A 121,896-nucleotide genomic window follows, 5' to 3' on the forward strand; every position below is an offset into this window, starting at 1 on the left:
TTTTACTCTCATCTTGACACACCTTCAAATAATATAATTTACCCGTGTATTTGGCATAACAACATATGCTCTTCTTGATTTTAACAGAACCGAGTCCAAGTGTTACCTGAATAAAGCTGTTCAAAAGTAACTTTGGGGGCATTTCTGTGAACGCACCACATCCGCAGTAATATCTACCAGGCAGGTGTCAATTTTTCTTTAGTTTTAAAATCGTATCATTTAAAGAAGTTATTTCCTATAAATAAAAATCGCACGCACGCGCGCGCGCGCACACACACACACGCGTACACACACACACACACACCACGCACACACAAACATCTTTTTAAAGTAAAGCGAGAACGCAATCCACTCAAGACAAGCAGGAGGGGGGAAAATACGGTTGTGCGCATTCTGCCTGTTGCCGCAGAGTAATACGGTAAACAGCCGATCACCGTACTCGCTGGGGCTACTGCCTGTGTGACGTCAGCGAGAGCTAGCTGCAAAGTTCCTTGCCGTTCTTTGCTGATGTCGGGGAGCTGAAAATTAAAAGGGTGAACGTGGAGTTATGGGTTGGCCGGGTTTTTTTCTTTTCCTGTTTTCACTCTTTATTGTAAATTCTGCAGGTAAAGCGATAGTGAGCCGGGCGCTTAAAGACATCTGTAGAGGAGGGGTGAGTCAGCGGGTGCAGAAGGACTAAGAATTGGTTCCTTGGAGGGACGGTCGCCTCTTTCCCCAGAGAGGAGGCGGCGGGGCTGCTCCTGGGACCGAACCCCGCTCCAGGTGAGTCCGCTGCGGCATGGGGCGCGGGCGTCCACAGGGACGGGATGAGGGCAAATCGCCCTCGCTTCCCGCTGAGACGGAACCAGCACTTTGCCCGTGCGCCCCCCGCTTCTTTCACCCGCTCTGACACCTGCATCCCCACCCCACCCCATTTCCCTTGTATATTCTGGAAAGTTACCTCCTAGTTAACAAGTGTGTCTTTTGGTCCGTATTTGTCGCCCCGAGGTAGAGGAAAGAGGCTTTCTGCAGTTGCTGGCTTTTAGGACCACCTGTGAGCTCTTGAACTTGTGATTTTCACCATAGCCTTTGCCTGGGAGTCCGGCCTCAGGGCCCGACCCCAGAATCGTCAGAAGGCAAGATGGGTCCCCACTCCTCGCACTCCTGCCTCAGTCCCCGTGGAAACCTAAGTATCTCACAAACACCGTGGCCCCCAGCCCCGCAAAGCGAAGCGTCCCGCATCCTCCTGATTTTTAAGCCTACCACATCCGCAGTGGCCGCCACTTGCAAAGCCCCTTCTGCAGAGTGGCGCTCGCCCTCTCCACCACTTCTCCCCCGGCACCCCCGCAGCCCGTCCGGGTGTGGCCGGAGGCTCAAGTCCTCCGGCACCGCTGCTCCTGCGGCTGGAAAAGGGCTCCTGGACCGACCTCGGTCGCGTTCAGCCCTCGGGCCCCGCCAGCTTTTTCTCGGGACCTGGCCCTCGGGCCGGCTTCGCGGGTCGACCGACCCGCGCGCACCGCACACCCCAGTGTGAATTCCACCGGCGTGAGCGTGCGCGTGGCACTGGCTGGCCGCGGTCCCCGGGTCGCAGCGGTTCCCTCTCCCAGGCCGCCCCCTCCAGGTGACTGCGAAGCAACCTGTTTAAATGGCACCCGGGTGGATCCTCCAGTTTCCACCGGCCAGGCTCGGCGCGACACACGTACGCACCAGCCGCAGTCCCGCCTAAGCGAGCTTCGCGGGGTTTAATCTCGCTGTGCGGCCGCGCGTAATTGGCCGCCGCGGCTCGGGGTTTGTTTGCTTCGGCTCTTGGAGCCGGCCAGAGGCCGCGGGGCCGCGCGCCAAGGCAGGTTCCCAGCGGCTCGCGGTCCCCTTCCGCGCCGCCCGTGCTGCAGCAGGGCACGCCGCTCCGGGACCGCAGAGTCGCCGGGGCTCCCAGCCGCCGGGCCCGGTACGGCCTCGCTCCCCAGGGCGCCCGGTATACACCCCGCCTTTCTCTTTGCGCTCTTACAGGGGAACGCGGGGCAGAGGACGCCCCGCAGCCGCCTCGGTCTTGGCCAGCGTTTCGCGTCCACTTCCCCTGGCCTGCGCGCGCAGAAGCTGGATCTAGCACGAGTCCACCGCGCGCCGGTCAACTGTGGGTAACTGCGGGCCGGGAGAAGCGCCCAGATGCCGGCGGTCCCCGCCTTTGAGAGTCGACGGCACACCGGTACTTGATTGCGGGTAGCGGGGAGGCTGGCGCTAGATTGTTGAATTCCCAGTTACGCGCAGAATGCCCAATCTTCTAAGCAGGAAGGATCGGACAGTACGGAGAAGCGGGCTCCTGTAGTTCTGGGATTGCATTTTGCAACGTGTCTCCTCGAGCTTCGCGCCAAGCCTGGGGGAGGGAGGGAGTTGGGGCCGGAAGGCCAGCGCCGCGGGTGGATAGGGTCCGCGGGTAGCCCGCGTGTGCGTCCCTGGCCATGTCGCCTTTAATGCCCTGCCCTTTTGCGTGGCCTTCTGAGGGTTTCCAGGGCAGGCCGGGGTTGCTTCCCACCCACACGCCCTCTCTCACCCCCAGCTAACCCCAGCGGGCAAGGCTCCCCAGAGCCGAGACCTTTTGACTCTGCTCCCTCGCTCCCGCCTCCGCCCTCGCCCGGGGGTGGCTCCCGAGAGCCGGACCTCGCCGGCCCCGGCTGGGACCATGGTGTTTCTCTCTGGGAATGCCTCCGACAGTTCCAACTGCACCCATCCGCAGGCACCAGTGAACATATCCAAGGCCATTCTGCTCGGGGTGATCTTGGGGGGCCTCATCATTTTCGGCGTGCTGGGCAACATCCTAGTGATCCTCTCCGTGGCCTGCCACCGGCATCTGCACTCGGTCACTCACTACTACATCGTCAACCTGGCGGTGGCCGACCTCCTCCTCACCTCCACGGTGCTGCCCTTCTCTGCCATCTTTGAGATCCTGGGCTACTGGGCCTTTGGCAGGGTCTTCTGCAATATCTGGGCGGCGGTGGACGTCCTGTGCTGCACCGCGTCCATCATGGGACTCTGCATCATCTCCATCGACCGCTACATCGGTGTGAGCTACCCGCTGCGCTACCCCACCATCGTCACCCAGAAGAGGGGTCTCATGGCCCTGCTCTGTGTCTGGGCGCTCTCCCTCGTCATCTCCATCGGGCCTCTGTTTGGCTGGAGGCAGCCGGCCCCTGAAGACGAGACCATCTGCCAGATCACCGAGGAGCCGGGCTACGTGCTCTTCTCGGCCCTGGGCTCCTTCTACGTGCCACTGACCATCATCCTGGTCATGTACTGCCGGGTCTACGTGGTGGCCAAGAGGGAAAGCCGGGGCCTCAAGTCCGGCCTCAAGACTGACAAGTCGGACTCGGAGCAGGTGACGCTCCGCATCCATCGGAAAAATGCCCCGGTAGGAGGCAGCGGGGTGTCCAGCGCCAAGAACAAGACGCACTTCTCCGTGAGGCTCCTCAAATTTTCCCGGGAGAAGAAAGCGGCCAAAACACTGGGCATCGTGGTCGGCTGCTTCGTCCTCTGCTGGCTGCCTTTTTTCCTAGTGATGCCCATTGGTAAGTCTTCAAACACCCCATCTTTGTATTTAGGGTTCCTCATCCCCTTCCCCTTCTGCTAGAGTCAAGGTCAGGGGTGGCAGAAAAAGGATCTGCATTTCAAACAGCAAAGCCAGAGGTGGGGGTGGGAGGGGAGCAGGGAGGAAATGCTCCCCCGTAGAAAAGTAAATTTCAGTTTCCTTTCTTCTCCAGTCTCATTTACAGTATGTCCTTAGGCACCTTTGCAACTACTGTAAAGCTGCTTCCAACAGATGCAGATTAATTGGTCTCCTTAATAAGAACGTCAGCTTTTCTTAATGCCTGTAAGCATGTGTTTAATTTAAACAGATCCTCTCTTCTTTGGAGTCTCAGAGTCTCCACCACACTCTTAGGCAGGGCTGTGGGATTCCACTTTCACCTCTGCCGCTCTGAACTGCAAATTCTCTTGGCCTAAAAATAAGCACTGTACTTATGATGAACAAATGTGTAATTTTATTATTAGATTAGATTATTCCTAAGGGTTAGTCATAATGGTCTGCTTAGTTCTATATCTGTGTTAATTTTATTTTCTGGATTCGGTATGGAAGAAAGTGTGGTGAGCCCCTGACAAGGAAAAAAAGATGATTTTATGTCCAAAAGAATTTAAGCTTTAAAGAATTCAACATCATGTTTCCTATAAGTAAATACTTTCCCCTGTATTTTAATAGTAAGTAGCAAAACAAACAGTCCTCTTATCCAAGAGCGTTCTGGAAGCTACAGATGACACTGTTTGAAAATAATGCAGTAATGTTACAAATCCAATTTTTGCAAATGCTAAATTAGCTGTTGTCAAAACTAATTAGCTCATCGTAAGTATCAGCAAGCTGATCCACTTGGAATAGTCATCTATCCCCGAAAGGCCTTCATGAGATCCCAAAATGGTTGTTGGCTATTTTTAGTTTGGGAGCTCAAGTATAGACCCACACATTGGTTATCCACTAACTGTAACAAACAAAAACAATATGGTAAAAGTTAATAAAAGTTTGTTTCTGGCACCTTGGAGCCAAATTTAAGTAGCATGTATTTAAAGTACTTTACTTTGCAACTCCGTGTAATAATAGCTATTAGTTTTGGGGGCCAACTTGGTTTCATTTGTCCAGGCTTTTTTATTTCATGCATCCCCTCAACAACTCAGTGAGGTTTGCATTATTATTCTGAAATCACAAGTGTGGGGAAGGTTCTGGAGCTTCTCTAGTACCATAGCCACCGGTCACATGTGGCTATTTAATGCAAGTTAAAGAAAATTAATATTCAGTTCCTCAATCTCACTAGCCAAAGTTCAAGCGCTCAGTAGCCACATCTGGCCAGTGGCTACTGTTTGGGAACCGCAAAGATATAGAACATTTTCATCGCTGCAGAAATTTCTATCCGACAGGGCTGCTCGAGAGGCCCTTCTGAGTTCACTAGCTGACTTTCCATTGTGCCTACCCATCATTGTTGCTGACTCTGCTCCTAGAAGTACATCACAGCTTTGAATTTATTTCAATAGCACTCTACCTGAGCCCCTGCTTCCCTATCTTTCTGCATCCCATCTCTTACTTCCTCCTGAAGTTTGCCTATTTTTTCATGCATCCATGTACTTAGCAAGTGTGTACCGAGCAATTGTTCTAGACATAGTTTGAGCAAGGCAGCAGACTCCTTGCCAGTAAAATGTTTGCATTCTTCTGGGGGAGATAGACAAATAAATATATATTAAGAAGTCACGGGTTGCTAAACACTATAAAAAACTAAGCAGGATCAGAGGATAGAGATTTGTAGGACAACGGGGTGGGTGGTCAGACGAGTCCTCTCTGAAGAGGTGATATTTAAGCAGAGACCTAACTGCTTTTTTTTTTTTTAATGTTTATTTATTTTTGAGACAGAGAGAGACAGAGTATGAACAGGGGAGGGTCAGAGAGAGAGGGAGACACAGAATCTGAAACAGGCTCCAGGCTCTGAGCTGTCAGCACAGAGCCCGATGCGGGGGTCGAACTCACGGACCGTGAGCTCATGACCTGAGCTGAAGTCGGACGCTTAACGGACTGAGCCACCCAGGCGCCCCAAGCAGAGACCTAACTGAAGTGAGGAGCAAACTTTACAAAGTCTGGAAGGACCTTTTGGGCAGAGGAACGGCGAGTACAGAGATGGGAAAGAGCCTGACCCGTTCAAGGCAAAGCAAAGACCACCGCCTGGCTGAACTACAGAGAATGAGTGGGCAGACAAGTCCAGAAACAGGTTGTGGAAATAGACAAGGTCATGTGGGTCTTTTAGGCCCAAGTAGAATTTGCATATTATTCTAATTGTGATGGGAAGCCATCCGATTGGACAGGTTTTAGCAGGGATGTGGCTGGTTTTATATATTTTTTTTTTTTAATTTTTTTTTCAACGTTTATTTATTTTTGGGACAGAGAGAGACAGAGCATGAACGGGGGAGGGACAGAGAGAGAGGGAGACACAGAATCGGAAGCAGGCTCCAGGCTCTGAGCCATCAGCCCAGAGCCTGACGCGGGGCTCGAACTCACAGACCGTGAGATCGTGACCTGGCTGAAGTCGGACGCTTAACCGACTGCACCACCCAGGCGCCCCTGGTTTTATATTTTTAAAGGATCACTTGGGTTTCTGGTTGGAGAGTGGGCTGTTTGGGGGGACGATTGTGGAAGCAGGGACCCCGGTTGGGAGGCCGTTAGAGAAGCCAAGGGTGGAAAGACCGAGATGTCTTGCACTTGGGTGAAACAGGTGGAGGTGGTGGGAAGTGATCACATCCGGTACTTATTTCAAATGTGGAGCTGACAAGGTTGGACATAGGGTATGAGAAAAAAGAGAGGAATTAAAGATAACTTCCGGGTCTGGGGCCTAAGCACCAGGGTAAACAGCACATTTTACTCTAGGAAAACCAGAGAATGACTGGATTATAAGGGGCTGGCAGGGGCGTGAAGTATAAGCGTTTATTTTGTGTAGCCACGTAGCCATGCCATATAGCCACATATCTATTTGACATCTAAGTAGAAATGCCAAGTGGCAGTTAGATACATGAATTTGGAGCTGAGCTACCATATACACTGGGAACACATCCATATATTTAAAGCCATGGAAGTGAAAGGATCTACAAAGGAGAACATAATACAGAGAAAAGAGAGGTAAGGACTGAGTCTTGGGGCATTCCTGTACTTGAGGGCCAGAGAGAGGAGAACCAATTAGCAGAAGTTGGAAGAGAGTGGCAGGGAAGAGGGAGGAAAACCAAGAGACCGTGTTGATCCCAAAGCCAAATGGAAATGTTTCAAGAAGGCAAGAGTATTCATAATCTATATACTCTCTTGCCTCACAAGAATATTCAGCTGTGTCACGGGCGACTGCTCGGCCAAGGCAGAGGAGGGCTGGGACTCAGCATTGGACTTGGCCATGTGGAGGTCCTTGGTGATATGATGAGGTTCTCTGAGAATAATAGTCTCAGTGGAGTGATGGAGAGAAAAGCCTGCCGGTGTGCTTTCTAGAGAGAATGAGAGATGGAGAAGTGGGAGCAGTGAAAAGACACAACTCCTGGGAAAGGTTTTCCTAGACAGTGGAGCAGAGAAATAGAGTATAGTTGGAAGAATCTAGAGAGAATTTCCAAAGGTGGGAGATAGGATACCATTTTGATGGAATGATGGTATAGGCAAGGGAGGAGGTGGGGTTCAGTGCCCAAGTGAGGGTGAAGCCGAGGTGTCTAAGCACAGAGGCAAGCACATACGGAGGGGGAAAGGTAATCCCCTCTTTGGTGTATGTTTATGCCCTCGAGAAAATAAGAAGCAAGATCATCAGCTACGAGCGAGAAAGGAATAAGAAATGATTGTTGGTTTGAGGAGCAAAAGAAGATGTGCAATATTCACCTGTGAGGCAAGAGAGTAAATAGATTATGGAAATTTAGTAGAGTCACCAGGAAGTCCTGAGGACATATTTGAGATTTATAGCCAGTCACAAGTTGAAAGTAAGACCAGTCGAGAAGGTTGCGCGTTACTCTCCAACAGCTACGAGGCTGAGGGTTATGGGTAATGTTGCCGATGACTGTACGTAGGAACCACAGTAAAGACGTGTGTTTGTGCAGGGACATGAACTGGAACAGATTAGGAGTCCTATAGAGTCAGATGTTGGACTAAGCTTAGGTGATGATGGGGGACTGGGGGGTTGGGATTTCTGGTGGTGGCTGAGCCGTCCAGGGAGGTGGGCTGGTTCCTAAGCTCACTCAGGGGAAGAGGGGCTCTGGTCTAACCATGGCCTTCCTCTTGGATCCGTTCTCCTGGGGAGTTAGTAAACATTGAGCTGAAGTATTACAGTGGAGGAGAGTGATGGCAAGACAAGAGCACCCAGAATCACTGGGCTTCCTTTAAATCCAAATAATGGGGTGCCGCGGGAGGGAAATTGAAAACTCCTCTTTGGCAGCCTGACCTGCTGCTCTGTACGGCCGAAGATCCCTAAACCTACCAGATCTGTGGTCCACAGCTTCTTCATGGCACCAAACAAGCAAGAGACTATTTCTTCCAGGTTTATTGACTGTATAATAAGTACCAGGCACTGAGTTAGAAAAAGATGCATAAAGCACATTCCCTGCCTTCAGGGGCATCACAGTCTAGTTAAGAAAACAAATTAGGAACAATTATCACAAGTGTAGGAGGTGGTATTGGAAGTGCTAAGGGAACACCCGGGTGACTCAGTTGATTCAGCGTCTGACTCTGGATTTTGGCTGACGTTATGATCTCACAGTTCATGAGAGTGAGCCCCACGTCAGGCTCCATGATCGGTGTGGATGGAGCCTGCTTAACATTCTCTCCCTCTGCTCTCCCCCCTGCCCCCTACCTCCCTCTTTCTCTCTCTCAAAATAAAAATTAAAAAAAAAAAACAAAAAAACAAAATAAAAATAGGAGTGCTAAGGACTATAACAGTTAACGGTGCCTGGAGGTCACTGTGGAAGCTTCTAGAAGTATCATTGCTGACTTGAAGCCTGCACTACTTCCACTGGGCCATCAGCGAGGTATTATTTGTCTTTAGTAACTGTCTTGAGTCCATTTTTCCTGCGAAGTATGGACAGAAGAATACGCATGCCACTATATTCTCACACACAATGGACACAAGCTCTTAAGTATGACAAGTATGACAGAGAATAGCGGGACTCGAAACTAAGCCAGGCAGGCATGCACGTGGTATAGCAAGCTGAGAAGCCAAGTGCCCACATGTGTGGGAACCAGCCCAGGATAGCCAGGCGAGTGAGCGCTCTCTATCACTGAAGGTCACTCCTCTACATTGTGACAATGGCTCCTCACAGACTCGGAGCTTTGCTCTTCCCCTGCTCCTCCCCTCGAGGCTGGGTGGATTTGCTGGACTGAATAGTGTGACTGCAGGTATGAATCTGACCTGCCCACTTCCAAGTCTACGTCTTGCTGGTTTCGTTTTCTTTTTGCATCCTAAATGTCTGGTTGAAACTCGGAACCCCTTGTGGGGAGGGGTGTCACATGTGAGGATGATGTTATCAGCCATGGACACCTTGGAGTAAATGTTTTTAAAAGCCAGGTTTTGATCATGGAGATGACTAGGGAGAAGATGAAGGTGTCAGCCTTTTGTGATAGAAAGAAGAGTAAAAAATATGCCTCAGGGGGGCACTCCAGCGCCTAAAGCATGTACATCATTTTGCCTATTTCGTCTTTTTGCCTAGAACCCTCTAGTCCCAGAGTCAATGCTCTGGGCAGGGGGAAGCCATGGCCTGAGATTTAAAGCTAGGCTTGCTTCTTCATAAAATAGGAGATGTTATACAGGTCAACTGCCTAGCACAGTGCTGTGATGGCCACAAATGTGAATTTTATCAGAATGTATGTGACTTGCAGACCATTACTGACATACAAGGACGTTGCTATGAGGGCTAGAATCCCTTGGAGGGCCGAGAAAGAGAGAGCATTGGAAAGAAAGGGATAAGGGGGCAATATTTACTGATCACATAATTGTGTGTCTGAACCTTGGACAGGTTATCTGATTGAAATGCAAAACAGGCATTATTATTATTGGACGTAGGCATTGCTGTTATCTCTGAGCCAAAGGAGGCAGTGTGGGGCTGAGCTGTGGCTCACGTAAACATAGAATATTTGATAATTAATGTTAAAATTAAAAAGATAGCAGGGCACGCAGTAGTGAGGAGGGAGAATGTGGTTTCTTTTTTTGTTTTGTTTTTTTTTTCAGTTCATTTATTTATTTTGAGAGGAACAGAGACAGTGGGAGTAGGGGAGGGACAGAGAGAGAGGGAGGGAGAGAGAGAGAGAGAGAGAGAGAGAGAGAGAGAGAGAGAGAGAGAATCCCAAGCAGGCTCCAAGCTGCCAGCACAGAGCCCGACCTGGGGCTCGAACTCACAAAACCATGAGATCATGACCTGAACTGAAACCAAGAGTCAGACGCTTAACCGACTGAGCCACCTAGGCGCCCCAGCATGTGTTTTAAGATGGGATGTTGGAGGGAAGGCAAAGCTGGCAAGGGGCGAATCAGCGGGAAGCAGTGAGGCAAAGGATTCATTCGTTCAGCAAATTTCATTGAGCATCTCCTATGTCCCAGGCAGCTAGAGAATCACTGGAGCTAAAGACAAGAAAAAAAATCCCTCCCCTAATGGAGCCGAAAATCTGTGCAATTAAATACGTAGCAGACTTTCAGCTGGTGATATGTGACACACAGCAGGGAAAAAGGACAAGTGCGTGTAATGTATAAATGACATACAGTGGCTCTGACTCTTATGGATGCCCAAGATGACCAGACCCTGTGTGGCTTGGCTGCAGGCACAGAGGGATCAGGCCCCTGACTCTTACGGAGAAGGTTGACCTCTTAGAGATGTGATGTGAAGACAATCTCAGAACCGTTACGATTTTAAGACGCGAGGCCAGTTTCTATTACTTCTGCTGTACCACGCGCCATCCCGCAACGTCGTGGCCTAAGGCAGCAACTCTTTTACGGTTCGTGGATTCCGTGGGTCAGGGATGAGTCAAGGCCAGTACGTGTGACTGTTGGGGCTGGCTCTCAGAATTGGCAGCCTCTCTTCCTCCAGGGGTATAGACCAGCTTTCTTACAACGTGGCCGTTGTCTGCAAGTGGGCCGGGGCAGACGCGGCCAGGCCTTTGAAGAGCTAGGCCCAGACTTGGCCCGTGTCACTGCTGTCTCATTCTGCAGTGAAAGCAAGGCACAGGGCCAGCATGGGTGCAAGGGACAAGGACACGGATTTCTGTCCTGATGGGCAAGTGGCAGACGCCCGGAGGGCGGGAGGGCGATTCTGACCATCTTGTGGCTTGTCTGCCACACAATCATATCAAATTGCACTTCTCTTTCACCCGCTAGTTATTTATGGAGAGCTTCCTTCATGCTGGCCTTTAGGTAAGGCACCAGGTAAAACCAGTCTGGGTCCTTGCCTTCCTGCAGGCTTCTAATCTCTTTGGAGAGTTAGATATTAATCAGATAATGTCTGATTAAAAAATCCAGACTACGTACAAAGAAGAGGGTGTGGGTGGTGCCTTGAGAACATGCACTGTGGAGGTGAGTGACCTGGGGCAGGGAGTGCAGAAAAGCCTTGCTGCAAAGGAAGGCTTGACCTTTGAGCCAGGATGTGCAGAATGGGGAGACGTTCAGTGGCCAAAAGGGTGAGGGGGGCAACAGAATGGGCAAGGACTCTGACAAGGTTGGCCTGATGTCCATGAGGATTTTCCAGATGGCTAGCTAGTGTAGCCAGAACTGAGAGGCTGTGAGATAACTGGTAACAAATGAAACTGGAGAAAGAGGGCCAGACTAAGTGGGCTTTTAGAGCTATTTTATGAGTGGTTGAGCAGGAACAAGCCTGTATTTCAAACTATCAAAGGCTTAGTGGAAGGAAGACTGTGGACAGACCAGTGGGAGACCTTTACACAGGACACGTGAAAGATGCACCATTCTTCTCACAGTTGCAAATACTTCCGTGAGCTGCTGCGTAGTTCTGGAATGCCTCTTTGCCATTGCCTCCAGGGCAGATTTACGAGAAAACCTTTCTCTGATCACAAATAGTATAACCAGACTTGGCTTTAAATTAATTCTGGCTCTTTCCACAAGACGAAACTGTCAATGAAGATTTACCGTCATCTTCAAAAGAATGTGCTGCAGGCTCAGAAAACATCTAAAATGAGTTCCAACAATGCTTTGAACGATAACCGACTCTTTCCAACCAGGCTACAGACAGGCAAGTCATTACTTTGAAGCAGGCGACCCTTAGGGACTAAGGCATTGCTGTGTTTTGTGGCCTCCCGGTTTCAGGTTCGGATGTGAGGACCTGTTTCTAAGGCATTTTCCTTGTGTAGCAGGTTCGCTGCATTTTAACACTGCCAGTTGGTTTGCCAGCTGGACGTTTTTAGAGCAGCTTCTCATTTTTAAACCAAGTATTTCTTTACTACCTGAAAAAGTCCCCCCCGTTTTCTTATTAGTTATTTGTATTTCGACTCTTGTAACGTGAAATTGCTTGTCTGTGCTTTTGGGCCACTTTTTGTAATTCCATTTCTTTTTATTTCTTTTCTATTTGTAAGCTCTTTTTATACGTTGAGGACATTAATCACTTATCTGTAGTATATACCCGGTTGCTAGTTTTTTTCTCATGCCATGATCAGATAGTGCAGAGAAAATGTAGCTTCTTTATCTTCCAAAAACCGATGCGATCTTTTTCATGAACTTCCTCAGAAACACACACACACACACACACACACACACACACACACACACACACACAGTTTTAGTCAAATCTGATAAGCTCAGCCTGATCCGATCGTTTAAGCAATGTCTTTATATATTCAGTTTCTGTTGAATAACACAAGCCTTTCAGATTTGCCTTCAACTTGATCAGGTCCAGGGGCTCACACGATTTCGTGGGTATGTAGATAGGAAATTAGGGTGCTTGGCTGACCCTGAAGTGTGATTTTTAGTATCCTGCACTGGGGAGGTTGGTGTAGTCTAGTGACTTAACACTAGCCCCCAGACCATGCTCTTGTGCCCTGATGAATCTGAGGCTGGTCGTGGTGGCCCATTACTCCACCTGATGACCCAGCCCCACGGAGTCCTCCCTGGGACCTCAGACTCTCAAGGTTTGGCCTGTGACTCCATTCATTCCTGGCTGGGGAGATATCTGCTCTGTTGCCATTGGCCAGAGAGTCACTTTGTCCCGACTGCCCCCCTTGATCGCCTCTTGCTCCTAAATTCCTCAACACTGTTTCACCCCTGTCTCAAGGCATGGAGAATCCCGTGGGTGCCTCCCACACCACGCCACAGGCGTGTTGACTGGGCTTGCTCTCTGCTCAAACATGCTGGCTGTGACTTTCATAGGTACGGCCTGTCACGTGCCATCTCCCAGATGCCCAGAATGGACAGTGGGAAAAACCACCTTCACTCCCACCTTTTTCTTAAATGCTCCAAGGTCCTTGCTGAGAGGGGAGCTCAGAGCAGACATCCAGCTGCCTCTTCCCACTACGTCCTTCCCCGTTTCCCCGCACAGTCCACCCATAGAGGGTAGATGGGGAAGACCTTCCCTTTCTTTTTCTGGCTAAATGGGACGCTCCTCTGAATCATGTCCTCCTTTCCAGAGTGGTGTCCACCATCTGTGGAATAGCAATGGCAAATGGATTGCAGGCAGAAAGACAGAGAGGTTTACTAAAATGAGAATAAAGATGAGGAGTATTTAATGATATTATAATTCTTGTACATACATTAGCAACTATGTTGCCCATTGGGTTTTTCACATTTTATGGTTTTTGTGGGTTTTGCAAATATATGGACGTTTAAAATTTTTATGTAGTCACCTATTTTAATCTGTTCCTTCATGAATTGTGCCTTCTCGGGGATGCTTGGAGAGATGCTTCCCCGATGCCAGTCAGATAACCTCTGTTTTCTCCTAGTTCTTTTAGGGCATCATTTGTAACCCATCTGAAATTTATTTTTGCACTTTGGTAGGTGATGTCTAACTATCGATTTCGAAATGGTTAGCCAGGTATTCTTGAGAGATCTAGTGAATAATCTACCCTTTCCTGTCTTATTTGGAAAGCCACCTTTGTGATATTAGAAAGAATCTGGGGACTCCTTCTGTTCCATTTACCTGTCTCTCCGCTCTAGCATTGGTGCCCCGTGATTTTTTTTTTTCATTTAAAATCGTTTACTCCCTTTTCATTGTAGTGTTAATAATTGACATACACCATTATGTGAGCTTCAGGCATACATCATAGTGATTGGAAAGTTCTATACATTATTTTAACTCTTGTGGTTTCATAATACATTTTAATAGTTTTTGGTTTAAGGCCCCTGGAAGAATATTCTTTTTCAAAACTATCTCGTCCATCCTTGCACGTTTATTCTTCCAGAAGAACCCTGGACTCATTTTGCCAAGTGACACCCTGTCGCTCACTGGCCCCCACCACACACGAATCCTGTCACGGGTCGATCATGATTGATTAGGATGTATAGATTAATTTGAAAAGTGACATCTTTATCATGCCAAGACCTCCTGTTGAGAAATATGACATGTCACTCCATTTATTTCCCAAATGACTTTTGAACGATTGTTTACATTGTACTTTTCATCGCACTTGCTAACATGTCCTGGAAAAGTGATTATTGTAGGGGATCTGGGAAATGCTGCTTCACTGTTTCGATACTGGATATGGCACTCATTGTTGGTTTTAGATCAACGTATTTCCTCATACCAAGGCAGTACCTTTCTGTAGTTTATAGAAAAATCTTACCAAAACTGAATTTTTAATTTTATCAAATGCTCCTTTTTTGATACACATCAGTATCAGCTTTTGTCACTGACACCGATCTGATAAATTTTATTTCACAGTATTAACCTATCCATGTATTCTTGGATTAAATTCCATCTGATCAGTGGCATTATTCTTTTTTTTTTTTTTTTTTTTTAATTTTTTTTTTCAACGTTTTTTATTTATTTTTGGGACAGAGAGAGACAGAGCATGAACGGGGGAGGGGCAGAGAGAGAGGGAGACACAGAATCGGAAACAGGCTCCAGGCTCCGAGCCATCAGCCCAGAGCCTGACGCGGGGCTCGAACTCACGGACCGCGAGATCGTGACCTGGCTGAAGTCGGACGCTTAACCGACTGCGCCACCCAGGCGCCCCTGGCATTATTCTTTTTGATGCTACTGAATTATACTAAATATTTTGTTTCTGGATTGCATCTATATTTCTATGTGAAGTGACTGTATTGTTTTATTTTAGTATGCTGTTTTGGTCACATTTTGGTATCAAGTTTATGTTAACATCATAAAGCCAACTGTGACACTTTTCTTTTTTTTTTTCTACCGTCCATAACAGTTTAAATAGCATAAGAATTATGTGTTCTTTCAAGGTTTGAAAGAACTTGCCCATAAAACATTTGGGCACAACTCCTTTTATGGATGCAATTCTTGGAGACTGGTTTCTATTTCTTCCATGGATAGTGGTCTATTTTGATTGTCAGATTTGATAATCTTTGTTTTCTTATTTTCCATTTTCCTTCTCATTGAGGCTTAACATTTTTACAATAGAATTCTCCAGGAAATTCTTTAATTTTTCATTTATTTTCTATTTTTCCCATTTCCCAATCCTGTGGTTATGTTTTCTCTCTCTCTCTCTCTCTCTCTCTCTCTCTCTCTCTCTTCACCAAGATAGCCCTGGAAGATTGTCTATTTTACTAGATTTTTCTAGGAACCCATGACCTGGATTTATTAATCATTTTAATCTGTTTTCTGGTGCAATAATTTAATCTGTAGAAATTTCTTTCTTATACTTTTTCTCGTTATATTTTGCCCTTTTGTATAACTTTGTGCAGAATGTTTGCTTCATGTACTTTAATTCTTTCTTGCCTAAGATTCAAACAGTCAAAGCTGTACCTTTTCCTTTAAGCAAGCGTAAGCTCCTTGCCCTATGTTTTGCTAGGCTGGGCTCTCATTGGGTTGTTCTGTCTTTCCACTGTTAATGTCTCCTTTGTCCTGTGTAGAAAGAAGAGGATTCGTGGTGGTGTTCTTGTTGTTTGTTAATTTACAAATAACTGGTGTTTTGAATCCTCCACTGTTGCAAATCAGTTTCCGATTTACTGCATTGTGGTCAGAAAATGTGAACTAAATAATTTCGAGCTTATGGAATTTATGGAGGTTTTCTTTATGACTTAATATATGATCAATAATTAGCAGAGTTAATAGATTTCATACTTAATAGGCATAAGTTAACTAAACTTTAATAGTGGTGTTTTTAAGACCTTCTATTCTCTATCTTTACTCATCATCTACTTCATTTGTCAAATATTGAGGGAAGTATGGTTAAATTCTCACTGCTACTGGGAAGAAGTCTTCCAATTGTTCTTCTATTTTTAACAGGTTTGCTTTATGTATGTTGATGTAGTTGCTTGATACCTAAAAGACTGAGTCAACAATATCTCCATTAAATATAGACTTTTTGTCCTATTTATTTTTCCTTGATATGTACATATAAAAAATTAATGCTGTAATCTTTAATATGTTTCTGTTTGCATTTGCCAACATACCTTTGCCTGCCTTTTTATGTATCAGGTTGTGTATCTTGCATCACATAAATTTTTTTATGGTCTATGTGTCTGTCTAGTCTGTGTATTTGTCTCTTGGTAAGGATTTAACTAATTTCCAGCGATTGTAACAGATACATTTGCTTTGATGTTTGTCCTCTTGCTTTATACTTTCTTCCTTTTCTTTGTTTTCTGTCTCTTGCAAATTGAACCATTTTTTTTCCCTTTGCCTTTTAATTCTGCAATGTTTTGGAAACGTTTTGTCTCCTATTTTTAGTTCTATGAGAAGTTATCTTAGAGCTTTTCAGAAGCATTTTTTTAAACCTTCAGTTGTGTCTTACCACAATTTCTGTCAGTCACCTTTGCCCACATAAGGAAAGAAGTTTAGCACACTTGGATTTTCCTTTCTTCCTGAAATTCACATCTTTGGGTTAATATTTGTACTTTAGATTTAGGGTATTGCTATTAAATGATTGTATTACCTACGTTGCTTTTTGTTTCTTTCTATAATTTAGTTTAGTAATACTAATCGCCCTTTTATACTGTGATTTACTCACTCATGGGCTCTGGATTTTGCTTTGTCTATCATGTAGAACAGAGACCAGCCAACTATGGCCTGTTTTTGTAAATAAAGTTTTATTGTACCCAGATCAAGGGGAGAAGGAAACGAATGATCTTTGCGGTAGTTTAGGTTGGCTAAGGTACAGACCTGTGTATCCATAGGGAGCAGAGAAGGAGATAGAAGGAAAAGGTTTCAGTTTTACGGAGCAGGGTTTCTTTGTCCTGTTTGCTTGCCTGTTTTTGTAAATAAAGTTTTATTGGAACACGTCCATGCCCACTGGCTTCCACACCATCCCTGTCTGCTTCCATTAGTATGGAGCGGCAGACTCAAGCCGCAGACTTGAGTTGCTTCAGAGGCTGCATGGCTCACGAGGTTTAAAGTATTTACTTTGCTACTGTAGCAGAGTATAAGACAGAATAAAATTTTATCAGTGAAAACCTAGGCAAAACATATTTTCTAAGCTCTTACATGCCTGAACCTAAACACATGCAAGCAACTGTTTGGAGTATAGAACTTGAGTTATATATATTTTTTTCTTTTTTTTTTTTTAAAGTATTTGTTTATTTTGAGAGAGAGACAGAACACACAAGTGGCGGGGAGGGGTGGAGGGACAGAGAGAATCCCAAGCAGGCTCCGCACCATCAGCGCAGGGCCTGACTTGGGGCTCAAACCCACAAACCGTGAGGTCATGACCTGAACTGAAATCAAGAGTTGGCTGCTTAACCGACTGAGCCACCCAGGTGTCCGTATATATTTTTTTAATCTGAAAATACTGTTGTTACTCCTTTGTCTCTTGGTATTTTGTGCTTTGTAAATGACTTAACGTCAACCTATTGGGTTTGTTTTTTTTTTTTTTGGCAAGTATTCTCTTTGGACATGTATATATTTTCTAGCTTTCCATTTTACTGGCACACTGTTCTCTTGTCACTCTTAACTACACTCACTCTACAAACCCCTGACGTCCCCTTTCAATGCAGCTTAGAGATTTTCTTCCGTATTACCGTCGTTAAGGTGGACCGTCCCTCTGACTTCTCAGACCCATCTCATCTACAGAACAGCTGAAGCCTTTCACGTGAGCAGTAATCCTTCTCTTTTTGTGCAACCTTCATTAAGGATGAACTGGTCATGAAACAGGAAATGGGCTCTAGTTGGACCTGGGTGGGTCCCTGGGCAAATCTTTCAGACCCAGATCAAGGGGAGAAGGAAACGAATGATCTTTGCGGTAGTTTAGGTTGGCTAAGGTACAGACCTGTGTATCCATAGGGAGCAGAGAAGGAGATAGAAGGAAAAGGTTTCAGTTTTACGGAGCAGGATTTCTTTGTCCTGTTTGCTTGGCACAGGGGGTGTGGTGGCCTGTCCTCCGGGTGGCATGACTGGCCCCCTGGGATCCCCATCCAGGAGAGCCTCCCCTTACTTGTCTGCTGACCTTGCCTGGGAAAAGTGAGGGGCCTCCCACCCCATGTGAACCTCAGCATTCATACTCTTCTCAGACACTTGAATACAATTGAGATTTGTCTTTGAACAGCCCCCCCTGGTCTACCTGTGTCTCCAGCATCCGTTATTCAAAGCCCCTGGGGGTATCACTGAGCAGCCACTGGGAAACCTCTTACCTTTACCTTCTTTTCTGGAGATTAACTGAGGACTTATCTGTCCTTCATTGAGGCTGCTCATGACCAACCAACCTGTAATTGCCAGAAATTTCTCAGAGGTTCTGGCTCATGGATATTGCCCTTCCTTAGTGTCTTTCGGCGGTGATAAATCACTGTAAAATATCAACTGTGTGCATTCTTTTAGATTTACTAAGAACTTAGAAAGGGGATGAGGAAGTTCGGCTTAACCTTGACGTCACCACCTAGGCTCAGGTACCTCTTCCACTGATATCAGCGTGTGAAGCAGAAATTAGACCGACCCCGTGTGTGACCATTTCCTTTGGCACCGTGGAAGCTTGTGGTTCCAGACGGGGCAGTTAGAGGAAGATACCCATGGGGTCAGACAGTGGCAGAGTCCTTGGATAGTCCAGAAGGCCAAGCCTTCTCTCGTGACCCTGACCCATATGAAGTTTAAAAATAATCATGTGAAGAGTTAACACGTCTCTTCCTAGGAAAAAGAAATAAAGTAGTTCACATATCTGATGGGATAGATAGTTCTCTTAGTCACTTCTGGCTGCTGTAACAGACTGGGTGTCTTGAACAACAGACATTTATTTCTTACAATTTTAGAAGCTGGGAAGTTCAAGATCAGGGTGCAGCACGGTCAGGGGCTTGGTTCTCCTCCTGGTTCACAGACAGCTGGTGTCTTGGGGTGTCCTCATGTGGCAGAGAAAAGACGAGCTTTGTCTCCTCACAAGGGCATTAATCCCATCATGGGGTCCCTACCCTCATGGCCTCATCTAACTCGAATCACCTCCCAAAGGCCCCACCTCCAAATACTGTCCCGTTAGGGTGAGGGCTTCCACATGTGAATTTGGAGGGGGACGCAGATATTCAGTCCATAGCAGTGGTGCTCCTGTGCCACTTTACTGCCTCAATTTTAATTCCCAGAACAAGCCTGTAAGAAGTTGGGTGCTCATGCAGAGAAGCAGAAACAGAGGCACAACAGAGGTGAAGTGACATCTTGCTGGAGCTGCTTGGCCGGCTTCCCTGGAAGAGAGGAGAGTGGTCCAGCCAGGAGTTAAAAGCCTGGGTTTTGTTTCCTCATCTGTAGTAAAATGGGCTTGTGCGGGGCCAGTGGCTTTCAAACTTGTCAGCTTCAGAACTCCTTGTTCGCATGAATTCAAATGAAACTCCAGCTTCAAATGGAATACTCAGAAGTCCAAGATATGAAACAGATAGGGGACTGGTGTCCTGGACCCGTAGCCTCGCCTCCCTGGCAATGGCTGCTAAGGGGGGTCTGGGGCACAGGTTGCTGTCTGTGCCAAGGGTATCGGATTCCAGATTCAGTAAAGGGTATCAGAAGAGGTTCTGGAAGGAGTTAGGCTTGCATTTTCAAAAGGGAAGGAGGGATAGTTGACAAAAGGCACATCAGCTGTCATTATTCTGGAATGCTGGCAGAGCCGTAGTCTTTGCCCAAAAAGGGTTTGAAAAGGGAATGTTGAACACTAACTTTTTCTTTCTTCTTTGTGTGTGTGTGTGTGTGTGTGTGTGTGTGTGTGCGCGCGCGCACACGCATGCTATCCACATTTAGCTTATTGCCAGGGCGTGTAGTTGCCCGCGAGAAACCTGCTGCTTGTGAGTTGATCACATAGTTGATCCCTTATAATGAGAAATGGGGTTTTTTTTGAAACTTACTTGCAGTCAACAACTGTGTTGTTTTTCAACATGATTTCACTCTCCTTAGGAAATAACTAAAGGACAGCCGCAGAAGTGGATTCTTTCAGAGGAGACTCTGGGAGAAGGTGAAATCCCAGAAAAAGAAACTGTCCTGCGGAAGTCATAACTGGTAGTTCTCAACAAGGGGTAATTTTGCTCCCCGGGGACATCTGGCCACATGTGAAGGCATTTTTGGTTGTCACAGTGTCCCAGTTGGGGTGGGAGGTGCTATTGGCATCTAGTGGGTAGAGGCCAGGCATGCTGCTAAACCCGCCACAGTGCCCAGTTCAGCCCCACCACAAAGCGGTGACCAGCCCCGAATGACGATAGTGCCAGGACCGATAAACCCTGGTTTATAGGACAGGAATTCCTAAGATCTATCAAAATCTTTAGAAACACGTTTAATTATAGTCAATAATTTTGATTCTTTTTACTGTGTTCCAACATCTTGGCCAGTCATTCCAAAAAAACTAAGGTTTCCAGATGCCTTAGGGTCCCTAAAAAGCTAATAGTTGTCTACCCACTGTTGTGTTTTGGTAAAATTTACATAACATAAAACTCATCGTGTTAATCATTTTAAAGGGTATAATCCAGTAACATTCAGTACAATGACAATGATCTGCAGCTGTCACCACTATCTAACTTCTAAAACATGTCCACCCCCAAATGAAATCCTGTTCCTTGTTAGCAGTCACTCCTCATTTCCCCTCTCCCAAGCCTCTGACAACTGTCAATCTGATTTCCTCTGTCTGGGTTTGCCTAATCTCAAAAGTGCAAATAATTCTAGAAACATATAACATGTTACCTTTTTGTCTGACTTCTTTCACCGAGTGTAATGGTTTCAAGCTCCACCCATATTGTGACACATATCAGTCCTTCATTCCTTTGCGTGATTGGATAATATTTCATTGTTTGGATACCATATTTTATTCATCGCTTCATCAGCTGATAGACATATGAGTTGTATCTACCTTTTGGCTCTGGTGAATAGTGCTGCCATGAATATTCATGCAAAAGTTTTTGCTCGAATACCTGTTTTCAATTCGTTTCGGTCCATACCTAAGAGTGGAATTGCTGGGTCATATGGTACTTCTATGTTTAACTTATCGGAGAACCAAAAAACTGTTTTCCCCAGTGTCTGCCCCATTTTATATATCTCCCAGCACTGTTTGAGGGTTCCAGTTTCCTCACATCTTCACCAGCACTTATTTTCCTTTCCTTCCTTTCAATTACAGCCACCCCAGTGGATGTCAAGTAGTATCTCCTTGTGGTCTTACTTTGCATTTGCCTCGTGACTAATGATGATGTTGAACATCTTGTCAGGTACCTGATGGCCATTTGCATATATTCTTTGGAGCAATTTCTGTTCAAGTCCTTTGTCCATTTCTAAATTAAGTTTTTTGTCTTTTTGTTGTTGAATTGTAGGTGTTCTTTATATATTTGTGATACTGGACCCTTATCAGATATAGGATGTGCAAACATTTTCTCACATTCTGTCTATGGATTGTCCTTAACTCTTCTGAGAGTGTCCTTTAATGGACACACGTCTTCATTTTTATGGAGTCCAATCTTTCTACTTTTTCTTTTTTGTTGCTTATGTTTTTGGTGTCATTTCTAAGAAAACGTTGCCTAATCCAAGGTCACAGACTTATCACTCTGCTTTCTTCTTTTTTTTTTAATTTTTTTTTAATGTTTATTTATTTTTGAGACAGAGAGAGACAGAGCATGAATGGGGGAGGGTCAGAGAGAGAGGGAGACACAGAATCTGAAGCAGGCTCCAGGCTCTGAGCTGTCAGCACAGAGCCCGATGTGGGGCTCGAACTCACAGACCATGAGATCATGACCTGAGCTGAAGTCAGACGCTTAACCGACTGAGCCACCCAGGCGCCCCTCACTCTGCTTTCTTCTAAGAGCTTTATCATTTTAGCTCTTACAGTTAGGCCTTGGATCCATTTTGAGTTAATTTTTATATTTTGTGTGAGGTAAGGTTCCAAGTTCATTCTTGTGCATGTAGAAATGTAGCTGCCCAGGCACCACTTATTAAAGAAACTATTCTTTCCCTCACTCCCTTGCCAAAATTCAGTTAACGATTGATAACTTGATTCCTTTCTGGATTCTCAATTCTCTTCCATATTCCAGATATCTATTATTCTCATGCCAGTACCAGGCTGTTTTGCTTACTGTAGCTTTGTAATAAGTTTTGAAATTGCTACTCACTAGTTTTTACATTTCGTAAAGCTTAACGGAATCTTTCAAAAAGACTACCTCTTTTTTTAGAAAACTACCTAGAATAGTATAAACACAATTCTTTTGGAATTCCTAAGTCCAAAAACTCTGAAGATTAAGAGTTCGACGTTACTAATTTAGGGCCAAAAACCTAGCCTGATCGGAACTCATTTGGCAGAGAGCCCAGTCTGGATTCACATGGTTCTACAGATTTTATGAGATCTGTGAAAATCTAGACTTCAGAGTATGGAATAGGTTTTATAGATTTTATATTCGCGCATTAGGTTGCTACCCCATTGTACACGTACAGTGTATAGAAAAATATGAGAAACAAATAGTCATGTGTTTCATGTAACTAACATCTACAGCACAGTTGATCTGTGTTGGTCAATACGTAGGCCCTTCGTCTACTGTATATCATTTAAAATTTTTCAGAGCATAGGTTCTGTGGGGAAACATAACAAAGTGACCTTCGGCAGTAAAAAGTTGGGAGGGATTTTCCTGAGCCCCTTTTTATTATCAGGAGAAACTGAAAGGGGAATCGCTACCCCGAATTCAAGGTCCTGCTTAGCTTCTGTGGCTGATAAGCCAAAGAGTGTTTTTCCTCCTGCTGTTGGCTAGCCACTGTCCTTTCTGGCCTCTGTATGAGGACTGCTTTTTTCCCTTCACGGTTCTGTTCCGCCTCGTCACTCCCGAGAGGAAGCAGACCTGCTCAGATTCCTCTCACCTCCGTGTGGCCCTGTGCCGCCGTCGTGGGCTGTATGTGATTTCCAGAATGTTCCTTCTCCTTCAGATTAGTTGACACAGATTAACTCCACTTTAAGGAGTTCTTTTGGTTTAAACATGGCTTTTCTAGATCATTCTTTAAAATGAAAACGCCTCAGTCATCCATGTGGTTCCGTGTCTGGCATATCCAATCCTCTATCTTTAGCCCATTATTCAAGTGTGATTTTATTTAACTTGTGGTTTCCCTGTAAATGTACAATGAAGTATTTTTATCCTTGTTTTACCTGCCTAAGAAGTGAGACTCATCAGGGTTGAACAGTTCATCCAGTGACACCAAACCAGTAAGAAGCAGAGATCTGTCATGATTTTACCGCTGTACTCTATGGCGTGACTTCCTCAACAGACACACGTTGATTATATGGCATAAGCAACATCAGCCGTGCCCACCCCCCCAGGAGAAGATGGAAAACTCTTACTCTCTGTACCCTGACCTGTCATGATTAGCTCATGTGATTTCCTGGAAGAGGTAGACACCAAAGGGAATAGAAGCTGGAAAAGGCGAGGACAAGTAGAGGGAGCTGCCAAGAAGGAGGGGGAGCAGAGAGTCGATTCTGAACGGTGTGAGTTTAATGTTCACTGAGTTCTCAGACGTTTTCGTGTCCAGCTCTTATCCTGAACGTACCAATTAGTTGAGAAGTGTTCACGAAGCAATAAACATCTACCTCACGCTCCGATCTGAGCTACGTCTTACAGGGGTTACTGAAGAAAACGACTCACTGCTTTGAAGTCTAATTGGGAAGGAAAGGATAGTTCCCATGAAACAGTAATTATCAGGACAAGATGACATTCCCTAGAAATGTTCCAGGAGGAATTCAGAGGCGAGGTGTGTCAGGCAGGGCTTGGAAATGTCTATAGAGGGAGGGAGTCTTCAGCTGGATCTTGAAAGGTAGGATTTGCAAAGCCACGCCCCAAGGTAGGAGTGAGCATGGAATGTCCATGGGCTAGTGAGATGATCCGCCTGGAAAGGGTAGTTGTGCGTGCATGCGTGTGTGTTTGTGTGTGCATGCAGGGAGAACCGTGGAAGGCAGCATGACCACGCTTCATGGCATCGCATTCTCTTGGTGTTTTGTTGAAAAGCAGACAAGGATTTTGGCCTTGAAGTAAGGGAATGTGGGGAACCACACTGCGGGTTTGAGGCAGGTAAGTGACATGATGGAGCAGTGTTGGAGAGAGGTTAGATCAGCAGCGACGGCAGGGCATGTGGAAGTGAGAGACCCAGCTGACTGTGTAGGTCTGAATGAGGACCTGGACGGGGTGTGGCTGTGGGACAGAGGGGCAATGCCGAGAGCGGGGATGCCTGCAGGGGGAATCAGTGGGAAGCAGAGGCTGCGTATGAGGAATCGGAGTGGGATAAACAAAAGGTAGCATTTGAGCCTAGAGTGCAGACAGAGATGCCAGGGGGAGGAACACGTTCTGGAAAGCCTTTAGCTGTGACCAGATCACACCTGAAATCACGGAGCTTTAGTGAAACTATGTAAAACTGTGCTGTTTAACGTGGTAGCCACGAGCCACATGTGGCGAATTAAATTTGAGTTAAATTCATGGAAATAAGAGAGAATTATAAATTCAGTTCCTCATCCAGGCTAACCACGTTTCAAATGCTCATTCAGATACGATGAATGGCTACCCTACTGGACAGTGTAGGCATCAAACTGTTGTTTTTTTTTTTTAATTTTTTTTTTTAACATTTATTCATTTTTGAGAGTGAGAGAGGCAGAGCGCAAATGGGGGACAGGCAGAGAGGGAGGGAGACACAGAATCCGAAGGAGGCTCCAGGCTCCGAGCTGTCAGCGCAGAGCCCAACGCGGGGCTTGAACCCACGAACTGTGAGATCACGACCTGAGCCGGAGTCGGGCGCTTAACCGACTGAGCCACCCAGGTGCCCCGGCATCAAACTATTTCCATCATCTCAGAGTGTTCAGTTGGACACGACTGATCCAGAGATCAGTGGTGAATATCTGCGTCTTGGTGAGGGGCCAGCCCTCGTGATGGGATTGGGGAACCCGTGCTGCTAAGTCAGTGGGCCCTCCGACAAGGAGACGGGCCCAGGGCTGAACTTAGGGACGGGTATGAAGTTGGGAGAAAGAAACAGAAGAGGAACAAGCAACACTCGCCTGAGGTTTGGAAAAGTGGAAGGCTCAGTGTGGCAGAAAATCCTGGCAACAAGAATTGTCACTGCCGAGGGCTTCATAGCCAATCATTGCTTTTTTTTTCTCCAAGAAAGGGAAGATGAGTACAAAAGAAGAGGGAATCATCAGGGGCCGGGTAAGAGGCTACCCGTGACAACCAGATGCCCTTGAGATGGAATGAGAAAGGGAACACGAGGAGACGGGCTGGATTTTGAGGGGCTCAGAGACGGGCATCGGGGGAGCTGGGCCAGGCTTGTGGCCATTGCGCTCTGAGATGGACCAGTTGCTTCAAGCCAGAGAATGTGTCAGTTTGGTCTGCTTGCTTCTGCTCTCCTGTCTTCCCTACCTCCCTTCCACCTGATTCTTCCTTTTGATTGATTTCTTCCTTTTAATTGTTTTTTCTTTTTTTCCTCATGCGTTAGACCTTTGCCTTTATGCATAGTGTCTCTACCTGGCTTTCTAGATTTCTCTAAGACTGTTGGCAGCTATAGCTGTCCACCTGTTTTTTTGTCCATGTCCGTGTCATCGGTTTAGGATTGTTAAGAACAAGGACAGCCTCCGTTTTTGTTTCTGCTGTTTAAATGTTTATTTATTTTGAGAGAGAGAGAGAGAGAAAGAGAGAAAGCGAGCAGACGAGGGGCAGAGAGAGAATCCTAAGCAGGCTCTGCACTGTCCGTGCAGAGCCCGTGCAACGCTGGGCTTGAACTCACGAACTGTGAGATCGTGATCAAGAGTCAGATGCTTAACCGACTGAGCCACCCAGGCGCCCCTGGACAGGCTTTGTTTTACTTGTGCTGCACAGGGCTCATCATACTACTGTGAGCATATGGGCAATTAATTCAATACTGTTTAGTTATAAAGATCGGTAATTACTCTTGTATTTGAAGAGCTGCTTTTTAAAATCGACGTAGACAGTTGAATGTGTGTACGTGTGTGCATGTATCCACGACTGTTATGTAGGTATTGGCAACTCCACTGGCCCAAGATCATCCACCCTCCTTGCCATTAGAGGGTAAACAGTGGTTCCAGCTTGGTTTCATTTTGCATTATAGTTTATAACGTGCTGATACTAAATGCTTTGTGTGCATTATTTTATTTAATCCTTGCAAACTGGAGCGGTAGGTTTTCTGATTCTCATATCAGAGATGAGGAAATTGTGGCAGAGGCTGGTTAAGAAACTTGCCCAAGGTCATGCAGCAAGGACTAGCAGCAGAGTAGGAATTGCATCCTGGCTCTCTCTGGTGCCCCAGCCCATGCCCTTAATGTTTTCTGTATCTCAGGCCAGTGCTCTAAGGCGACCGGTCTGTTCCTGCTGCCATGACCGGCTTGACCACAATTGCGATCATGCCCACAAAAGGATGTGTTTGCTCTCTGCGGCCATAATTCTCCTCTCATTCCTGAGAGGTGGAAAATGGTTGTGGGGAAGTAACAAGTAACACCTCCTGGTGTCAGCGCAGCCTTCCTGGGGGACAAAATGCTTAGCAACTCTTTCAAAGTATCCAAGACAAAACTTGACCTTTAAGCAGTTTCCCCATTTAGAGTTAACTCTGTCTTCAACAAATATGGTTTGAATAAATCAAGGTCTCCTGTTTTAGCTATTTAACTGGGAAGGTAATATTTCCAATCTGATTTAAAATTTTTCTTTTGCCAAATTCCACGGGCGGGAAAGAAAGGAATACTAAAGTTCAGGATAAAAAGAGACTTCCCGGGAAGCGCATTGGTACAAACCATAGCTGCGGTCATCATAAATATCACTTTTACTTTCCAAACTAAAGCCTGGGGTTTCCATGGTAACTGCTTTTGCCCCAGCTGCTTTGCATCATGTTTTTTTGTGTAGAAGCCAGTGGAGCAGGACCCGGCTATGTTACAAAGTTCAGGTGTCAATATCAAATGGATCTCCTGGGACAAAAACCAGAAAGAAAAAAATTGCGTGCAACACACTCTCCCACCCAACCACTACCTTCCCAAACCCTTGCACTTTGCTACTGTCCTGACCAAATGCCCAGAGCTTTCCAGAGCCTGCCATTTTCTCAAAGTCCAACTGCAGCCTGTAAGCAACTGTGACTTCTATGTCTAACCATGTGCATTGGAAGGGAATTGGAGCCGCAAGGCTTTTGATTTACAATGTTGCAGCCATCCGTATGTTCTTGGGTAATAGCGTTTCATAAGGGTCAAAATGCAGATGTGACAGTCCGGGCCAAATGCAAACTGGAGAAATTTCATCTTGCCTTCCTGTGACTCACCCAGGCTTCCAGATGGAAGTGATTTCCCAAGGTCACTGCAAAGTTTGGTACAATGGCGTCTTGAATGGAGAACATACGGTAGGAGGGTGCAGGTGAAGCTGGGTCGAGGGTCAGGACTTCGTTTCCTGTTCTCACCCTTGACTCTGGCGGAGCGAGCCCACCCCTGAAGACTTCTTTCCAATCACGGAAGAAGCGCAGGCACAGTCTGCCTCACCTCTCCCCCAAGCCCTTCTGACTACGCCCACCCCAAGCCCTGCTCCCATGTTCTAGGCATAGTGAAGGGAACTAAGGAAGAAATGTGCCTCCTTCCACCAAATCATTTCCATGTCTTAAAATAAATCCCAGCTTTCCTCTTCTGGGAAGCTACCCCAGAGTGGACTAGGATCTCAAAATATCTTTTATTTACTTTATGCAAGAAACATACTGAGAGCCTACTGGGTGGCAGATACAAGCGGACCCTGACTTCAACGTGGAGACTAACACATAACTGAGCCCCACGTAGGGTCACGATAAGCACAAAGGCACAGTTGGAAGAGGTTGGTTTTCCAATTTGGGGGGCAGTGTGTCCAAAAGGCTTCCTAAAAGACACAACTTGACTAGCACGAGCCATAGCCTGCTAACATTATTGATACGCACATTCCATAATTAAACACGGGCTTTATTAACACACATTTGCATGCAAGTCTGGCTTGGTGTCTCCCCAGATTATAAAAATCTTGAGTGTGAAAACCTGGTCTCTGCTATACAGGGCTCCATATCTGACTCACCTAGAATAAAGCTGAGAATACAGTGAGGGTCATTGTGGCCTTGACTCTGCCTTCAGAAACAAAGGATAAGTTGGAAGATCCACGGGCAGTTTGAGCAAGTTGACGTGTAGACACGTGTAGACGTGTAGACGAGTAGACGTGTGCAGACAGCGTGTAGACAGCTGCTATGCTGTATCCAGATGGAGAAATGAATTGACAGCTGTGTCCAGAAGCTACATGATAGGGGACTGGCACGTCGTCCTTTTATTTTCAGCCATTTGTTTTACTTTCTACCATTTCTTTGATAGTAATGGCACCGACATTGTAACTGTGATTTTAAACTCTTGAGTTGCCCTCGCGTAGAAGCGTGACTTTGAACGGTTCACACTTGCCTACGGTGTGACTCTGGGAAGGTTTCTTCGTTCCAGGCCTCTCGTCTTCATCAGCAGAACGACAGGATCCGCTTGGATGATTGTCTCGTAAGCTCTGAATTGTATGTTACAGGCCTGACCTGAGTCAGTCGTGATCAGCTCGGAAGCCTCTGGGCCTAAGCGCAGTAGTAAGTGCTGAGTAAACATCTGTGGAAGTAAATGAAAGAGACCCGAAATCCGGTTCGACATGTGAGGTGATAAAGCTGTTTTCAACGTAGAGCGCAGAGAACCCGACCAGCTGCACCACGTTTTGTACGAATAGCGGAGCCGAGGGCTTGGGGTCTCCCCCTGCCACAGACACTCGGAAGGAAGGTGGCATCAGTGACTTTCAGCTGGGCCCAGTCTGCTTCTTCAGATGCACATGCAGGCAAAGAGAGCCTGGGCCTCCTGTCGTAAAACATTTAAACATAAAAGGAGAAAATTCAGGGGTGCCTGGGTGGCTCAGTCGGTTGAGTGGCCAGCTGTTTGATTTCGGCTCAGATCGCAATCTCACGGTTGCGAGATCGAGGCCCCGCGTGGGGATCCCTGCTGAGCCTGGAGCCTGCTTAGGATTCTCTCTCTTCCTCTCTCTCTCTCTGCCCCTCCCCCACTCTCTCCCTCTCTCACAACAAATAAACATTAAAAAAAAAAAAGAAAAAGAAAAACTTCAGGTATCCGAAGTGCTCAAACGTGGTCTTGCAAACTTAAGTCTTCGTGTGTCTTTTGGTTCCAGAAAACAAAACACGGTGTGAAACATCTGTATGATGGAATGCCTGTCCTGGTTTGTACTCAGTTTCTTGGCTTCACTCTCCACAGTCCTGAGAAACAGGAGTCTTGTGATCAGTGTAGACAGCCAACTGGGACAACTCAAGCCAAAAAAAAAAGAAAAAAAGAAAAAGAAAATCGGAACGTCCTTATTGTATGTTGTAGTGTTTCCAGTAACTTAAAGATGATTTTATTTCCCCTGTCCTCTGAGTTGCCCTGACAGAGACTAAGGTATTGTGTTAGAATAGGGATCAAAGCCAGCAAAGGTGGGAGCACTCTGAGCCAGAAATACATCTTCAGACACGTAAGTTTTTTTTTTTAATTTTTTTAATGTTTCCTTATTTTTGAGAGAGAGAGAGAGAGATAGGTGTGAGTGGTGGAGGGGCAGAGAGATGGAGACACAGAATCCGAAGCAGGCTCCAGGCTCTGAGCCCTCAGCACAGAGCCCCACGCCGGGCTCGAACTCGCAAGCCGTGAGATCATGACCTGAGCGAAGTCAGACGCTCAACCGACTGAGCCTCCGCACAAGTTAGCTTCTTGAAGTGGGCGTCAGAATAGCCAGTGCAAAATTGTTTCATAAAGCAAACCTTTTTTTATCCCGTCCTAGCAAACATCCTCACTGTGGATATCAGTCAGCCCTCAGGCTGTCTAGTTGAGTGCCCAATGGCTATTGTAGACTTTAATGTGACTCTCACTGCTCTTTTTAACTGTGTTTTTTTCATGTAGCTTCTGCACCTCACCTGAAGCTATTTTAATACGATAGAGTCAGTATGGAGGAAAAATAAATCAAAGATCTTTTCTGAGGGGCTTTTTGAAAAGATGCAGGGGGATGCCTGGTTGTGGAAGGTGAACTCTGTGCGCTTTTTCTCTATTTACAAAGACAAGTAATTTCCAGCATGTATGTGCTAAGCCATTTTACGTATATACCTTTGTTCCATAATCACAGTTCTGTTAGCATCCCAAAGTCAAGGCCCATTACCCATTTGGGGAGTGGCAGGGCTGGGTTGGAAGCTAGGACCCTGTGATTCTGGAACCCAGGCCTTGCCCCTGCCCCACGCTGCCTTCCTGAGCTGGAGCATTGCACCACTGAAGCTCTCTAGAACTCCATTTAACTGCATGAATCCCGCGGTGACGTGAGCACTTAGCTTTGCTGTCACCCACCCCAAGCACACCGCTGGCCCCTCCTGCAGAAGACAGAGAAAAACATCCCCTTCTGAATAATAAGCAGAGATTTGGTTCAAAATTTCCTGAAGTCTTCGTAGCTTAACTTACAAACTTGGGATGCCAGAGGCTGCTTATTTGCTCCTACATAATGTACCACACCTGCAGTTTGGAAGCACAGCTAGGAGGTGAGTAAGGCCACCTTGGTTGTGGCCATGGAGCCTAACTAATTTGTTACACTTCTTGAAGAGTTTAATGAGAGATTTTAGTGACATTGCTGTGGTTTGAGATTTGCTATTGTTTTTGAAAATTATGGATCATTTGAAGTTTTTCTCTCAACACAGTGAGGCAGCGTAGGAACAATACCATTAGCCCAAGGGCGCTGGACAATTTGGAGTGGGGAACTTTCTTCAAGAATATATGGGGTAAAGAAAGGCAAGAAGGGACTTTGGCAGTATTCGCGCATAAAGTGTTTTTGGCCGGCCAGGGCCACGGGATAAACTCATCAAATAGATCAGCTTGTCGTTTATCACCACGTACATGGCTCCCCCGGGGGATGGAAAGAACCCGCGATCAGGAATCAGGACACTTTAGGTGAGTTCCAGCTTCATCACTGACCACGGTGGGCACACCGCTGAAAGTGTCTACGAGGAATTGCATCACTCGCCTGACAAATGGGGTTTGTTTAAAAGTTGCCCCAATTAGGCACCTGGGTGGCTCCGTTAGTTAAGCATCCAACTTCGGCTCAGGTCATGATCTCACGGTGTGTGAGTTCAAGCCCCGTGTCAGGCTCTGTCCTGACGGCTCGGAGCCTGGAGCCTGCTTCGGCTTCTGTGTCTCCTTCTCTCTGCCCCTCCCCTACTTGTGCTCTGTCTCTCTCTCTGTCTCTCAAAAATAAATAAATGTAAAAAAAACCCCCAAAACTTAAGAAGTTGCTCCAATTATTCCTCAGAATGATGCTGGAGAGTCCTATGAGGGAGAGGATTTGAGTGCTATCGAAAGTAAAGGGTTGTAAAAATAGAAGATGGTCTTGTGGCACGGGCCACAGGGTGTGAAGAATCCTTAGCTACAGTGGCAGCCGGTTTGTTGATGACGAGGTTAGGACAGTACAGTCAGTGGCAGGTGGCCTGGTACTGATGGTTTGTCACTGGCCTGTGAAAAGAGTAAGTGTTTAGAGGCATTTGGAGCCATATAACAGAGGAATTTTATGTTGGTTGAATATAATAAAAATTGGGGCTTGTATTTGCTTGGCATTTTTTCTTTTCTTTTTTTTTTGGGGGGGGGTTATTTATTCCTCTTGCATTTAAAAAAAGTGCTCGTACACGATGCATTTGGAAAAAAAAACTAGCCCTTCGCACAAATGACTTGAGAAGCTCTGGTATGCGAGGCATCGAAAGTCCAGGAGACAAGCGAAAAATTAAAGTAAGAGTCTGCATATTTTATTCATCCAGTGAAAGGCCAACAGGAAGCTGGAAAACAGAACGGTTGGTTCCAACTGGATGGGTCACTTCTCTCCCAGATGTTTGGTGTCCTGGAGGGACAACCAGAGGACATGTTCTGACCTTGGAGACTGACTCAGCATCATCAAAAGGAACAAAGGTCCAAAGCTTAGGGCTACAACTGCTTTTCCTAAGATGGTGTTGAGGACATGGGGGCTGATGGCTCCTTTCCTGGGCTGGGAGGACCTGGGAGAAGATGGCCACGATGCGAAATACCATCCACCAGAGTCCATGGTCAACTGAGAAAAGACAGGATGCTAATTTCCGTGCCCGGAGGGATCGGAAGTAGCTGAATGATCAATCAGCAGGCAGCCTTTCCATTTTGGTATCGATATTTTATAAATTACTGTCATTTTAAGAGTATCTTAAAATCTAATAGGACAGCCCCCATTTCGTTTAGGATTTTCATCCATATTTATTCCTCTAGGTGAAATTTAGAATTGTCTAGTGCCAAATAAACTGTTAGTTGGAATCCTGTTAACTTACATATTCAAATGAATGGAATTGCTATCTTTGCAACATAAAAACTTCCTAACCCGCTTCATTGAAGGCAGTTAGTTTTCTGTTAGCTTTCTCTTTGTTTATTCTATCCATTTCCAGTTAAATGTAAACCTAAGTGTTTTATATTTTTATTGTTCCTGTGATGGAATCTTGTCCCCCATCACATTCCAATAGTTCTAATTATCGCTAGTATAAAAGAAAGCTATAGATTTCTAATATAGTTAACGTTCAACCAGCTTCCTCCTTGCTTTCCTATTATAGTACTAGGAGGTCTTTTTCCAGCTAATTCTTTTGGGATCTCCAGATATACAAAAATCATCTACATTTACTAACTCTCGTCCTCCTTTCCAATATGTGTAACTTACCTTTTTCTTGGCTAATTACATTATTCTTTCCAGAACAACGTTAATTGAATGAGGATATCCTGTTGCAAGAGGACGAGCCGCTGGATCTTTCTTTCCATATCAGTAGAAACACAGAACTTTGAAGCTTTGCTTCAGCCTCATTTTCCTCTCTGTTGTTCTCCTAACACTTGTTGATAGAAATGAAATCTTTCAGATGATTGCAGAAGGTAATCTTGGGAGAAATATGCACACAGAATGCATTGTCTCCACTTTGCCTTAGTAATATGGTGCAAGAAGGAGAAGATGATATTGAAGGACTCATTACGTGTCCAATTTTGAAGTTCCTGCATTTTTTATAGCATCTTAATTGGCCTCAAGGGGTGCCTGAGTCACCACTGGGCTTCCTAGTTAGGGCTGGGTTGGAACAATTGCTTCAAGTTTACAGCCCCCTATGTAGCTCTGCCCTCCTGTCCTTCTGAGGGCTTTCCTTTGTGTTTTATGCTTGATTTCAAGGTACCCGACCCTGACAAGCAAAAGGGAGACAAAATTTATCCCTTGGTTCTATTTCCAACCCATTCAAAAATAGAAGGCAGTCAGAGTTCTCAGGAGCGGACATTAGTTCAGCCGGGATCTTGGCGCCTGGTTTCCATTGTAACGACGTCAGGGGAAATCATCAGGCAGTATTACCACCAGAATTGCCCAGGCTGGGAGTCTACTCCACAGGCCCTTGGTATGGAGGCTGGCTTGGCTTCAGAACTGTCCGTGTGAGAAATAAATTTAAAATTTGAGAATCGAAGAGGCCTCTCTTCTCTTTACTCTTTTTCTTTGTGCATCTGCGCGCACGGTATCCATAATTTCACAGACTCAGACATGTGATGATGCCCCCTGCAGTGGCTGCTGTGCCTGGCCGTCGGGCCCCTCCCCTCCAGGACTAAAGCGCCATCCCTGTGCTGGATGGTTGACTCGGGCTCCCCGTCTGTCCGGGTGCTCTCCCTCTTCTGATGGGAGCCGCCTCCTTCCCGGGAGCAGCCTGAGTCCAATGCCTGGTCTTTATCCTAATTCGGGATAACTGTCCAGAGCACTACCAGCTCCACGGGGATTGGCAGAGATCCAGCTTACGTCTCTCCCCAACAGGTATGATCTTGATGGCACGTCCCCAAAAGTCAATCCGCTTCTCCGACTTACACCACATGCTTGAATGGTTAGTGCCAGCCTTTCCTTTTATTCTTTTTTGGAGGGGCCGGAGGGAGGCACAGTTCCTTCCCATCTCTTGTCCTGTACACTAACGTCAGCCTCACCGACTTCTTCCAAGAAACCACGTGCTCACAACATGTTTTGTGTCTGTGCTTTTCCTCTGCTCGTTTAGTTCTGTATGGAAGCCATCTGGGGTCTATCACGTTCATTGGCTCCTCTGTCAACGGGTGCTCCCCTGGTTTCCAGACTTTTTGCCTCCCAACAGTGCGCATGGCTTACAGAGGTGCTTCCGTATGTGAGTGCTGCTGCTTCCGTGAGATGGGTTCCTGAGAGGAGGTCTGCTCGTGGAAAGGGTATGCTTGCTTTCGATTTTAAATCCTGTTGCAGACAATCTTCTTAAGACTCTCTTCCACCATTTCACCAGCAATGTAGGAGAGTCACCCACTGCTTGTCTTCCCACCTTGAGCATCCCATCGGAGGATCAAAAGCCTCATCTTTGTTCAGGTCTTTGTCATTTCTCGCTGCAGACGGAAGCTTGCTCCCATCCCTTTTGAAAGGAAAGAGAGTTTGGTGAGGGAAAGACAAGGCCAATGGGCTTGAGAAAGTCCCTGGGCTTCCAGCTGGCTGTTTCCTCTAAATGGATGAGAAATACGGAGTGGAGACCAGGAGGACCTCCCCTCGTGCTCCAGCCTGCCTGCCCGGAGTCCGGTCTGCACCGGGCACAGGGGTCCCGATGCAGGGGCTCCTCCCTGGAGAGGCAGGGATGGGCATGGGAAGGAGCTGCATTCGGTATGTTCCTCACCCTTCTGGGCCTGAAGGGGTCCTCAGCCACTTCCCTTTGAGTGGAATTACGTGCTTCTTGTCCCTAAAAAACAAACAGGGAGGGAACTGGCATGTTGATGATGTGCCCAGGCATCATCCCACAAAGGGGGAAGGTCGATGTGACTACTCTGAAATTAAGGGAAATCTGTTTAAGTTGTTTGGACACACAGATACACCTCCTCCAGTGGCCAACACAGCAGATGTGAACGGACAGCTCTGTGACCTGCACACCCTTCCCAACCTGGCCATGATTGGTGATGAAGGTGTTTTGGGAGGGGGGGGGCGGCGGCGCTCGTTCCCAGGCGAATGTGTCTCTGCCTGCCACGTCGGGCACTGGGCACAGAACATTGCAGATTCTGTCTCTTTCTGCCCCCATATCATCTACATCTCTCTTCTCGGTGCGTGAAATTAAGCCGACCCTATGTTGCCGTTATTGTGACATGGAATCATTATCGCTTAATAAGCGTTTCATAACTCCATCTATTTTTGCCAATTGTTTCAAATCTTTCTTATTAGCTATGTTAGGCATGCTATTATCTTAATCTTCTTAACGTCCATGTGAGAGTTTGACAAGTCAGCAGGGGTTCTTGCTGTGGCTGCCAAGGATACATGATTAGGTACCCACGCTCCAGAGCCCCACAGTCTCCCTGCCCCACCGACCCTTCTCCTGAGCACGTTTCTTTTTAAAAGACTTCAGTCCCCTGAAGTCCAGAAAGTAACATGCATCAGTGAGACTCATATGAAGACCAATATCTTGGGCTTTCGTCAAATTCTTTAGCATTGTGAACATAAGTAAAAAGAGAGAGAAAAAGAATGTGTGTGTGTGTACGTGAGAGAAAGAGGCAGAGAGATGGAGAGAGAGAGACCCCAGTTGACCCCATCTGGGAAGACACTGTAATAGCCTGGGTCAGCTCGAGAGGCTAAAGAATCATATTTTAATATTCCGAAGGAGTTAACCACAAGGTCAAGAGGGAGTAGTTGACACTGGGGCAGAAGTTGGACTGTTCTTTTCCTAGGATCATTTCAGGGTAAGAAATAATTGGGGTTTTGGCAGCTGAGATGATTGTGGGCAGAGCAGCTTATTTTTCTGTTAATTCCTTAAGTAAACCATCATCTCTGCAAGCTCTTGCTGTAGCCACACTGATAGGATTTGACTGCGCTGTCCCCTCCCCACCCCCCAGGCAAACCATCTCTGGTTTTACCTTTGGTCAACTCTTCCCCTCTTTGCATTAAAAGAATATTGTCTGGCTGTACAACCTCAGCCTCTCATGGCCATTTCCCTGTGGTTCCAGATGTGTGTCATCCTCACACTCAAGAACAGGGAGTCCTGATGATTAAGTTTGGGGTTCTGGAGACAGCAGAAGAAAGCCAGGCTCAGAACCAGATTGACAAGAATGAGATCACAGCATCATAATTTCACAGCCAAGTTCCTCCACGTCCTCCCCTTTCTTTGAAAGAAAAGGATGCACGGCTGCTTCCAAGGTTCGAGGGTGGATGTAGACAGAATAGGTCACGAAGCTTCTTTTGGTAAGAGCGGTCTTGGGTGTCAACCTAGTCTTCCGCCTCCCCACAAGGAACCAGTGGATCCAAGAGCAGCCTGTTGCCATCTGGCAGGGACACGCTGGGTGGGAGGTGCTAAAATGGTGGTTTCTCAGGGCACCTGGGTGGCTCGGTCGGTTAAGTGTCCGACTTCGGCTCCAGTCATGATCTCGCCAACCATGGGTTCAAGCCCCGCGTCGGGCTCTGTGCTGACATCCCGGAGCCTGGACCCTGCTTCGGATTCTGTGTCTCCCTCTCTCTCTGCCCCTCCCCCACTAGCACTCTGTCTTCTCTCTCTGTCTCAAAAATAAATAAACGTTGCAAAAATAAAAAAAAATAAAGTGGTGCTTCTCAAACTTTGATGAGCATGAGAAAGACCCAGGAAGCTTATTAATCTTACAGCTCCGTAGGCAAACCCCGGAAACGCTGCCTCATGTATGCTGTAATGGGTCCTTGTGTCTCTGATGCAGGTTGTTGAATGGAGTCTAGCAGAGGCACGTTCTCACACACACCTGCTGTCGTCTTCGGGTTTGCAATACCCCAATCTCCCCTCGGTAGTTAGGGATGCAGAGGCACTACGTCCCTAATGAATCTGCCTGCACTCAGCTTGCCTGCTCCTTGGATAATTTTTTCAGATCTGTAGAAACTTACCAGGTGCGCACAGAGCTGTCTCTAAGGCGGATGGTGGGGCATGGAATTACTGATCTTTTTCTAGGTTTTCACTTTTCATTGGGCTGTTCCTCTGACTCTCATTGCTGCCTCTTTGCCCGTGTTCATAATAAACTCCAAATGCAAGCTGCACGTGTTCAGAAGTGGCGTCAAGGGTCATTGTGACTTGTAGCTGCATTCCTTTGACGTGTGATTAAGCATCTTATCATATTGCCTATTGTTCGCTGCTTCTTGTTGTTTTCTCCCTCCATTTATTGAACCACCCATCTTTCCCTTGCCATTTTTTCTTAACCGGTGAAATTTATAACACAATTGTAAGTACCAAGGAAAATTCCATTCGAATTATTTTAGATTTATTAAAAATACAGGATGAGTTGAAATCTTCGCGGTCGTGGTTGCATGCTTTAAGGAGCCTGCATATATTTTCATTTTCTCATTTTTTCCAATGCTCTTTGGGACCCGTCTTATCTTCCTGTTATTCCGTTTCCAGGCGGCTCTGCATTATGGATACTACTAGAAGCCATTTGAATTTGCCTTGTTTGTGGTCATTTTTTGCTGGCCCTCTATTTCTCCCTCTTTTCATATGGTCTTGAATCCAGCAGGGTTTATCCAGACTCCGGCTTAGCCAGCAAATAAGACAGACATGCTATGCTGCAGGTTGCTCTGTGGCTCTGTGTGAGTGATGGTGCAGTCCCTGGCTCAGGTGACAGCTAGAAGGCTCCTAAGTTGTGTTTCCCAGCTTCCAGCAGTCGCTTAGGTAGTGTCCCTCTGCTGTACTGGGATGTGATGCTTTTGCAAAATTATGCACCAGACGCCCTGAACTTGACATGTGCTACCTCATGCATACAACCCTACAAGGTAGCTACTGTGTTATTATGCAGATTGTAAGGGAAGAAACAAAGGAATCCCAGGACCAAGTGATGTAACTCATGGAGCTGTATGTGGCAAAGACAGGACTGGAATCAGGTCCTGGATTCTCACCCAGATCGTCCTGCATGTGGTTGTGACACGTCCCTAGCAGATGGCTTGCTAGGCGATAGGCCTGATTGCTGTTTTCAGGGTTTAGGTCAGGTGAATATTAGGCCACTAACCACCAAGACTTGAAAGAATTAGAATTCACACCCTACGACTTCATTTAGTAGAGAGCTCTACGGGGAGTGTAGTTACTCTAAAACCAAGAGGATTTCATCAAATTGTGGCAATGCTGGTATCACAGGAAAAAAAAAATATATATATATATATATATATAATATTTATATATTATAAAATATAAATAACACAGCCCTCGGCATCCCAGACCTTTTGCCCCCAGCCTTGGGTTCTTAAATCCTCCCTCCTTTCCTCAGCCAATGGAACCTGCTTTTTGGAGACTAGAAGCACATTTTAGGTAAAGGTGCTAATGACTGATGAGGACTTTCCTGTTGTCATTCTAACAGGGCTAGGGACAGAGAAGAGAGCTAGCACTCTGGATCTCCACACCAAATTTTCGGGCCTCCTGTAAGAACCTTGAGGCTTTCATAACCACAACAGGAGATATTTAGACACTAATCGTCTCCCTCAACAGAAAAGGAAGGCGGCCTGGTGACGCGGAGACCAAGGACAATGTTTTAGTACTTGTAAAGGAAGTCATTTGACTTCACAGATGAGAAAGCAGAGTGTCGGAGAGATTAAATATGTGTGATATGCCACCCGGCTGGTGACTGGCGGAGTGGGATTTAAATCCACGTCGGGCTCACTCCAGAACCTTTCTGTTAAACCTCAGCGTTTCCCATAAACAAGCTTGAGACATGAAAACCACAGCCATGTTATCATCCCGTGGCAGTTCTTTGAGAACCCAAGTTTCTATAAATATGAGTTCTTGTCATATTAAGTCATAATGATAAAAACGTTACTTCCCCAAATTTAGAACTTACCAAGGGCCAGATGCTGCGCTAAGCATGAATCATCTCATTTCGTCCACACAGAAGTACCATGGGGGGGATTCAGATCCAGCACTCCATTTTACAGATGAGGAAACTGAGGTTTGGTGAGTGAAGGAAATTGCCCAATCCACGACAGCTGTGTCATCCATACGACTAGAGCCCTCGCTCTCAGCAAAGCACTGGGCAACATGCAAGCAAAAGGCCCAACGTCCTGCTGTCCTGCTGTCCTGCTGTCCTGCTGTCTGTCTGGTGAGACTGACGTGTATGTATCAAGGGGGCAGACCAGGGCAGCATGAACTGGGTCCCAAGAGCATGGGGCAGCCAGCGCCATGGAGATTTGGACCAGGAAGAAATAAGCACAGACTAGCTGAGCACAGCCCTTAGGGACCATGAGACTTGTAAGGGCTCATGGAAATGTATTAATTTTTTCAAAAAGCAAAATGCAAAAATTAATTTTCAGTTCCATGAAAGTATATTAACACACGATATATTCATCTTTATACTGAGTCCTACAATACAATTTGTAATATTCTGTGTGAAAGATGGAGCCCATGTAGGCAGAGGTGGCTAGAACCATGGAAGTCATATTGTGGTCCTGCCATTGCTCCTGGATCCAGGTCGCCCCAGGGTCTTAGGACATTGCAGAGCCACATGTGGAAGGAGCCTGGGTCTCTGAATATGGCACGCAGAACTGCCTGCCAGTCAGAAACACTCAACCACCAACTGGAAATAGATTCAAAGGATCATCCCATGAGAACATCATCTTAGTCATTCTGGCATTCCTCATTTCATTTTTTTAGGAAACACAGCCTTATGGCTGCATGGTCTGAGGAAGGTCATGGAAGGAAATTGAACCTGAGCTGAGCTTGACAGACAAGAAGTACTAACTCAGCTAGAATGCACCCTGTTTTCATTATGTCCGTGATGGGAATGAGGCCAGCTTATAGGTGGGTTGGTTATCTCTTTATAAAGAAGAGGTAACGACTGCTCTGGACAGAACGTGTTTCTGACATGGCCAGCGGCCAACTCAGTCCCTAGAAAACTAGAGGCTTTTGAGAAATGTGTTCTGTGCCAGATTGAACCATTACACTATGAAAAGTTGTCTCTGTGGCTTACCAAGCCCCTGCCCTCATGCAAACACCAGTGCACAGAACTTGGAAGCGAGTTTTTTGTTTTAAGCAGATATCAAATAGGCAATGAACTCTGCATAGCCTTGAACCAAGACATGTATGGACAATACAAGAGAGATGGGAGATTTGGTCCCCTCCCTTAGGGATAATTAAATCAGAATGAGGAGTCTTAAGTACATGCACAATAGAACTGGTGTGTAAGGTGGATACTATAACTAAACTTTATTGTTGTTTTTTTAAGAAGTGACAGGAGTTATGGGGCGCCTGGGTGGCTCAGTCAGTTAAGCGTCCGACTTCGGCTCAGGTCATGATCTTGCAGTCCGCGGGTTCGAGCCCCACGTCGGGCTCTGTGCTGACAGCTCAGAGCCCGGAGCCTGTTTCAGATTCTGTGTCTCCCTCTCTCTCTGACCCTCCCCCGTTCATGCTGTGTCTCTCTCTGTCTCAAAAATAAATAAACGTTAAAAATAAAAAATTAAAAAAAATTCTTTTTTAAAAAAAAGAAGTGACAGGAGTTTTGTAAGGGCTGAAGTAGTTAAGGAAGACTTTTTAAGGAGGTGGCACTTGGAATTTAAGAAATAAGTAGAATTTAAGTAGGCGGGATTAGGAAAATTTGACAGGAATGGCCAACGGCTTGCAGGTGGGGTAACTTGGCCTTTGGGTGATGAGGGACCTAGGATAATCAGTGCAAAGTACTCATGGTCACTTTGTAGGTCAGGAAGTAGGACAGCATTAGGAAATGAAGGACATCTGTCTTCCTTCCTACTTGCCTTCCACCTCTTGTGATACAAGAAAACTGACTTTGGTGGTAGAAGGAAGTATGGCTAGAGGTAGGAAGGAGAAGAGAAAAGGAAGGAAAAGAAGCTACAGGTGGAAAACAGAAAACAAGCTGGAGGGTGGGGAGCAAGGATTCACAGTAACCCTCAGTGAAGAGGTCCCATAACACCTTCTCAAAGTGGGGGCTCTCTCCTCCCTCTCTCTCAACACAGCATGGAGACCGAGGCCTTAGAGGCTCTAGAAAGTTCAAGGTGAGATGTGTGGGGGTCAGTGGTTTCTCTGTAGCATGCAGGCATCACTGTTTGACGCAGTGCTTGAATTTGGAAAAATCAGATGCCGCCACAATGGAGTTGGCACATTGTTCTGCTGGTAATTCAGTTGCAATGCTGTAAATCTGCCCGCTGGCTTGAGAACAACTACTGATGCAGTCGAAATCCAGTGTTCAATTGGAAATGGAAGCTATTCTCTCTTTCTGTGGAAGATTAAGAAGCAAGCATACTCATGGATCACAGAGCCTGGCTGTCTTTTTCCTCAGAAATAAAGATGGGCTCATTTAACATGATTTCTACCTGTTCTTCTGCAATTAGTGTTTAAGTGACTATCTCTGGGTATTAGTCACTCCGAGGAAATGAAATGATGCTATGGTAATTGGCCATGTGGGCTTCTTCCCTTCCCTGGGGATTTCACTTGGCTCAGAGAACATTGTTTTTCACCTAGGCCCTGTCTGTACTCTTTATTTAGCTAATTAGAGGGCTTAAGAGAATGAGCTGGCATTGGGTAGGAGGGAGGGAAGAGGAGGGGAGGCGTATTATAACGGGAAGATCACTTGATTGAAACAGAATATCTGGTTCTAGTCCAAACTAATAAATTTTCTCCTCTATTGTGTTCTTTATCTTGGACAGCCCTGTTGTATACATTTTCTCGCTTCATCCTCACGATAATCCTTTGGTATTGGTGTCACAACCCCCTTTACAGTGATGAGAAAAATAAGTTCAAGACGTTGCTCTGACTGAGGCTCCCCGGAGAGATCGGAACTCCAATGGGCCTTAATTCACAAGCTCTGCTGTCCCTGTGTCTACTTACTAAATAGACCTCTCTTAAAGGGAACAAAGCCACCTCACTTCTCCGTCTTTACTTTCCTTAATTCTTCTGACTCCGAGAAGGTGCTAGCTCTTCTGGAAACTCTAAGTGTCTTTCTTTATGGACAGGTGGAAACTATTAAGCATCCCTTCTCTTGCCTTTTTTTTTTTTTTTCTCTTATTTTGCTCCGTATCTCTTTTGTTCTGCTTTTCTCGTCCTTTCTATATATCCAAACCAGGGCTTGTGTTAACAAGTGTGGAGGTTGAGCAAGGGAGGGAAGCAGATCTACTCATTAGACACTTCGTTTTCCAGCCCTGAGCAATGCTTCCCTCTAAATGAGATCATGGCACCACAGTACAAGGCAAAGACCCGAGGGCTTAGAGTCTTGAGGATTTCACTTCCAGTTCTGGTACCATCTCATTGTGACACTTTGACCAAATCCTGACCTTGTGGCACCTCCAGTTACTCATCTCTACGACTGTAATATACATCAGGAAGTGGCTGTTTCCTTGAAGTCACAAAAACGTACAAGTGTCAGGTATAAAACAGGGGATTATGATCCCGGTGGAGGTCTGAGTCTCCATTTCACACAGGATGACAGGGAGCTGAGTTTTCTGGTACCACCTAGATATTTGGTGGCACAGAGAAGTAAAGAAGCCAGGCCACCTAGTACCCATCCTGGTGCCCTTGGAGCAGTCCACTTGTCCTCGTTTGCAGGATGGAATCCACAGCCCTAAGGGGGAAATAGTCTGTCAAAGAACGTCATCTAGTTCCCTTGGATGACTTTTCATCAGAGTATGGCAGGGGGGTAGTGGGATCTTTTTGAGGTAGGTATCACCAGGGACCAATTTCTCATAGCAGACCACATTCTTGTTGCTAACTGAGCTACATGTGAGGCATTGCTCTATGAGGAAGCAGATCGAAATTGCTGCCCCTGCCCGTCTCCCAGCACAGAGCCATCCTGGAGGATGGGGCTCAGCAGGCGACAGAGTGTGGAAGGCAGACGCTGTAGTGTGTGGGTGAATGAGCATGTCACGGAGAGGAGCACACGTCGGAGGAAGGCTAATCACACATTTTGCGTCCTGTTGCTGTCCTCCTCCATTTCATTCATTTCTTGATGGTATTCATTCTTCTATTTAGGTCTATGACAAAAAATTGACAGCTCTCGGTTAGAAGGGGAAAAATAACACACTTGAGTTAGTGTATCGACTACAAATATCACCTCAGGTTGTGTATCACAGTGTCTTCAAAGCAGTTTTCCATATTTTTATTTACTCTGCATGAATGCCGTGAGTATTAGTTATCCCCATCTATAACAGTGTCTCTCTGAACTAATAGAGTAGCCACTAGCCCCGTGTTGCTATTTAAATTTAAATGACTTAGAATTAAAAAAGCTTAACCTCCTCAATCATACTAGCTGTGTTTCAAGTTCTCGACAGTCATATGCTAAGCACTTGCACATATCATCTTTTTCAGCTGTCGAAGCAAGTTACGAGGTAAGTACAGCTTTACAGGTGGAGAATGTAAGTCTCGGACATATCTGTTCCCTTGTGAAGATCATATGTGGCAGGAGAGTGGTGGATATTGACCGGTCTAACTCCCAAACGTCCCCTGTAAACCACCACACCGGACTGTACTCCTGATGGAGAAACAGCCACAAGAACAACAGCAAAGGCTTACAAAATGTGACTAGTGACTTCTACTTCCAGAGAGATAGAGTGGACACACTTTCACCTATTCCTCCCACTTAATTACAACTAAAAATCCTTGACACTGTATATAAAACATACGAAGACTTTGAAAAATAGAAGGAAGACCAACTAGAGATCTTCAGACCCAAGGAACACCACAGTGATACATTTCCTGGGCTTTCTCTTTTGCCTCCTAGATCACAGACTTAGCAGAGTGAATTAGATAAAAAACATGACTCACCTATATGCTGTCTACAAGAAACTTACTTCAAATATAGTGATATATGAGAGTTGAAAGTAAAAAAAAAGACAGATCATGCAAACAGTAGTCCAAAGAAAGCAAGAATGGCTATTTGAGCACCAAAGTAGTCTTCAGAGCATGTATTACTCTGACCGAAAGGTCAATCCACCAAGAAGGCCTAGCAGTCTAAATGTATAAGCACCAAACAACATAGCTGCAAAATATGTGAAGTAAAAACTGATATAACTGACATGAGAAATAGAGAAATTCACAGTTGTACTTGAAGATATCAACACCCCTCTCTTGACAGTTGACACAACAACCAGACTGAAAATAAACAAGCATGTAGAACTCAACACACTATCAGTAAGAGGGTCTAATTGACATAGAACATGCCAATCCAACAACAGCAGAATTACATTCTTTTCAAGCACTCACAGAACACATATCCTGATAGAACATATTCTGGACCATACGACACATTTCAACAAACATACAATTAAAATCACGCATGTGGGGCACCTGGGTGGCTCAGTCAAGCATCTGACTTCGGCTCAGGTTATGATTTCCCAGTTCATGAGTTCGAGCCCTGTGTTGGGTTCTATGCTGACAGCTCAGATTCTGGAGCCTGCTTTGGATTCTGTGTCTCCCTCTCTCTCTGCCCCTCCCCTGGTCTCACTCTGTCTCTCTCTCTCTCTCTCAAAAGTGAATGAACATTAAAATAAATAAAGTAAAATCATGCATGTGTGTGTGATCACTGATCACAATGGAATCAAACAAGAAATCAGTAACAGAAAAACATCAGGGAAAATTCCAGATGTTTAGAAGCTAAACAACACACTTCTAAATAATCATGGACCAAAGAGAAAGTCTCAATAGAACTTTAAAAAATACATTTAGATGAGTGAAAATGTAACTAAAAGATCAAAATGTGTGGGGCACAGCTAATGGCGTGCTGAGATGCACATACTTGCATGATAAAAATGTTGTAAAAAAGGAAGAGTCAAATAAATAATCTAAACTCCTACTTCAAGAAACGAGAATGAGAGAAAACAAAATAAATCCAAAGTAAGAAGGAAGGAAAGAAAGAAATAAAAACAGAAATCAGTGAAATTGAAAACAGAAAAACAATAGAGAAAATAACACAAAGAGCTGGTTCTTTGTAAAGATTAATAAAATTGACAAGCATTTAGCAAAACTGGCCAAGAGAAAAAGAAAAAAGACTTAAGTTACCGATATCAGGAGTGAAGCTGAATGTCACTACAGATCCTGCAAATGTCAAAAGGATGACAGAATACTATGAACAGCTCTACACACAACAATTTGACAATTTAGATGAAATGGACTACTTTCATGAAAAGCGCAAATTACCACAGCTCACTCAATATAAAATAAATCAGTTAAATAGCCCTATAACTATTAAGGGAATTGAATCCATAACTTTAAAACTCCCAGAAAAGAAATCTCCAGGCCTAGATGGTTCCAGTGAAGAATTCTACCAGAAGAAAAATTGACATCAATCCTACACATCTTTTCCAGAAAATAGAAGAGAATGGAACATTTCCTAACTAATTTTGGAGCTAGTATCAAAACCAAAGACAGTGAATGAAATGAAGAAAGGAAGACCGGTAGGTAGGAAAGGAGGGAGGGAGGAGAGAAAGAACTACAGTCTAATATCCTTTATCCTTCCAAAATTTCTTAACAAAAGAATAGCAAATAGAATTCAGCAGTATAGAAAAAATTCTAGATCATTACGAAGTGAGATTTATTCCAAGGATGCAAGGCTAGTTTAGTATTTGGAAATCAATGTAATTCAACATATTAACACACCAAAGGAGTAAAAGCACATGATTATATCCACTGATGCAGAAGAAACATTTGACAAAAGCCACCGGTGCAGTTATGATTTAAAAAAAAATGCTATGAACAGATGGGGAAGCTTCCTCAATTTGATTCCATTTATCTGTAATAGACCTACAGGTAACATTAAACATAATGGTGAAAGCATAAATGCTTTCCCTCTACAATCAGGAATAAGGCATGTATGCCCCCCTCACTATTCTTTTTTTTTAATTTTTTTTTCTATATATGAAATTTATTGTCAAATTGGTTTCCATACAACACCCAGTGCTCATCCCAAAAGGTGCCCTCCTCAATACCCATCACCTACCCTCCACTCCCTCCCACCCCCCATCAACCCTCAGTTTGTTCTCAGTTTTTAAGAGTCTCTTATGCTTTGACTCTCTCCCACTCTAACCTCCTTTTTTTCCCCCCTTCCCCTCCCCCATGGTCTTCTGTTAAGTTTCTCAGGATCCACATAAGAGTGAAACCATATGGTATCTGTCTTTCTCTGTATGGCTTATTTCACTTAGCATCACACTCTCCAGTTCCATCCACGTTGCTACAAAGGGCCATATTTCATTCTTTCTCATTGCCACGTAGTAGATCATTGTGTACATAAACCACAATTTCTTTATCCATTCATCAGTTGATGGACATTTAGGCTCTTTCCATAATTTGGCTATTGTTGAGAATGCTGCTATAAACATTGGGGTACAAGTGCCCCTGTGCATCAGCACTCCTGTATCCCTTGGGTAAATTACTAGCCGTGCTACTGCTGGCTCATAGGGTAGGTCTATTTTTTATTTTTTGAGGAAACTCCACACTGTTTTCCAGAGCGGCTGCACCAATTTGCATTCCCACCAACAGTGCAAGAGGGTTCCCGTTTCTCCACATCCTCTCCAGCATCTATAGTCTCCTGATTTGCTCATTTTGGCCACTCTGACTGGCGCCCCCTCACTATTCTTATTCAGCACATTGCTGGAGATACTAGTCCATGCATTAAGGCAAGAAAAGACATACAGATTAGACAGGAAGAAATAAAATTGTCATTATTTACAGATGATACAATATCATATTTGTAGATATATGTATTTATTTGTAGATATGGTATCTCTGTTGAGAATTCCAAGGAATCTTAAAAAAAAAAAACAAACCCAAATTCTAGAACTAAAAAGTGAGTTCAGCAAAGTCTCAAGACACAAGATAAACAAACAAACAAAAAAACGGGGTGCCTGGGTGGCTCAGTCAGTTAAGCATCCGACTTCAGCTCCGATCATGATCTCACAGTTCGTGGATTCCAGTCCTGCATCAGGTTCTGCACTGACATCTCAGAGCCTGGAGCCTGGTTCAGATTCTGTGTCTCCCTCTGTCTCTCTGCCCCTCCCCCACTGGTGCTCTGTCTCTGTCTCTCAAAAATAAATGTTAAAAAAATTTTTTTAAACAAGATAAACAAAAAATAATTCTTTATATGCTAGTAATGAGCACATGGACACCAAAATTAAAAATATAATGCCATTTACAATTGCTCCTAAAAATGAAATATTTACATTTAAATCTAACAATGTACAGTATTCATATGCTAAGAACATCAAAATGCTGATGAATGAAATCAAAGATCTGAAAAAAATGGAAAGAAATATTGTGTCCATGGACTCACTTAGTAAAATGATCAATTCTCCCCAGATTCATACCCACTTACTACACAATTGCTCCCCAAACCCTGGCAAGATATTTTTGTAGTTATATACAACACAAGTCTCTTCTAAAATTTATATGGAAGGTCAAAGAACTAGAATAGCCAAAACCATTTGAAAGAAGTATACTCTCAAAACTTACTATATAGCAAGACTAATCAAGACTGCGTAGATTGGCAGAGGAGCGGACATACAAAGTGGAGACCCCAAAAATAGACCCACACAAATATATCCAGCTGATTTTTGACCAAGATGAAAAAGCAGTACAGCAGGGGAAAGACAACCTGCCTCTCACATGATGCAAGAGAGGTTAGATATCCAGGGGTAGAAATTAAACCTTGACCTAAATCTGACACCTTATAGAAAAATTAACTCAGAATGGATCATGGACCTAAACATAAAACATAAAACTATAAAAGTTTTAGAAAAAAAAAAAAAACAAAGGAAAAAAATCTAGCATCTAGGTCTAGAACAAGACATAATACCAAAAGCACTCTTCACCAAAGGAAAAATGAACAGATTGGATTTTATAAAAATTAAAAAAAAACAACCTTTCACTCTATAAACAACCTCGTTCAGAGAAGGAAAAGCTAACTTACAGACTGACAGAAATTATTTGCAACCCATATACCCAATAAAAGGCTGGTGTCTAGAATATATAAGGAGTTCATTAAAAAATACCCAAGCAATCCAGGTAGAACATGGGCAAAAGACATGCACAGATATTTCTGTAGCAAATGGCAAATAAATACATGAAAGGATGTTGGGCATCACTATCCCTTAGGGAATGCAAATTAAAATCACCATTAGGTATTATTACACAACCATCAGGATGGCTAAAATACAAAATAGTGACAATAACAGATGCTGGCCATGATGCAGAGAAACCAGATCACTCATAAATTTTTGGTGGCAATTATAAAATGATACACTTTGAGAAAGTTTGACAATTTCTTAAGAATCTAAACATGCAACTACCATACAACCCAGTAATTGCATTCCTGGGCATTTATCCCAGAGGAGTGATATTTATGCTCACACAAAAAGCTGACAGGAATATTTATAGCAGCTTTATTTGTAATAGCCCCAAATCAGAAACAGCCCAGATGTTCTTCAGCAAGGGAATGGTTAAACAGATTGATAACATTCCTATTCAGTAATAAAAGGAAGGAGCTGGGGACACCTGGGTGGCTCAATCGGTTGAGGGTCCGACTCTTGATTTCGGCTCAGGTCATGTTCTCAGAGTCATGGGATCAAGCCGTGTGTCGGGCTTTGCACTGGGCATAGAGCCTGCTTGGGATTCTCTCTTCTTTCTCTCTCTCTCTCTCTCTCTCTCTCTCTCTCTCTTTCTCCTTCTGACCCTTTCCCCAACTCGTGCTCTCTCTCTCGAAAACAAACAGGTAAGCAAGGAACTATTGATACATGTGAATGAATTTCCAGAGATTTATGCTGAGTGGAAAATAAAACAAAACAAAATCCCCAAACAATTACACACTGTATCACTTCATTTATACAATATCCTTATACAAAGTTATAGAAATGACAAAATTATAGAAATGGAGAGCAGAGCAGATTAGTGGTAGCCAGAGATTAAGGAGGGGTTGCAGTTGGGAGCGAGGTAGGGGTGTTACCTCTGCCAGTGATGGAGAAGTGCTGTAATCTCGACTGTATCAACGTCAATATTCTGGTTGTAATATTGTTACTGTGTTTGCAAGATGACACCATTGGAGGAAACCAAGTAATAAGAGATCTCTCTATATTGTTTCTTACAACCGTGTGTGAATCTGCAATGATCTCCAAGTAAATTATAAGTTTTAAAGAATGTGACTATTTTTATACACCCATTATGTACAGAAGCTGCATCCTTTTAGAACCTCAGTGTCACGAAACACATTCTCTTTTGTGACCGGCTTGTGTACAGGGGTGTGCGTATTCCCACAAAGGCATGGCTTGTAGCAGAGATGGATAGAATGCTTGATATATGCCTTAGGAAAGATGGTAAAAAGTCTAACAGCAAAATGAATGTTTACACTGTCCAACTGAGTGGCAATGAAGTTATAGGTCAAAGGCGATCAAGGATGTTTAATCAAGAAATTACTCCTAGAGAGGAGATTTAAAGAATTTTTTTAAAAGAACTTGAACAAGGGCGCCTGGGAGGCTCAGTCGGTTAAGCGGCCGACTTCGGCTCAGGTCCTGATCCTGCGGTTCATGAGTTCGAGCCCCGTGTCGGGCTCCGTGCAGACAGCTCAGAGCCTGGAGCCTGCTTCAGATTCTGCATCTCCCTCTGTCTCTCTCTCTGCCTCTCCCCTGCTCATGCTCTGTCTCTCAAAAATAAATGAAAACATTTTTAAAAGTTTAAAAAAAATAAGAAGAAAAGAATTTCAGCAAGGCGCCTGGGTGACTCAGTTAAGCATCTGACTCTGGATTTTGGCTCAGGTAATGATCCCATGGTGTAAGGTGGAGCCCCCTCCTGGGCTCAGCCCTGGGTGCAGAGCCTGCTGAAGACTCTCCATCTCCCTCTGCCCCTCCCCTGCTCTAGCATGCATATGCGTGCATTCTCTCTCTCTCTCTCTCTCTCTCTCTTTCTCTCTCTCTCTCTCTCAAATATGAAAATAAAGTAAAATAAAAAAGAATGTAAGCAACTTTACAGAATAAAAGAAACTGAAGAATGATTCTGTCACTTTAAATTTTTTCACTTAAATAATTACATTATCTATTTCATAAGGTGATTGTGAAAAATTAAAGGAAAGGATGCATGTAGAAACACTAACCACAGTGCCTGGCAGGTACTAAGAGATTCATAATGGCTAGTTATTTTGTTCTTGATGGAATTTTTCCTACGAGGTGTAATTTATATGCAGTAAAATGCATTCTTTTTTGCTGCATAGTTATGTGAATTTTTTTAAGTTTATTTGTGTATTTTGAGAGAGAGAGAGAGAGCACAAGTAGGGGAGAGGCAGAGAGAGCGGCAGAGAGAGAGAATCCCAAGCAGGGTCGGCACTGGGAGCCTGGTGCAGGGCTCAAATTCATGAACCATGAGTTCGTGACCTGAGCTGAAATCGGGAGTCATCGCTTAGCCCACGGAGCCACCCAGGCACCCCATTGTTATGTGAATTTTAACAAACACATACAAGTGGGTCACCACCAGCACAATCAAGGTATTAAAAAGTTCCATCATCACAAAAACTTTCTTCTTGCTGTTTGTAGTTAACCTCTCTCCCCGCCCTCAGCCTCCAGCAACCACTGATCTACTTTCTGTCTCTATAGTTTTGCTGCTTAAAGAATGTCATATAAATGGAATTATGCAGCATGTAGCCTTTTGAATCTGGCTTCTTTCACTTAGCATAGTACATTTGGGAGGCACTCATTTTATTGCGTAAAGTGCTAGTGGATGAATATAAAATCAGACCTTTGATCGACCTGGAATTGATTTTTATGTATGAGATTGGAATTCACTTTGACTTTTGTTCCCTATTTGGGTAACCAGGTTTACCAGGGCTGTTTATTGAACCATCTGCCTTTTCCTCACTGATCTGCAATATAACCTTTGTCGTATATTAAGATTCCATTCATATACATACATACATATATATATACACACACATATATATACACATAAATATATATATGTATGTGTGTGTGTGTGTGTGTGTATATATATATATATATATATATATATATATATATATATGATCACTGGGCTCTCCATTCTTTTCCTTGGTCTCTTCAGACCTAAACAGATTCTTAAACCGATGTAACTTATTTCACAAAAGCTTTCAAATATCTTGATATTTAGGAACTGGAGTTCTTCCACATTCTTCTGTTGATTTTCCTTCTAAGTTAATTTGGAGAAATTTGGTATCTTTACAATAATGAGTCTTTCCAGGTAAAAACACGAGATCTCAGTGATGGTAAATTGTATATAACAACTGGACTGAGCTAAGGGATGCCTGGATAGCTGAGAAAACAGTATTTCTGGCTGTGTCTATGTGTCTCTGGAAGAGATTAGCATTTGAATCCAGAAACTGAGTGCAGAATACTGATCTCACCACTGAAGATGGGCATTATTCAGGCCCCCGATAGCCCAAATAGGACAAAATGGCAGAGGAATGGTGAATTCACTCCCTCCTTGTGAGCTGCTTGTATCGTCTGCTTTTGAACCTCCGTGCCTCCTGGTTCTCAAGCCTTAGGACTCAGACTGGGGCTTACACCATTGGCTCCCTGGTCCTAAGGTTTGAACTGGAACTATACCACCTGCTTTCCTGGGCCTCCAGCTTACAGATGGCAGGTCAAGGAACTTCCCAGCTTCCAGAATCATGTGATCCAGTCCCTTATAATAAACCTTCTCCTATATCTCTCTATGCATCCTGTTGCTTCTGTTTCTCTGGCAAGCCCTACCTCTCAATTTATTTAGGTTTATCAGTGTCCTTCAAAGTGGTATCCTTTTCTCCATAAAGATTTAGTTAATCTTTCATTGGTTGTCTTGTCTTAGATACCTTGCACCTGTGTTGCTATTGTGACATGTATTTATTTAAATACATGCTTTAACAGTGCCTTGCTGAGTACGGGAATACAATTTCTTTTTGTGTACTGACCTGCCATCCAGAAAAACTGTTGAGTTTTTATTAATTCTGACGCGTTCTCTAGTGGGTTCTCTAGGAGTTTCTGCATAGCATTCATACATCTGTGCATTTGAGTGACTCGTTTCTTCCTACCCAGTTGTTACTTTCTCTTCTCCTCCCACATTGGCCAGGACCGCCTGTACAATGCTGAAAAACAGTGTTGCAGCAGCCATTATTTTTGCACCTGTGACTTTACTTGTTTCTTTTAAATTTATTTATTTTGAGGCAGGGAGAGAGAGCGAGAGAGAGAACGTGAGCAGGGGAGGGGCAGAGATAGAAGGAGAGAAAGAATCCCAAGCTGGCCCCGTGCTGCCAGTGCAGAGCCTGATGTGGGGCTTGAACTCTCAAAGCGTGAGATCATGACCTGAGCCCAAATCAAGAATCAGATGCTTAACAAACTGTTAAGCCCCATTACTTGTGACTTTAAAGAGGATGCTTCTGATATTTCACCACTGAGTCTAGTGTGGCTGTTAAGTTTTTGGTGGATAGTCTACCCAAAAAGTAAGAATGTATGTTTCCTCGTTTGCTAAAAGGTTTTGTTCTTTATGGATGTTCAATTTCATTAGTGCTTTTCCTGAATCTTTAGAGATAGGCATGTGTTGTTTTTTCCTCTAATATGCTAATGTGGTAAATCACATTAATAGATTGTTCTAATATTTCCTAATAGACAAAACAATTCTCTAATATTAAACCAAATTGGCTATGGATTTTTCTTTGTTGTAAGGTTTTCAACCACAAATTAAATTTCTTTCTCAGATATAAGAGTAATTAGGCTGTTTGCTTCTTCTTGAATAAGTTTAGCAGTTGTGTCTTTCAAGGAATTTGTCAGTGTCATCTCAGTTGTAGAATTTATGATCATAGAATTATTTGTAGAAATGTTTCACTATTAATTTAATGCCTGTAGGGTCTGTAGTTCTTTCTGAGTACTGCGTTAGCTTCAAACCACGTTTTTTGATGTTATGTTTTCTTTTTCATTCAGGTAAGAGCTTCTGTATTCTCTACAATTTCCTCTTTGATTCATGAGGTGCTTTTCTATAAGTGAGTTGTTTACTTCCTAGTATTTGTAGATTTTTAAGTTACTTTTTCTGTAATTGATGTTTATTTTAATTATATTATTGTCTGATAACATATGTGGAAGAATTTCAATTCTTCCAAAATTGTTAAGGTTAATTTAATGGCCAGAATATAGTCTATCTTTGGGAATATTTCGTGTTCGCTTTAAAGAGTGTGTATTTTGCTCCTGTTGAGTGGAAAGTTCTGTAAATTAGGTCAAGTTGTTTGAAGTATTGTCCAGACCTTTTGTATCCCACCTTTTTCTCTTTACTTAAGAGTAAGTGTTTAGGTCTCCAACTGTAATTATGGATTTGTTTAATTCTCAGTTTTTTCTTGCATATTTTGAAGCTCTGTGATTAAGTACATACACCTTAGGATTGTTACAGCTTCCTCGGAAAGTGACTATGTAGTATCGCACTTTATCCCTGGTTGAAAGCTACTTTTTCTGACATAGATAGAACTCCTCTAGCATTGTTTTGATTAGTATTTTCCTAGTATATCTTTTTACATCCTTTTTCTTTTAACATATCTATGTCTTTATACTTAAAACCGGTTTCTTATAAACATATGGCATATGCATGCATGCGTGTGTGTGTGTGTGTGTGTGTGTGTGTGTATGCATATAGCTAGGTCTTCCTTTTTAACCAATTTGATAATCTATGTCTTTTAATTGGTTTGTTTAGTCTTTATATTTTATGTACTAATTTCAGTTAAAATCTACTACCTTGCTAGTTGTTTTCTATTTGTTCCATCTTTGGGCTTTTTTTTTTTCCTTCTAGTTTTGTGCCTTCTTTTAGATTATTTCACTTTATCTCTACTATTGACTTATTGTTGGTGCTTTTTTTATAACTTTAGTGAATACTCTAGTATTTACAGTATAATCTTTAACTAATTGTATTCTGCCCTGAAATAGTATCATATCGGTTACCTATAATGTTAAGGACCTTCCAATAGTGTACTCCCAATTCCTTCCTCCCAGTCTTTATGCTAATGTTGTCGTATATTTTACTTTTGCAAACGTTATAAACACACAATACGTTGCTGCTATATTTGCTTTAGTCAGTTAACTTTAGAACAATTAAAATAAGGAGAAATGATTTTATATTTACTTTCAGCTATTCTGTTTGCAATGTTCTTCATTCGTGTGCGTGCGTGTGTGTGTGTGTGTGTGTGTGTGTGTGTGTGTGTAGATTCAGATTTCTACCAGAATAATTTCCTTTCACGTGTCTTACAGTACAGGACTGTTGGCAGTAAAGTCTCTTCATTTTCATTCGTCTGAGAAAGTCTTCATTTCTCTTTCATTTTTGAAAGATATTTTCTTGGGGTGCCTGGGTGGCTCAGTCGGTTAAGCGTCTGACTTCAGCTCAGGTCACGATCTCGCAGTCCGTGAGTTCGACCCCGCGTGGGGCTCTGGGCTGATGGCTCAGAGCCTGGAGCCTGCTTCCGATTCTGTGTCTCCCTCTCTCTCTGCCCCTGCCCCGTTCATGCTCTGTCTCTCTCTGTCTCAAAAATAAATAAAACGTTAAAAAAAAATTTTTTTTTTAAAAAAGAAAGATATTTTCTGTGGGTATCAAATTCGGAGTGATGTTTTTATTGTCAACACTTTAGAGATGGCACATCATTGTTCTTTGGTTTGCACTGTTTCTCATAAGAACCCTGCCATAATTTTTATTTTTGTTCCTGTGTCGGTAATGTGTAATTGTTTCCCCCTCTGGCTGTGTTCAAAATTTTCTGTCCTTGGTTCTGAGCAGTTTTTGTTGTGTTTTATTGTGTTTATCTTGCTTGGTTTTCTCCAGTGCTTTAAAGTAAACAGTTTGTTGCCCTTCCCGTATCAGCTAAGGTTTTTGATCCACTGGGGATATACAGGAAAAAGATCCAGCTAGGATTTTATGCCTTTCTTGCAAGGGCTGTTATTAGCCTACCCTAGGCCCACACAAAAAGGAATACTTTCTTAAGACTCTGTTTTGAGGCTCTCTTTTGTTGAATAGCCTGTCTGGAGATTTTAAAAAGGTGGCAAATTGATACACCTGTCAAGCAATCAGTTCAGTCTTATCATAGCTTGTAATAAATCAATGACTAGTGTTTATTATCTTTCATTTTGTTTCTACTTTTCCTTCCTCACTTCCCTTTTTCTCATTCTTTCTGCCCTGGGAGTAGATCTTCCAAATAAAGCATTATTATTTAATCCTTGCATCAGTCACTATTTTGTAGGTAACAGATATAGATACCTTACTGATTAGTTTTCATATTTCTTCTTTTCCAATAGAGGTATTTATGGTTGTATATTTCCCTCTAAGTACTGCTTTGGCTGCATCCTACAAGTTTGGATATATTTAATTTTTGCTATGTTTCAGTTCTCAGAAGAAACTTTTCTCCTCCACAATCAGGATCCAGGCTGAGACTGATAAGGTTCCTACTCATCTACCTTTTCACTGGAGGCCTAGCCCTTGGAAGGTTCCATGTTTCATGCAAGGATCTCAGTGTATATTGCACCCAATCTTATACAGGCCCAAGACGACATCTTCTGCCCCTATGTGGTTCATAAAAGTCATATCTCTTGATCATCAATAACAATAAATGTCCATAAGGCAGCCTTAGATCAGTGTTATGTCAATACCATGTTTTCAAGTGCTCTTTGTTGTTGGACCCTGGAGACTCTATTTTTTTTTTTTTTTTTTTTTTTTGCCATCTTGCCACTTAGCTATGTACTTAAACGGGGGCTTATTAAAATTACCTATTATGTCTAGGTATTCTGGCTACAGGAGGTTTTCCAATATATTTTGCTTCTCCTATTTCCAGAAATAGAAGTCTACATGTGATCTTTAAGTCATTTTAAAAGTATTATTTTACTATTTGGTACCACAGAATTCAATCTGATATGTCTCGATGAGATAGATATTGGTAGTGAAAAGTTTGGACATTTTGGCCCATACGTCTAGATGTTCTTGACCAACAAAAAGAATAAAACATATGTTTTTATAAATTATTAAATGAGTTAAATAGTTAGATTGGTATTAGAGGAAGAAGTGATCTAATAAAGAAACTTTGGTTTTAAATATTTTTTTATAATCTGAAAAAAAATGACATTCTTTACTAATTTAGATTTTCTGAATCACATTAATTAAAAGTTCAGTTCAAGAGATAAAAGAAAAAATATATTTGAATTTTAAGGGAGTGTTTTAAGTGACAAGGATTATTGTTATATAAAACTGGTATGTGTTGAATACTGAAAATGAGCGCAATTCAGAAAAATATACTTTAAAAAAGAAAGTTAAAATTCCATTATCTATAAATAACCATCATTATCATTTGGACATAACAGTCTAGATATCCCTCCAGATGGGAAAATGGGTGGATGAGTGGATTGATAGGTGGGTACTTAGAAAGAAAATTATAAAACAGTGTCGTATTTTTTTTATTTTAAAATATTAAACTTAAGGTATTTAGCAGAAATAAAAAATATACCAAAGCTAAGTTGAAGGAATCATTTAATTTCAGAAAGTATTTCTTCACCGCATCAGATAGTAATTACTAAACATATTTTTTTAATAAGAAAAAAATCATGAAAATCATTAAGCACACTCTTTTTGTCAGGATAAGCCAGACTCAGGGTTTATGTGAAATAGTCTAATGTTAAAACTTAGCAACTGATTCATTATTTTGGAAATATGGTGCTGGCCAAATAAAACACATCTGGGGTCCCCAAGCTGCAAAATTTCACCAAATAGGAATCAGGACTTTATTACTTGTAGAGAAATTATTCTCCTGCTTCAAATCTTACAGAAAACTTTCAGCTTTCAGAATTGCCCTTCTATCTAGATTTTAGAGTCCAGTCTTAAAAGACTTTTTTGTGTGAACTTGTTTTTTTTTGTTTGTTTCATTTTGTTTTCTATGTTTTTTAAAAATTTTTTTAAATGTTTATGTTTTTGAGAGAGAGAGAGAGAGCATGAGCAGGAGAGGGGCAGAGAGAGAGCGAGACAGAATCTGAAGCAGGCTCCAGCCTCTGAGCTGTTAGCACAGAGCCCAACACGGGGCTCGAACTCGCAAACCGTGAGATCATGACCTGAGCCAAAGTCGGACACTTAACCGACTGAGCCACCCAGGCTCCCCTGGGTTTTGTTTTTATGCCCTATTGTCCAGTGGTTGAAACAACTGTTACAGCAGTGGAGAATAAAATAATGAGAAGAATAAAATAATGCTAACTCGTGAAAGCTATTTGTTGACCGTGTTTCTTTGTCAGAATGAGGTGGCTGCTTGGCTTATATGAGTCTCATATCACTGGAAAGAGTTAAGCATAGCCTGAATGTCCACAGTGTGGAATACCAGTCTGAGATCTAGGTGTTGGATGGATGGATGATGGATGGATGGATGGATGGATGGATGGATTGGATGGGTGGATGGGTGGATGGATGAGTGGGGTGAGTGTGCGGATGGGTGGATGCATGCACAAGTGGATACATGGGAGGGTAGCTGAATGGATGGATTTATGAATGGTGGATGAGGGTGAATGAATGTGTGGATGGACGGTTGGGTGAAGGTGAGTGGATGGATAGACGGATGGATAGACAAATGGATGGGCGAATGAATAGATAGATGCAAGGGTAGTTAAGATTTCTTTTAGCCATAGGTTCCCTTCTAGGAAGAGTCTTTATTAATTCACTTCTTTGTAAGGAATGGGATCAGTGAGGCAGAAAGTTTGTGGGGGTATGGTTGAAAAAGGAAAGACAAAATGATGCCAAATATTTGTTTTGCCTTCTTTCTAATCTTTCCTTAAAAGCCTCATCCTAGTCTTGTCACTGAGAATCATTTTGCCTGTTCCTTTGGTGGCTTAGAATAGGTCTCCTCCCCTCAATATAATGAGAAGAAACAAATATTTACCAGCTTTTGTTCTTTCAGAGCAACTAGACAGCTTTCACTACTCTGAAACTCTGACTGAAAAACTTTTCCTCTAGCATGTTTTACTATTTAAGGAGTATAATCTTTCATAACCTATTCCTTGGCTGGCAGTTTATAAGAAGAATATGGTTGTACTTAATGCTTAGAAATTGTGATTAGACTATGTTTCCTATATATCATCAGAAAGAGTGATGTCATTATTATTTAAATCTAAGTATTAGTTCATTGATTGTGTATATTTTTTCTGAGTAGATATAAGTTGAAGGAATATGGAGAAAGCCTCAGAACAAAAATGGGTGAGTAAGAGTTGCCATTGCTAGGAGCAGAGGCAGAAGGGGAGGAAGAGTCAGGAGTTGGGAGCATCAGAGACAAAAAATACACAGTTTTGCAGAGGATTCATCTCTGGATTTATCTGGTCGGAGTCCAGTTTTCTTAGCTTCCCATTTGAATAGACCACCTTGTCTTCTTCCAAAAAGAAAATTATAAAATAATTCTAATTTATCAAATCAGACTCTTTTTTTAAAAATTTTTTTTTAAGTTTATTTATTTTTGAGACAGAGAGAGACAGAGCATGAACGGGGGAGGGTCAGAGAGAGAGGGGGAGACACAGAATCGGAAGCAGGCTCTAGGCTCTGAGCCATCAGCCCAGAGCCCGACACGGGGCTCCAACTCACGGACTGCGAGATCGTGACCTGAGCTGAAGTCGGACGCTTAACCGACTGAGCCACCCAGGCGCCCCAAATCAGACTCTTTTTTAAAAGGCTCATGTCTGCCAAAATATATTTATAAGAGCGTTCATTAAAAAAAATTTACAGGGGCGCCTGGGTGGCTCAGTCGGTTAAGCCTCTGACTTCAGCTCAGATCATGATCTCACGGTTTGTGAGTTTGAGCCCCGCATCAGGCTCTGTGTTGATAGCTCAGAGCCTGGAGCCTGCTTCGGATTCTGTGTCTCCTCTCTGCCCCTCCCCAGTTTGTGCTCACTCTCTGTCTCTCTCTATGTCTCTCAAAAAATAAATAAATGCAAAAAAAATTAAAAAAAAACATTTACAAAGGAGCGCCTGGGTGGCTCAGTTGGTTAAGCAGCCTACTTTGGCTCAGGTCATGACCTCATGGTTTGTGAGTTCGAGCCCCACGTCGGGCTCTGGGCTGACAGCAGTCAGGAGACTGCTTCAAATTCTGTGTCTCCCTCTCTCTGTCCTTCCCCCACTTGCGTTCTCTCTCTCTCTCTCTCAAAAAATGAGTAAATGTTAAAAAAAAAAAAAAGAATGTCATTTGTATAGCCCAGCAAGAAACAACCCACATGCCCATCATTTGTTAAATAGGGTAATACATTGTGTTATATCTCTACTGTGGGATTCTATATAGGAATTAAAAAAATGAACTACGGATACCTATGACAGTATGAATGAATGATGTTGAATGAACAAAATCAGACACAAAATCGTACATACTGCATGACGCCATTTATATGAAGTTCAAAAGCAGGTGAAACTAAGCTATAGTGTTAGAGGTTAATATAGTCATCACCTTTGTGAGGAGCGTTGACTGGAAGCGGGCATGAGGAAGCCTTATGAGGTGTTGGAAATGTTCTGGGTCTGGATCTGGGAAACAGTTTCCTGCATGGGAACATCCGTGTAAAACCATTGAGCTGGACACTAAAGATTTGGAAACTTTACAAATCTTAAGTTATACCTCATTGTTTTTAAATGCAAGGAATTTGAGAGTTGGTCCCCACTTATGTGCTGCCATGGGTTGATGAAGAGTTTCTTGAGTGGCCTCTGAGTGAACTGGAGTTTAGCAGCAACGTGTGAAAAGAGGTTGGGGTAAGGGTGAACTTGTTTTTGGACAGCTCAATGGGGAGCCTTCTACCTTCATTTCTCCCTCAAGGACCTCACACAAAATAATGATGAACAAGTGAATGCACCCAGAGTGAGCCCATGTTTGTTAGTGGACTTAGTGTGTGATATCAAATGTCCTGCATGGATTCCAATCATTTCCTTTAAATCCATGATTTTGTATTAGTTAACTCCAAAAAGTGGTTGAGTATAGAAGCACATTTGGAAGAAATGATGAAAGAATAAAATTTCACGCCAGGTGACTCTTGATTTTTTTTCAGACACTTTTCCAAATAACTTACTAATCATATTTTTAATTAAAGCAACTTTATTTTTTATTTTGCTTTCACATTGTCTGAGGATAAGTCAAGTAGGAAGCATACTAATTAAAAATGATTGCAAAATCTGCTGTCCAAGGAAGAAAGATGTGTTAGCCATACGTGATTCTATGGAAGTGGGTATGTGGGGTTTGGGGCATGGACCTAAAATATTGGTTCTGGTTTCCACCAAAGACTGTGCCAACTCTGTAATAAACTAGTTTATTTTCTGCAAGAAACATCACTGGACATATTTTAGGCTGGAACATTCCAGGGCTACATTGCCAGTGTGACATAGGAGGAGGATGCTTATAAGGGCTTGTCTTCTTATTTGAGATGTTTTATATCATTCCATAAATATCAGTTGCCTTTAACTGAGTTTTTTGAAAGATTCCCCACCATTTCCTTCCTGAGCTGGAAGATTCTAACAGATGGCTTCATTTAGAGTACACATGTAGCTTGTCTCCCTAGTGAAAGAGAGTGGCTGTTTTAAGCTTGCTGCCTGTCACCAACCCTTACGATGAAGAGAGGAAAAAATCCACAATTATGACTACATTTGTTAGGAATTGCAGTGGGAATTCAGAAATGCATCGTGAAATTAACCCAAAATGGAATTTGCCTGAACTACTAGAACTTGGATGAGTACTCTTTGGTAAAAATGGCTTTGGTACTTGAGATGACCACAAGTTGGTCAAGATCTTGGCTTTATTGATTTGACCTCTGAGTTGAAAGCATTAATGGTTAACAAAAAAGATGTGTGCAAGCCACTGGGGTTTAGTTAAGGGGAGGGCAGCCAGTTTTCAAAATAGGAACTCTTAGAACCAGAGTCCCACTGCTGTCATGAAAGTTGCAAGCAGAGACACAGGATAGAGTGTAACCATCTAAGAAAGAAGTTCTGTTAACTGTGTAAGAAATCTGAGAATCAAATTGCTCGAGAGACTTTGCCAAAATTATATGACAAGCCATGGCCTTTACAGAGGTAACCTGTGTCCAGGATTATCACGCTTTTGTCTTTGTTTGGGTAGGTGATATCATTTTGCATTTTATGAGGCTAATTCAGTGCCATGACTGTCTCTCAGCCCCTTGAGGGAAAAGATCATCCCTGCATTCCATGTCTAGCACACTGCCTAGTGTACAATAGAGGTACAAGCTTAATGCTTGTTTGAGTTTAAGTGTGTCATATATATCACTGAGGCAGAGAAGATTTTGTGTTTACAAATGGTTACTATCTATTATTCCATGGGATCATCCCCATTCCTTAATAAAAGTTGCAAGGCAAGGGTCAGTTTGGCCTTCTAGCACAGGTTGACATCGTTTCCTGGGACACAGAAATGAGTGGTTCCTGATCTTAGGAGTTTCTAGTGTTTCTTGGCTCATGGAAAGTGAGACACCAGGATTCTGGTTCAATTTCCTCTACTGAATAATGCGATTCCTTTGGGGACTCCATATAACACTTGTCAGAGATGCTGGGTTTTGGAGACTAATGGGTTTTCAGTATGTGGCCAGAGTGGCAGGCACATAAAGGGAGAAGAATATTCCAGGCAGAGAGAATGGCATAATCCAAGTCATGAAAGCCAAAAAGGCAGATATCAATGGGAGTTCAAATGGCTTTGGTATAAAGTTCATTCGAGGGATTAGTGGGAGATAAGATTGGAACCGCCCGTTGAAATTATATTGTAGAAACAGAATCAACGGTTATTTGCTTAGCATGCAGCATATGCCTGCCCTCAATAGAGATGCTAGGGATAAGATGTATACAGGCAGGCAGGTCCCTACTCTTAAGAGAGCTCACTGATAAATAGACATCTAGGTCTCTGATTATAAGCAGTGATGTAAATTTTCTTCACTAAGCAATGAGACAGCCTGATGGCAGGAAATCATCCCATCCAAATTGTGGGGATTTCCCTCCCAAAGCTTTCCAGATGGTTATAGTGGAAAAATAATTCTATATTATTGTTTTAAATGTCCCAGGATGAGTTAACTTTCTAACGGACTAGAAAGTAACAGTCAGAACAAAAAGGAAGGATGTATGCCCCAAATGTTGTACAAGAAAAAAAACTGAGGTTGTTGCTCCACTGGATGTCAAGGTCAAGGAAGGGAAGTCACTACAGGCAATGAGTAAGAGAGTGAGCGTGACATCTTGGTGTATACATTTTTATTAGGAAAACCTAGAAGCAGAGGAGGTTCAGAAGAAGAAAATGAGGTCAGTTTTAAAGTTGCAGTTGAGTTGTTTCTGAGATGGCATTTAGTACGACACAGACAGCTGGACAGGGAGATGATATACGCTGGCAGGAAGCCTTTGTTATCAGTGTGGAAGTCATCTCTGGAGTCCTAAGGATGGCTGAGATCACCAAGGGACAAAAGGCAACAGCAAGTAAAAAAACAAATTGAAAAACTCTTCAAAATTACTAGGCTATCCATTTCCACCATGTATATAGTAGGAAAAATAAGGACCAAGCCAAGTATCAGCAATAGGGGACTCGTTTCCTAAACTGCTAACCACACACAGGGGAATATAACCCAGCTATTGAAAGGAGTGAAAATGTCTGTACACGTTGACAGGGAACTGAATACCAAGATGTATGAAGTGGAAAAAAGCCAAGTGTAGAAGTATATAATAGTATGCTACCTTTTGTGTATGAAATACAAGAAAATAGGACTGTATTGGGGCGCCTGGGTGGCTCAGTCGGTTGAGCAACCAACTTCGGCTCAGGTCACGATCTCACGGTTTGTGAGTTCGAGCCCCGCGTCGAGGTCTGTGCTGACAGCTCAGAGCCTGGAGCCTGCTTCAGAATCTGTGTCTCCCTCTCTGTCTCTCTGCCCCTCCCCCACTCATGCTCTGTCTCTCTGTCTCAGAAATAAACATTAAAAAAAAAAGAAAATTAAAAAAAAAAGAAAATAGGACTGTATAGAAAAACTTCCTTATATTTGTATAAAATAAAACATTAGAAGAATAAATAAGAGGCTAATAAAAATGGTTACCTGATAAAAATGGTAAGGATTGAGGGGAAATAGTATAGTTAGAGTCTAAGGCTATGATATCTCAGTGCATACCTTGTTATATTGTTCTAATGTTTCAACCAAGTAAATGTATTAGTTATCCAAAGTATGAACTTAAAAAAGTAAGAAAGTGTAGAGTGCATGGCCGTATGTCTAGCATAAAAGACTCAGGAACTGGTTCTGTTTCCAGACAGGAGCAAGAGGTGATAATGGAGAGAATTAGCCACTTCGTGAGTCCTTGAAAAGGAAGGAGGAAACAGAATTTACAGGTCAGGAGCTAAAGTACATGGTCCTGGCCCCTCTGGTGGATTTCTTTCTCAGTATCGCCCCCAACCCTTATTCTCTAGCCAAGCCACCCCTCCCTGTCTTCTCTTGACTATTCTAAGTGTGTCCTCACTTTTGTTCATGCCACATTCCCACCAATGAGAATACTCGTCCCAGTGTTTCTCACCAACAAAAATCTTCATTCCTTTATCTAATAAATGTCCTGGCATCTCCATTCCCTACATACAGTGGCAGACCCCAGACCCAAATGAAGGACAGCTGTTCTCTCAAAGGTGTTCACTGTTAAGAGGGCCAGACATTGAGATGAACAAAGCAGCATGGCATCCAGGAACAGCTCTTCACAGAGGGTGGTGCTGGTGCTGACTCTAAATTGTAAAAACCAGTTAAGAACCGACCAGGGGAGAGATTTTCTGCGGGCAAATCAGACGGAATCAGAGTAACACCGCTCTTCTTTCTAACTTAACTGGGCCAATCGTTTGTATTACTTTCATTTCTTGTATTCATATGTTAGCTCCCTATGCGGTTAGTCATCCTCCTTGACTCATGCACATAGACTTGTTATTTAGTTGCTAGAAGAAGCCCCAGGAGAATAGCTGTGATCACCCCATTGTATCGATAAAGAAGGGAGACCTGGAGAGGTAAGTGGCTTCCCCCAAGGCCAAAAGCAAATTCCTCTTAGAAGGTGATGCTTAATGGGAAGGAGTTAAGTTGTGATCTTTATGAAGGAAAATAATTATTACTGTGAAAACTGTTATAAGGCTCTCTCGTCTTATATTTATTCCACCTTCATGAGCCAAGGGTGTCTGGAATTTTTCACTCATTCATTGAACACATTTGTTTTTGTAGCATTCTTGCCTCTGAAAGTTTTATACTATGAGCAAAGCCAAAGTCAAACTCTGTGGGCCCTCAGTAAAGAAGCAGATAATCCAATAGCAGGTAGCCAGACATGTGAGCCTGGCCTTCCTCCTGCCCCTCATTTGTCTTCTCTTGGTGGCCACAGATGTCACCTTTTCTCTGGTGACTTGAGGTGACGGGCTGCCCTGTTTCTCCATTTACTTCTTAAATGGAGTCTAGAGCGTCATTTATCCTTTATGTGAATACATGATCAGTTCTTTCTTCTTTTCCAGAACTTCCCTGGGGCCATTTCTAACCAGGGCCAACTGTACTTGCTCTATTTCATCCTGTTATTTGAAATGTTATTTCATTACATTATTTGTAATGACCGAACATGTTATTGGTAATGACTGAACTCTCAATTAATCCAGAGCAGAGACTTAAGGACCAGCCCAGATTCTCTGGCAATATCAGCCTTTCCACTCTAAACCCTGAGCCATTTTCATTTACTGCCCCATGTGAGGCATGACATCTTCCCACTAATTAATAGTGACCCTTCTCAGTGATGAGTTACTATCTGGATTCCCATGCGCCATCTGGAGAAGAGCCTGGACACCGGAGAGTTTCTATTTTTATCAGGCTTTGGCATTGTACTTACATTCCATTAAAACTGAGCCAGAAGTCACAGAAAACTTAAATTGTGCTCTTTTCCCACCTAGGGCCACTATATCAACTTGATAAAGAGCTTTTCGCACCCTCTTATCTATTGTACTACAAGGGAAGAGCAAAACAGCAGTCTATTTTCAAAGTCAACTTTTTGGCGTAAACATTCGGCTTCTGAGACCAGTTTCACTGCATCACGAAGGAAGACTGTGGGGACATTATTTTGATACAAACACGGGAGGCTGAATGAACTACAACCCAGTTAAAAATAGGACAGCCATAATTCCCCACAGTGGGTCATGTTTGGGGTAGGGGAGAGAGCAGAGGTGGAGAGGAAGTGGGGGCATGATCTGCATTTTCTTTCTTCCTTCAGAGGAAGAATGCAGCTCATTCTTCAAACAAAAAGGATGTGGCCACCTGTTGTAAGGCCAAGGGTGTAGGGACTAAAAGCATGGGCTCCAGAGCTGGGTTGCAGCTTCTTCCATTCTTCTTCCATTTCCTTCTTCCATGGTATCAGGCAAGTTATTTAGCCTCTCATGCCTACTTTCTCATCTGTATGAGTACCTTACCTCATAACATTTCTGGAAAATTAAATAACACACGGAAATCATTTAGAAAGTTCCAGGCACCTGGTGAACCAGCAGTAGGTATAGGTCTTGGTTGCTCTTCATTTTAGCAAGCACTTTGCCTCATTTTTAGAATGGAAATGATGCCTGCCTTGGAGATCCTAATCAGTAAATATGAACTCAGTGTTAATCTGGTGTCAAGCCTTGACACTTGAAACAACAAAAGAAAATACTGTGAATAATTATGCTAAGACAACAGGCAGGAACTGAGACTGCCCTGAGCAAACTAGGAAGGTAACATAAAGTAAGGAGGTAGGTAGGCATATGTAACCCCATTTTCAGTGGTCACAAGGAGGTGCTATCTAACTGATCATATAGCATTTAATTTTTGGCCAATAATGAACCTCTGAATCACCAGTGGCATTAGAAAAGAATTTTAAGTTATGCCCGGATATCTGTGGAACCCATGTGTGTGTGTGTGCACGTATGTGTGTGTGTGTGTGTGTGTGTGTGTGTGTAATCCAGAACTGATTCCAAATGCGTGCCATTGATGCTCACTGATGATGAGCTGTGAAATCCTAATTTCATGCTTCTCCTTAGCTGCTAATAATAAACAATAAGAATAAATTAAATTTCCATCAGACCTTACAATTGCTATTGTTTTTCATACATGTTATCTCGTTTGATCTCCTATACAACCAACCACCAAGACATCAGCTGTTTTTCTGAGGGGACAGCTTTTTCCAGAGGTTTCCTGACTTCTGGAATTAGCCATTCTGGAATTAGACCCCAAACTTTTAGTTTAGAGACTTTTCAGTCTGTGTCATCATTTTTTGTTAAACAAACAGTGATAAATGTTAGAGTAATTCAGAGCACAACTCTGGCCCTTATGAAGTCATGGATGTCTGCCCCCAGGCAAACACTAACCTGTTTTCTGTCACTATATATTAGCTTGGAACTTCTGGAATCTTGCATGAATGGGATCACAGTATGTACACTTTTCCCTCTTTCCTTTCATTCACCATGATTTAGTAGTGTGTTTTGTGTATCAATAGTTCCTTTTTATTGCTGAGTAATATATATATTATTTTTCGGCTATGTTTAGGCTATAAACATTTTTTTAAATGTTTAAATTTTATTATTTATTTTTGAGCGAAAGACCACATAGGAACAGGGTAGGGGCAGAGAGAGAGGGAGAGAGAGAATCCCAAGCAGGCTCTGCCTTGTCAGTGCAGAGCTCGAGGTAGGGCTGGATCTCACAAACCGTGAGATCATGACCCAAGGCGAAATCAAGAGTCAGATGCTTAACCAACTAAGCCATACAGGCGCCCCTGTTGATGAACATTTGGACTATCCAGTTTGGAGCTATTATAAATAAACTTGTATGTAAGCCTTTGTGTAGACATATGTTTTTATTTCACCCAGGACATATCTGTGAGAGAAATGACTGAGACATAGCATAGATGTGTGTTTTAACTTTTTAACTCCCCAGATGTTATTTTGCAAAGTGATTGGATCATTTTACATTCCCACCAACAGTGTATGAGATTTCCAGTTTCCTTTGCCAACCCATGCTATTTTCAGTTGGTTTTTTTGTTTTTTGTTTTTAGGTCTATCCATTGTAATGGATATGCAATGGTATCTCGTGATGATTTTACTTTGCATTTTCTTAATGACTAACCATGTGTATTATGCTTTCAGGTACTTATTGGCCGTTTGCTCGTATTTTAGTAAATTGTGTCTTCAGATCATTTGCATATTTTTTTTTGTTTTGAATATATTGTCTTATTATTGAGTTGTAGGAGTTCTTATATATTCTGGGCACATATATTCAGAATATATTCAGACACATATCCTTTGACATATATGTTCCAAATATTTTCAGTCTGTGCTCTGACTGAAGACTGAAGACTTTAAGAAAGTTTGATATTAATGCTTCTTTAAATGCTTAGTAGAGGGGCGCCTGGGTGGCGCAGTCGGTTAAGCCTCCGACTTCAGCCAGGTCACGATCTCGCGGTCCGTGAGTTCGAGCCCCGCGTCAGGTTCTGGGCTGATGGCTCGGAGCCTGGAGCCTGTTTCCAATTCTGTGTCTCCCTCTCTCTCTGCCCCTCCCCCGTTCATGCTCTGTCTCTCTCTGTCCCAAAAATAAATTAAAAACGTTAAAAAAAAAATTAAAAAAATAAAAAATAAAAAAAATAAATGCTTAGTAGAATTCACCAGTGAAGCCATCAGGTCAAAAGGTTTTATATTGGGCAGGAGTTTTGATTATCGATGAAATCTCCTTCCTCATTTCTGGTTTGTTTAGATGACCTATTATTTCATGATTTGGTCTGTGTAGGCTGTATATTTCTAGGAACTTATCAGTTTCTTTTTTTAAAATTTTTCTCATGTTTATTTGTGTTTAAGAGCAAGAGAGGCAGAGCATGAGCAGGGGTGGGGCAGAGAGAGAGGGAGACACAGAATCCAAAGCAGACACCAGGCTCTGAGCCATCAGCACTGAGCCTGATGTGGGGCTTGAACTCATGAACTATGAGATCATGGCCTGAGCTGAAGTTGGACGCTTAACTGACTGAGCCACCCAGGCACCCCGGAATTTACCAGTTTCTTCTCAAGGCCAGCAAGATCCTCAGACCAAAACCAGACAAGGGTACTACAAGAAAAGAAACTTAGAGGTCAATATCCCTGGTAACATAGATGCAGACATCCTCATCAAAAGACTAAAAATCTGAATTCGACAGCAAATTAAATGCATCATACACCATCATTGAGTGCGATTTATCTCTGGGATAGTAAGATATTTCAGCCTATACAAATCAATAAATGTGACGCACCACGTTAACAGAATAAAGGACAAAAATCGTATGATCCTCTCAAGAGATGTAGAAAAGCATTTGACAAAATTCGGCACTCTTTCATGATAAAACCACTCACCAAATTAGTTGCAGAAAGAATGTACTTTAACCTGATAAAGTTATATATGACAAGCTCAGAGCTAATATCATACTCAACAATGGAAAACTGAAAGCTTCCCCTCTAAAATCAGGATCAAGACAAGGATGCCCACTCTTATCATTTCTATTCTTTATAGTAATGGAGGTCTAATCAGAACAATTAGGCAAGAAAAATAAATAAAGGGTATCTAAATCAGAAAGGAAAAAGCAAAATTTTCTGTTTGTAGATGACATGATCTTATATAGAGAAAACCCTAAAGACTGCACCAAAAAGCTGTTAGAACTAATAAATGAACTCACTAGAGTTGCAGGATACAAAATGAACATACAAAAATCAATTGCATTCTTATGCACTAACAGTGAATTAGACAAAAAAGAAATTAAGAAAATAATCCCATCTACAATGGCATCAAGGCCAATAAAATACTGAGGAATAAAATTTAACCAAGAAGATGAAAAATCTGTACACTGAGAACCATAAAACATCGATGAAAAAATTACAATGTCATTTTTCACAGAAATAGAAAAAAACTCTAAAATTTGTATAGAACCACAAAAGACTGTGATAAGCCAAAGCAGTCTTAAGCAAAAAGAACAAAGTTAGAGGCATCACACTACATGATTTCAAAATATACTACAAAACTATAGTAATCAAAACGGCTTGATATTGCATAAAAACATACATATAGACCAATAGAATAGAGAGCCCAGACTTAAATCCATGTATTTATGGTCAGTTGGTCTTTTATGTATTTGTGGTCAATTATGGTCTTTCAGACCATATGATTTTTATGTATTTATGGTCAATTTTTATGACCATATGTTTTGTATTTATGTATTGTGTATTATGTATTTATGTCATATGTATTATGTATTTATGGTCAATTATGGTCTTTCAGAAAGGTGCCAGGAACACATAATGGGGAAAGGATAGCCTCTTCAATAAATGGTGTTAGTAAAACTATTTTTCCACATGCAGAAGAATAAAATTGGACCTTTATCTCATTCCATATACAAAAATCAACCCCAAAGGGCTTAAAGACCATGTAACAGCTGATATTAAAAAACATAGGGGAAAGCATCTTGACATTGGTTCGGGCAATGATTTTTTTTTGGATATGTCTCCAAAAGCACAGGCAACAAAATTAAAAGTAGAAATGGGATCGTATCAAACTAAAAACCTTCTGCACAGCAATGGAAACAACCAACAGAGTGAAGAGACAATCTACAGAATGGGAGAAAATATTTGCAACCATCCACTAATACGGGGTTAATATCCAAACTGTATAAGGAACTCAGCTCAATAGCAAGAAAATACATAAGCTGATTAAAAAATGGACGAAGGACCTGAATAGTCATTTCTCAAAAGAAGACATCCAAATGGCCAAAGATATATGAAAAGGTGCTCAACATCACTAATCATGAGGGAAATGCTAATTCAAACCACATTGAGATATCACCCCATACCTGTTTGAATAGCTGTTATCAAAGAGAAAAAAGGTAACATGTGTTGTCAAAGATGTGGAGAGAAGGAGAAGAGGGAACCTTTGGACAGTGTTCATGGGATGGAAGTTCTTCCAAATAGAACTACCATATGATCTAGTAATCTCACTTGTGGGTATTTACACAAAGGAAATGAAATCAAGATCACGAAGGTAACTGAACTCTGAGTTCATAGCAACATTAATGACTGTAGCCAAGATATGGAAATAACACAAGTCCATCAATAGAATACATAAAGAAGGTGTGGTGTATACATATATACAATATGTTATCTCATAATATATAGAATATGTATAGAATATTATTTAGCCGTGAGAAAGAAAGAAATCCTGCCCTTTTTTGACTACGTGGATGATCCTACCTGGAGGACATCCTGCTAAGTGAAACAAGCCTGATAGGAAAAGACAAATACAGTATGATCTCACTTATATGTGTAATCTGCAAAAAGCAAGTCCAACTCCTAGAAGCAAAGGGTGAAACAGTGGTCATCAGAGGCTGTGAGGGTGGGGATGGGGGAGATGTTGGTCAAAGAGCATAAAATTGTAATTACATAGGATGAGTAAGTCTAGAGAACCAATATATAGACATGATTGTTATACTTAGCAATACCGTATTAAACACTGGAGATATGCCTAGAGTTATTTCAGTTGCAGTCATCACACACAAAAATACATAGAAGTCCCTGACAATTTTTAAAATGTATTCCTGGATATTTTAGGGTTTTAAATGCTACTATAAATGGTTTCCTTAACTTTGTATGTTACAAGCATTTCCTGCTAGCATATAAAAATACAATTGATTTTTATATATTAATCTTGTCTCCTGTGACTTCGCTAAATGCATTTATTAGTTCTGGTAGTTGTTTCAATAGAGTCCCTGGGATTTTCTATGTACACAATTATATCATCTGCAGACAAAGATGGCTTTCCTTTGTCTTTTCCACTTTTGTGCCTTTTATTTCCTTTTATTTTATTTATCTCAGCTGATATCAGGGGAAAACAATTCAATATTTCACCATTAGCTATAAGCTTTTCGTAGATGCCATGTCTCAATTTACCATTCCTAACTCACTGACAGTTTTTATCGTGACTTTTTAGTTTTGTCAAATAATTTTTCTCTATGTGTTGAAATGATTATATGTTTTTTATTCTATTAGTATGGTGAATTATATCATCTGATTTTTTAAAAGATTGAAACAATAATCCTGTATTATGGGAACAAACTCTAATTGGTCATAATGTATTATCCTTTCCATATATTGTTGGTAACTTGTCCAATTCATCAAAGTTGTCAAATCTGTTGACATGGGGCGCCTGGGTGGCTCAGTCGGTTAAGCGGCCGACTTTGGCTCAGGTCATGATCTTGCGGTCCGTGAGTTCAAGTCACGCGTCGGGCTCTGTGCTAACAGCTCAGAGCCTGGAGCCTGTTTCAGATTCTGTGTCTCCCTCTCTCTGACCCTCCCCTGTTCATGCTCTGTCTCTCCCTCTCTCACAAATAAATAAAACGTTAAAAAAAAAATCCGTTGACAGAGTTATTCATAATACTCTCTTATTATCCATTTGATGTCTATATAATATGTGATGGTAACACCATTGTCATTCATGATAGATGATATTGCCGATTCCTTTCCTCTCTCTCTTGCCTTCCCTCCCCCACCCCCTCCCCTTCTACCCCTTCTTATCTCCCTCTCTTCTCCTTCCCTCCCTCCCTCTGCTGGATCAGTCTAGCTAGAGATTTGACAATTCTATAGATCTTTTCAAAGAGCCAGCTTTTGACTCTCTTAATTTTCTCTATCATACGCCAGTTTTCTAGTCCATTGATTTCTTTTTTTATTATTTTCTTCCTTCTATTTATTTTGAATTTACTATTCTCTTTTTTTCCTAGCTTCTCAAGTTGCAAACTGAGGTCACCAATTTTAGGCCTTCCTTCTTTTCTAATGTAATCATTTAAAACGCTTAAGTTTCCCTCTAAGCTTTAGCTGCATCTTTGGATGCTTTAGCTGTATCCATTAATTTTGGTATGCCTTATTTTCATTATCCATTAGTTCAAAATAATTTCTAATATCTCTCGCAATTTCATTTTTAAGGCCATGAGTTATTTAGAAACGTGTTGGGTAATTGTAAGATAGTGTGGGTTTTCTTACATTTGTTACTGTTCTGATTTCTTATATGATCAGATTTTGTACAATTTCAATCCCGTTAAGTGAACTGACTTTTTGAATGAAGCGTTTATGGACTGTCTTAATGAATGCTCCATGTGCATTGAAAAAGAATACGTACTCTGTATCCTCAAGTGTAATGTTCTGTGTAAATGACGATAGATCAAGGCGGTTGATAACATTCAGAGTATATGTGACTTGCTGAGTTTTGTCTACTCATTCTTTGCTGAGAGGGGACTATTACAATCTGCTTTCGTTGTAAAATTATATCCCTCTTCCATTAAGCTTGTCAATTTTGGATTCATGGATGTCGAGGGTCTGTCAATTGGCAGGCACACGTCTATAATTTGTATCTCTTTCTGGTGATTTTTTTTCTTTTCTGATTATAAAATGCCCTCTTTCTCTCTTGTATTTTTGCCTTGGAATCTACTTGTTCTGCGATTAATATAGCCACTCCAGCCCTGTTATGCTTGCTGATTGCATGGTACCTTTGTTCATCTATTCACTTTAAAATTTTCTGTGTGCATTTTTTTAACGTTTATTTATTTTTGAGACAAAGAGAGACAGAGCATGAACGGGGGAGAGACAGAGAGAGAGGGAGAGGGAGACGCAGAATCGGAAGCAGGCTCCAGGCTCTGAGCCATCAGCCCAGAGCCCGACGTGGAGCTCGAACTCACGGACCGTGAGATCGTGACCTGAGCTGAAGTCGGACGCTTAACCGACTGAGCCACCCAGGCGCCCCTCTGTGTGCATTTTAAAAATACGTCTGTGTATATTTAAAGTGCCTGTGTGTGTGTATAAAGTCTCCATGTGTTTGTTTTAAGTGTGTCTCTTATAGGCAGCATATAGTAGGAAGTAGCTTTTTTATCTATTTTGTCAGTCTCTGCCTTGTTAACTTAGACTAGTTAAAATCTAATGTGACTATTTATGTAGCTGGATTTACATCTATCATTTTATCATTTGTTTTTGTTTGTGCCTTGCACTTTTTGTTTCACTCTCTTCCCTTCCCTGCTTTCTGTTGGATTATTTGAATATTTATTGGTATTCTTTTCAATGTACCCAGTGTATTTTTTCCATGTATCCTTGTATCATTTTTAAGTGGTTGTTCTAGAGTTTACAATATACATATCTATATACTTACACAAATGCATACATGCATAACCTACTTAGTTTATATTTATACATAAATATAAAAATATTATTAGAGTAGTTCATTATTCTATTATATAATAGTTTAGTTTATATTACACATAAAATGTAGAAACCTTGCAACCAGATAGGAGTCTTTAAGTCCCCACCACTGACTTTTTGCTATAATTGTGAGATGTATTATATCTTTATAAAATTCCATGAGATGTTATCATTTTTGTCTTCAACCGTAGTAAGTATTGGCTTAAAGAACTTTAGAGTGAAAACAATTGTCATTTATAGTTACCATTTCTGTTGTTCCCAGTTTATTTCTGAAGGTTCACATTTCCCTCTGGTATCAATTTCCTTCATCCTAAGGAACTTCCTTTAGCAATTGTTACAGAGTAGGCCCATGGTGACAAATTCTCTCACGTCTTCCTTCATCTGAAAATGCCTTCTTTTTGCCTTTATTTTTGAAAGATCGCTTTGCTGCCCCTAAAACTCTGGGTTGCCATTCCTTTTCTTCCAGAATTTTAAAGATGTTATTTCACTGTCTTCTGATCCATGGTTTTTGATAAGAAACTTGCAAGAATTTGAATCATTGTTCCCCTGTATGTAAACTGTCTTTTTTTCTTTAGCTCTTTTAAGATTTTTGTCTTTATCTTTGGTTCTCAACAGTTTGATTACGAGGTATTTGGCATGATTTTCTTCAAGTTTATTCTGTTTGAGGTCCACTGAGCTTCTTAGATTTGTAAATGTATGGCTTTGCCAAATTTGGGATATTTTTTGACCTTTATTTCTTCAAATATTCTTTTCTGCCCCCAAAGTCTTTCTCCTCACTTTGGGGAATCCCAATGGCACATGTGTTAGACTCTTTGATACTGGTCCACAGGCCCCTAAGTCTCCATTTACTTTTTTCATTATTTTTTTTTCTTTCTGTTGTTCAGATTGGATCATTTCTATTGGTTTAAGTTCGTTATCTCTATTCTGCTACTGATCTCATCCAGTGATTTTTAAATTTCAGATACTATATTTTTCAATTCTAAATTGTCCATTTGATTCTTCTTTATGCTTTCTATTTCTCTGCTTGGAGTTCATTTTTTTTTTCATTCATTTCAAATGTTTTCCTTTGTCTTACAGAGAATAGTTTAAATAAAAACTTTAAAACTATTCTTATGACTCAAACATGTTGGTCATCTCAAGGCTGACCTCTTTTGATTGACTTTTCCTTTGCCCATCTTATTCTCTGTTTTTGAGTAATTTTAGATTGTATCCTGGACATTGTGAATGTTATATTGTGTAGGTTTTGGGTCCTGTTGTAATCCTCTGGAAACTGCTGGTATTTTTAATTTTTAAATATTTTTAAACTGTTGGTTCTTTGAGACTGCAAATTGTGTCTTGTTTTTGTTTTTGTTTTTTTTTTTTTTGTGGGAAGTGATTCAGTTCAGTTCTCTAAGACCTTGCTATATTTGTTTGGGCCTGTCCCATACGTGCATGGTTCATAGTGGCTCAGATAAGATCCTGAGGTTTCCCTAGGTTCATACACATAATTAGGCAATATACTTCTCCAGTCATGTCTTTTTTGGGATTTCCTCCATTCTTTCCACAAGAACTCCTTTTAATGGTACCGCTGGCCAGAAAGAGGAAGTTTTTTAAGGGACGTTTAGCCACCCATGCAATTGCCCCCATTTAGCTCTTCAGCTGGGGCCCACCCTCAAGGCAAAACAATGAGGAAGAAGGAAACAAAACAAATCAGAAACTTTTCCCACCCCATCCTGCCTTCAAAAGTTGCTTCTCTAAATTTTGACACCCACGCACAATCTAGCATCTTTTACTTTTACATTTTACTTACTTTTCTGAGTCTTCAGTTATTGATTGATTGATTGATTGATTGATTCATTATTTTATTTTATTTTATTTTATTATTATTATTATTATTTTTGCAAAAGAGAGAGCACGAGTGGGGGAGAAGGGCAGAGGAAGAGGGAGAGAGAGAGAATCATGACCCGTGCCAAAATCAAGGGTTGGACACTCAACCAACTGAGCCACCTAGGCACCCCAAGTTTTTAAATATTTATCCATAAATTTTAGTTTTAATCACAAGAAGAATGGGGCATAAGGAGTTTCTGCTGCCATGCCAGCACAGAAATTCTCTGTTGCTTGTTTTTTTTTTCCCCAGCGTTTTATGGTGAAAATTTTTAAACATAGAGAAAAGTTGAAAGAATTACAGTGATTGTCCATATGCCCCCTCTTATCCCATATCTATCCATGCTTCTGTGTAGCCATTAATCCACCTTATTTTCCAATATATTTTATTTTTGTATTGTTTCTCACAGTTTTTTTTTTTTAATTTTAGAGAGAGAGTGTGCAAGCAGGGGAAAGAGGCGGAGGGAGAGAGAAAGAAGGTTAAGCAGGCTCCTGGCTCAGTGTGGAGCCCGACAGGGGACTTGATCCCATGACCCTGGGACCATGACCTGAGCTGAAATCAAGTCAAATGCTCGACTGAATGAGCTACACAAGTGCCCCTCACGTACCCGTTTTCATGTACAATTTAGTGGCATGAATTACATTCATGATGTTGTATAACCATCACAACTATCTATTTCCAAAAGCTTTCATTACTCCAAACAAAAGCTCTATAACCATTAAGAAATAGCTCTCTATCCCCTGTTCCCCCAGCTCCCTGGTATCCTCTAATCTACTTTCTGTCTCTTTGAATTTACTTATTCTAGATATTTCATAAAAATGGACTCATACAATATCTAACCTTCTGTGTCTGACTTCTTTCAAAGTTTATCCATGTGATAACATGTATCAGCACTTCTTTCCTGGCTATGGCTAAATAATATTCCATTGTATGGATATACCACATTTTATTTATCCATCATCAATTGTTTATACTTTCTGGCTATCATGAATAACAGTGGTCTGAGCATTCACGTACAAGTCTTCGTATGGCCATGTTTCCAGTTATCTTGATTGAGTATATATCTACTTAGGAGTGAAATTGCAGAGTCATATGGTAACTCTGTTTAAATTTTTGAGGAACTACCGGACTGTTTTCCACAATGACTATACCGTTTTGCAACCCCACCAAGCAACGTATGAAGCTTCCAGTTTCTCCACATCCTCACCGACACTTCCTATTGTCCATCTTTTTTCCATTAAAACAATCCTAGTGGGTGTGAAATACTAGCTCATAATTTGGGTTTGCATTCCCTTAATGACTAATCATGCTGAACATCTTTTGAGGTGCTTACCGGTCCTTTGTTTCTTATTTTGGGAATCCTTTGCCCATTTTTAAATTTGGTTATTTATCCTTTCATTGTTGAGTAGCTGTGCTTTTGAAGTATAAGTTACATATAATAAAATACATCTTACGTCTACATTTTTGACGAGTTTTGACATATGCATATACCTATGTAAAGTCTACCCTACTGAAGTAAAAACTGTTTCATCATCCTGCCCCTTCTTGATGAACCCACGCTCTTGTCAGTCAAACTACAGTATTTATTGACTTTCATCTGTAGAGATTAGTTTTGCCCATTTTCAAAATTAATGTAAGTACAACCATACATGTACTATTTTGTGGTTGGCTTATTTCACTCAGCATGTTTTTTGAGATCTGTTCTTTTGTTGCAAGTATCAATAGCTGCTCCTTTTTCCATTCTGAGTAGTTTCCATTGAAAGAATAGATCACAGTTCAGTCATCCACTTTCCTGTTGATGGACATTTGCATCGTTTCCAGTTTGGGATCTGTTAGGAATAAAACTGCTTTTAACATTCACGTACTAACTTTCTGTGTGTGGATATAGATTTTCATTTCTCTTAGGAAATACCCAGGAGTAGAATTGCTAAATCATGGGATAGATACAGATTTAACATCATAAGAAACTGGCAAATGGTTTTCCCAAGTGTTTTTATATTTTCACCAGCAATGCGTGGAGAATTCTGCTGGCTCCCCCACAATGGTAGTATTGTCAGTCTTCTTTATTATAGTCATCATAGTGAGCTTGTAGTAGTATCTCACTGTGCTGCTTTTTTTTTTAATACTTATTTCTGTTTGAGAGAGAGAGAGAGAACATAAGTGGGAGAGGAGCAGAGAGCGAGGAAAACACAGAATCCGAAGCAGGCTCCAGGCTCTGAGCTGTCAGCACAGAGCCCGACACGGGGCTCGAACTCATGAACCGTGAGATCATAACCTGAGCCGAGGTTGGACGTTCAACCGACTGAGCCACCCAGGTGCCCCTGTCTATTCATCTCTACTGTTAACCTTTTGATGAACAGGAGTTTTCATTTGGGTGATATTGCTTTCTAAGCCTTGTCTGTGAAAGGTCTCCCTGCTCTAAGATCACAAAGGTATTTTGGTATGTTTTCCTTTCAGAACTTCATAGGTGTAGCTTTATGTTTAGCTTCATAAACCTTATCATATTATTTTTTTGTGTAGTATGTAAGGTCATAGTTCATCTTTTTTTCTGTACAGATATCCAATGATTCCTGCACCATTTGTTGAAAAGACTTTCCTTTCCTTCACTGAATTCTTTTAAACCTTTGTGGAAACTCAGTTGACTGTGGGTCTATTTCTGGAGTCTCTGTTCCCTTCAGTTAATCTGTATTCTTACATTCATACGATACTATAAGTCACAAACTTAGGCATTGTAACTCTTCCAACTTTGTTCTTTTCCAAATTGAATTGGAAATTTTAGATCATTAATGTTCCTACGTAAATTGGTGTATTGAGATGTTCTGTTTCTTTGCATATCAGGTTTGAAAAATTGTGTATCAAGGAATTTATCTATTTCATCCGGGTTGTGGAATTTATTGGCATGAAGTCCAAAATATTCGCTTATCATCCTTAGGGGTTGTGAGCTCAACAGAACACATTGAAGATGAAACCACCTATAGTAGAGACCTTGTTCCATATCCTGGGCTCAGCTGACACCCCAGAAAAGTATGCCTCAGGAGCAGGACTACTCTAGCCCTAGAAGTAATAATAAAACCTAAAGCCAGGTCTCAACAGAATCAAACTGATCTGCCTCTCAGGTCTTCTAGGGGCCCCATCCTATGCTTACATGGTGAAATATTTGAGGATCCCTTCCAGGGGACCCATCCGCAGACTGTTGGGACTTGCTTGCACCACTTTCTCCTCTCTGGGCCCCTGCCTTTCAGCTTCCACCCATCTCTGCATCCCTGAGCCACAACCTCTGTTTCCCTCTATCCAGAGAGATGCTCTCTGTCTGAGCTTCGTGAACTTCCCTGTGCTTTGGTTTAGAAAATGCCCCTAAGGTTCAAGCCAGGGTGACTGTGGAGCACCTCTCCTGCATTCCCTTCTCTCAAGGATCAAACCCCTAAATGCCTCAAAACAGGTGCTTCATATATTGTGTCCAATTCTATTATTTTTATGGCATTAAATAAATAAATGCAATGTTGATAACTCTCAGGATTTTTTAGCTAATTAAATTCAACATTTATGATTGAAAGTTGACACCATGTAAGGCATTGTTGAGAATCAGTAAAGTAAAACACTTGCTCTGAAGGATATGCCTGGGTGGAGAGAGCAGAAAAAAGCAAAACAAAGTGTCATATACAAGAAGTTAATAAGACATAAGATGAAAAAGTGCTCAGGGGAGTACAATAAGAGTGTTTAATTTTGACATGGGGTTGGTGGTGGGTGAGTGGTGTTTTGGATAAGTTTCTTAAAGAACTAACCTTTCACGTGGCTTTTGAAGAATGGTAATCTACATAACCCCCCGGATTACCTCCTTTTGTAAACTTTAGGATATTTTATAAGCTTTGTTGTCTTTTCTGTAAGCAGATGCCATCCGAGTGCTACTTTTCATTAGACTCCAGTTAGTTAAATGAGTTGGCTTTCTCTACACACACATTAAATGACATGTCAAGACAACTGAATTATTATCTCTGTCTGGGGAAATAATCTGGGAATTAAAAATGTCCTTGGAACAAAAGTAAATGAGAACGAGCAGGAGGTAGGTGAGAGGTGACAGTGTTTATGGCAGTGTAAGCAGAGGGAAAAGTATATTTGGATCTGCTTAACATATTAGGACTCCTTTTTAGAATGTGTTGCTTCTGCGTGGGTTAATATCCTGTCCTTTTGTGAGTGAGAGAGACCCGAAACTTTGCCCAAACACTCAGCTAAAAGAGCAGATAATTTGGAGCATCACTAGAAGTTATCCAAAGCTAACCTATTTGTCAATGCAGATAAACAGTTTGCGTCTGACTTTGAATCACGCAAATAACCAGCTCGACAGCCTGAAGACACCTTTTAGTCCCCCTGCTTCGTTTCAGCACCTTGGGCATAGTGAGTGCTTAATGATCATTTATTGAAGTAATCACCATGTCTTGACCACTTTGCCCTTGAAAGCCCCCTCAAATCCCTTCTTTTCTCCATATCCTTAAAACACTTAAATACAGCAGAGCTCAGACTTTTTGGTCTCAGGCCTCCTTTACATTCTTAAAAATTATTGAAACCCTCAAAGAGCTTTTGTTTATATCTATATCTGTTGATGTCTAATTAGAAATTAGAACTAAGAAATTTTTAAAATTTTTATTCTTTCAAAATAACAATAAGAAACCCGTGAATGTTAACGTAACTAGCATTTTTGTGCAAAGGAACTATATTGTCCAAATTTTTTAAAAAATAATGGAAAAAAGTAATATTGTTCCATATTTTTGCAAATCCCTTTATTATTTGGCTAATATGTGGACATCTGGGTCCTCATCCCCACTTTTGCATTCAGTCCGTCACAATAATACACGTCATGTTCTTTCTGGAACATTCCACTGTACTCTTGTGGCAGGATGAGCATGAAAAGGCAAATAATGTCTTAGTATTATAATAAATCTATTACCCACTTTGCAGCCCCACTGGAAGAGAGCTTTGAGGACTGATCCTTGAATATGACTCTCTTCATTTCATACCTGATTCAAGTCCCATCTCTATAAATATTTGCTCAGTGAGTAAATAAACCTCTCCAACAGATACTGAACATATCTACCGTAGAAGCAAGGCTGTGTGTTTGCAAGAGTTCTCTGTGATCACATACTGCGGAGGCTGCTGGGTTATCGCGGTATCAGTCTCCATGCCTTTGCCTGATTTCGGAGGCTTCCTTTCATCTCCGCCCAACGTCTTTAATTTGATTATATCTCTGCCCAGATCCATTGTGACCCTCCTTCTGCAAGGTTCCCTTCCCATCCCTCATCTCATAGGTGCACCTGTTTGTTATCCATTCCCGAGGCCCAGTGTGGGGACCATTTGTCACAGTTGTTCCTCCGTGAATGCTTCCCTGCCTCACTGACCATCTCTGACACTTTTTATGACATTCTATACTATGATTTACTAGTGGATCTCTACAAGTCTTAGTTCAAAATGGATTCAGGAGGTGAGGAAAAAGGTCTCACCTCTTTTGTTGCTCACAGTCCCAAATATATTTGACTTTTAAGCAAAAGGAGCCAAAGAGCAAACTCACCTAAGAGAGTTGGTTAAGTGTCTGACTCTTCATTTCAGCTCAGGTCATGATCTCACAGTTCGTGTGATGGAGCCCCGTGTCATCGGGCTCTGCACTAACAGCATGGAGCCTGCTTGGGATTCTCTCTCTCTCTCTCTCTCTCTCTCTCCCTCTCTCTCTGTCTGCCTCTCCCCTGTTCATGTGCGGGTACGTGTGTGCGTGCGCTCTCTCTCAAAATACATAAACTTAAAAAAAAGAGTTTTAAGACACTTAGACATACAGACAAAAGCACCAAAAATTCAGATAAAAAGTGAACTGTCTTCATAATTAAATGCTTCTACTCTTTTTTAATTTAAAAACCTTTATAATGGAAATTCTCGAACATATACAAAGAGAGAAGAGAGGAATGAAGCTAGTATACCTATCGCCCAATTTTAACAACTTTAAATAGATATGTAAGCAGTTTTATCTTACTCGTATTCCCCACTTGATACAGATTCTTCTGAAGCAAATGCTAGACAGCATATCATTTCACCTGTAACTGTTTCACTATGTACCCATAATATAATTATAGACAAAAGCCAACAATAATTTCTTATTATCAGTATATCGAATTAGTGTTCACATTTCTCCAATTTTCTTATAATACTTTTAGAATCTTTTTGCTTAAATCGATATCTTCATAAGGTCTATATATTGTGAGATGCCTTTATGTTTCTTAAGTCTTTTTTATTCTACAAGTTTCCCCTTGATCTCATTTTTTTTCCTTTCCTTGAAATTGTTACTTTATTTTATTTGAACAAATAGTTTTCCTTAGTCTAGATTTTGCTGACTTCATCGCTGTGGTGCCATTTAATGTGCTCCTTTCCCCCTATAGTTCATGGAAATTGGTCAGGCTTTAGATCCCAGAAGGTTTTCTCAGATGTTGATTTGTTGTAAAAATTAACTCTTGTGGCGCCTGGGTGGCTCAGTCGGTTAAGCGTCCGATTTTGGCTCAGGTCATGATCTTGTCGTTCGTGAGTTTGAGCCCCGCGTCAGGCTCTGTGCTGACAGCTCGGAGCCTGGAGCCTGCTTCAGATTCTGTGTCTCCTTCTCTCTCTCTGCCTGTCTCCCACTCATGATCTGTCTCACTCTGTCTCAAAAATAAACACTAAAAAACAAAAAATTTAAAAATTAAAAAAAATTAACTCTTAAGTGGTATATACTTCCATCAGGAGGCACATAATGTTTTATCGACTCTCTTAAGATATCAATAAGGAAGACCATAGCCTAGATCCTTCAATTCAGTTTATTTATTTAGATTGCAAAATGGCAACATCCTAACTCTATCATTCTATCTTCATTTTTTATAGCTTGAAAACACCTAGAAGGAGCAACTTTCACTCATCAACTATTTGATTCACTGCGATGTAGATTTTACCAGAAAACCAGGATAAATCCTGGCTTCCTTACCTTTTTCCCAATTTTAAAAAGAATAAAGTGGATATTTAGCATCCTGCAAAGGTAATCAGTGAGGATCCCCGTGCCCAGCATCACTAAAACTTCTGGCTTGAAGCACATTATTAATCTTTATTGGGATGATTAATGCATTTTAAATCTTTATTGAGTCTCAAATTGTGGCAACTTTGGCTAGTGGTAACTTTTTGAGGCTAGTTCCTGAGTACTTATGACATGATCCAGTAGTCTCTCATGACTACCCCGCGTGTGCTTTGTGTTTCCTGACCAGACCTGGAATCAGCCGTGTCTCTAAGAATCCTTAGTTCTTTGTAGTGGAAAACAGTATTTAGGTGACACTATCTAGTGGGGTGGTTATTAAAACTTGCATCGATCATTTTCTCTAGGTTTTTTTAGTAGTCAAAACTAGGAAATATGATTTTTTTATTTTTTTAATGTTTATTTATTTTGAGAGAGAGAGAGAGACCGAGCACGAGCAGGGGAGGGGCAGAAAGACAGGGAGACACAGAATCCGAAGCAGGCTCCAGGCTCTGAGCTGTCAGCACAGAGCCCGACACGAGGTTCGAACTCACAGAGTGTGAGATCATGACCTGAGCTGAAGTCGGACGCTCAACCGACGAGCCACCCAGGCGCCCCTCTCTCCTATTATTTATAGCTCCTGTTTCTTTTCTTCTTTCAAGGCATTGATGTAATCTTCTAGAACATCACTCATTAATTATAATTTTAGACATCTTTGTCTTGTTCATAATAAACATTTTTAATAATCAAGGGACAGAAAGAAATCCTTCTTCTGCTTTCACACAAATTCCCCTTAAAGTGAGAGATAATTTTTGCTTTAGTTGTTAGCAAACTATTGCTCCCACGGGCCAAATCCAACCTGCCTCTTTTTTCCATAAGCTTGTGAACTAAGAATGATTTTTGTACATTTGTAAACGTTTGAAAAAAAATCAAAAGAAGAGTGTATTTTGTGACACATGAAAAGTACATGAAATTCACCTTTTAGAAGTATTTTCTCGGTTGCCTGTCATTGTAGTTTTGATTTCTACTCAAAAATTACCAGTAGGTACTTTGCTGTGTCTATATTTTAGTCATTCTACTCTGAGTATAGTTTTATTAGTTTTGTCTAAGAGCTTTTTTAGAGAGGGAGAGAGGAAGAGAGAGCATGCACATGTATGAGCTGGGGAGGGGCAGAGGGAGAGAGAAAATCTTAAGCAGCCTCCATAGCCAGTGCAGAGCCCCATGTGGGGCTCGATCTCATGACCCTGGGATCATGACCTGAGCCGAAATCAAGAGTCAGATGCTTAGCCAACTGAGCCACCCAGGCACCCCTAAGAGCTTTTTAAATCTATATACATATCCAATGATACATATTCAATGTATTCAATGTATTCAATACATATTCAATGATATGTATCCAGTATCATTTCATACATAAAAGCTAACAAATACAGCTTTATTGGGAAGTATTCCTTTTATCAACATAAAAGAAACCTATTTATCCCATGAAATTCCTTATGGCTTGAATTCATTGTTTGATACGAATATTGCTGCCCCAGGTTATTTTTGCCTTGGCTTAGTATATAGTTCCAAAGCATATCGTTCTTTTAACCACACAATGGTATTTTGTTTTTGATTTCATTTGTATTTGGGTTCTTTCATGAACCATATATATTTCTTTTTTTTTTTTTTTTTTTTTTTTTTCTTTTTTTTTTTTTTTTTTGAACCATATATATTTCTATTTTTAACTCTGAGAGTCTTTGCTTTCTTTAATAAAAAGGTTATTTTTTTTAAGTAATTTCTGGTTCACAGCAAAATTGAGAAGAAACTACAGAGATTTCCCCTATACACCCTCCCTTCACACATGCATAGCCCTCCGCCATTAACAACCCCACCCGTGGTACATCTGTTGTGATTAATAAATGCACATTGACCCATCATAATCACCCAAAGTCCATAGTCAACATCACGGTTCACTCTTGGTATTTACATTCTATAGGGTTTGGACAAATTTGTAATGACACGTATCCACCATGAGAATGTCATACAGAATAGTTTCACTGCCCTCAAATCCTCTGTGTTCCACCTATTTATCCTACCCTTGCCTCTAGCTCATGGCGACCACTGATCTTTTTACTGTCTCCATAGTTTTGCCTTTCCCAGAATATCATGTATTTGGAATCATACAGCATGCAACCTTTTCAGATTGGCTTCTTTCACTTAGCCATATGCATTTAAGATTCCTCCATGATTTATCATGGCTTGATCACTCATTTCTTTTTGGCATTGAATACTGTTCTGTGCAGGATGCACAATCTATCCATTTACCTACTGAAGGACATCTTAGTTGTGTCCGTATTTGGACAATTACGAATAAATCTTCTGTAAACATTCATGTGCATGTGTTTGTGTGGACATAAGTTTTAAGTTTCTTCAGGTAAATATCAAGGAGCACAGGGCACCTGGGTGGCTCAGTCAGTTAAGTGTCCAGCTTCAACTCAGGTCATGATCTCCCAGTTGACAAGTTCGAGCCCCGTGTCAGGCTCTGTGCTGACAGCTCAGAGCCTGGAACCTGCTTCAGATTCTGTGTCTCCCTCTCTCTCTGCCTCTCCCCCACTCACGTTCTGTCTCTCTCTGTCTCAAAAATAAACATTAAAATTTTTTTTTTTAAATATCAAAGAGCAGAGTTACTGGATCGTATAGTAAGAGTGTGGTTAGTTCTGTAAGACACAGCCAAACAGTCTTTCAAAGGGCTGTATCATTTTGCATTCCCACCAGCAATGAATGAGAATTCCTGTGGCTCCGCATCCTTGCCAGCATTTGGCATTACGATGTTTCAGATTTTGGCCAGTCTAGTACGTCTGTAGGGGTATCGCTGTTGTTTTAATTTGGATTTTTTTTTAATGACATATGGTGCAGAGCATCTTTTCATATGCCTGTTGGCCATCTGTGTATCTTCCCTGGTGAGATGTATGTTAAGGTCGTTAGCCCATTTTTTTTTTTTTTTTTTACTTAGATTGTTTTTCTTCTTGCTGAGTTTTAAGAGTTCTTTGTATATTTTGGAGAACAATTTTTTATTAAGTGTGTCTTTTGCAAATATTTCTCCAGTCTGTTTTCTTGTCACCACATTGTCTTGTCATCGACTTTTGCAGGGCAGACATTTCTAATTTTAATGGAGCCCAGCTTGACAATCATTACTTTCATGGATTGTGCCTTTGGTGTCATAATGAAGAAGGCATCACATACCCAGTCATCTAGATTTTCTCCTATGTGGTTTTCTAGGAGTTTTATAGTTTTGTGCTTTACATTGAAGCCTGTGATGGATTTTGAACTAAACTTTGTAAAGAGTGTAAGGTCTATGTCTTGATTCACCTTTTGTGTGTAGGTGTTCAATTTTTCCGGCACCGTAGGCTGAAAAGATGATGAGATTTTGTCTTTTTCTGCAGGACTTTATGTCATTTGTGTCTGTCTTTTCAATTGATATATTTGAGCATCTTTGTAATAATTCATTTTACTCCTCAAAGGGTGAGCATGGGTATACTAAAAATACAAACTTTAGTTAACAAATAGTTATAAATTTATTATTTTATTTTTGTATGTTTCATAGGATTAAGTAATAGTAAATCAATGTGTCTGAACTTTCTATGTGCCAGGCACTAATCCAATATTAGCTCATTTGATTATCACAACATGAGGTAAGCATTAATATAAAAGGAAGCTGAGGCAAAGAGAGTTACTGAAAAAGCAGTGACTTTAGTATATCTCACATTTAACTATTATCATAGAACTTGATATGTTTTTGTGCTGCTCGGAGGTCATCCTTCCAGTGATGGAGCATTAAGAGAATTTTATCAGGGATTGGTGATAAATTTCATTAAATGACTTTTATCCCTGTCGCGCTCATTGTATGTTCTTTTCTGATCTATTATTCTTACCTCCCAAAGAAATATTTAACATTCCATCTTACAAATGATGAGAAAAGATGACCACCCAATGGGGAAATGGGCAGAACTAATTAACAGGCAATTTGCAAAGTACAAGAAATACAAGTGACTAATGAAATGTAAAAAGATCATATTTTACCTGTCACATTGGCCAAGAGAAAATGAGTACTTCCTGCTGCTGAGGGGGGTGGGGTAGGCATTCTCTGTGTGCTGCAGTGCTAAAAGCAAGCATTTTTGAAGCGGATCTGGGTTCCAATATTGATGGCTCTTTCTAGCTGTTCTTTCACACAGAATTTATTTATTCGTACAGCCAGCAAGCATGTATTGAGTTCTTTTTGTTTGCCAGGACTTTTTCTTGTGCTCCTTGCATTTAGGGTGATTACGTTTCATTGGTGGAACAGACAATTTGAAAATATTTCATGATATTGGGGCGTCGGGCTGGCTCAGTCAGTTAAGCGTCCAACTCTTGATGTTGGCCCAGGTCATGATCTCACAGTTCATGAGTTTGAGCCCCGAGTCAGGCTCTGCTGTCACCACAGAGTCTGCTTGGGTTTCTCTCTCTCTCCCTCTATCTCTGCCCCTCCCCACTCGCTCGCTTTTTCTCTCTCAAAATGAATAGATAAACTTAAAAAAATAAAATATTTCATAACATGACACTGTATGTTAACTAATTGGAATTTAAATAAAAAGTTGGAGAAAAGGGGAAAAAAAGAAAAATGTTTCAGAAAGTGACAAGAGTTGATAGGGAATAAAAAGGAATAACATGAGCTCATGTGACAGGGATGCTGACGTGGGGGGTAGGGGGGAGTCAGTGAAAGAGGCATTCCTTAGATAATATGCTCAGGTAAAGCATCTCAGAGGAGGGATATAAAAGAGAAAGATCTAGACAGGCAATCCCAAGGGAAGAGCATCCCCAGAAGGGAAAATCAAGCATCGAGACTTTGAGTTTGGGAAATCTTGGCAGTTTGAGAAATAACAAAGAGGTTCAGCATGGCTATGAGATACTTTATTGCCAAACGGCAGAGGCCAGCTCCTTGTAGTCCTTGGCGGGGATTTAATTCTTTACTCCGATGAGGAAAAGTGATATTTTCTGTGAAATGGGCTTCTTGGCACCCAATCTCATGGAGCACCTGTACATGAAAAACTAGCACAATGTTTTAGCACATAGTAGACACTCGTTATAGTTCATTGTCATTGTCATCACCATATTGCCATTATTTTAAAAAAATTTTTAAATATTTTTTATTTATTCTTGAGAGAGACAGAGCATGAGTGAGGGAGGGGCAGAGTGAGAGAGGGACACAGAATCCGAAGCAGGCTCCAGGCTCTGAGCTGTCAGCACAGAGCCTGACACGGGATTCGAACTCACAAGCTGCGAGATCATGACCTGAGCCAAAGTCGGATTCTCAACCGACTGAGCCACCCAGGCGCCCCGCCATTATTTTTTTTTATTAGGGGCACAAGAGCAAAAAGACATCTCTTCCCCAGAGAGAACTAAGTCTGTATGTATCAAAAAAACATACAAAAATTTCTTATCATATGACCCAGATTTCTTTTTCTAGAAATTTGTCTTGAGAAAATCCTCCGTAATGTGCCTTCCAAACCTACCCACGCATGTGTTTTATAGTTATTTATATAGAGAAAACTTGGAAAGACCAAAACTTCAAATTAGGAAGAGTAGACAAATAAGTTTTATGATATTTACATGATGAAATACTTTACGATGCCGTGAAAAATAGCGTTCTGGGGTAAAAATAAAGTAGAAAAATGTTCATGATATAGTAAGTGGAAAAAGTATGGTCACAAAAGCGTGTGCTATAAATACAGTCCCAGTTGTTTAAAGTGTGTTCTTATTTCTAGATCATAGCATAACAGTTTGACTTTTGTTTCACGTGTGTGCACGTTCACACGCGTGTACGTGGGCACCGTGATTACGGATGGTACAGACCGTGCACACTGAGCCTGTGTTAGTTGTAGCATTGTTGAAATTTTTTTTAAGTTTATTTATTTATTTTGAGGAAGAGCCAGCATGAGGGGGTGAGGGACAGCAGGAGACAGAGAGAGAATCCCGAGCAGGCTCTGCATTGCCGGCACAGAGCCTGATGCGGGACCGAACACACGAAGCTGTGAGATCACGACCTGAGCCGAAACCAAGAGTCGGACGCTTACCCGACTGAGCCACCCAGGCACCCCAGTTTTACAATTTTTTTTACACAATATTTTTTTAACATACTTGCTATGATGTTTCTTTTTTTTTCTTTTTTATTATTAAAAAAATACTTTTAATGTTTATTTTGAGAGAGAGAGAAAAAAAAAGCATGAGCAGGGGAGGGGCAGAGAGCGAGGGAGACACAGAATCCGAAGCAGGCTCCAGGCTCTGAGCTGTCTGCAGAGTCCGACGTGGGGCTCGAACTCATGAACTGTGAGGACATGACCTGAGCTGATGTCGGACGTTCAACTGACTGAGCCACCCCGGTGCCCCGCTATGATCTTTCTCAAACTATTTTAGTGTCTAAACACAGATAAACTAATTCGAAAAAGAAAGTGAATATAAATGTTTATGTTAAGAAGTTTCTAGAAATTTCTTAATAATGGATTCAATACTGCTTCATTTTTGGTATTTAAACCAGGATCTCATTTTGCCTGTGGGAATTCAGTGGTAAACACTGAGTACTGCTTAGCCGCAGAGAAGCCAGACAGCGGGCAGTGCAGATTTACAGCAAGTTCGGTATTCGGGGGTGCCGTGCAGGATCCGGAGCCCCGCAGAGTTGGGTTAGAACTCAGCTTCACTGGCTGATGGTTCTTTGGCAACTCATTAAACTCCCTAAGTTCCAGTTTCCTCGTCTGTACACTGGGGAGAAACAGTATACACCTTACAGGGTGTGATAAGGCAAAGCACGAGGTCATGCACTTAATATGAAGCCAGAAACTCAAACGTGCTCAGTAAATTTCATCTGCTATTCTAGTCATTACTCCTAAAATCACCACCATCCCCTTCATGGTGTTCTGAAGAACTCTGGTAGGTATTATGAGCTCAGGAACCTTTAAAAGCCTTAAAACCTTAAAAACAAAATCAAACCATATCTAACTCCTAGGAGCCTTTTCATCTACAACAGACAAAAGCAGGAAACAGAAGGGCCTGGTGTGGTAGAAAGGCCAGATGTCCCTTCACGGGGGAAGAGTGCCAAAGAGAAATGTGGTGTAATTAATACGTGGCCCTAGCTCCGGTCTGGACACAGCACACCTTGGACAGGCACCTATCATTTGCCTAACAGGACTCAAGCTGGTCCAAGAAAACCTTTGGGTGAACAAAATTACCTTTCTTTTTTGTAACCAAAATTATTATTGGACAACAGGCTATCCAAGAAATGTGAACATATGTCAATGGGAATGTACCTTTTCCCCAGTACACTGAGTAAGGTACTCGAAGTACTTGGAGATCTCAGAGTGGCCTGGCTGGTCATGGTTTAAGAAGATAATGGAGTCCACAGGCTATCAAGGAGGGCTCACAGGTGGCCCGAGCCTTAGAGCCAGAACAGGAAGTCCAGGCACATCTCACTACGAAGATAGACCCATCACAGATACTCAGAACAGCTGGTTTCTGACCTTGAGAAGTCTCCCTGCAGGTTAAAAATAGACCAGGTGAAGACACAATGAATAACCAGGATACTCTGAAAGATGCAGAGCTGGTACAATGGAAGAAGATAGAGCTCAGATGCAATGAATGCTTACAACCCAACACCATGCCCACAAGTATGTGGGAACCGAGGCACAGGCAAGGGAAGAAACTTGCTCTCAGCAGTGGACTTGTAAGTGAACTGCCAGGGTTTCTTTCCCAGGGAACACAGAGTGGCAAAAGCCTGTGGCAGGAATCAGTAATTTTATGCAGCAAGATAGATGGTGACTATTTCCATCTCCTGTCCTTCGCTTTCCCTTTACGCTCCGTGTTGAAGGATTGCGGATCTCAGTTCTCCTTGTAGGCTGGACTTTGTCTGGTGTTTATTTACAAGTGGTCAGGCCCACCTTCTGACCTAATCTTACCTGATTGTTTTTAAGCAAACTTTATTAATAGAGTTTTATCAAAAGGTTCTTTGACAGAATATAGTGTTCGTGGTTTTTCACATGGCCAACCATGTCTATCCTGAACAAACAAAATTATTAACACTCAAGAATGGATTTCTATTTTAGTCACTTGAGTTCTACATGTCTCTGCTTTCTGAAAAATAGTACATGAAATGTGTGATTAATTTTCTTTGCCACTCAGATGATTGTTTTTGTACTGAACTTTGAGTACTGTAACACTGTGCGCTAATTTCGCTATAAAGCCAGTAAAACACAGACTGACTCTTAAGGCAGCATAATCTGAGGGTTAAAAGCATGAGCTTTGGCATCAGACAAGCCTGGATTTGAATCTGAGCCCAGACATTTCCTTTAGTTGTCAGTTAAACTCCTTGAGCCTCAGTTTCTTCATCTGTAAAATGAGGTTGATAATGTATTCACATAGGGCTGTACAGGGGAATTAAATGGGATAATGTTTGGGAAATAACTTGCATGATGTCTATTATATGATGCATATAATAAGTGTTCGATGAATGTCAATTTTATTCATGAACAGATATTTACTAAGCACCTACAATGCACCAAGTACAATTCCTATCTTGATGAAAGTTATATGTATAGGGAAAGACATTAAGCAAATCAATACACATGTAATCTTACAAAAATAAGTGTGACAGGTACAATGAATGAAAAACATAGGATGCTTTGGTAGCATTTAACAAGAGAACTTCTCTTAGCCTGTAATCTGGGGTATGCGAATGTACAGAAGGAGATCACAGATAGTTTTCCTGAAGAACTGGAATTTAGGCAAAGACCTAAAGGGTGAAGAGGAATTAGCACTGCAAAGGGGATGGAAATGGAGATAATATTCCATGCAAAGAGAACAGGAAGTGCAAAGGTCCCGGGGCAGAGAAGCATTCCATGAATCCAGAGAAGATCAGAGTGATCAGAGGAGGAGTCAAGGAAGGTATGCAAGACAGGACAGAAGAGGGAAGGAAGACCAGAACATTTGACTTGATGAACCATGTTAGTGCTTTTGGATTTTATCTAAGAGCACTGGGAAGTATTTGAGACATATAAGCAGAGATGTCACCAAATTGGAGTTGCGTTTCATAAAGATCATCCTAAAGAAAAGAGAGGATTATGCATGCATGCAGGAGACCAATGACAGGGATCCTACAGGTGACAGATTAGGCCATGACAGTGGATATAGAGAGATGTGGAAAGGCTTGGATGACATTAGGTGGTATAATCTACTGGAGATATCAAGAACAAGGTACTGGGACCAAGTTTTTGTCACAAACAAGTGAGTGAATGTTAATAATCATTTTTATAGATAGGGAATGCTAGAAGACAAGCAGATTAGAGAGTGTCATTGTACATACATTAATATCAAAGCTCCTGTAGATATCTAAGTAGAAATGCATATGTGGGTCATGAGCTCAAAAAGTGAACAAGGACCTCAAAGTATACACTTGATATCCAAATGCTAGCTACCAAGATTAATTTTGAAAGTGTCCATATTTTTGGAGGGCCTGGGTGGCTCAGTTGGTTAAGCATCCAGCTTGGACTCAGGTCATGATCTCACGGTTCATGGGTTCGAACCCCGTGTTGGGCTCTGTGCTGACAGCTCAGAGCCTGGAGCCTGCTTCGGATTCTGTGTCTCCCTCTCTCTCTGCTGCTCCCTGCTCATACTCTGTCTCTCTCTGTCTCAAAAGTGAATAAAACATTATAAAAATTAAAAAAAAAAAAAAAAAGAAAGTGTCCATATTTTTTAGAGGCAGTTCTCGGAGTGCTCCCAAGTAACTGGACATATGTCTACTCTTGCAATGAAAAATTTTAATGGATAAATAATGGAAAGATTCTGAAGTGAAGACCAGAGTTATTAGTCTAGTCCTCCCACTCACCAGTGCTGCAACCCTGAGCAAGTGTCTTACCCTTTCTGCATCCTTATCCATTTGTAGCCCAGATGTCAGGTTGGCTTTTGGGGCCTCGAGAGTTTACAGGAGGTGGCTACAAATGACTTCAACAACAATTTAGATCAAAATGTGTATATTGGATCCCAAGTAGCTAGTGAATAAAATTTAGGAATTCTTGAAACGTAGGTAGATTAGTCCCACTCACAGAAAAATGTAAGTCATGCTAAGCAAATCATTTGTCAGATCCAGTGACATGTCCATAACCTTATATGTGTGTACCTCTTAAAATGCTTCTGGTGCACAATGTCTTTACTGCCACATTGGAAAGGAAGCAAGACGTTCAGAACAACCAACTTTCCTTCCCCAGTGGTGTTGGCTTTCTTCGGAAGTTTTAAAACTTCAGAGTTAGAATGTACCTTAAGGAATATCTTCATAGGATGTTTTATGATGCTTGAATCCCCAGTATGACACCTCAAGGATGGGTATTCCAGAATGCTTCCATTGATGGGAAGAACAACTTCCAGGAAAGCCCGAATCTGCCTTCCTCCAGCTTCTAGCCATTGGTCAGAAGTCGAAGCCAGACCAATGTCCTGGTCTCCTAGTTGGCTTCCCTGCCCCTAGCGGCCTCCCTCTTTAGAAATTCCTAGATAAATGTGAGTCTTATGGGAAAAAAAAAAAAAAAACTAGGAAAATGGAAGCCTGCCGGAGCCTCCAGGTTCAAACACGTTTCTGTGCCATCCACTCGCTAACACTGATACCTGTCTTGAGGCACAACGTGGAGCTAACCTCTGCCTCACCAGAATCAAATTGGAATATGCAAAAACAGTGAGGGTCATTATTTTCTCTTTTTTACAGTTTATTTATTTATTTTTTTGAGAGAGAGTGACAGCGTGTGCAGGGGAGGGGCAGAGAGAGGAGGAGAGAGAATCCCAAGCTGGCTCCACGCTGTCAGCGCAGAGCCCAACACGGGGCTCGAACTCACGAACTGTGAGATCACGACCGGAGCCGAAACCAAGAGTCAGATGCTTCACCCACTTAGCCACCCAGGTGCCCCCCCCCCCCCACCAAGTATCTATCATTAGTTTCATTTTGACAAACTACGGGAGCTTTCTTCTCTTCCCGTGAAAATTTGTCTATGGATGAAAGACAAATTGACAACCACAGCCAGGTGAAAGTCCTGTGGCTCTAATGCTTGCCCAGGGAATGAGCCCGGCTGTGCTGGAGGTGCTCAGGAAGGCTCTGGGTCCAAGCAGCACATCCAGAAATTATTGTTTGTACTTATCAGATGTGTTCTGAATTAATCACCTAATCTGAGCAAATACAGCGTGGGCATTTCAGAGGGGAATCACGACAGCTGGGAGCAGCCTTTCCCTAGAAATGGCACTGTTTTGGGTAACGGAACATCACAACACACAGCAAGGATTGGTTCTTTTTGGGCTGCCCCAAATACACTTGCCCCTGTGTTTGGCTCTTCTTCACCATTTTCCTTGTTTATTTTTCAAGCATCTTTATTCCTGCCTCTGGAATTTTGCAGAACTTTCGAAACCACTGTCATCACGACCACTGGGACAGTTAGAAATTCATCAGTGGTTTCTCTTCCCTGGCCTTAAGAAGACTTTTTAGTGGACATGGTTTCTTCTGGTTGCCACATATTTATTTCTTAGGATTAAACTATGATACGTCAACCACTGTGACCCCAAACCACATCCTAGTGAACTAAAGATACCGTATCAGTCGGTTAACAGTTATGCAGACGTTCAACTCCTGTTGGTTATAATTTTCTACTTCTCTGTAATACTAACTAGAGTCTTTGGGCACTTGGATCACCATCTCTACTAACTAGTTATCTAGCAAAGTCTCCCAAACCTGTGGACTTCATAAGTGCTAGTACAAAATTTGAACTTGATCTTGAATTCAGTGGAGAGTCATTGAAATGATTTGATCAAGGAAGAGATGATCAAGTTTGCTTTCCTAGAATCTCTCCGGCTACAGTGTAGACAGTAGGTTGGAAGGAGGTAAGGCTGGAAATTAGTGAGCTGAACAGATGGTCCTAGCTGGAGATGATGGTGGCCTGGACTAGGATGGATGGCGACAAGGAGAAAGAAGTTTCAGCAGTCTGGACTGGGAGATTGAGGGATGTCACAGAGGAGTGGGAGACTGAAAGGTTGAGGGTGATAGTGGGTTTCCAGCTGGGACAGCTTAGGGGAAAGGGTGCCATCTACTGAGGATGGATGGAGGAGAGAAGGAACAGCAGGTTTTGTGAGAGACAGTGAGTTCCGTTTGGTTATGTTAAGGAAGAAATTGTTTGGAAACACCAGGAAAGATGTCCAGTAATAGTTGTATATGCAGAACTGGAGCTCAGGAGCCAGATATGCCCTAGGATAGAGGTTTGACAGTTGTCTAGGCAAAGAAGGAAATCGAAACCGTGGAAATGGACGAGCTTCCCCGATGGCTTCCTCCCCTGTTTGAATATCAGACGGTTCTCAGTTGCGACTACAGAAGGCTTGCCTAAGTTTGAAGAGTGAGGTTGTCCACTGCCAGCAAAACTGAGATTTCTCAATATTGCATCTATTATGAAAGACAGAAGCATGGTCAGTTCTTTGTTTCAAAGATGTCTGTAATTAAAACAGTGCCATACTCTATTGCCTTTTTATTTTTTATTTTTTTAAGCTTATTTATTTATTTTGAGAGATAGCAGGCAGGGAAGGTTTAGGTTCCTCAAACAGAGAAGATGTAAGGGGCAGAGAGACGGTGGGGACAGAGAATCGCAAGCAGGCCCCGTGCTGTCAGCACGGAGCCCCATGTGGGGCTCAAACTCATGACCCAAGATCATGACCTGAGCCAAAACCGAGAGTCAGACACTTAACCGACTGGGCCACCCAGGCGCCCCCTATTGCCTTTTCAAATTAAAGAGAAAAAGTTCCCAATCCCTTTTGCATTTTAAAATTGGTTTGCCCAGCTGTATTTAGAAGCCATATTATAGCTTCCCAAAAGACACTGTGTATTTTGAAAACAAGCTATTAAAATGCCTATGCATGTATGTTATGTCAGTTCGAATACCCCCTGTTTTTGGTGGAAGTGAGGCACTCAGCTGGTCTGGTCCAGCTTGAGCCTAGGACTAGGGAGAGGTGGCAGGGGTCCACAGCCCCCCCCCCCCAACCCTGATCCCTGGCTTACCTTGGGCAGGGGCGGAGGGGATGCCAGAGCTGGGAATAGAGATCAAAGTATTCTTCAGATTCTGCCTTAGACAGAGCTAGATGATATTCCTGGAGGATGGCCATAGTATCAGGGCACATACCTCTGGGTGACCCGGTGAGAGGACCTGGTGTGTCATTTCCAAGTAGGGAATTATCCGGAGAACTCGGATTTGGCCTCTTTACAGGCAGTCCAGAACCCAAAGTCCATCTGCCTGCTCGCCTGTTTACCTCTTACTACAAAAGCACCAGCCAACTCACCCGTGTCCTTTCTGGCAAGACTCCGGATGAAACCTGCCTGAGCCTTTAAGCTGAATGTGAAGGGACATCGTGCTGAGAAACTCCCGTGCTTCCTCCCTGGGTGACCGATTTGGGTCGTTCATGTCACCGCGTCGGATTTGTGGTGTTTGGCCTTGGATTTGCATCCTACGAATATGAGAGGCTGCTGTCGTAATTAGAGGCTTCGACGTTGCCTACAAGACCCCATAAAATATCTTTATAAGTACTGGAAGTAATAATTTCATGAAGTGCCTGGGACTTAGCTGTACAAAATTATTTGTAGAATGGTTTTGTTTTTATGTAAATATGAGTGCCTCACAGATGGGGAAGATAAAGTGTTGGAATGCGAGTTAAGACGGCCCGCTTTCTCCACATAAGCATATGTTTCCAGCTGTGAGCAATTGAAGCCAGAGTTTGATTCAAAATGCCATTTTCTCCCATCAACAAGTGTCAGCCCCTAATGCAGCAAACATTTACTGAGAACTGTGTTCATCACTGAGGGAGATGTAAGGGACAAGAAGCCGTGTGTGTCTTTAGAGAGACTAGAACCGTGAGGATTGAACATGTCACTCGTTCACTGGTGTTTATCATGGCTTACCGTATGCCATAAACTGTCAGAGGTGTTGAGGAAACAGCAGCGAAATGGAAAGACAGGAACTTCTGCCCCTCAGGGAGTTTGTATTCAAGAAAAGCTGGGGGGAAGGAAATAAGTATAGAAATGAGTCAGCGGTCGAAGTGGCTAAAATGAACAAATCAGGAGACTATAGAGGCTGGCGAGGATGTGGAGAACCAGGAACCCTCTCGCACGGTTGGTGGGAATGCAAACTGGTGCAGCCGCTCTGGAAAACAGTGTGGAGGTTCCTCAAAAAACTAAAAATAGATCTACCCTATGACCCAGCAAAGCACTGCTAGGAATTTACCCCAGGGATCCAGGAGTGCTGATGCACAGGGGGACATACACCCCAATGTTTATAGCAGCACTCTCAACAATAGCCAAATTATGGAAAGAGCCTAAATGTCCATCAACTGATGAATGGATAAAGATGTGGTTTACATATACAATGGAATACTACTTGGCAATGAGAAAGAATGAAATCTGGCCATTTGCAGCAACATGGATGGAACTGGAGGGTATTATGCTAAATGAAATAAGTTAGGCAGAGAAAGACAGATACCATATGTTTTCATTCACATGTGGATCTTGAGAAACTTAACAGAAGACCAGGGGAGAGGGGAAGGGGAGAAAAAAGTCACAGAGAGGGAGGGAGGCAAACCATAAGAGGCTCTTAAGGACTGAGAACAAACTGAGGGTTGATGGGGGTGGGGGAGAGGGGAAAGTGGGTGATGGGCACCTGTTGGGATGAGACCTGGGTGTTGTATGGAAATCAATTTGACAATAAATTTTATTTTAAAAAAGAAGGTGGTGATGAGTGCTATAGAGAAAAGCACTGAGGTCCAACGATTAGGGGGAATGGGGGAAAAGACAAGATAGACTGCCATGCGGAAGGGTTCATGAATGAGCTGGAGTTTGAACACAGCTTTGAAGTTAGACCATCTGAATGGGTTCCAGATGGATGGAGGTAGGGGAGAGGGACAGTCCTGAGAGAGAAACAGGAGAATGAAGGGGAGAGCCATCATCACGTGGATAGATTAACCAAATTACGGTGAACAGTCTGCCATGCCAATAGAAAGCCTTGGTGTTGGAAATTCGCAATTCAATTTCACGAGCATTTATTGGAAGTACTCACAGGATGTAACCTCCAAGAACAGGAACCTTATGCATTTTCCTGACCATTCTAGCTCCAATGTCTATAAAAGGCTGTCTGACTGAGGGTACTAAGTGCATCATTTGTTACATGAATGAATAATGGGTGAGGAGGTTGTGCAAGGCTGGTGAAAACCAAATGATGAAGGGCCTTGAGTGACAGGTGATGAGCTTGTATTTGATCTTGTGATCAGCCCAAAGATAATTCACAACATGCATCCTGACAGATCTCACCATTATGAGGTTCCTTTAACTGTATTACTGAGCCTTTTGGAACTCCTCCCTTCCTTTTTGTTATTTGTGAAAATTTTTCCTCGTGGCTTCCAGCCGTTGCTTCTCTTTCTGTCCCATCCCCTTGGAGACGACCAGGTGACCAGCATCATAGCCACTCAGCAGCCCCCATATTACCGAGGGGCATGGGGGCCCTGGAGCTGCCAGCAGGCTGACCATGCTGTGCTCCGTGCCAAAGAGCAAATGCCATACTTGCTCCATGTGACTCACTATCGGTGGGCCTCCGTGTTGCATGTGTCCCTCATGGGTGTATCTCATGACCACAGCCCTTGGATGTCTCCTCTCAGCCCTTCTTCCCCTCCAGCTGAGACACAAATCTCCAGGAAGGACATTAGGATGTCCTCCGCAAAACCTAGCCCCAAACCTTGGGTTCCCTCCCTTCCGGTCTGCCATCTTACCTTCCAGCGATCCCTCACAGGGTTCCTTAATCATCTCGCTTGACCAACTGACTGGCCATTTGCAGCAACATGGATGGAACTGGAGGGTATTATGCTAAATGAAATAAGTCAGCCAGAGAAAGACAGATAGCATCTCACTTTTGACCACTTCAGTTTTCCTCGACGTTGAATGCTTTTATAGGGGGCCAGGGGTGGCAACGATGGCCTGGTGCAAACCTTTCATTTTACAGACGTGGAAACTGAGACTCGGGAAGGGAGAGTGACTCACCCAGCTTTAAACAACGATCCGCGCCTTCTTGGTCCCTGGTCCCGACGAGGCTGCAGGGTGATGACCGGGCACTGTTGGCTTAACAGTGGTCAAGGCTGGAAGTGAAGAGACGCTCCATGCTCTGCCTCCATAATGCAGGGGTGCTGGGACGGGTGTGGAGGGAAAAGGCAAGTCTTAAAGGTGTTTCAAAGGCAAACGTCAGTGAGGCTTGGGGACCGGTTGCAATGTAAGAGGCAGAGAGGAGGAGGAGGAGGAGCCAAGTACGCATCCTCCTTTCGGACACCGAGCCAGACCCTGGAGTGGCCCTCCAGTAAGCACAACAGCCTGGGCCTCTTGCACGCCCCGGAGGGTAAGACGATCAAAGAAAACTTACGTGGGACGGGGTCAAAACGTCCACGCTTCCAGTTGTAACACAAGTAAGTCAGAGGCTGTGATGTACGGCATGTGACCACGGTTCATAACACTGTATTGCAGACTTGAAGAGTCCTCATCACGAGGGAAAAAAAAAAATGTTTGAGAACGTACAAACCACGACACGCGCCACGGAAGAAAGCAACCACGCCAGGCTGAGGACTACTCTTCTTCAGACCGGGTGGTTGGAGGAAGCTTGTTTGGAGAGATGACGTTTCAGACAAGAGACCCGAAACAAGGGTGACCCTAACAAACGTGGTAACGTTTGGGAAATAAATAAACTGGTTCATGAAAGGAGAGCACTTCTAAGGAAACCACCGGTAAAAGAACAAGACGACGTAATTGCTAGCATTTTCCCAAGTCAAGCTGTGCTTTGTGAAGTAAAGGAGGAAAAAATCTTGCTGGCTTTTGGAAGCGTTTGAATTATGGATTCATTTCAAAAGGAAACACACCGCACGAGGTACTCTTTAGGGTCTGACACAGCTGGACACGAGTTCTTCTCCCCCGAGTTATTGCGGGGGTTGGGGCCAAACACGGGTGATCTGGAAGACCCAGTCCCCTTTTCTGAAAGGAGAAATGCTGGTTGGGGCTTTGACAACTGGTGACAGAAGCCTTTTGTAGAGCTTTGATTTGAGCAGCCTGGACTCCTCCAGAGTAAAATCCCTAATTCTGCAGAGCCACACTTGGCCAGCCAGAAGGGTCTCATAAAGAGTGTCTCCCGATTGGGATGCCTGGGTGGCTCAGTTGGTTAAGCGTCCAACTCTCATTTTTGGCTCAGGTCATGATCTCGCAGTTCATGGAATCGAGCCCCGCATCGGGCTCTGTGCTGACCTTGTGGAGCCTGTTTGGGATTCCCTCTCCTTGGGATTCACTGACTTTCTCCCCATGCTTGGAACATGCAGGGTGCTTTTCTGCCGCAGGGCCTTTGCATCAACTCTTCCCTCTGCCTAGAACACTCAGCTGTTTCTCATCCTTTAGAACAAAAGTTAAATTTCACCTCCATCAGGCCTGCCCTGAGCATCAGATCTAAAGAATCCCTCTCTCTCTGCCCCTCCCCCTCACGCTTTCTCTCTCAAAATAAATAAATTAACTTTTTATTTTTATTTTTTTTTCAACGTTTTTAATTTATTTTTGGGACAGAGAGAGACAGAGCATGAATGGGGGAGGGACAGAGAGAGAGGGAGACACAGAATCGGAAACAGGCTCCAGGCTCCGAGCCATCAGCCCAGAGCCCGACGCGGGGCTCGAACTCACGGACCGCGAGATGGTGACCTGGCTGAAGTCGGACGCTTAACCGACTGCGCCACCCAGGCGCCCCATAAATTAACTTTTTAAAAAACGTGTCTCCCACTTGCAGAACTGTGAGGTATGAGAGAATGCCTCCCCAGGTGACCTCTTTTCTCGCCTGGGCTGGAAGAAACAGTGGTTCTTGACAACAGAAACCGGAGACTAACGTACCCCAGTCCCTGGGGAAAGGGAAAAGGGCCAGCACTGCCCTCCGCACTGGGCAGTCCCCGCAGCGCCCCAGGTTTCTTCTGTTCCGTGCCGTTTGCATCTTTCCCCTACTCACTGCACCCTGCCACACTTCCAGCCTTCCTCTGCTCGACTGCTACCCCAGCTTCCTGCCAGAAAGTTCAGAAAAGACTCAACATACTAACTCTCTGAGAGGAGCAACCATATCATTTCCCTAACACGCGCAAGCCGAGAGCTCAGTTAAATAGAAAAGAGCAGGTCCTTCTAAAGAGGTGTTGAACTAACATCGTCTTGCCCTATTTGTAAGCTTAATGCTGTCATCAGGATGAACGGGCTTAGTGAGGTACACCGGCCAGCGGTACGGCTGGTTCTCAGTAGCTGGGAGCCAGGCTTAGCCAACTTTTGTGTCCCCGAGACCACAATGAGAAGCCAATGGAAGCTGAATCCTCTTTTCTCAGGAAAATGAGTCTCCGTACATACACAGACTTGTATTTCACTTCATGGGAGGCCTATCCATGAATCTTAAGTTGAGAGCCTGGGGTTCCAGCTCATGGTTCGTGGCCAGCATTGTTAGATATTCTGACCATCATTCTAGGTGGATAACCTAAAGACGCCTGTCTGGCTGAGGACTGCTCAAAGGTGGTCCCTGGATGAACCTCAGGAGGGCTCAGGCATGTCACTGTGACAGCCAAGCTGGGAGCCCAACCCAGAGACATCTGGTAGATTCTGGGATGATAAGAAACTTGGGCCTGTGCTTACCCTCTGATTCCTATAGCTTTTCGCTGGGATTTTGTTCAATGGGGCAGAGTTTGCTTCTTGGTAAGAAGATGCCAACCGACCTGGCCTGAATGTTGCTTGGACCGGGACTTCCTGGCCTGGGGAGCTGGCCGCCTCTTTGTAGGACAGCTCGGATCTCTCCTCTGCTCGTTGGATGCATACCAGTCACATTAGACTGGTACCACACTCACAGAGAGACCACTGGTTGGACGGGGAGAAACAATGAGGGTCATTTTCTCCCATGGTCACATAACATTAGCTGCTTCTTTTGGAGTCCACAGTTTTTTTAATTGGAGTCATCTAAACCCCAAGTTTCAGAATGTGATACCCTGCAGATGGGCTGTTCCAAGATCATCGCCCACTGTGCTTTTTTCCAGTGTTTGAACAGTACTTTACGGGTTTTTAAATGCTGTCGTTATTGATGGTGCTGCTCTCCTCCCCTTTGCGTCTCATTATCTCTGAAAGACCTGTCGGCATCCTATGACAACAGCTGGACCTAACTGCCGTTGACACGTCCGTGCCATGGTGGGGTTGCTAAATGGCACACAACACCAGGAGCAGAAATGGGTGAAGGAGAGCAGAGTCTGGGTCTGGGCCTGGCGGGACCACAAATGAGCCAGGTGATTTTGTGGGAACCATTCCTCTCCTCGGCCTTACTGTCTTCATCTGTTAAGGAAGGAAGGCAGTGGTGGCTAGGCTCTACGTTTCTGCCAGTCTCCGCATTCTGGCATTCCGTGACTCCAGCTAATTAGGGCTTATCATAACCCAGAGTCTCTCAAAGCGGTCATAAAGGTAAATGTCAAGTTTTCAGGTGGGTGAAATGAAGCACGGAAGCTGGGAGGTAAGAACTGAGAAGACTGACTCATAGTTTTCTGCTTCCATACCAAGTCACGCTGATTCTGAGAGAGTTGAACTTCAGAGGAAGCTTCTAATTACCCGTGCTGGGTTGGAATTTGAGAACACCATTTGTATCCTCACCGCCTTTTAGAGTGAGCTGCGCTGGCAGAAAACTCGTTAAGGAGACCAACACTGGCGGAAAAATTGGTTTTCTCTTGTGTTGGGGGCATTGAGAGAAAACACCTAAAATGTGGCTAGAAGTGGCCAAGACTTAATGTCCATGGCTCCCAGTGTCCCCTGTCATAAGCCTACGGATGAAGCCTGGATCAGAAATGAAAGGTCACGTGTTCCCAATGGAGAGGACACTGAGTGACGAGTCATAAATGGTGTCATTTGAATTCATCAGCTTCAATTTCCCCTTGAAATCCAGAGGCCTTGACAGTGGAGGTGAGGATTCTGAACATTCACTTCAAGGGTGCAGATGTTAATGGTGTTTGGGGATGAACTCATCTGATCAAGTTTCAGTTGACCAAGATGTTTGGAGCGTCCCCAAAAGAAGAGTCAGAAATTCTGTAGCAGGACCAAATGGTGGAAGGGAACTCAGTGGAATGGGGAAAGAGTCCCTAGGGACTCGAGGCTTTTCCAAAGCTCGAGACTTTACCCAGGCAGGTGCACAAGCAAGGGATGGCCTGACCTGAAGGGGGAGGGGTTCAGAGAAGTAAGCTGGGAGCAGTTTGCTCCCTTCGAAGCAGAGTCTGGACAGGGAGTGCTGAGGAACACAAGAAACCAAGGGAGACAAGAGACATAGAAGCCCCTATGCTCACGTGGGTAACTCAAAACTCTGGCTCTTCCTAGGAAGCCCGATGAGAAAAACTACAGTGTTAGATACCAGATGATGCAGCAAGGAGAAAACGATAGTGAAACCCTATTACAGAGAAAACCAGAGGGTTGAACAGAAGCTGGGCAGAAAAAGGGAAAGAAAAAAGAGCAGCAGAAGAAGGAAAGCACCAGCAAGAAGAGAAATACAGGGCTACAGCTGTCAGGCAGAGAAGAAAGCCAGGCCACATCCAGGAAGCAGAATCATGGAGAGGACAGGGGTCGGCCATTCAATCAGTAGTAACTGGGAGGAGGCCTTCGAGATGCAAGCACCGTGCTGGGTTCTAGAGCTCCCCGAGCAAACAACCCTGATGCAGCACAGGTTCAGATGGGGCTTATGGTCTAGTCAGAGGTACCCAGGTCAGAGGCACCCAGATCAGAGATGTTGGTCCCCCAACCGGTGGGTTCGACCCTGGTGCCCCACGCCATGGTGGATGGAAACAGGGAGTAGCACGATCCAGGAGCCTTCCCATCCTAAAAAGCATCGTCATCATCAAGAAGAAAGGGATCTGAGAAGAAATGGAAGCTGGGGATAGAAATAGTGGGGATTGCCAAGAAGACAGTGCCTGAGTGGGAAGGTTTGGACCGAGAAGGATGGCTGGATGAAGGGACCCCACAGGGCAGCAGCAACTGTTTTCCAAGCCAGATCCCAGCACAATCTGCCCTTCTTAGGGGAGGAAAAATGAACGGCAAAAAGAGATTGAAGGATGTGAATAAGGAGGGAAACACCCCATGCTGGCTTTTCTCACCTTTTTGGAAAGTTCCCGAAGGAAGTGCAGTTGTGAGTACCTCTCCTAATTTCTGCCAGCTGCTGCTGAAAGAGAATCACCCCCAAGGGAGGATGAACATCGCCAGCAGGAGAAGTGGATCCCACGACCTGCTCCTGTGGGATTGTCAGATTGGGAATGGGCAGATAGACTAGGTTTAGATACATCCAGGTGCTGTCACACACTTAATGGAATAAATTAAAAGGGGTCATTTATGGAAAGGCCTCTTGTCCAGAAAAATCTCCCAATCAGTCTGAAAAGCCAACGTCTCGAGACTTACTTAAATTACCCAAGACAATATGTCCAGAACATTAAAGCTGGAGACCATCTGACGTTCCAATCTTGGTGTAAATGCATTTTAACCACCTCCCTGCCTCACCCTATACCCTAGCTGCAGGGAGGAGATGGTGTTTTGAGCACATAAAAGGGGAGACCAGTATTTACCTCTTAAATTGTGGACACAGCAAGAAGGCCAGTATAGACAAAGCCCAAGTGCTCAGCTCTGGGTCCGCCAGGCCTGGAGTTCAAGGAGGTTCAAGGGACGGAAGAGATTTATTGAGATTTATGAATGCAAAACTGGGCTCTGTGAGCAGAGTGGCCTCAAAGGGATTGTGGGAAATTCCAGGGTTCCCAAATCCCTTTATTAGCATTCACATTCGCAATTCATATATTTTTTTCTTTGTTATTGACATTTTTCAAATAAGAGAAATACACTCCCCTGCCTACCTGATTTACAGAATGGTGAGATCCCCAGACAAGGTGTGCCCTGTTCGTACATCCTCATTAAGCCCAGGCCAAGACATGTCTTTGTGAAGAGTGTTCACTTAATCATGTCACTGGCACTGTTAGAAAGAAATAGTGGACAATGTATAGGCATCATAATGTTAAGATGATTTTTTTTTTCTAGAACTGACCGTATTCACACAAAACCACCAGTCATGTTGGCAATGGCCACTTTCTCCACCCCTCAAATGAAGCTTGAAAACACATCTCTCCAATTTCGCTTCCCCCAACTGTACACTTCACTCCCCATACACCATCTTCTTTCCCAAAAGACGTGTTATTCCAGTATATTTTGAGATCCCATAAGGGAACATAGGTCCTAAAGTTTCAGAGGTAATAAATGCTCCCATAACCACCGTCCCATTTTGTCTTCTTCGGTTCTGCAATATTTAAGTTCACTTTTTGCTTGTAGTTGTGAGATCCGCTGCTAAATTTCAAGACAACGTTTGCCAGAGTGGATTTTCAGTGCACCCAGTAGTCTGTCATGACTCTGATGGGTCTGTCAAGCAGAGAGAAAAAGAGAGACAGGAAATCAAGATCTTAGGCTGAAGCAAAAGAAAAAAAAGATTGTGCAGAGAATAAAGAACACCGTGAGTCCTTTACCCATCCCTACGTTAGTGATTATCCATGAAGCTTGCGACAACCTCTTCGATCATTATTTTTTAAATTTGAAAATTGACAAATTAAACAAGATAACCCCTAAGACTGTTCATGCGTTAAGTCTCCATGGCTTTGTCACTGTGCTACCAAGAGCTACGTGACCGTTACTGTATAAGATGTAAAGAGGTCTGTAACTTGGTTCCTCCCGTGTAAATTAATGGATAAGACTTGAACAGGTAAAGAGGATGGGAAGGAGCATTTGAGACATCGGGTCCCAACTTAAGAGGACAAAAAATGGGCAACAGTTGCAGGAAAGCAGTGCATGCGGTTAGAGTAAATATATTAACGGCAGAAAGCTAGCTTACGTGGAGTACTTTGGAAGACCCTGAAGGTCAAGTGACTGACAAGCATTTGGCAGCCATTACAGCATGTCGAGCAGGGAGGCCTCAAAAGGCAGCATCAAAAATAATCGGCATAATTTCAGCGTGGTAGAAAACCACTGGCCAAAAGTTGGCAAAGCCAGTATTTTGTGCATGCTGGATTCTCATTAAAACATACAACTCCCAGGGTGCCTGGGTGGCTCAGTCGGTTGAGCGTCTGACTTCGGCTCAGGTCACCATCTCGGTCCGTGAGTTCGAGCCCCCAGTCGGGCTCTGGGCTGATGGCTCGGAGCCTGGAGCCTGCTTCCAATTCTGTGTCTCCCTCTCTCTCTGCCCCTCCCCCGTTCATGCTCTGTCTCTCTCTGTCTCAAAAATAAATAAACTTAAAAGAAAAAACATACAAGTCCCCTGCTCAGGAGAGAAGAAATTCGCAATTATTTAGGCTGTGTCTATATAACACCCCGTCGAGGAACAAGGGGCATATTTAGGTATCCCCGTTTCGATATGGATTATTTTAATGGATTCCAACTTGTTTTTAAATTCAGTCAAAACAACTTGCATGTGCCGACTCAGCCTAAATTTCATCGTCTTATTATTTAAAGTTGCGTCGCCCCATCACGTGATGTTTCATCATCGAGAACTGGTGCATCCCCACCCGATGGGTCGGCTCCCTTAATACGTATTGCACATGTGAACCAGGTGAGAAGGGTCTCCGAGGATACTACGAAAGGGCTACATTCAGAGGGGCTAGCCGGTCAAGTGAGAAACGCAAGTGCATTTGGAATCATTTGAAACATTTTAGCGATACGAAAGTACGTGTGTGCTTTTATTTGCTTGTTTCCCTGGCCAATTGGCCTGTTGGCTTGCAAATAATGTGTATGAATCTGTGTGTTTTCTTCTAGGGTCTTTCTTCCCTGATTTCAAGCCCTCAGAAACAGTTTTTAAAATAGCGTTTTGGCTCGGATACCTAAACAGCTGCATCAACCCTATTATATACCCATGCTCCAGTCAAGAGTTTAAAAAGGCCTTTCAGAATGTCTTGAGAATCCAGTGTCTCCGCAGAAGGCAATCTTCCAAACACGCCCTGAGCTATACCCTGCACCCACCCAGCCATGCCCTGGAGGGCCAACACAAGGACCTGGTGCGCATTCCAGTGGGATCCGGAGAGACCTTCTATAAGATCTCCAAGACGGATGGGGTCTGTGAGTGGAAATTTTTCTCTTCGATGCCCCGTGAATCTGCCAGGATTACAGTGTCCAAAGACCAATCAGCCTGCACCACAGCCCGGGTGAGAAGTAAAAGCTTTTTGCAGGTGTGCTGCTGTATGGGGCCCTCGACCCCCAGCCATGGAGAGAACCACCAAGTTCCAACCATTAAGATCCACACCATCTCCCTCAGTGAAAATGGGGAGGAAGTCTAGAGGACAGGAAAGGTCAGAAGGAAGGCAGGGGGCGGGGGATGATCTTAGGCACCCACCCCACTTCCTATTCGGAAGGCCAGTTCACTCTTCCTGGATGACAAGACGGGACCATCAGACCAGGGACCATGTGGGAACGGGGTGGGGGAGGAGACCTTGGGCAGTGGGTAAGGCTCAGGGAAGAAGGGGGATGTCACACGTCCATCCAGCTCTAAATGACGATAAACAGCATTTCCTTGAGGCTAATGCTCTCGCGGTCATCCTCTGAGGCCGCTTTCCACGTCTGGCCCTTGCAAACGAAAACCACCATGGGAAACAGAATGTCATACACAATCCAAAAGACTATAAATATAAGGTTATGATTTCATCACGAATATTTTGAGCACACACTCTAAGTTTGGAGCTATTTCTTGATGGAGTGAGGGGGATTTTATTCTCAGGCTAAACTTACTGACAGCCACGTTGGATATTTACAAGGAGAGGGCCTGGAGAGGAAGAGCCTTAAGATGGAGGCCAACATCCAGGCACATTCTTTCGAGAGCGCATTTTAAACTCCACTATTTCTTATCCATCCAGTTGCTTAACTTGGGTGAAACGTGGCAGTGAGGTTTACCTTTTGCAGCAGTTTGACTGGATGCTGCCCCTGATTCCCTAAAGATGAGGGGGAGGGGGCACTCATTTTGCCTCGGAATTAACGGAGGCACACCCTCTATGCTCGGGTCTAGATAGTTGGGGAAAAGATGGCTTTTCCTGATAGGAGACAGTAGAGGTGAGGGCCCGTTTTTTCAACTTACTGCTACAGAAAAAAGTCCAGTAGCCAATGCCAAGATCAAATCGAGGAAGGCTTCTTGTGAAACCTACTTAAAGATCAAGAGGTTGGGGTGTAGTGGGTGCTGATTTCATGCTAAGAGGCTGCAAACTTACTGCGCAGCGTTTTTGATGTGGCTTAAAAAGGCTTTTCTTGGCAAATGGCTTACTTTTTCCAGAACTCCATTATGAAAATCCAGAGCTTGTAGTACTTTGAAAGGCACATCCTGACTTCCATTTTTTCTCAGCTGCTTCGCTACCGCATAATGAATGAGGTTCAAGGTCCTGAATGCACATGCAGCCTGGTGGAATGAGCCTTATGATCCAGGGATACCCTTCCTGAACTTTGAAAGATACACACGCTTAGCTTGAGAGGAGACTGACTGGTCACCAGAAAACCATCTAAAGGAGGAATTTGCAAATAGTTTTTGACAGAGGCCCATTGCTTCTGGTAAAAATCCAGGAACCTGTTCATTTCATCTATCCCCACTTTCTACAGGAATGGGGGGAACTTGCTTTATGTGTTCCAAATTTTGGTAAACCTTCATAACTCTGAATATTACTGAAGATGAAGATGATCATGATATGCAAAAATTAAAATATTTTTCACGTGCCACAGTAAGAATTTAAAATAAGACTTACGTTTTTAGAATAATTCTGGACTAGAATCACTGGTCTAAAAACTACTGGTCGACCATTTCTGTGGCCTCTTCCCCCCACTTGAGTAATTTCCTCTTAAGAATTCCCAAGCAGATTGCAGCCCCTGTTTAACTTTCACAGCAAAGGTAGGAGCTTGTGATCTTCTCTTCTTCCCTTGCAGCACAATGATAATTTCTTCAAGTGCGCCTTGAAGGCTAATACCTTTGCACACTGCCATGGTGGGGGGGGGGGGGGGCGGGGGGGGGGATGTTTGCATGTGGATTTGAGTTTGTGGCTGGTTGTGCCGGGACATAAAATATTTTGCCTTTTCAACCCTTTCTGGAGAATGTCCTCTTGCTGACCAGATACACACACTATGTATGCCTTGTGCTTATAACTTTGATTCTGGCATTAGATATTGGCTGGATTTTTAGACTCTGGGCCTGTCTGCATGTCCCATAACAGCTCTACCAGATGTGGGGGTCCTATTATGGATGTAAGCATCAAGAAAGGACTTGAACATACAAAACTTCTCTTCTGCCTTGATAGGAAAGATAAGTTTCATTGTTCACAAGAGTTTCGTCCAGGATCTGAATTTTAAAAACCACTTTTCCCAGGCTCCCTTTTACAGGCACAGCATCCCCGGGAAAAGAATGGTAAATGTCTTGTTTCCATAAAATATGGCTCTCTTAAACAACATTTCCAGACAAATTTAAATTTTAGGTTTTATTTGGGGAGGGAGGGGATGGGGAGGAGCAGAGAGACAGGAGAGAGAGAATCCCAAGCAGGCTCTGCACAGCCCCCACGGGGTTCGATCTCATGACCGTGAGATTGTGACCTGAGCCCACATCAGGAGTTGAATGCTTAACTGACTGAGTCACCCAGGTGCCCCTAAATGTTGGATTTTAGAAAGCTAAGGATCACCAGAAAGCCAGCATTAATGCCATTTCTAATCAAAACAAGCAGCTAGAAAATCTTTCGGCCATCAGATAAAAGCCATGACAATTGTATTCATGTGAAACTATCCATAAGTAAATTATCTGCTACACCCTTCACCAACCACACTCCCTCCAGGGAGGCAAACTTTAACATTTATTTCCTTTCCCATAACATGATATTAAGTATAAACATGCCAATTTGACAAGAAATCGATAATGTCACCCAAGACTTAGTCAAAGTGGGATAAACAATACTTGAGTTATTTTTACTCATCCACAAAAATCTCTGTACCTTTGAGCATGCCAAAAACTCTCCAAAATTGTCACAGTTAAACAAATGATTGTCATATTTATACTCACATGTTTACTGCTTCTATTTGTAGTTTGAAGAATTTACCCAGAGTAACAGTGGTCAAAATGTTTTCTCAAATGTGTTATAAAAAGCAGTTGCTTTGAGACTCTCTGAACATCACAAAGAATCAACTTGACATAATGGGATGGGCAAAATTTGAGTTGCTTCTGCAGTTCAAATTGTGTGCCTTAAGAAAGACCTTGGATGTCTGTACTCAGACATTTCCCCAAGTTACTGCAAGGATTTCAGGAGAGCACTTTGCTTGTCACAGTTTTCTTCCTCTTGCCTCACTTGTGTCTCATCCAAGACCACTCTGCTGTCATCATTTTGTGTATGCTAACGCTCCCCAAAATATTAAGGCTTTGAACTCTCACTACCTACCTGGGATCATCCATCCATGGTGGACAGCGATGTTTGGGTAAATAAATATATTCTTAAGGCTTTTTTGTTAGGTTCTTTGGTGCGCCGGGCATTGGCAGGGCATCTTGTACCCCATTATCTCTAAACCTCATACCAATTTCACGTTTCTATTTTAGAGATAAAAATCTGAGCATTAAGAGTGATTAAAGATTTGCTGTAGGCCAGTGAGGAACCATGATTCAGTCCTGGAGCTGCCTATAACGCTAAAGTCTTACCTGTTTCTCCCAGTGCCTCTGCCCCCTAAATAGTAGGGGTGAATGCTCCCCAGTTTAGATTGGATATGCTGAGGATACGAAACTACACCCAAATGTTTTAATGTCTTGTCTCTTTGGGATTTGCCTTCCATTTAACCTCAGTAAATGTGTTGCCAAACTCCATCCCAGCCAAATCCCCCAAACAGATCATAATTAGAGGATCTCGTGTGCCACAGTTTTTTTTTTTTTGAGTCGAAGAGAGAGAAGAGAAGGAATTATAGCTATATCTCCAGGAATTACACGGAGCCCAGAGAGCATATCAAACATGTGAATTTCATATCAGTCCCTATAGGGAAATGGCTCAGAATGCTGATCCCCAGGTAGCCAGACACGTAGGCAACCCTTGAAAATGAAGAATCAGGTGGCATCCGTGGCTATGGATTAGCTGGCATTCACCTGTTCTTGGATTTCCCTTTGCAAATGAAAGCTTTATGCCCTGAGGATCTCGGATTGCCTCACCCCCTCAAAGTGAACTGTCACGCAGACCTTCTGACCCAGTAGGTCTCGTGGTCCCGGCCTGGGAACGAGAACATTTTCGGAACTATCTGCCGGGGCGGGTAATCATTCGCTCATTAATCGCAGCTACTTGATCACGGCTTGACAAACATTCTCATTTGCTTCTGGGGTTGGTTCTGCACAGGTCCCCTTGCCAAAAGAGATGCTGCCTCTGCGTAAGAGTGCTTGTTGACTTAATTAAGGAAAGAGCTCTGCTCGTCAGCAAAGGGAGAAGGGAGCCCAAGCACATGGAAGGTAAACTCTGCCAGCAAAACTAGGGTGACCCAAAAGAAGGCAGTGGTGGCCAGTAGGAAGGCATCAGAGGTGTGCCCACCGTTGATCTGATTTCTCTTTATACTACTAGGACTTTTAACCATGAAACTGCCTGCACACAGCTCCGGTCCAGCCAGATTGGAACACACTGTTGGCACCTGCTCCTTGTCTACGTGCTGTGTTGGGGAGCAGGGCTGAGCCCAAGCTGCTGTGGGGTCCACCGTCTTCAGAAGGCAATGACAACAGTGGCCTCCTGGCCCTCCAAAGTCCCCGCAAGATGAATGAGTGGAGATGACTTTGGGGTCTGGGCTGGCAAAAAGCAAATTAGGATTTCAGCAGAGGACACCCAGCCCCTTGCCGTTGCCCCCATCTGCCTTGCTTCACTCATGCCTCCCAAGACCCAGATGTCATAGGGGCTGAGGGTGGAACCCATCTGCCCCGTGCAGGAAAATGTCATTTCTTCTTTGCTGCTGCAATATGGATTCCTGAGTCTCCCGCCTAAAAGGAAAGCTATGGCGGTGGGCAGGGGGCACCTGCCCCCTGTGTTGAGAAGGAAGGGAAGACCTACCCCGGGCATCGCTCAAAGCGGGATGCATGGTTTAGTAATATTTGCTACAACTGATAAGCAAGGAACTGCCCTGAAGCTGGTTGCTTCTCTGTTTCCCAAAACAAAAGGATTGTCTTTCCTTTCCGTGTCACCCAGTCATTAATTACATCACTGTCCCTTGACATCATAGTCAACATAGCCACCTCATAAGCTGGCAATGCTTAGTGTTAAACTATGAGAAGTAGAGACTTGATCAGGTAAGAAGAAATCTAAGAGCAAATCCATACTGTGTTTGTAGGAAAAAAATAATGAAGGCACCGACCTGTTAAAAAGCCCAGGTACAGTAGGTGCATTCGGATGTAACAGAAAAGAAGCTAAAACAGAAAGTCCCGGTGTGAGCTTAGTATTTCCTTCCGTTTATGTAACGCTTTGTACTTGTCCAGGTAATTTCGCCTATCTCGCGTCATTCCTGTGAAGGACAGAGAGAAGGAAGGGTGTATTATCTCTACTGAACACATGGAGAAACAAGGGGACATAGAGATTTAAGGATGCTTTGAATAGCCCCATATCCAACCTCTGACTCCTCTTTTCGTGATGCCCTCAGTATCCCCAAAGACCACTGTGTTTCTTGGGACCGTGAATTTCATATGTCACTCACTTGTCTCTGATCCACATTTTCAGTTCCATTGTCACCTTCTCTGCTATTACATCCTTGCCAGCGGCTGGCCAGTGCAAGATTGTCCTAGGGGTTCAGTGCACATTTGTCTCTGCTTCCCTTATTGGCTAAAGGACAAGCAAATGTGATTCTGTTCTGTCTCCCTAGATAGGCAGGACCAGAGCCAAGGAAGTAAGCAGAGCAGGGGGCTCTTGGCTTCCTCAATAGGGTGACACTGTAAGGCAAAGCCAGCAGTGATTAACAACCTAAGGACCTCAGGAATACAAAGATGGAAAAGGGAGTTTCTGGAAGGCTCAGGTGAGCCTGAGGGTGGTTGTTACAGTATCGTTTTGTCACTGCCGGCAAACTGCCCTCTTCCTCCCCTGCACCGGGCACTGCATTTGGCACAAAAAAATACTTAAGAGGCACAGACAGTCCCCAGCTGGGTGTGTTCCAAGTTCATCTGTTGCAAAGTCAAGAATGCGTGTTGCCAAGAAGCATTGTTATAGATGGGGGAGGGGAGGGGTGTTCCCAAACCAACTAAAAAATAAAAAATCTATTTAATGTATACATGGGGCTGGCAAACTTTTCCTGTAAATGGCTAGATAGTAAATATTGGAGGCATTGTGGGCCATATGGTCTCTGTCACACATTTTTTTTTTTTTTTTTTTTTTTTTGATTTTTGCCTTTTTTTTTTTTTGGACGATCCTCTAAGAACATAGAATCCATCCTTAGTTCATAGGTCATTGCATAAAAAACAGGCCATGGGCCAGATACAGCCCATGGGCTCTACTTTGCTGTCCTTGATCTACGCTGTCTCTAGCTTATGGTATAGGAATACTAATAATAATGTCAAGCAGTGGATTTTAGTGTCTAGCTTACAAGCATCTTTTTAAAAAACTATGCCATTGATACATCTCCGATTGACTACATTAGTATTTCCAACCTTCATGATTTGTTGGAGAGTGGCAAGTTCATACGTGGCGGGGGGTTGGGGGGGGGCGGCTTGCTCCATGTAACCCACTCACCCAAAAGACATATTTTAGTTCATCACTGCAATTTGCTATCCGGGCACGAGGACAAGAGGGAGGCACCAACCACCCCTTCCCACTTTCGGGTTCTGTAGAACAAGCAGGCTGCGGAAGCTCGGGGAGTCTACAGGGAGGTTGGGGCAGGGGCGGGGGTCTTTCAGCTTCTCACACCACTGGCAAAATCTCCCGGCACAATCCATCTGACTCCGCAACAATCAGTGAGTGCCATTTGACCGTGACCAGTGTGAAATCCCTCCAAGAGCACTGGAGCCTGCTGAAGTGGGGGTCCCTAGAGGCTTTGGGGGCCTCACTTGGCTCTTGGGAAGGCCTTCAGATCATAGCAGCCTGCACCAGGAAATTCGAGGGTCCACCCTGGGGATCCCCAAGAAGGAGGGTACAGAAAGAGGTGCTGGAGGGAAAGGATATCTTCCAAAGACAAATACTAGCTTCTAGCAGGACTTCTCCCTCTCTTCCTCATCCTTTTCCTTCTTCTTTCCCTGTTTTTCATTTTTTGTTTATGTCTGACATGACCTAACTAAACTCAAAGTGGCATTGCTGTGGGGAAACACTTAACCCTCCCCTGTGATGACAAAGCCATGTTTCTCGAAGTTAGCATGCTATCGGAGGGACTTCCTTCCCCGTCCCCTCTCTGGTCCTGCTGGGCAGTGAAGGGGAAGAATATGTTGTCAGTTGGACACAAGGTGTGCAATTCTGGTGGCCTAGGATAACATCCACAGTGTTGAGAGATGAGACTCTGCAGCAGGGCCAGGGGGTAAGGCATGGAATGGGAGTGGGTGCAGAACTGGTAAGGAAGGACCTGGAGATATCAATAATTATATCAGTAATATATATAATAATGTAGCAATACCAAAAATATCAGTGCTAACACCAGTGCCTACGTTGGGCACAGCAAGGAAGGCTTGGGCCATACTACGTGGCCACTTCTCTTCCCTCTCCGTCCCCTTCCATCTTGGTCCTTTCCCTCTCTCCTTTCCAGTCTCCCTTCCATATCCCTGCCTCTCTCTCTACATCATTCCACCCTCTACTTTTTTTTAAACTTATGAGCGATGAATGCTGGGGTAGGCACCCTTGTCCCAGAAGGTGCCTGTTCCCCTGGGATACAGTGCTCCGTGCAGAGTTCTGGGTGACAAGGGGGGGTTTCCCTCACTTCTCCCGTCCCCTCCCCTAGTCAAGCCTGACACTGCAAGCTCGGATCCCCGGAGCCTCCAAGGAGCCCCAGGCAGGAGATGGGTCCACAGAGCGAGGTACACTTCAGGCCCCTCCCCCAGGACTTGAACATGTGCTCCCATTGCGGTCTTTCTGTTCTTATGCTATTAGTTCCAAATGAAGGGTGCAAACACAAAGTGCTGGGGCTCAGGAGTGGTTTCTGGGTTATTTCTCTCCCTATCCACAGGCAAGCATCTCTTTTATCAGTGCCACCTCTCACCCTGACGTTTCAAAAGTCTTTACCGAGCCCTACAATGTCACCTTCTCTTTCTCTTCTGCATTGTTTGTCTCTTGCCTCTGTGTGCCTTTACTTTTCACTTCTCCTCTTAGCCCTTAGGGCCTTCGAGACCAAAATTAATCCCAAAGTAAACTTGGTTTCATGTCAGCATTAAGCAATGATTGTTCCCTCAGAAGGTACACCCTAGGCAAAACTCAACAAAACTCAACTAGGGGAAAGGTGCTCCTTCTCATGTGGTGCTCCCACCCCTGACCCTGTCCCCACCAGCCCCTCTGCTCCTAGAACTTATCCATGGACTCCTTCTATTCTTTCATCATAACTTTGGGCCAGGAAACATTCTTCTTTACGCAGAGGGTGCTCTCCTACCGAGTGTGCTCCTGCTTCTGCTGACGCGGCTCCGTGCATTTGTAATCCCCCTGTAGTAGTCTGCTGGGGTTGTCATAGCAAAGTACCACTGACAGAGGGACTTCAACACCAGACATTGATTCTCGCAGTTCTGGAGGCTGGATGTCTGAGGTCAAGGTTCTGCAGGCTTCTTTCTTCTGTAGCCTCCTTCCTTGGCTTGCAGATGGCCGCCTTCCCCCAGCGTCTACACATCACCTTCCCTCTGTGTGTTTGTGTCTTAATCTCCCCTTTTTCTCAGGACACAGATTGGATCAGGGCCCACCCCAATGACCTCATTTAACCTAAACTGCCTCTTTAAAGATCCTTTGTCCAAATGCAGCTATATTCTGAAGTCTTGGGGATTAGGGCTTCAACAGACGAAATGGGGGGGGGGGAGGGGAGAGTAGGGGAATTTAGCTCCTAACACTTTCCTCCCCACTCTGTCCTTTCTGCCCATGAAAACTTATCCAGAAGTTTTTCTTCAAATCAAAAGTTCAAATTCAGCCCTTCCTGACCATCCTCTCCAAATTCTCTCTCGATTGGGCCTGACAACCAATTGTGCACTTTATTTTTTCATTCTTCTGTTGCTTTTTAAAAAATCTATCTGTCTATTTTTTTCACTTTAAAATGTACTTTACACTGTGCCTCTACAGGTTCTGTCTTTAGATGAAACCTCCTGGAAAGCAGGAGCTGTCGTGTGTCTTTGGATGCCCAGAGCAGTGCACAGCCCCTAGGGGATCCTATCTAAGGAGCAGGGCCCCTCCTGAGCAAGCAAGCAGACAGGGGATGAAGAGGGACATGGGACCAGAGCCAAGCGCTAGTTACAGGAAGGGGCTGGAAGATCAAGTCCAGGGCCTTGGAAATGCCAGATGATGCACCAGGACAGCTCAGGTAATAGTTACTGGGCTTCTGAAAAGTTATAGTGAGATTGTAATCAGGGGTGCCGAGCACAGCAGTGAGGAAGCCCAGGTTAGCTGCCATCTTGAGTCGGGCAGGCATAGGATCCCCTGGGAGGCATCTGCATGCAGGAAAGCAGACCACCACCAAGGAAGGGGACAGAACCTAGACCCTGAGAGCAAAGTGAGACAGAGATAAATGGGGTGAACAACCAACAGCAGAACCCAGTCCCAGGAAATGGGTCACTGAGGAACAGACTGAGGGAAAGATCACCACGGGGTCCCAATCCCAGCGATGGGTGAGTTCATGCTGTGTTTCAACGTCTGCTCTGCACCAGGAGCCGCTTGAAAAATGAACGCCAACAAGCCTTTGGGTGGCTTTTCCTCCACTGTCTCCCAGCCTAGAAAGAGCAGAGGAAAGGAAGCTACACTGACTTGGCTGGATGTGTGGATGTAGATGGTCATTCCCTGCTAAAAGGTATCTTAATTCTGACCTTCTGAAGACCACCTCCCACTATTCCTGTCCCCAGCCCTCAGGGACTACAGTATACAGTCATTGCTGCTCCTGCCTCTCGGGGAATGCTGCCCACCCTGTGTGGTTTCAGACTATCTCGGCCTGGTCACCTTGCTTCTGTTGGGAAATTCAGTCCCATTTCTGTTTTATCCACCACCTAAGCCTTTTATTGTAGACGAATTGTTCACCTGCAAGGTGCTTCTCTGACAGCCATGGAGTGATGTCTTCTCTTCTGCCTGGTTCCCGCTGGGAAGCCAAGAGCATTTATCCTCACTTGGAAGGACTGGGACTGCTCTAACTGCATAGCATCTACTGTTGTGCTTTCCGGGCAAGGGACTTTGGTTTCCCATCCCCCTGCCCCCTCCCTGGGGCACATCTGTTACTGGAAGGGTTTCTGGCCCCACAGTATCTATCACAATGGAGCAGCCTTGTTGGCTAAGAGTTTGTGTTTCAGAACAGCTTCAATCCAATCTAGAAATTACAGGAGGAAAAAAAATCACATGAAAAGCCAGGGCCTACCAAAGTATTAAGTGTGTTTAAGGCCAAACCATCCCAAAACATTGGGATATATTGATTGAATGTAGCAATGGCTTATTGATTTTTCTACTAAAACACAACCACAACAGAAAAGACGACAACAAGAAACTTGTCTTTCTTCCCCAGTCTGGTCCTCATTCCTTTCGCTAAACTCAGCCTTATCTTCATAATGAAAAGGTTTCAGCTTTGCAGCTTGGCTAATTGAAGTCTCAGTGGTTGGGAGGCCCTTGGCTCATTAATCAAAAGCTGAGCACGAACGCTTTGCAGTCCACAGCACCTCCCCCCCCAGCCCCTGTGCCCTAGCAGAGGTGACAGTCCTTGCAAAGAGCAGAGAAAGAGGGAGCATCGACGAATAGGTAGCTTTAATCAAATATAAGGCTGCCCAAATGCAACCTGACGAGAAGGCTATTCAAGTAAGATGATGAAATATTTGTAAGAATAAAACAAGCAAGTATTCCAAATGTTCGAATAACAGCTCATTGTTAGTTGTCTCCGTACTTTCTTAAGAGAGGCGAACGTTGGCTAGAGACTAACTGGATTAAAAAGGGGGGTCCCACGCTTGCTTTTGTCCCCACCTCCAGCAGCTCCCCCGACCCTCGGCCTTCACTATTGTGAACAGCCGATATCTCAACCGCAACCCGCGGTCACTGACGTTCTGCAACAGCAATTCTTGCCTCGGCTGTTACAGCCTGAATCACAACACATGCTTTCTTCATCAGATGTGGAGGGAAGAAAATAGCTCCTTTTGTCTCTGGGGTATAACAAGTCCCAGGCAGCCCACTTTCCAGTAATACCGCACCTACTTAACCCGATATTGCAGACAACGAAATGAGCGTGCTCCATACGGGGCACTGTGATAAAGTATGCGGAGAGTAAGTAGGAGAAATTACACTTAGAGCATCTACTCTGTGCCAAGTCCATCGCGCATTCAGATATGGTGAAATGTAAGATTTTTCAGTCACTTTACAAAAGAAATGTTTTCACAAGAGACCCGAGAAGAGCCGTGGCCTGGGAGCCACAAGGCCTGGGCTTAATTTCAGGTGCCCATCTCTGTACCCACCTAAGTGATCCTGGACAAGTCATTTGACATCTCTTGACTGCATTTTCTCACCTGGGACACGGGGCAGGCAAACGAACTAGCGCACGTGAAAATGTCTCATGGGGCTGATAAACCGTAGGAAATCATCGCGGGCACCCAACAAACGCTGCCACCCTTTCCCTGTCTTCATTTCCCCTCCCAAACACTATGTAAATAGAACATTATTATAAGTTACATCACCTTTAAGGTGTCTTAAAGCACCCAGAACTGCCCGTGCAAGAAACAATGGGGTAAATCTCTCGCTTTCCTTTGCTTTCTACCTCAGTTCAGACTGATCTGTGTCCAGACGCGGGTCTTCACCAGTTCAAGGCACTAACTGAGCTTTCATTCGAAAGTCGCAAGAGGTGTTGTACCATTTCCGGGCTGCTATCATTCCTAAATTTAGAATGCAGGCACCAAATCCCAAGTTTCAGTTATGTACACCCCGCCCCCCCCCCCCACCACCATCTACCACAACTATGCTATTTCCTTGGGGTTGGAAATTTCCCAACCAGAGCATTTTGTTTTAATTTTTAAAAAATCAGACCCACTGTGCTAGTTTACAGCTTTCCACCAAATTCTCAGATTATAGACAGCCTGGAACGAGAGTCTCCAGTGATGGTGACTGCAATCTTTCTCAAATTAACTACTTACTTGGCAATAGGAGGCATTGTGTTACCGTGGGCTGAAAGACACTACATAGCATGCAGTCCCTATATAAAAGGTGTGTGTGTGTGTGTGTGTGTGTGTGTGTGTAATTACATAAACGATGTTATAAGAAAGAGAAGTAATGTTGACCCCTGGAAAACAGTAGAACATTTGAAGTACAGTTTGGGATTAAAACCATCTAAAGAAATAGGGCACCAGCAGGCCTGGGTGACTATCAGAAGTTTATGCAAGACAAAATAGCAAATTCCCAGGCATGCCCCCCAGGCAGTTTTGATTTCAGCCAGACTTGAAACCCACATCACGGGAACACCAAGTCAATCTCAGCTCTAATTTCAAGTTGCCAGTGAGCGCCTTGGCACTTCTGTGGACCCCCTTAAATGATCTCTGGGACCCTTCCGGGCAGGTGGCTCCACAGGAAAATCCATACCGCAAGCTCCGCCCATCATGGCTCAGTCTGTGTAGGGCAGGCAGCCATCTTGAGAAGCTGTGTTTGACAGGGACCTGCTGCCATCTCCGGGCTAAATGGTCTCTTGTGACTCGGAATCTCAAACTTGCTTTAAACGGAGGGGGAAAAGTCACTTTCGGGGATGAAGTTCTTGGCACACTCTGCTTTGTGTAAACACAGTCTATGGCTATTTCGGTCTTCTGGGTTTTGAGAAGCCGGGCTATGGCAAGGGTGAACGGGTTGGTGCTGGCCCAAATTACAAAGAAGAGTTTTTTCATTCTTTCAGTGCTAGGGGAAGGAAAACTGAGAACATCGTCTCATAGGGAGCAGAATGGGACTGGGTTGGCCAACAGGGAAATAAATGTGGGCCTCAGTTTACAAAGAACCAGCTCTACCAAAGTTTGAACTTGTGAAAACGGATACATTGGGTTTGTAGTAAGAATTCTTACTCTACAGAATTTTGGTCGTGTTGACTTTCGAAAATGGATACGTTGGGTTCGTAGTAAGAATTCTTACTCTACAGAATTTTGGTGGTGTTGACTTTTGAAAATGGATACATTGGGTTCGTAGTAAGAATTCTTACCCTGTACAGTTTTGGTCATGTTTACGCATGATGCTTAGTTTATTGAAAGTATTAATGTAAGTCATTAAAGGTCAATGTGTCTTTTTTTTTTTTTTTTTTGAGGAGGCATACATCCATCACATGAAGCCAGCTTCATGTCCGTGAGTGCTGTCCTCATAGTCAAATGAAGGGGGTGCCAGCCCACCCCCCGCTTCCTGCTACTCACTGTCTTTTGAATCCACCTCAGAAATCTGTAAGTCTTACCTGCCACATGGATTTACTTCTTTGTTGAACATTCACCTGACTAAGACAAAAGTCTAACATATTACTCTTGTCATTACTGGGACACTAGTGACTGAAGGAGAGGCTGTGGATGTCAAAATAAGAGAGAAAAACAGGTTTGGGGGAGAAATAGTGCAGTGTTTTGAGAGTCAGCATAGTACAACTTCCTCTGTTGCATTCTTAAGCTCCCTTTGTGTCCCTCGAATTCTAGCATGTCTGTAAAAGTACAGGAGGCCATGCTGCAAAACCAGATCACCTTTTTCCAAGGGACGCTGTCATTGCATACAACAGTTCTTTCACTCTTGTGTCCATTCTGTAATATTCCATGAGGGCTCCAGGCTCAGCTCCAGACAGTGGAGGAAACAAGGGTGGACACATGATCCTCCCTCTCAGGGTGCCTGTGGTCTACGGAGAGGACAGGAAAGTCAACAATTGTAGTAGAACGTGGTAAGCTCCGTGACACAAGAACTCATGCAAGGACAGGAGAGTTTAGTGTAAGGCACTAAAGCCACCCTCGGAGTCAGGCTTTTCCAAAAAGGGTGGACCTCTCATTTGGATCTTGGAGGACAAAATGGAGTGGGAAACAGAGGGAGTCGTTCCTAGCAAGTAAGGATTGAACCCGTGCAAAGGCCCAGGGGCTGGTGAACCTCGGCATGTGCCGGGGTTGCCTCCCCCTCCAGTCTGTCGGGGCACATGGAAATCAGCCTCACATTTCATGGTGGCCAGTTGGCTCTGCAAACCCCATTCCCCAGGTTCCGTGCAGGAAAACCATGCCTGGTTTTCTTCTTACTCTGTTTAAACCAAGGATGAACCAAGGAAGAACCAGTAAATAATGAACCAGCGGCTTTCCTGTTAGAGCTCCTATGTTTGGCCTGGCTGAATATCGAAAAGCCTTGGTTTCTCAATTGTCTGATTCTCTTTGTTTTCAAGACTTAACACAGCATTACAGTGGGATGGCTAAACAGAAAAAAAAAGTCTATTTCTTTCTCATTGTGCAAATAAACATTCGTTGAACTTGAAATGGTTAATCATTAAGAATAACCAAATGCTTTGGAAGTCTTTGCAAACAAGTCTTACATGATGCAATTCAGTGTTTTTTTAATTGAAGAATTGTTTTTAACAAGGAAATGTTGTACAATATTAAAATAAAGAGTTTTCCCTACCACCACCACCCCCCCCACACACACACACACACACAATGCAGAAAATAAATGGATCACTACAGACCCACGAGGCTGGCTTTCACAACATCCATCATTGAAGGGTCGGTATCATGCTGTATCAGGACGCTGCCATAGTAGCTAAGGGTACCTGGGAGATTTTGCAAATCAAATGCAGCAGAGGTGGTGGGAGAAACTGAAACAAAAATGAAGACCTTGGAACTGCATTTCTACAATCAATTAACGACTGGGAAGGACTTGACTTGCTGGGGCTAAAGGAAATCATTCTGGAAGTTCATTTTGTCTGTGAACTCAAAACTGTATTTTAGTAAATAAAGCTGATGCCGTTCAAACATGAACCCCGTGACGTTTCCTGGCTTACGGCAGCTTTTCTGCTTGTCTACTCATTAGATGTGTTAAAAATACAAACATGGCATTTTCCACTTTGCCAGAGAAGCAAATGTGGGCTGAATGGCTGATTTTCGCTGCTACGCTTTTCCTGTAACCCTTAACAATTGTTGCGGTGAATAAGGCCCCTGTAGGGATATTTGCCAACTATGCAGTGTTCGTGGACCATGCCACCTTCTCCAGGTTTCAGTACTTGGTTGATTGAGTTGATATCACCACCTTTCCCTCCATGTAACAAACAAAATTCATCTGAACCTCGCTGAGAGTTTGGTATGTGTTCTTTGCTCTAAAAGAGAGAATTCTCTCCTAAGTCAGATAAATATGTTCATGCGTGTGAATTGTTATACTTGAACTTGCTGCTGCATTCCGTACTAATGCATATATATGACACCCAAGCTGACTGTGATTGCTTCTGAAGCATCTAATTCCTTTTAAATGGATTCAGTATCTTTGGAATGTGCTGTTTAGGTGTTTCTGAATTTTCTACATGCCATTTTTACAGGTTCATTTGTTTTATGGTACGATGTGGTGAACAATCACATTGGTTCTTTTTTTTTTTTTTGA

The 121,896-nt window shown here is 43.2% G+C and overlaps 1 protein-coding gene and 1 long non-coding RNA gene across 10 annotated transcripts; one reads left to right on the forward strand and one right to left on the reverse strand.

Moving 5' to 3' along the window:
- Nucleotides 1-1,818: 1,818 nt before the first annotated feature.
- Nucleotides 1,819-112,471, forward strand: ADRA1A (adrenoceptor alpha 1A). 9 transcript variants are annotated; one of them, XR_009259025.1, is made up of 4 exons: nt 1,824-3,542; nt 106,007-106,392; nt 110,572-110,681; nt 110,791-112,471. XR_009259025.1 is itself a non-coding variant. In XM_058720253.1 (3 exons), exons 1-2 carry the CDS (start codon nt 2,660-2,662, stop codon nt 106,522-106,524), a joined length of 1,401 nt encoding a protein of 466 aa, XP_058576236.1. In that variant the 5' UTR covers nt 1,824-2,659; the 3' UTR covers nt 106,525-106,536; nt 110,791-112,471. The 9 variants fall into 9 exon arrangements, 7 of the variants coding, with proteins under 7 accessions (XP_058576240.1, XP_058576236.1, XP_058576238.1 ...); XR_009259026.1 differs by lacking the exons at nt 110,572-110,681; nt 110,791-112,471 and adding an exon at nt 63,268-63,346 and having other exon boundaries at nt 1,820-3,542; nt 106,007-106,101; XM_058720253.1 differs by lacking the exon at nt 110,572-110,681 and having other exon boundaries at nt 106,007-106,536.
- A 6,212-nt stretch (nt 112,472-118,683) lies between these two features.
- LOC131506557 (uncharacterized) lies at nt 118,684-121,187 on the reverse strand. Its single transcript, XR_009259027.1, has 4 exons — nt 120,992-121,187; nt 120,021-120,169; nt 119,747-119,849; nt 118,684-119,029 (listed from the first exon to the last, which is right to left on the reverse strand). It is a non-coding gene; the product is annotated as an uncharacterized LOC131506557 (long non-coding RNA).
- Between the last annotated feature and the right edge of the window lie 709 nt (nt 121,188-121,896).

This window comes from Neofelis nebulosa, chromosome 3, assembly GCF_028018385.1.
Source record: "Neofelis nebulosa isolate mNeoNeb1 chromosome 3, mNeoNeb1.pri, whole genome shotgun sequence".
NCBI classification, from domain to species: Eukaryota; Metazoa; Chordata; class Mammalia; order Carnivora; family Felidae; genus Neofelis; species Neofelis nebulosa.

What these genes read in the sequence shown, in the direction of transcription:
- ADRA1A (XM_058720253.1), top strand. Translation starts at nt 2,660, where the DNA reads ATGGTGTTTCTCTCTGGGAATGCCTCCGACAGTTCCAACTGCACCCAT. An exon ending in TTTCCTAGTGATGCCCATTG is followed by an intron (nt 3,543 to 106,006) that starts GTAAGTCTTCAA and finishes GTTTTCTTCTAG; the next exon opens with GGTCTTTCTTCCCTGATTTC.